At 32.0% G+C, this 144,179-nt stretch overlaps 2 protein-coding genes across 2 annotated transcripts; one reads left to right on the forward strand and one right to left on the reverse strand.

The window, feature by feature from the left end:
* Nucleotides 1-14,858: 14,858 nt before the first annotated feature.
* On the reverse strand, nucleotides 14,859-67,522 carry LOC129225746 (poly [ADP-ribose] polymerase tankyrase-2-like). The gene is made up of 28 exons (XM_054860245.1): nucleotides 67,273-67,522; nucleotides 62,491-62,715; nucleotides 61,499-61,707; nucleotides 57,242-57,336; nucleotides 55,541-55,607; nucleotides 53,940-54,126; nucleotides 51,547-51,668; nucleotides 51,365-51,456; nucleotides 47,539-47,617; nucleotides 47,210-47,381; nucleotides 45,908-45,984; nucleotides 44,767-44,918; nucleotides 43,449-43,515; nucleotides 43,137-43,235; nucleotides 41,163-41,256; nucleotides 40,945-41,070; nucleotides 40,632-40,741; nucleotides 38,003-38,125; nucleotides 28,483-28,548; nucleotides 25,128-25,240; nucleotides 22,841-23,090; nucleotides 19,980-20,097; nucleotides 19,712-19,800; nucleotides 19,199-19,273; nucleotides 18,465-18,648; nucleotides 17,559-17,667; nucleotides 15,888-16,044; nucleotides 14,859-15,023 (listed from the first exon to the last, which is right to left on the reverse strand). Exons 1-28 carry the CDS (start codon nucleotides 67,460-67,462, stop codon nucleotides 14,952-14,954), a joined length of 3,519 nt encoding a protein of 1,172 aa, XP_054716220.1. The 5' UTR covers nucleotides 67,463-67,522; the 3' UTR covers nucleotides 14,859-14,951.
* A 608-nt stretch (nucleotides 67,523-68,130) lies between these two features.
* LOC129225747 (heat shock protein hsp-6-like) lies at nucleotides 68,131-110,440 on the forward strand. The gene is made up of 17 exons (XM_054860246.1): nucleotides 68,131-68,355; nucleotides 69,117-69,163; nucleotides 70,030-70,299; nucleotides 79,145-79,269; nucleotides 91,330-91,403; nucleotides 94,661-94,764; nucleotides 100,158-100,320; nucleotides 100,400-100,492; nucleotides 101,858-102,067; nucleotides 102,251-102,340; nucleotides 103,199-103,336; nucleotides 103,432-103,536; nucleotides 104,641-104,758; nucleotides 106,218-106,312; nucleotides 108,121-108,213; nucleotides 108,332-108,472; nucleotides 110,134-110,440. Exons 1-17 carry the CDS (start codon nucleotides 68,257-68,259, stop codon nucleotides 110,245-110,247), a joined length of 2,079 nt encoding a protein of 692 aa, XP_054716221.1. The 5' UTR covers nucleotides 68,131-68,256; the 3' UTR covers nucleotides 110,248-110,440.
* The last annotated feature ends 33,739 nt before the right edge of the window (nucleotides 110,441-144,179 follow it).

Raw genomic sequence — 144,179 nt, forward strand, 5'->3', positions numbered from 1 at the left:
GAAAGTAAGGAAAAAGATATTTTTCAGATAGGCCGTGGCCCCTTCTTTTTAAAGGCCCCAAAAAATGGCTAAAAGTGTTTAAGCTTTAGTTCATAATGTAAGAAAAAGAAAGATCAAGATTATCTGCCTCCTTCTTTAAAAACTGAATTGGAAATTATTTTGAGCGAATACTTGAATGCTGCAGCACCCTCAAAGTCGGCGCTCCTGATTCCTAGCGAATGCTTGTGTTTTTGAAATTTGACTTCAGAGAGAATCCCAAATAGTGATTGATCCAGCCCCCCCCCCCCCTCTCAGTATTTTTTTTGGGCCTTGTGAATAAGAAATGTGTGGGGGTGCATGTGACCCTTTGCACCCCCTAAGGTTCGCCACTTTCATGAAACGTCATTAAATATCTTAATAATCAGTAATTAGGGCCAAAACAGGACACACAGGCTACCAACTCCATTATCTCCTATGGAAAACTGGTTCGCACAAATCTCGAAACAGCTACGATGCTAGCGAAACAGGGGCGTAGAAAAAAGCGGGTGATTCCCGGGTCCGGACCCCTCCTTTGAAGCTTAAAATTAAGGTGCAATAATTAAAATTAAAGAATACTTTTTTCATCACCCAATCACTTTAACGTACGTACACAGCGTATGTAAAACTAGAATCAAATTATACCTGTTTCAGTTAATGTTCCCAAGTATCAGAGCTGGCTGATTTAAGCTACGCCACTGTAGCGAAATACTGTGCCAACAGTTGCAAACTTACCTTTAACAAAACCAAAATAAAAGTTTTCTCTGGACCACAAGAAAACCGATAATAAACTTCTTTCGAAATTGTAGAGATATCATTCTGCCATTTTGACAGGTTCGGATGTGCGTACCAGCAGACTCCATAGGGCGAGGGGGTTTGCACGTCCTCAAGGGACCCAACAGTCCATGAAATTGAAAAAAAAAAAAAAAATAGGGATGTTTTATTAACGTTGCAATTATTCACTGCTAGCCTCTGGGGAGGAGCATTACAGATTTTGTTGCAGGGGGGGGGGGGGCAAAATGTATAGATCCGAGCCTGCATTTTAAAAATTGATCCCAAGAATACCAGTTACTGATCTTATTTTCGGACATCTGATAAAGCATTTCGGTGAAAAGGCCAAAATGCAGTAACTAGAAATCTTCAGCCGCTCATGGTCCTCCAGAAAGCTACCAACCATTTGGAAAACTACCATCATAATTCCTATTCTCAAACCATGCAACTGATTGCAAGAGCAAATCAGTTGCTCTTGCAATCAGTTGTAGAGAGTCTCTCATTTCTCTTCCAAGTACACTTAGTAAATTTACAACAGACTTAATTTGTTATTAAATGATGCTTAAGCTTCTAAGGGGCTAGGAGGGCACATTGAGTGATGCATAAAAGTTGGCAGAGAACATTAAAGGTAGCTTTAAATAAATAGGGCACAACACTCTTTAAAAAATGCTTGGGGCTGAAATGTTTAATCGTATAGTAAACTAAGTTTCACTATTATGGCTCATTGTTTCAGTAATTCTTCGATTACATTTAATACCCCTTTTCTTTCATTATAATTTTGGAAATTCACAAGATTAACATAATAGCTACCACCCCTCTGAAAATTTTAATTAAATATGAGCTAAAACATTCAGTTAATTTATACATTTTTAACACAAAAGACTTGAAGGAAATAGTGAGGTTGCTAATAAAGCATAAGTTTGCTGCCTTAACTTATAACCATTTTAGATAAATTAATTGTTTTGAGGGGTAGTCCAAAAATGATAAGACTTTGAAACGGAAAGGGGTTCCTGAAATTGCGAGTTTGTGACAAGGGATAAGAGAGAGAGGGAGAGAGAGAAGTGTGACATCAAGCATTTTTTGATAACAATATGTTTATGAAAAATAGCATTACATGTTACAAGCGGAGGAAAGGAGTAAGATGACTTTGTGACCAGGGGAAGAGGGTCAAAAATGTTGAAAACAAGTGTTACATGATTTATATACAGACAGTCATTTCCCTTTTATATTGAAGCTATCATTTCGACCAGAAACCCAAACTAGCATTTTAGCTCAAAAATCTTCGATTGTGAAAGTAAATGATTTTAATGACTGTCGAAATATTTTCATTTAAAAGACATTAACAAAAAGCTCAAACATTTCAAGAAATTTTATTGAATAAATATGCAATTACAATTGCTATCCAGCATAAATGAAGAAATATTTACAAAACTTTACAAATAAGCATATAAAAGAGCTCACGTTAATTTCATTGCAAAATAAAAGTTTTTACATTAAATTCAGGAAAGATATTCACACTTTGCAGACATGTGATTTAAAGGATATCAAATAATATGATTTTTTACATTCTAAAAATATCACTTATACATTTCCACATATGTACATACTAGATTACTCCTTCATAACATAATTATATTTTTTCTGTTTTGTACAAAATCAAGATCAGGAAATATCACTTTGTCAAAGATTTGTCAAATTATAGCTCTCATATAAAACCCTATATGAAAAACATCAATAAAAATTACATGATACAATAAAAATTAAATACGGTAAAACGCTTAGCTTTAGTCTTACAGGGTGGCGACAGGAATTCTGAAAAAAAGTTCCCTGACTTTTCCCTGATTTCCCTGATTAAATTCACCAAATTTCCCTGATTTACGTTACCAATAATAATGGTTTTCTTTCTTTGCTCTACTTTAAATCCATTGTATGTTGTTTAAAAAGATGCTACTTTTTTAATAAAATGGTTAAAAAAAAACATATCAAGTCAATTTTTTGGGAAAAAACCCCTACAAAACAATATATTAAGTTTTTCTATATGGAAAGATTAGAGAAAATTTAAAAAAAAACTTTACTTCTAGAAACCACTTAGCATAAGAATTTTAAGAAACTATTAAAATTACTCTTAAAAACATATGCGTATTTATGATAGAACTAAAAAGTAATCGAAATTATTTTGAACTGTTTTCAAACAGTATAATAATTGTTGCAAGAATAACAAGTAATAGTGAAAGAATAGAAATAATGTAGTTATTCTTATATAACTAATTGACATATTTATGCAAAACAGATGAAACCATTTGACATCCATTCATAGGGAGCTTTTCTCTAATCAAGAACATAGGTTTTAATGAATGAATACAGCATTTTAACTATAAAAAAATAAAGATATTTACTTAAGTACACAAGTTAACTCTATTTCCAATGATTTCAGGATGTAACGGAAAAAAAATCTTAGATTGCTTTTGTAACAAACATCTCTGAAATGCAGGGGAAAAAAAAGAAAAAAAAACAATTAGTTAATTTTAAAATATATAAAAGAAGAATACAACTCGGTTATAAAATTAAAGAATCACTTAAGTCTGAAGAAAAGAAAACCTTCATAATCTGCGGTGACAACAAATAGAGTAACGGCAAAAAAACAAAGTTTTTTTTAATTGAAAGTTCAATTTTATCAATTAAATTAAAAACACGAAGAAGTAATAACTTTCAAGCTTTTATAGTATTAATTCAAAAACCAAAGATTTCTTCTTGAAATCGTGATTACAGTACGCTAATTACTTCGAGAGAATGGAATAAAGGCAAAGGAGCTCAGGCATTAATGAACGCTTCCTCTTTGCCTGTATGGTTGTTTATTTAACGTAGCATTGAAAGCATAAAAGGAAATTTCAAGCTAGGTAAAATAAACAACCTAACAGAGACAGAAGCAATCTTAGGAAGTTCATCCTGTGGTTAATAAGTAAGATTCAATACTTTGACGTTGAGGAAAAAAGATGCATAAATATGCGGCAGTGAATAATCGCTCCTCATTAATTTTACTTTTTTTTTTTTTTGAACAGATAATTGGCGGAAAATGCGTAGGGAATTAGAGTACTTAATTTTGTAAAGCAAAAAAAAAAAATTTCTTCATAAAATTAATTTTCCCTGATTTTTTGTAATTTTTTCAAAATTCCCTGATATTTCCCTGACTTTTCCCTGATTAATGAAGTTCCCTGACTTTTCCCTGATCTCCCTGATTTCCCTGATCTGTCGCCACCCTGTCTTATGATCGATCAAGTATGACACTGATCAGCCTAAATCGAACGGCTATCATGTTCTTAGTAGAGATTTGAAATTACTTTATTAAAAGTTTGATCGTTAAAACCAATAAAAAATTGTTTTCATTTTTACCCAAAACTGAAAGAGTAAAATTTATGAATGTTGAGCTCAGGGCCGGATTTGGAAGTGTTTCGAACCCCTAATCAAGGTTCGAAAAGATCATATTTTCGAAAATATCCGATACTTTGATATATATATGTATATATCCAATATCTTCAAACCCGTGAAATTGAGGATATTTTGTAAAAATTTTACTGTGGTGGGGGTCCCCTTTTTTGTGGAGGCACCCGGGGCAGTAGCCCTCCCCTAAAGCCGGCCCTGGTTGAGCTAAATCATTAAGAAAACATGCACAAATAAAAATATTACATCAGCTAGAGTTCACTTTTGGTGCTACAGCACTAAAACTGGATTCTGTTCTTAAATATAGGACAATGTCAGAGCAAAATGATCGACTCTGACTCCTGGAATTTCAGAGCCTTCGACTTCCTACTCTATGGTCCTGACATAGTTGCAAACTTGGAGGGAAAATGGCTGAACTTGACTCTTGGAATTTTAAAACTTTCGACTCCCGACTCCTTCTTCCCAAAATCAGTCTGACTCTGACTCCCCAGGCCCGCTTGAATATGCAATAAACATAAATATTTAAGGATACAAATCAATAAATAAAAAATTCAATGATTGCGTAAATGTTATATGAAATCGGAAAAATTCTGAAAATAATTTTAACTACAACCTAGTGACTCTTTTATTGTGATCTTGAGTGATAGGTGGCGCCTTTTTAATAATTACTATTTTTGTATCTATGACACATAAATCTGAAACTTGTTCTGAATGGCATCAGCTTTCAACAGAGAAACTTATTTTCAACATATTTTTTCTTCCTTAATACTCCTACATACAGCTGGCCTCCTACCCATAGCTGGTAAAAAAGTGAATAATAAAATTTTACAAGTTTAACTTAATTAATGCCAAAAAAATCCAATTTTTGGAGGTTGTAACCAACTATTGTTTCTTTTTATAGACATTTTAAGTGAAAAATTTCTATAAAAATGTAAAAACTAAGTTGCCAATAATACTGCAGGAAAATTACAAGCAATAAAATTTTTAACAACATTCTGAATCATTTGCAAAAAATTTTGAATACAGGTACATGCATAAAATAACCTAATTAACGAAATATTTTCAGGGATTTTGAAGCATTAACAGAGTAAGTATAACAAATTATTTCCCTTTTAAACTTGAAAGGAAAAACACATTGATTTTACTTGAATTCATATCAACTTCTAGACATTTTATAACATTTTTTGTAAGATAATACTGAAGAAACTCAGTCGAGATTGAAACATTTACAACAAATATGTATTTATTGAGAAACTAGAACTATTTTAAGTAAATAAAATCCATGAATTATAAATTTTCTTTTAGATTTTTTGCCTTTTTATTTGTTGAATTATATGAATTCAAAAAAAAAAAAAAACATTGCAACCTTCTTCAATTTTAACGCACTTCTTATAGTTTCATTCAAAAAATATTACAAGAACACGATAATAAGATTCTATATGCCTGCATCACCATAAATATAATCAAGCTCCATTTATAATCAATCCATAAAATTTATCCAAAATATCACAGAGATATTTCTTTTCACAGGAAAAAAGATAAATGATTATATTTTACTGTTTATTTTGTGTTACAGGATTATAGAAAAAATTTATCTTTTTTCCATATTTTTTTTTAAAGAATACAAGTATGCATAATTGTAGAATGAAAATCATGCATAATCACATAAAATTGTGCATTAGAGAAAAAAAATGAGTGTGGCATTATATTTTTAACAAATAAACAAAATATATGTTAAGCAATGAAAATGCAACAAAATTATTTGAATTATGTTTTTAAAATGTTTTAGAACATTACTCAAAACAAAAACATGGTTTTAGCAACCAAATGACCAACTGGTTACTTGGCAAAACAGAAAACTTTAACAAAAAAAAAAAAAAAAAAAGCAAATGTTTTAACAAAAGAATTTCTAAAATTATAGTGAAAAAAAAATGGAAAAGATATTTAAACCTTCACTTTTATCACATAATTGCATTAATAGTACATGTAATTTTACTTAGTTCATAACACAGCTGTTTCAACTTAATATATTTCATCACAAAAATTGGAAAGAAATTCAGTACAGCACATGCATTTACACAACAGGGATTTATAAAAATAAATCAATTCATTTTTATTCAGGAAGTGCACTATCATACACAATTACATTGTGAGTGCAATTTAGAACAAATGATTAAACCTAAAAATAAAAATTTGAAACTTTATACAACAGTAACAAGAAAATTTAACAAATATAATGTTTAATTTCAAGAGTCTGACATCTATTAGTACTTTGATCAGCAATCAAATTCTAATAAATTACTTTGCAATATAAATACATTTTCATAAAAGATAACAGATTTTAATGTGAAGTAATCCAGCAATTAATTAACATGCATTAATATTATTAGCAAATGTAATTGATTGAAGTGACTGTGGTCAATCAACTTTTGCAAATGATCAACATGTCAAATTTGATAATTTTAGCATGCTTATTATGCATAATAAAACATTATGCATACAAAGACAATAGCTTTATTCTAATAGCAAAGTTGATTTATTGGTAAAATATCAAGTGTCAAAAAATTAATCAAATGATTATTAAAATGTGTGAATTAGGAAGATAAAATTTATTTTTAAACAGAAACATTGAAATGGATGGGGAAAAAACTAAATAGGAACAACATCAACAATAATTTTTCTGTGTTTTGTGCAGCAGTTTTATAATAAAGGTTTATTTAGGGTTATCAACTTCATAAAGAGCAATGTTCTCTTCCATGAAAGAAATTAGTTTTGTAGGTAAAAACTACCACTAGTGCAATTTCAGTTTTGTCCTGGCGAGGGGAGATTTGTTGTTTTTTACTTTTTTTCTAGAAGGGATTTGTTCACTAATATTCATACTCGCTACTCAATATTACCTCAAAATACTTTTCGAGTAAGTATTTTTTTCCCTGCAACAATATCTCAAAACAACTGAGGTTTTTTTTTTAATTCATTTTTTCAAAAAAAACTGGGAAAATTAGTGCTAGCTTAAATATATGCTAAAACAAATTTCAGACATTCAATAAATAGAATAAATTTTAAATGATAAAACAAACTAATAATAAATAACATATAAATAAAAATGCATTGTATGTACAAAAGAATTAAAAATTATTTATATTTCAGAGAAACTTCCACTGGGTTTCAGGTATTTCTATTATTTCAAATGTAAAAGGCACAGAGAATTAAAAAATATAAATTTTTCTAAAGAATTTTACTAAACTTTCAACTTTTATGATCTTTAACCTTCTAGTAGTCCAGCCTAAAGCCCTCGATCCGTCTCTTAAGTGGTGACACGCTCCAGCGTCCGCCATTTTGTGTCGTTCCGCAACTTTCTCCCTATCTCAACAGTAGAAAAATACAGAGTTTCGCTCCTTGAAAAGTATCTTTTTCTCAACGAATGTTTACACATTTTTAATCGTAAACTTATGTAACTGATAATACACATACAAAAATGTTGAATTTTACCTCAGTAAAATATTTTTTTTTATTATTAAACTGAATATTAGTAAAAAGGTGTTTTGAAGAAATTTTCGACCATTTTTAAGAGTAATTTCTTTTTTTTTCCCCATATAGATCTTCTGAGTTACAAATTACTTGAAGTGTTTTAACCCATTCCTTGCCCCGGCCGATACAGGATCGGCCGCGCAGATTGTGTTAATACTGCCCCGGCCGATTCAGGCTCGTCGCAAGAAAATGGTTCCTAACTGCCCTCGACGATCCTGTGTCGTCACGGCGTTTCTAGCAGTTTTTGCTTCGGCCGAATATGTGTCGGCGATCCTTCCAGGAGCAGAACCCTGTTATTGCGCTTCTCTGTTGGGTTCTGGAGCTTTTAGGGGAGCGGTAATCAAGCTCTTTTCTTAGACAAAAGGGATGTAACTTATAGTATTTCACAGAACTTGTTGTACTTTATTTTATTTTACTAAGATATTAACTTTTCAAGTACTCTTTGATGGGACACGTATAATGCTTCAAATAATCAGGCATTATATTTTTATCTTTTCGTGGAAGCTTTGTTTCTTAGCATTCTGGCATTTGAACTCCTGATGAACAAGTGTGAAAATATTTCCTTACATATTTATCAATATTTCTATGCCTGAATAAAGCAAATAAACAGAAATATGTTTTTCTTGTTATCAAAAATCCACCTTCTTACGCAAGTATCCTTCACTAAATTGTTCATAATCCTCAAATTTTATAATTTATTTTACGCAATATTTTTTTTAAAAATTATCTTACGTATCTTAATTTTGTACGAGTACGTTTTTTTTATTATTATTATAATGTGTTTACTACGCTTTTTATTTATTTGTATACTATTATTATTTTTTAGTGCTTATTTATTTTTAAATCATAATATTTTGAAACGTAAATTATATCTTTTTATATTCGCGGCACCCTTTGATGGATTTTTAGTGATACGGTTTTGAATATTTTTTTATTTCACGAAAAAAAAAAAAGACGACCGCATTGACTATACGTAAAAGTTGACTATGTAAAACATAAAACAGATACGACAGTACGAATAAAATGATAATATCTTGAGTTCTTTTTTTGTACGCTTTACTCATAAGAAACAAAACATTCCTTTTCTCCCATTCTTTTTCAGATTTTATTTATTGTCTTAAAATAGCTCCAATGTTTTAATTGTACCTTCTTTTATGAGATTTTAAAAATATAAATTAAATATTTGGTTTCTTTTCAATAATCAAATTGCCATAATTAGTAAATAATCATATGAAACTAACTAAAATTCATCCAAGTATGTTTAAAAAAAAGATTTAAAATCCGACTCGATTTCAAGCAAGATCTCCTTTTTTTTTCCTTCTGAAGACATGTTCCATCATATAAGCATAAAAGCTTGCTTTGAAATTCCTTTCTGAGCTAAACTGTTTTGTTGTAAGAAAATAATGTGGAAGGGTTGACCACAAAACACTAAAACCTTCTGACCATTCTTTGAATGGAACTAACTTGCTCGGATGTTTGCAAAGAGGGTCCTTGGAGAATACAGACCTCCCAGTCGGTCTAGTTATTCCTCTCTCAGCTGGGGGCTTTTAGTTGCATGCACAAAAGTATCCTTTAGGGAAATAGGGGATTAGCCGCAAGTTTTGATCTTTTGTAATCATTTATCTTTAAAATACTTCCCACGCTTGAGCAACTGATATCTAGGCATTCAGAAGGGATTTAAAAGTCACCTGAATTACGATAAAAGTCGACCATAGTCCTGCCATCAAAGGGTTCTGTGTTTATTGGTCGTTTTGAAGTGTCACAATATATCAAAAGGCACCGAAGAATACTTTTTATCCTATTAGAATATCATTCCCACACTTAAAGCGTTTTTGTCCATTCAGCGTTTTGTCCTCTTGCTCACACGTTGGATCGATCAGTCAATTGTTTGAAGAATGTTTTGTTAAGGCCTTTTGAAAGATAGATCATCTTACGTTTAACAGTAAAAGAAAAAAAAAAGATATACTGAGATAAAAGCAAAAAGAAAAATAAATTAATAAAATAATTAGTGTTATGAAAATAATTTCTTTTCGTCCAATCCTCTATTGTTTCTTATTTTCCTGTTATGTACTGCGTAAATGTATGAATATTTCAGCACATATTAGCAACCTTGTATTTTATTGCACTATTTAATTCAGCGCTTAAAAACAAATAAAGCGAAGCGATTTTCGAATGCAAGCTGAACAGCAAAAACAACATTAAAATACCGACAGCAAAATGGGGAGAAAAGTGTTATTACAACGTAGCAAAAAGCAACTCCGTTTCGTTATCTGCGGCATGCGCGTTAAGGGTTTTCGGGCTGGTCATCGAATGGGTTAAATATGCGCTTTATTATTAGAAAGTTGGTGTAATAGAATCAGGGGTGGATACAGAAAAATCTCTCGGAGGGGACCCGGGAAATTGAATATCATTTCCTGCTTCCCCCTGCCACATATGATGTTTCATAACAAAGTTTTCATTACTTTATTTTAAAATATCTTTTTTTAAAATCCCTTAAACTAATGATCCACTTCTAAGTACATACATAATTTGTACCAATATACTTTGAATGTGGACGTAAAACATCTTTAACGTTTCAAGCCAATTAAATGCTAAACCATAATAATGTTACCGAAATGCTATACAAATAGCAGTTTTAATTTTAGGAACAATGTCATAACGTTTATAACACGATGGCAAGGTTATTCAATAAAAAATATACCCATACCTCATTTGAGTTTTTAATATTATTTTATAGTAGTTTTACTATAAAATATTATTTAATTAAGAAAATCATAGCTATTAAACATATAAGTTTTATTAAATTTAGGACAATTTCTGTGTGGATTTCAAAGCAGTTGCTAATTGTTCTTGAAGACATGATACAGTTGAGATAACATATTCATATTAAATGCCACCTCCATTAATATCATGGTTTTCTCAAGAAACTATGATATGATTTCTTTCAATTTGCATTTTTTATAAGCTGAAAATATAAGCAATTATTTCGCAAATAGCTTCTTGGATCAAAATAATTCTTTTTGGCATGCCTGCATATTTTTTGAAGAATGTTAGTTATTGATTCTATCAAAAAAAAAAAAAAATTAATAATAATAATGGATGAATCGCGATATTATGTTACCTTGAATTCAAAACCAGCGAGTTTAATGTATAAATGCATTCTGCCACTATAGGACTCCAGTATGACTTCTTTAGCAAACAAAAATGCTATTATTCAAAATATGCTCTATGTGTGTTTTGTGTTCTGTTTAATTAACTATATAAAAAATGCTATGGAGAAGTCAATTAAAAAATAGTGAATAAAATAGTTAAATAAATTCATCCTTTGGGGGGGGGGGGGCACGGGTCTCCTGCCTCTCCCCTCCTTAAACCCACTACTGAGTAAAACAGTAGTAAGCTAAATTAATTATGTCATAAATTATTTGTGGGCAACAGTTTGAACTTATTCAGCAAAGCAGTATTATTTATATTATTAATGTGTGTAGTTTTCTTATGAAAAATTATTCACTTCTAAAAAATTGCAAAATTTCTTTTTGTTTTAGCCAATAAGGTTCTATTTTCAGAATGACTCTTCCATGGTTGTTTTTTTTTACATTTTACCAACACTTTCTTGTTTCTCATGACGATTTTACATTAAAAAATGCCTTTCATTTAAACCTGATTGTTTGGATACTACTAGTTCTTAAAAATTCAACGAACTGATAATAAAATGTAACCAGTTTTAAATCAATATTAAAAAATAATAATTGAATTATTTGATACCAATAGGAATTCAAATGAAAAAGTGCAAATTACATCTGTGACGAACTGTTATAAATAGTAATAATGAATTTATAAATTAACAAATACTGGGATAAATCATATACATATTTTTTTTTATTAAAAAGGTTTTCACATCAAAATAAAAATTAAACAAAAACAGATTTTTTCCGGGCAAAAAAAAAAAAGAAAAACTTCACGTAATTATATAACTTGGCTTGAGTTACATGTTACTATAATCTCAAAGAAGCTTAATTTTTTAATGAATAATTTCATACTTTTAATATCTTAATTTTTATGCGCAAAATAGATAAATAATTAACTTGGCAACACACTGAAACTCATGGCTATGACACAATTAAAAGCAAAACGACGTACCTATTCTTAAAATAATTTTGCTACAGTTATTGAGACATTTTGAAACTAACTAAACAATAGAAAATTTACATTAAAAATAACTAAAATAATTAGTATATTTAAATTTTGACGGCTTTGTTATCTTAAACTCAGAAAAATCAGTTTTAAAAACAGGGATAATATTTTACTACTGCTAGCAATTTATTAGGTGCCGTTACATAGTTAAGCTTTACAATATTTGAAGGAAATATTTATGATGATTTTAGTGCAGGTCCTTATTATCCCATGAAAATTAACAAACCATCAGACAGTTTCATGAAAAGTAAAAAATATTACAATTTCAACAAGAGTTTCAAAAAGTACTATCTGAAATTGAACAGCAGTATTGATAAAAACATTTAAAATACATAAATAATCGTTCAATGTATTTTGATATAGTAATTTTGAGCTGTTAGAACATCTTAATGCACTACACCAAGGCATCTTCACATTAAAGATAGCGTTTGATGAAAAATGCGAATAGCTAAGAGAAAATATCTTGTATTCCGCACTGTGAAATCACACAGGCAACAACACAAAATGGCGGACTGAACCCACGTGACTACCAGCCTCCAATCGCATTCGAAAGCGGCGCGCAGCTCATGGATCAAAGCGTGTCGCCACTTAAGAGAAGAATCCAGGGCTTTAGTCCAGCCAACATAGGAGCAGGGATGTAGTTGAAAGGGAGGAGGGGAGGGGGGGCATCCCCGAATTTGTATTAAAAATTAAAAATGACAATATTTAATTAAAATAATTTTGATTTCATTTTCTTTTTTCTGCACAAAAATGTTATTGAGCTGCTCAGTTGTATTCATTTCATATTAAAGAAAATTAGAGACCTTTTATACTGCATTCAATCATATAAATTGTACGTATTCATAAAAATAACTAATGTTTTTAATTTTCAAAATCTTTTAATAATACTACACAACAACTGGAAAAAAAATCTTTAAAAATGCTGTATTTCAAATAGTTTCCGTATGAATTATAGTATTTATGTTACAGTGCAAAAAAATCTTAGAATTCAGTCTAGGAGATACACTAAAGTTAAATTAAGTTTTATATCTTTAGACAATAATTTGTTAAAAGTAGGTGTAAGGATTTTTTATCAATTCTTGACTTATTACAACATAATATTTCAGGGGTATTCAATGAGGCATCCAGAAAGCACTCTTGAGCTCTAATACAGCACAGGTACAAAAGGAAAACCAGTGGCAGGTTTCATATGCCACTAGTTTTAAATAGTGGCATATGCAATATGCATAAGAAATAACTTTAATGCAGTCAATAAGAAATTAAACATGTTCTGAATGCAAATTTTTAAAAAAAGTGCAAGATGGAGAAGCCAAACTTATGTGTTAGTAAATAAAAATTTCAAATAAAGTTGGCTCTCTGTTTCACGACTTTCAAGGGACCACAAAAAATCATTCTTAAGTAGAAAGCGTCCTTAAATAGAATGCTTTTAACACTCTAGTGGACCATCTGGGACCGTGAAAAGCCGCTGTTAAATAGAGCGTTGTTAAACAGAGATCCAACTGTATGTTTAACTCATAAAAGAAAAGATAAAAACTTGCAAATTCAAAAAGAAAACAAACAAATTAGAAATATTTTCAGTAAGTTATTGGCCAGTAGCCAGGGTTAGACAGAATTACATAAAATACACCGCCAACTCAGTCATTCCATCTGAGGAATGCAGTTTCATGCTTATTGGCACTCATCAGCCCGGAATAGAAGTGACTGAGCTGGAGGTGGAAAACCTCTTAAGGGAGCCAAGATAACCAAACAAACTGGTAGCTAATATAGAATTAGCACTGACCAGATGAGTGACCGAAACATGGTTCAGTTTGACTCGAAGATTGAAGGCACGGCATGGAACCGAACCATGTTTTGATCACTCGTCTGGTCAGTGCTAATTCTATATTAGTTACCACTTTGTTTGGCTATCTTGGCTCCCTTAAGAGATTTTCCACCTCCAGCTCAGTCACTTCCTATTCCGGGCTGATGAGTGCTAATAAGCATGAAACTGCAACGGTGTATTTTATGAAATGAGAAATATGCATGGAATTTAAACAAATTCTCATTTAGTCTAATTCATAACAAAAGCTAGCATTAAAAATTTTAAACAGTTGTGTATGTTATGAAGAAATAAAGCAATTTTTTCATATCGCAAAGATCAAGCAGTATCAACATAGCACTTCAAAACTCATATCTTCAAACACATTTTGATTTAACATATCTGCACAACATTCACTTCTTACTCAGTAAAAGATTTCACTTCTCAACAAAAAGAAAGGAAGAAAAATGAATTGTCCCATAATTTAACTAGACAAACATTGTAAAATGAATTTAAAAAAGGAGGTTGATTTTGCAGATTTGGAGCACTTGAGCCATGTTTCAATCCTTTCCTTCACATTAACATGCAAAATAAGGTTTAAAGTTCTGAATTACATATAAAATTTTTGGTTAAGATCAGATATACAAGATGCATCACTCAACATTCTTTCTTAACAGTAAGATTTTTTTCAAATGCACAACAGTGTAACCTCAATCTAATAATTGTCAAGGGACCAGAAAAAGTTATCATTAAAATCAATGATATCCTTTAATCAAGGAGCACAGACATTCAAATACAGTCAAATCCGGACCAGTGAAATGATGATTAAATTGAGGAAATTATTAAATTGGGTATCGCTAAATCGAATTATACTGTATTTGCAAAAAAGATTGTTATTTTCTTGCAGTTATGCCCCAGTTCTGACCGGGGGGGGGGGGGGGGGGGTGATTACTTGTTATTTATATCATTTACTATTATCTTATTTTTTAAAACTGAAATGGCTTCATTAAGTTACTAATACCTTTTATGTAGTTGCTCATACTGCAGTTTGGTAGTTTTTCATAAATCCAATTTACCACATAAAATTGTATTAGCCCTGGGCAATCTATAAATAAATGCAATGATATATATAAAATGATTTAATAATTCATAATATTCTTACACTTAACATTAAATAATGAATTTATCAAAGTTCTATATTTCTGAAAGGTCATGACGAAGAGGATGTTGGCTCTGGATCTGGTTTTGCTATTTGGTATGTTATTAAATATTCTGGATATGCCTGCAAAAGAAAAAAAAAACAGGTCAGTACAAAATTAAGTTAATGATAACTAAACACATGGCTGCTAGCAAACATGATATACTTGCAGACACATAAATTTTACTAATTAATACATATTGGTACCCAGTTATGCTCCTTATATTAATGGATGGGTACTTGTTTGGGAATATTTTACAGCCTAAAGTTGCCAATATGCTTTGATTTGTTACTTGTATTCTGCTAACCCTTAGTACACATATTAGTCATTGATGCAGAAAAGTTTGAGAAGAGAATCATTTCAAAGAAGTTATGTGCAAAATTTTGAAGAACCATCCAAAAAGAGGTAAACATAACTTTATAGCATTGCACTCTATGCATTTTTTTTTTCTTTTTACATTACTTCCCAGAAATTTATATTCTTGTTCCACAACAAAAAATACATAAATTATTATTAATGAACTATTTGTACTCTTTTTTTTTTTTTTGGAACATCTCATTATTATAGAAAATATTAAAATAATGATTTTTGGTCTTTAAATTTCTATTTCTTACATTTTCAACTTCAAAAAAACTTTTCTCATATCAGAATATAAAAATCAGGCATAAATGGGACAAAAGAAAAAAAAACCTCATATAAGAACCTTATTATGTATTGAGAGGACATATGGCAATTTAAATGTTTAAATGTATAAATCCAACTCAGCAAACAGACATTTATATTTTGCATTCCATTACAGCTTACAAAATTGAAACTAGTTAAGTACTAAAGTAATAGATCAAAGAAAAGAAAACACTTTAAAAAATGAGTAAATAATTGAAAAATAACAAAAATGAGTAAATAATTGAATAAAATTATAAAACAATATAAAATTGCATATCACACACCTGTTCTCCTCGATACACAACATACTCAGGATAGGACAGTCCACCAACACTTGGACGGCCAATCACAGAATGATGTCCAGGTGGTGCATGAGCCATCTTCATTGCACTGAATTGCAGGAATGATTTTCCTAAAGTCACTCGGCACAGAAGTAATTGCCTGCATGAAACCATTTTATATTGCAACACTGTTATAAAACTTATTCAAGCCAATTCAACAAGTAATTAAACACAGGCCAGGTGTTATAAAATAGTTGAAGTTTAAAATTTTTGAAATTATTTATTTTAAAAATACTGACATTTCTTATAACTTTATTTGCAACTCCAGAGCTCCAATACGCTACCTTGTGGTGATTAACAATACTAAAGAAAAAGGTAAAACATTCCATTCCGCGTGTTTTCTTTGGGGGAAATTACAGGCTTCATACAGTTTTTGGTGCAATGTAATTTCAGAAGAATAAAAAAGAAAGTTTCCCACAAACATGATGAAAAATTACGGTCATTCACTAGCTTCAAAGCAATTTATATATAATGGTATGCGTTTGTTTTACCTTTTTCATCCGCCATTAGACAGTGGCTGCAGCGACCCCTATAGTTTGTTGGAGTTGCGAATACAATTTTTCATTTTCTTTTGCTTAATCCGCATATGTGGAAAAAAAATGGCAAAAACATTATTGGATGTGAAGCACAATTTAATATAAAATATCAACTTCATGCTAAAAATAATCCAATTTTTCAACACCACACCGTTTGACAATGCAAATCATTGCAAACCAAGTTTCATTTCTATATATTTACAAGATTTGAAAAATTGTTTTCAATAATATTCAATGCTATATATTCATCTTAAGAAAGAAAATCTAGTAAAAAAATAATAAAATTTTAATAAGCAATCTTATGTAAAATTTAATCAGAATTCATAAAGTGTGCAGCAGGGTTTCTCAACCTGGTGGACATGCCTCCCTATTGAGGGGGTAGACTAATTTCAAGGGTGGCGTGAGTCTTCTAACCATTGTGGTGAAAGTGACTGAAGTTATACAATGCCCAACCTCACCGAGACTTTAGAAAACAGCAAATAAAATTTGTATTTATTACTTCGGTTTGAATGATTCCTTGTTTTCAAATAAAAATATACTAAAAATAAAGTTATCAAAAGTAATCCTAAATTTTGTGAGCGGAATTACCTATTTTCATTTAGTTATCAGCTTCAGTTTGCAAGTGTACTACTTTTATAGACTACATATGATGGGGGGGGGGAGAGAGATATATCTTATAGCAGGGCTCTAACGGGGAGCATAGAGCCTGAAACATTGAGAACCGTTTCATAGAATTATTGTACAAGCTGACAACCCTGAATTAAGGATCAGGGCGGTCATTCCAATCTTGTCAGCTTGCGAGATCGAGATTTTGGCTCACGTGATCGGTTGTGATGTAGAAATGTCGCAAAGTAGTATTCTAATATACTCGAACTTAGCTTGCGACTAGGTTCAAGTAGATTAGAATACTACTTTGCGATATTTCTACGTCCCAACCGATCACGTGAGCGAAAATCTCGATCTCGCAAGCAGATGAGCTTGGAATGACCGCCCAGGATAAAAATTACTGAACAAATCTAAGAAATATATCAAGTTCATGGTGATGAATTCAAATGTACATAAAAACCAGGAAACATACCTATGGCAAATATAACATGAACGATCTTTATGTATAGGGCAACCAGTTCCACCCCCTATTCCATATACATATTGATTGCTTTTGGAAGAATTTTCAGCAAAATATATTCCTGCACAAAGAAAAATGTTTTAGCATATGAGTGGTTAATTGAAACTACAATTCTGATTTAATAAAAAATGAAACAAAAGCAACTTTGAAACAAATACTTTAAAAAGTGTAAAATAAACAAGAAATTAAAATATGTTTCCTACCAAACATTATAAATTGGCTCAATCACATAAAATGCTACAAGTACACACACACACACACACAAAAAAAACAAAAAGGCCCACAATGTCATTATGACAGGATTTTAAAACCATTGCGTGTTTTAAACTTTTCCTAACAAGAATATATGGAAAAAAAAACATTCAAATGTTTACTCCGAGCAGCTAATAAAACAAGATCATTAAAAATGCACAATACACAAATTAGAAAGAAATTTTTAATTATAAAAAATACTAAACTTCAGATTGATTCGGTAAAGTGCAACAAAAGATTGGAGCATGGTGGAAAAGCAATGCTACATGTGTTAGTAACAGTTATCGGCATCATCACATTATCATTAATCTCAAAGTTTGAAAAAGTCTTCGATCTATAAAAATTCTACACAGGATGATAATTTAAAATCACACTTAGAACAGCTTTCTGCTGAGTAGCAAATAAGTTCTATGAACTACAGAATCATAAAATTGCAAAAAGTAATCTAATAATATGGGAAATTTAAATTCAGCATTAAAAGAGCTCAATTGTATATCATACAGAAAAATACCCAATAACTGGTAATCACATTATTTTAATTACTGTTTACATTGAATCAAATATAAAATACATTAATTATACTGAAAAAGGAAAAGCATAACTTACCAGCACCAAACATTCCGCCAATGTAAGCATGTCGTTCATCAAATCCTTTTTGTACAATAGCGTTTATAAATGGAGATCCGTGGAAGAGCATTCGCTCATTTGATTGACTGTGATTCTCTTCTGCAACTTCTTTACGTCTATGACAGTACTTTTCCCAAAGTTTTTTATTTCTAACTTTCTGAATCTGCAGAATTACAAAGAAGAAAAATAAATAAAAAAAATGCACCACATTATAAACATTAAAAAAAAGCAGTTTTAAGCTAAAACCTATATATATGCATACATTACAAATACAACTACAAACATAATAAACAGCTCAAAAATTCTAAATGTAAATACATTTAAAACTATCAACTCATTAATCAGTAATTTGAAAAGATTCACTTAGCCATTCTGGAATTTCAAAGCATGCTGGTTGATGCAGGGTAATACGAAACTGTTTGCCTAACTATCCATTTAGTGTTGGTTTGTAAATCTGGTACTTGCTACTTTGAGATTTCCAATGCTGACGAGATAAATCTCAAAGCAGCCGTTCTTTGTCTTTGGCTTTTAAAATCCCCCCCTCCCGCTTTATTTTGTACTTTTGTTTATTATTATTGTTGTACTTAACTTTTTTAATTGCTACATTGTGCATTTTTAAGTTTAAGGTCTTTTTCTTTTCATCTGCTTTTGTTTTGTTTGTTTTATTTATTCTATATAAACGTATATAATATTTCTATAAAAAAAATTATCACCTTCAGAATATTGTATCTTGAGAAAATGCCACCAGCATGGCCATTATCTCTATGTTCTCTAATGGTTGCTTGCATCTGCAAAGGAAAAAAAAAGTTTCAGTACACATGAAGATGAAGTTTTAATGCAGGTCATTGGTTTTAACTTGTTTAGACATGTTTTCTGCTTAATAACATGTGATGCAAGAATGAAAAAGAACTTTAATATACATTGGCACAAAACACAAAAAGAATTTTAAAGATATCTTATAGTTATTATTATTTAAACCTGCACTCTGCTCCTATTCTGACTTAAAATTTTCAGCAGATTCTGGATTTTTTTTTTTTGAATTTTTTTCCTTGTACATGTCTGCAAGGAAACACAGAATAGCCTTTGATGGCAATAGTGTTGCTTTTATGTATTGCAGTAAAGCAACTGTTGTGCCTCCACTACCTAAATTAACGGCCACCTTTTTCATGAAACGGAGAGTGGTTGCTCAAGAGAAATTTCACTATATATTATTTGAAAAGACTCACTTCTTCATCAACTGCTTGATATTCTTTATCCTCCAAACCAAGCTCCACTAGCAATGTTCCAGGCTTACTTGGCATGAAAGATGCTGCATCTGTAACCATAAAATTTTGAAATATGACTTACAGCAAAATCCACTAAACTTGAGCGTTTGAGGTTACCATTTTATTTATTTATTTTTTTTTATAAAATCAAATGTTAAAAAGAAAAAAAAATTACCCCCCCCCCCCCCCCGAGAAAAAAATTTAATTATAATAATCAAAATGAACTTACTGTGGCCTGTAAATAATTTTTCAATGCCCTTTAACAGCTTATGTCGATGACCATAGGCATTGACTCCTATTTGTTTCAACTCTTCATGGCCCATTTCTGCCAAAATATCAAGTGTAATCTAAAAATGAGAATTGAATGAATGTACAATGCATTAAGTAGTCGATTTCTTGATTTCTTAAAAGTAGTTAATAAGAAAACAATAGTGAGAGTTTTGAACCTGAAGTTTTAAAAATTTGATTCTCAAGACCATTTGCACAAATGCAGAGTTTTTCTGGTCCTAATCAACAGAGTACATATTTTGGGTATCATTGTGGATAAGCCAAATGTTAGCAAAAATTGTTTTCTTAAACTATAAGTAATGTATTAAATATGTAGGAATTATGTACTTGTAAAATGTTTTTTTTTTACATGTGATCACCGCATATCACAAAAGGTCGTATTTTACTTTTCATAACTTCTTACTGGAGAACAAATTTGTTTTTGTCTCTTTTCAAAAGAATGTTTTAAATATTGTTACGAGTTCCATGCATCTTCAAACTTTCCTCAAATTTAGTCTCATTTTAGTTCTTGCTGTGGAAAGTGTATATTAGCCTTTACGTTGTGTTTTTGCATATTTTGATGTAAATACGTGTGTGACCGTTGAGTGTAAGGTGTTAATTGATGTTTGCCTAATTGCTATGGTTAATTTAGCAGTTGTTAACGATATTTCTTGTACATAGTTGTAAATAAATCTCCAGTATTTTTCTCAAGAACTGTGTCGTCATTTAAAGAAAGTTTGAAGATGCATCGAACGCGTAACAATTGGCGCCCCACGTTGGGCGCCAATTGTTACAAGTTCCGTTATGAGAAACCCATCTTCTGAAGGAAGGGGAACAATTTAGAATGAGGGTAAAGGTGAAGTAATTTGGTATTCACCTACTGATGAAGAAACAAATACTATAATATATAATTTGAAAAGAAAATAAGACTTTTAAAACTGATTTAAGCAAATTTTTTTAAGATAAAAATTTAAAGTGGAAGGGGAAGGCACATTTAACAATCTAAAACCATAAAAAAAGGTGAAAAAATATTTTCAAAAAGAGAAGAAATATATTAAGTTGAAAAATAAAGATAATTAGTATTTCTCTCCTTAAAAAAGTAAATAACCAGAAAGATATTGCATGTCTGTGTGAAAACAGAAAAGTTTAGAATTTACAAGAAGAAACTTGTTATGAAAACATAAAAACTTCTTAACAGCACAAAATGATCCAAAAAATGAAAAAACTCTATTCAATCAAGTATAAATTGAAATCAAAGAGATTAAAGACACTAGGGTGCAAAAACCATCTTCCAGCAATTTAAAACTGTCCCAAAAATAAACTAACAGTATTTTTAAAGTGTTAAAGTAATGGAATCTAGCATTTAAATAGATTTTCGGTTTTCCTCTAAAAATCGGAAATGTTTAGCCCCTTTCTTTCTTTCCTTTTTTTTTTGAAAATACACTGTTTGCAAGGAAAGAAAATTAATTTTTATAATCATGTTTACGATCTAGAAGGAACAATAATCATATTCAGCTCCAAATAGTAGGAGAAAGTAGGAAAAATGGAACTCTTTAGAATTTGGAGGAGGGTTAACAAACGGTTAAAAATTTCCGCCAGGCATAAGAATTGCTTCTAGTTTTTTTTTTTTTGATGAATAAATTAAACACAATTTTTTTTAATGCTCTGACTTTGCCAGAGTTGATGCAAATGTTGAATTTTTATTTCACTAACAAATAAGACATGCCTAAAATTCCTTTTTAGCTTGGAAAAAATTTAGTTAGCTGACCATTCTTTTTTCTGCTTCTTTCTTTTTCCTATATAACATTGATTTTACATCGCATTTTGGATATATCACGCTTTTTTGTACTGTGCCGGGTGCTTTAAATTGTTGGCTATTGAAAACAATGATCGATTCCCATGCAAATTAGTTCTGTGCATGTCAGCTTGGGTGCGGGCTGACACGATTGACGTCATTGCCAATCAGCGATCGGCATGAGCGAAGTCGGCGTATATAAGACACGTACATTAGACGGAATGAGTTGGTTGGAATGAGTGTGTGGGTGGTTTTCAAGTTGATAGATGAAAAGAGGAAAGCAAATTTTCTCTTTTTGTCTTAGGCGGTTCTGCTTTTTAGTTACCTTGTAAATAGTTATGTTTGTTTAAAGTGTTCAAATAAACCATGAGTTTTTAAACTTGGTTCTCTTTCAAAGATTGCTACATGGACATTAAACTTTAGGAAATTTGAGAACAAGCATTTTGCTAACAAATTTATGTTCAAGGCTCAAATATCAGTTAACAGGATAAATTATAATAGATGTATCTCTTTTTCTCCACTCTAAATAACGTTTTAAAATGAGATTTTGGTGTAAGCATTTTGGTGTAAGCAAGTTACAGTTCTTGTTCTTCTGTGGCAGATAGGGTCCCCAGAGTTCTCCATGTGGGGCATTAACACCTAATGCTCCAGGTGGAAACCATCCCAAAAAAACATTAAAAAGCATTTTTTTTAAAAATAAATCTTTATATTTCTAAATATATAAAAATCAATCTTTTTGTTTTGTTGTTGTTGTTTTTTAAAAACTGTGTGTGTCCTTGGGTTGCTTGTCCACCGCTCGTTTAGGGGTCCCGGTCTGTGCCTGTTTATAGCGCATGCCGATGCTATAAGTTATTTCCTTTTATTGTTATAGTAAGAAACAAATAAGTACCAACATTACCTTATTAATCATAAATAATTAAACTTATTTTTCAAAGAAAAATAGCTTAAACCTGAACTAAAAAACATAAAATAAATTTTTAGAATTATAATTAAGAGTTTTTACACTCAATTAATTCAGTCTGCCTCACCTGTTCTTTTTCAAATATTTCAGCTAAATGATCAAGCCCAAGATTTGACAGAAAGCCAGAAATTCCAATATTTTCCATTGTTGGATCTGGAGCTTCAGCTCTGTCAAAGTCCATGCAACCATCGCCATGTTGAGAACCAGTAGCTGAAGTGGACTGAATCTTTTGTGAAGAAAGCAGATTCAGTGAAAGAGGAATGTCATCCTCCAATCCAACAACAGATATATTCGAGATCGCAGGAGGAGTTGGAACACTAAAAAACAAATCTCAGTTTAAGCATAAAAGAATTCAAACAAAGTTTATAATACTTCACATGTCTTGCAAGTGTTTTATTTTTCTAGCAATAAAATTCAAAAAGTTAAATACTTTATCAATTGAATTGTTTATTTCAAAAACCAGTCAAACGACAAAATTCTAATACTAAGAAAACATTTATATCATCACATTAAATTATTCAATCACGATTGCAACACTTTTTTACTAAAAGAAATACAGTAAAGCTGGCTTATTAGAATATCGGATAAAAGAATATCCCGCTTAATGTAATACATTTTTAAAGTACCAAACCATTGATCAAGGACGGATCCAGAAATTTTTCAAGGGAAGGGCGATTGATTTATATTACTTACTTTTTACTACGTATATTGATTTTAAAATATTGATCACAAAGGTTTTGGACTTAATTTCTGAAACAGTTCCAGGATAGGGCCCCAAACCCAAACCTCCCTTCTACCAACATCGATGAAACTCATCTAAATTTGTATTTTGTGAACTTCATTTTCGAAAAATTACTAGTGAATAGCCCCTTAAGGGAGGGGCGATCGCCTTCATCGCGCCTCCCTTGTATCCGTCCCTGCGTTTTAGGACCTCAATTTGGAAAAAAAATTTGGTGCAAGGTCCCTCAAGGGACCCCCCCTCCCCCTCTTATTGTCCCCCCTCAAGGGAGGGATGATCTCACCCCCATTGCCCCTCCCTTGTATCCGTCCTTGTGATTGATGTCTACTATTTTAATCCCGTTTGATGGAACATCCTACTTATTAGAATAATTTATTGTGAGAAATTGGTGGTGGGGGGGCGGGAATCTATTAAGCGGGTTCGACTGTATGTCTAAATCTATATACAGTTTAATTTAAAATACTGTAAACCTTATAGAAAAAATTTCAAAATAAGGGTAAAACTTTTAGAGCAAGTTGCTTGACTGGTTTTTGAAATAAATGGTTCAGTTAATAAATTGCAAAGGGAGGTTAAATTTTTAAGATTAAAAAAAAAAATCATAAAAAAAAGTTTCATGAAGAGGAGTCTATTTTTTGAAAACAATTTACAGAAAAATCTACTTTAATATACACATCTAGGAATTCAAGCTATATATATTGACATTCTTTGCACATGGAAAGACTGCACGCATGCAATCATTCTGTGTTATTTTATTTCTCTAACATTAAAATTCAAGGTTAAGTACTTTACCAATTAACAAATTTGAAAGTTAGATCTAGATAAATTTTTTGTCAAAACTTTTTGAGGCTTTTCTTTTTCAAATATTTATCAGCTATCAGTGTGATGTTTAAATGCCCTCTTTTAATTTATTTTTTCACAGAAACTGCCCTTTACATAAAGCAGTAAGTATGGAGAGGTGCAGATTAGTCTGGAATATGCATGCCTCCAGGAGGGTACATTTGTTTGTGTTTGCATCCATTTATTTTTTAGAATAATAATTTAGTCAAAAGAGTACATTCAGTTAGAAACATTCTCACCTCCCACAAATGAATTTCAGTATACAAATATAAAAAATTGGAAATAATTCCCAATAAATGAATAAAGACAGCTAATTTCTTCATAAATAATATGCCAAAGAGGAAAACAGACCAATACTTTTTGTCTTAAAAAGTAAACAAATAAGTAGTCTGTTTCTGCAGTAAGCTGTTTTCTTTTGATGCTAGCTAGTCAACATTAAAAACTACTAAAAGTTGCAGGGACATTATTTAATTTTGAAAGTGAGGGCAGGTTTTAATTCCACAAAGGGTCCTTCAACATATTTTCAATTGATTTTCAAAATTATAGACTTTTATATGTTTATGGACAAATAAAATACAGAACAGGTAATTCTGCTTTAGGATGCTTAGAATCAAGTTAGTAATTCAAAGAAATTCCAGTAGACATAGTAATTCTAATTGAACACAAGCCTCTTACAAAAATGCACTTGTACAGAACAAATCATTTCAGAATACATTTGCAATTTTGATTCAAAGTAAAAATATCTAATAACTGAAAAAAAAGGGGGGGGGGGGATTACCTAGAAGTAACAACAACAGGTATCACAGAAGTTACAATAGCACTACTTTTTGTAGTAGGTGGCAAAGTTGGAGGAGGCATAGCATCAACAAGCAAACATTTCACATCTTCAGCCTAAAAATTAAGATAAATTATTTCAATAAGTTCAAATGCATCAAACATATGAAGAACGTGTGACAAGCTGTAACTCAAGATATTTGAATATACATGATTTGAAGCAAAAATTTTGATTTGAAGTAAATTTAAACACTTAATAATAACAGATAAAATTCAAATAAAAACATATCTGGATCTCCTTCAAACTATATTGAGAAAATTATAGTACACTTTAATAGCACTTAAATTCCAGTAGCTAATAATTTGGTAAAATTTTTAATAACACATAGCTTAAAATACAGAGCGTCCGAAAAGTCCTTGACACATTTTCAAAATTCATAGGAAAGCAACAAATAGTCATATGAATAAGTGGTTTGTGCCACAACACTTCACAGGTTCAAGAATTTTTTTATTGACATCATGAAAAAACAAAAAGAGAAAAAACTGTAATAAGTAATTTACAATTACGGCTGTATTATCACAGTAAGAAAAAGAATAGTCATGTGAGGTTCAGTCTCTTTATTGAACAGCAAGTCAATGACTTTCATTACCAGAGTTCAATGTGTGCAGTTTATGTTGCTTAAACCACATTTGAACGGCACTCACAAAGCCTGACTAAAGTTTATGAAGACACTAGGGCTGGGCGATGCATCGTCAAAAATCGGTGTGCATCCTACATTGTTAAACCGGTTTTGAATTTTTCTCTAAACTGATGTATCGATACTGCTCCAATGTACAGACACCGGTCCAGGGTTTCTACCATTTTAATCTATAATCTTTTCACACTAATATTAATTATCAGTGTGTCATTCCAATCTGGTTCAACAAAGACGGTACAAACAGTTATACCTTCATTTCTCCCAAAACATGTAAGAATTGGACATGTATTCTTAGTTACAGACGAAAGATATGTTGATGAACTAGTAAATTTATCATATAGTCACTAGCCAGAAAAAAGCAAAATTTAAAGATCAAATTAGCAACAAAAAATGAAGCATGTATTCTGCTGTTACAAGTAATGGGGTTCCTAGCACAGGATGTCACACGGTCGGTAACTTGTAGTGTCACCAACCATCCCCCCCCACACACACCCCCAAAAAAATTATAAATGTTTTATGGAAATTCATACAATTTTCAGAAACAACCAAGTTCTATTTTTGTGGCATAACAAAAGTTTGGAAGACAAGTATAAACTACAAATCCATTTTATGTCAAATTTATCCTAGATGATATATGTAACGTCCCCCTCTTCCTGCTATACTAGGAAGGGGTATAATACTAAAAAAAATTAACACAATACTATATTTGTTAATTTTTTTTAGATTAAATATCACTCAAGATATATTGGTGGAAATTTTCAGAATTGAAGAATTTATATATTTTTTTATAAACAATGAAATAATCTTTAAATGTTACCCGGTACGGCCCTCCTCTCCCACTACTAATTCAACGAAATCGTTTTTAAAGGCAAGAATATGTGATCTTTTGAATGGAATGCATGACCTTGCAACCCATAAACTTTCATCTTTTTACATTGGAAAAACAGGCTCATTGTAATCTGCTTAATGAATTTCTTTCTGGTACTGAAATCTGTTAATTTGTACCTAGCATGATAGATAATTTTTATACATTGTTTATATTTTGTAAAATTTAAACCAGCTAGTTAAAAAAAAAAAAAAAACACTTACATCGTGATGCATCGCTACATCGCGATGTTGTTGGAAGTTGGAGTGGTTTTGAGATTTGCGAAAGAGATTAACCTGTTACAGGGATTTTTTTTTTCTAGATTTAATATTCACTTCTTGCTTTAGTGTGATATGGAATGAGTTCAAAATGAAAATTTTACTCACAGATTTGGTGCCCCCCAAGTGTTGGTGCCTTGGGCCCATGCCCTAATCTGGCCCTGGGTACTCATGCTCATCCTACATCCACAAACAGTGTACACACTGAACTCTGGCAATGAAAGATATTGCTTTCTGTTTAATACAATGATTAAAGACCTGAAATTACTTATAATTACTTTTTTTTTTCTTTTTTACGATGTCATAAAAAATGTCTTATATCTGTGAAGAATTATGGTGCAAACAGCATATTCCTACAACAATTTACTGCTCTTTAATGAATTTTTAAAATGTGTCAAGAACTTTTCGGAAAACCTGTATTCATTACAACATGGCTTTAAGACAATTAGATAAAACTATGAACAAATTTCATTTATAAGCATTCAAATAAATGCTTTCTTTTGTTATTACAGTAGAGTCTCAAAAATCCAAGTCTCAAAAGTTCGAGGTTCCGCTTAATAGGAGGTGCTTCATTCGTATTTTAAATTTAATTTTTTAGTCGCTCAAAAAATATTTTCATTAAATTCTGAAAATAGAAATTTTGCTTCTGTAAAACTAATTAACTTCCAACAGGAAATAAGGAAAAGACATTGAGAAGTTTGTTTCAACAACTTCCAGAGAGACACGAAATATTCGACTAAAAAAGATTTATTACGACTACAAGATATGTATTCAAAGATGCCTTGGCGATAATAACTTCATACACAAAATTGGCATTGATTTTTGACAAAGAACAGGTTAACATCCCTTTTGGAGTATCTGATTGCAATAAAAAAATAAGCGCACAACTCGACCCCACGAGTTTCAAAAAGGACATTTTTCACAACTAACCGTTTTTGTGTTATGCAAGATATATCTAGTACATACACACTCTGATAGATACAGAAAACTAATCGAAATGGTATTGGGGACAGACAAAATGCATGTTTTGGTTGCTTAACACTGTGCACATAAATACGCACTGATATCGTGAACTAAAATCAGAATTTGTTTAGACGCAATTAAAGTGTAAATTTATGTTGAAATTTGAGTAATAGATTTTTGCGTGAAGAAAATACTTATTTTTCTTTGCACAAGGAAGTAAAACGTGTCACTCTTATGTAATTTAAACGTGTCCCTCTCTCCAAATAGTGTCAATTTTCAATGTGGAAGAATTTTCTGGATAATCTGAGTTCTCAGTAATCCAAGGTGACATGAGCCCCAATTAACTTGGATTTTCGAGACTGTACTGTACATCTTTAACTTTAGATACTTTTTACTGTCTTATGTTCAGCAGTTTTCAGCATACAGCTACTCGTGATGAAGAATTCACTTTTACAGTGAACACTCTCTAAATTAGTAAGCTACTATGTATATTAAACAACAGATATTGTTGTGATCATAAACAACAAATATATTATGCTTTAAAGAGATACTTACAGTTGCCAAATCAAATGGAGTTTGTCCTTCATGATTTTTTATTGTTGGATCTGCACCATGAGCTAGCTGCAAGTCAAAAAATTATAAATCATTTCAAAACGAAAAAATAAATCATTTCACCCTGAGGAAACATAAAACTTCAGTGAACATCATGTCAATAAGAAGTTTTAACAAGGCTAATAAGAGATCCTATTTCACCTTCAAGTGCAACCTAACTCAAATCCACACATCCACAAGATGCGGAGAAATAGTACTCTCTTAGTACATTTTGATATTCTGAAAATGAGTATACACAACCCATTCAGAAGAATTTTAACAAAAAACAAGGATAGCAATGCAAATTTGTGATTAGAAATAGTCACTCAGTTATAATGAGTCCTGATTTAACAAGCAAACCGGACATACATGGCAAGAACATTATTTCTATTGGATATTAACTTTCTTTTAATGAGCAAAGCTCAGTTATAGCGATCAAATATTTTTGTTTTCATAAAATTTCTCTTACATATAGCCTTTTTAGCTTAGCTAATCCTTTCTTGAAGTGTGAAACGAGTCATAAGTCCAGTGGAAAAAATGATGGTCTTTTATTTTATGGGGTGCATTACTCTCAAGGACATCGTACTGAAGGAAGAAAAGATTGTTTATACTGATTTTTTTTTTACAATGAAACACTAAAAACCTTTCATGTACTCAATGACTTTTGAGAGCACAGAGAGACTTTAGAGTCATTCCATTTCAAATCAGGCAGGCCATTATGAAAAGTGTCATATGACCATCACCGATTTTTTTTTTTTTTTTTTTGAAAAAAATTACAGTAGTTACAACTAAGGGACATATGAAATGTCCCAAAAGGATTTTGCAAGAAGAAAATTTTTCTTCAGTTACAGCCTACTAAAAATCTGCAAAAAATCGGCCATTTTGGAAAACACCAGCAAAACACTTGATTTGAAACGGACACTATTTCAAAAGTATGTAACCTATTTGAATATGTCTTTTTTCTAAAAATAAATAAGGACCCATATAACATCTAGAAATCGTTTTTGAAAATTTAGTTAGGTTTTTTAATAAAGAAAAAATATTATTTTTATGGCAAAAAACTGCATTTTTACCGATTTTGTAATTTTTTTTCTCCAGGATTTTTTTTTTTTTTAACTAAATGAAGATGGCAGTCTAAAGCCCTGAAATGATAGTTTCATAACATAAACAAGTGGATATATGCTGCATCCCATGTTTTTTTTTTTCAGAAAATGTTTTATAATCCTTTGAAAGTGACGTTATCGACCATGTCATGCATGCATGTAATATTAAAATGTCTAATATTTTTATTCACAGAAATTCTGATTATATTAATGCCTAATGGCTACAATAATGGTGTACTTGATCAGCAACAACTAAAATCTTACTGACTTTTAATAATATACGTGTAAAAAACCGCTTTTGATGACCCAGTCAATTCGTCTGTTTTGTATGACTTTGTGCATAATTATAGAAGAGCCTTTGGTATCTACGTAAATATATTTTTCTACTGATCAGGGTTTAACTGTTATGGGAGCTGCACTCCCATACTTTCTTGTAGTGCTGGGCAATGTTGCAGATTTTAACATTGCGATACATCGCCAGTAAACATCGCAATATTCCGATACATCGCGATATTTCGATGTATTTTCTTTTCATTAAATCAAGGGTGTCCACGAAGGGGGAGGGGGTGGGGTATATCGCAAGGCCTGCAAAAGCATGAGCCACATAAAAACACAGAAGATTCATTTTTATTTCATATTTTGGAATAAAAATATTAGCATTTCAGAATTTTTCGGTAGCAGGGATGCTCTTTTCTTCGTAATTATATTTCCTGCCGTGCTAAAAGTTCGCTCTGAGGGAACACTTGACCCTTGAATTGCTAAATACTTCTTTGCCAGCATTTTGATCCTCGGGAAGTTGTGCTCATTTAACTTCCACCAAGTCAATGGATCATCATTTAACCTAACTTTAGGCATTGACAAGTAATTTTGCAGCTCAACTGCAGCTTTTTTTGTTGGAAGAAAATCACTAGTGCTTTGACTTTCCATCACCTCGTCATCTTCCAAAAGTTTTTCAAGACCCTTTTTTGTTTGATCAATTGCAGTCTCATTATGAGGAACGTTAGGAGATTGTGTGTACTGGCTACTCATCCATTCAAGAGCAATTTCTTTCATTTCTTCTTCATTATCTACAAATTTGAGGCGAAATCGTGGGTCACAAAAAGTGCTAAGTCTCAATAGATTCAGTGTATCATCATTATCATACCTTTCTAAACAAGATAAAATTTTAGTTTTAATTTCTTTTATTAGATTGTTATCACTATCTTCTGCTGTCATACACCGCCTTATTTTCTTCAATAATGGCAAGACTGATGACATAGTTGTGTAATTTTCTCCTGAAAGAGTGTCGGAAATTTCTTCTAGAAACTCTGTTGCACACAGCAGCTCTCCTATGGCTTTTGCCTCACAGCTATCTAACATTAAATGCTTCTTCTCAGGATGAGCTTGGAAAAGCTTACATAGAGGCAGCTGATTTTCCAAAAACCTTTGACAGAGTTTAATAATACTCCACCATCTAGTCACACAGGCACTAGGCAAAGAGACGACTTCCACTTGGAGAAACTCTTGCGCTTCTTTTAAGTCTCTCGCCATCTTCCAACTGTGTGCAATTGAGTTTTGCAATTTTTTTAAATCTTGCCACAGCTCTACTTATAATTGAAATTTTAAACGCTTTATTAATCCCTATGTTTAGTGTATGACCAAACCATGGCATGTGAGGCACTTTTAATAACAAAACAGCTTTCACTATATTCGGACCATTATCTGTAGTGCAATATCTTATTTGCTCCAAGTTGAGGTTCCAGTCGAATAATATTTCGGAAAGAACTTCAGCAATATTTTCTGCAGTCTGGTCCTCTTGAAAAAGTGTGCAGAAGAGGCAAAAGGATTTTAAAGTCCAATCCAAATCAATAAAGTGTACTGTAACTGCAATATAAGCTTCATTTGCTATAGATGTCCAACAATCGGTCATTATGGAAATGCTATCAGGCTGTATGAATGATATTTCCCTTTTTATTCTTTCAATTTTTTCATTATATAGCTTTGGAATGGCTGTTTTAGAAAAATATTTCCTTCCCGGCATTTTATAACGCGGATTGAAAGTTTTCATCATATTGATGAACGGGCCAGATTCAACTATGTGAAAAGGCTGCAAGGTGCCAACAATAAATTCTGCTACAGATTGTGTGCACTTTTTTTCCGAATTGCCATCCAGTGGTTGAAAGTCAAGCATCGTTTTCTGCCTCTTCGTTGGAGGAATTTCACTGCTGCTACTACAGTTTTTTCGAGCATCATCAGGTTCATCCAAGGGATTATTACATGCTGCAGTTTGCATGTGTCTGTTAGTAGAGCAGGTTTGGGAATAAAGTAGTGGATGGTGTATTTTTAGGTGCCCTGTTAAGTTAGATGTGCTTCCTCCTTTTGCAGAAATAACACCTTTGCATTCTGTACAAATGGCAACATTTCTTTCCACCAGTTGGCCACTTTCATTCGCAGGTAGTCGAAAATGTCTCCAAACAGGACTTTTAGTATTCTTTTTTCTAATAGTTGGTCATACATCAACTTCTGGTTACGGCGGGGAGGAGCCATTTCTTTACCTGAAAAATTAGGATGATATTATAAGTATGTGTATAAGTGTTTGCAACACGTCACTTTCAGAAAATATGGACCAAGAAATAACTACTTGATAAACCTCAAGCATGCAAACTATATTGCAAACACAGGGGTGCCCACCCCTTCAGAGCAATGGCGCCCCCCCTCCCAAATATCTAAAAAAAAAAAACCACAAGTACAAGAGAAAAATACCTCTCAAATCAACCTCCCTAGTGGTGTAGTTTCACCATAACCTTCCCTAGAGGAGCACCCCTGGTATATCTGGTATATAAGGATAACAAGAGAGAAGGGACCTCTTTTTCAATGCAAAATGCATGGACTTCTTGAAAAAGTCTGACTCTTAAAAATGCACCAATTAAAATACCTATTTAAAAATGCAATAATGTGTATAATATTGGGCAGGAACTACATAGATCAACTAAATCCAATGGATTGATTAGTCGGCTGAATTAATCTTCCTCCCATTGAGTTTAGATTATTTATAATCTCAATTAATTCAATTAGAGATGGTGATTAACATTAGTTCAAACTAACATGGTTAATCGCAGAAAAAAAAATCCTTACGGGACAAAAACTACCCTATGGGGATTCCCTAGCATCCAAGGGCACATGTACCGCATTTAAAATAGATCTAAAGATAACGGGGTTTTTATAGGAACCCCCACGGTGGTTTCCCTCCCCCCCCCCTCATAGCGTAACAAATTCTAGAAAGTCAAAGAATATGTGAACCAATTTTGAAAAAGATCCGACTAAAATTGGATTTTTATAAGAAAAACCCCTATGGGGGTTGCCCCCGCATCGGGGCCCAGAAAACTACCCTATGAGAAATACTGAGTATCAAAGGACCAATGTGCCAAATTTGGGAATGATTCGACAAAAACTAGATTTTTGAAGAGAAAAACCCTCTATGGGGGATGGGGGTTAACTACTGGTGTGTGGGGGGGGGGGGTTATCGGCGAGTTTCGGTTTTTCGCTTAATATTATGAAATTCTCTAGGGTTTGAAGAAGGTTCATGCAGCTCCTTTTTTTTAACGATTGGAACTTACGTTTTGGTAATATAAAGAACAAACAGTAAATTGTACTTACTTATTCATGAAAATCAAAAATAAATTTGAGGGGGGGTTCACCCCTAGCTAGCCTGCTAGGGGGTTCACCTCTAGCGGGGGCCCCGAAAACTACCCTAAGTGAAGTCATGAATACCAGAGAACCTCTGTGCCAAATATGGAAAAGATCCAACAAAACCTTTTAAGAAGAACTTCCCATGGGGGGGGGGGGGAGTTTCACCCCATAGCAGGACCGCAAAAACTTTTCTATGTGAATTCCTGAGCAACCGAGAACCTCTGTGCCAAATTTGGAAAATAGCTAACAAAAACTTTATTTTTATATGAAGAATCCCTCATGGGGGTTGGGTACCCCCCCCCCCAATAAACGGAAGGGAAAAAAACTACTCTATGTGAATTCCTGAGTATCAAAGAACCTCTGTGCCAAGTTTAGAAAAGATGCAACAAAACTAGATTTTTATAAGGAGAACCCCCCATGGGGGTTGCCCAACCCCCTAATGGGAGGGGAAAACTATTCTATGAATTCCAGCGTGCCAAGTTTGGAAAAGTACCAACAAAACTAGATTTTTACAGGAAAAAACCCTCTATGGGGTAGGGGGTTGCCCCCCCCTACCGGGCCTCCGAAAACTACTCTATATAAGTTCCTGAGTATCGGAGAACCTCCTCATCAAATTTGGAAAATATCCCCCCCCCCAAAAAAAAAAACTTGATTTTTATAAAGAGAACCTCTTATGGGTGGGTGTGGGGCCACGAACACTACCTTGAGTGAATTTCTGAGTTTCTTAGAACCTCTCCGCCAAATTTGTAAAAGATCCGACAATAACTTAATTTTCAAAAAAGCTTCCCCCCATCCTATGGTGGGGGGAGGGGAAGTTTTTTTTGCACTACTCTATGTGAATTCCTGAGCATCAAAGAACCACTGTGCCAAATTTGGAAAAGATTCGACAAAAACTGAATTTTTAAAAAGTAAAACACCCAATGGGGGATGGGGGTTAACTACTGGTGTGTGTGGGGGGGGGGTATCGGCGGGTTTCGGTTTTTCGCTTAATATTATGAAATTCTCTAGGATTTGAAGAAGGTTCATGCAGCTCCTTTTTTTTAACGATTGGAACTTACGTTTTGGTAATATAAAGAACAAACAGTAAATTGTACTTACTTATTCATGAAAATCAAAAATAAATTTGAATCCGAAGCATGAAGAATAATGATTAGAGAAGCTACAACTGAAAACAAAAGCAAACATAAATTTGGATACATAAAAAGACATTACATTAAATTTTAAATGGATTGATAGTGAAATTTGTACTTACTTATTTAAGAAAATTTATTCAAAATAAACTTTGATGTAAGCAATTAGCATACACAAGGAGCATACAGCTGAAGGGTAGCAATCGCCAAAAAATGAACTATAGCTTGAAAAGTTATGTTGACAATGCATAAAGAGTCAGCATTTACCAAACGCACAAAACGATGATACCAAATGCTAAAAAGCTATTTTTAGGGGGTGTTTAGGCGGTGAAATCAATGAAACATTCAACCCACCACGAAACTTGATGGTCCATCAAAGGACAGAGGGGACCCCAATGCCCCTCTACTTTTGAAAGAGAAAATGGAAGATGAACCAGTCTAAGACATTCCCCATTTCAAACAATGACCCCTGTCCACTGCGCATTTTTTGTGCGGGGGGGGGGGGAATCAGAGAAGGGGTCTGACTGAAAGAAAGAAGTAGCAAGGTCAAGGTGAAGGGGAAACGTTTTGATTAGAGGATTCAGAGTCTTGGTTGTTTCTTTTCTTTTTTCTTTTGAGTGGAGAAGGAAAAACTAAAAAAAGGGAAGGACTAAAAAGTTCTAGAATTTCAGGGGATATTTGTCCCGATGGTCCCCACCCTGTCTACGGCCCTGCCATTGACATAATATCAGGATGCTTCTCCATTGGCTGCGAGAAGCAATGCTTCGACTTCAGTCGCCGAGTCATCATAAGCCGCGATGTATTCTCAAAGGCAGTTCTTCCGACGCATCGTGACGCATCGTGGTGTATCAGCGAGTAGTCTCGCCGAGTCATCCGCGATGTATCTGCGAAGGCAGTTCGTCCGACGCATCGCGGTGTATAAGCGAGCGCAATCTCGCTGAATCATTATGAAGCCGTTCTTCCTTCCGACGCATCACGGTGTTTCAACGAACGCGGTCTTTCGCAAGCATCGTGGTTCGCTCAGATGTTCTGATGCCGTTGGAAACATTGCGGCGCATCACGATGTATCGTGATACATCGCGTTTCACCGGGAATCGCGGTGTATCAGAAGAACAGTAAATATAAACATCGGCGTGGCGATGATTGCTTGACACTGGTGTTTTGCGATGTATTGATGTATCGCCCAGCCCTACTTTCTTGTTTATTTCACTCAAATCTTTGTATTTTTGACCGAATTCAGGCCACTTAGGCATTAAAAAAAGTTCTGAAGACTATTGGGCTCCTGCACTTCTTTGTTAGAAATTGGATCCCTGGCTATAATAGCTACCTTTGGTGAGATCTGTTTGTTTACCTCTTACAACCATCTTCAATTTTTTACTTCTCTCACTAAACAGGTGGATTTTTTAAAATTCTCAAACTATAGGCAAGTTTTGCGTTTTGAATTCAGTATACATATACTTATGTATAAAAGTAATCATACGAGGTAGGATCCAGAAATTCTGGGACAACAGTCACCAATGACAACCAAAGCACGAAATGAAAATAGCAAATTGTTTTAAATGCATTGTACTGCTTTTCCCTTTGAGCTCGGATGGTTTCCCCTATCATTGAGTTGCACGTTGTAGTTGAAAGAGAAAAAATTTGATTCGTTGCGGCATATGTAAAAACGGTGAATGCATAGCTTTGAAGACAAAATAAACTAATATTGAAATCAGAAAAAGGAAAGTTTTTAAGCTGTTACTGATAAAGTACACCATTATTGTAGCTATTAGGCATCAATATAATCAGAATTTCAGTGAAAGAAATTATTAGACATTTTCATTTTACATGCATGCCATGGTCGTTAAGGTAACTTTCAAAAAAATCATAAAACATTTTCTGCGAAAAAACATGGGATGCAGTGTCTATCCACTTGTTAAGCATTAAAAGGGGTTTAAATGAGCCAATTTTTAGATTTTTAAAAAATAGGTTTTTGAGTAATCTCACTTCACAATCTGTTAATTTTTGAAATTTTTCAAAATTTCAAATTTTAATTCCAAGACTGTATGCATCTAAGGATTATAATAAAAAATATGCTATGAAACTATCATATAAGGGCTTTATACTGCCATTTCTATTTAGTAAAAAAAACTTTTTTCTATGGAGAAAAAAAAAATCATAAACTCGGTACAAATGCAATTTTTCGCAACAAAAATATTTTCTTTATTAAAAAACCTAATCAAATTTTCTAATCGAGTGTTTTGCTGGGTTTTTTTCCAAAATCGCCGATTTTGTGCAGAATTTTAGTAAGCTGTAACTAACTGAAGAAAAAAAAAATTTCTTGCAAAATCCTTTTGAGATATTTCATATGTCTCTTAGTTGTAACTACTGTATTTTTTTCAAAAAAAAAATCAGTGATGGTCATGTGACAGGCCCTGCCTGATCTGAAATGGAATGGCTCTAAACTGTTTTCAAAACCAGGGATGCAAATGATGCTGTTTTTTGGTTCAAGAGTATTTTTCAAAAAAATTAATAAACAAAACAAGAAAGAGACAGTAAGAAACTTAGAAAATTACCTAATATTTTCGGTATCGAACAAAAATTTAAAAAAAAAAAACAACAACTAATAAAATATGTTGTTGAATGTTGCCAATTTTTACACCTATTTTTTATGAGCACTTGGCTAAAACAGGCAAATATCACGGCCCCTCTGGGCTCATTATAAATGAGTTTGACTGAACTTCCAAAATAAAAGAAAAGCTTAAGTAAAAACCTTTAAAATGGGGATGGGATAGGCTTTTTTTTTTTTTTTTGAATTATCATATCGACAGTGACCTCCCTCTTGTTTCAACACTTAAATGTACCAAATTTCATCATTTTTGACTAAAAAAGGTTTCAAACAAATAAAAAGAAACTAATTTCTAGATAAAGAAACTGAACATTTAGTTTCATTTCATTGAACAGTGATTCAATAAAAAATCTTCCAGTAAAAAATTTAGAAACAGGAAGAAATAGAATTTTATTGGGAAGAAAAACAAAACTCGACAACATTAATATAAAATATGGCATATAATAAATGTAATTTCCATAACATAATTAAATTTATACTAAACAAAGTTCAAAGGAACAAATTTAATTAAAGAAAAAAGCATAAGTTTTATGAGAAATATTAGAAAGAAATCTTTCTAAAAAATCAACTTTAACAAAAAATTTATTTTGGAAGAATAACATTTCACTAAACTGATTTTTAAAATATCTCTGATATAATTTTGTAAAAAAAAGTAGGTAAACACAATTGATATTTTTTGGTAGAAAATAACTTATGGCATTTTTCTCATTTTTTAACTAGTAACATTAATTTGTATTAAAATACACAAAAATCCAGAAGCAGAAATTAAATGTTTATATGAAGAAAACATCATAGCTCAGTTAAAAACAATCTTACAGTCCTAATATTAATACAAATTAGAAAATAAATATGAAGTTTAAACCTAATTACTTAATGTAAAGACAGTTGCACAGTTCAGAATGTAATGATTGAACAAATTTTAAATAAAAACAGTGGAATACTCCAGGAGAAAATAAGAAAACATAAATGCTTACCAACAGTGCACAAAGTTGTGTTCTCCCTTTCTGAGCAGCTTCATGAAGAGGAGTGAATCCCCATCGGTCAGTAGCATTAACCACTGTGTTATACTTAATCAACAGGGCTGCAATGTCTAAATGCTAAAGAGAGAAAACATTCATTGAATTAAATGCAGCAAAGGAAGAACTGAAAAATGTTTGCATATATCTAATCAGGTGTTCAGTATCAAGAAAAGCTCAGTCTATGATCTTTCAAAAGTTTTTCTTCCCATAACTTGATACTTCTTGGTGGATACTATCATGCTAAACAGCCTTTTGGAATGCATCCTTTGTAATCAGGTTAAAAACTACCGTCAAAAAAAAAAAAAAAACTTTTCTAAAACAGCTAAAACCGTGAATTTTTTTTTCTCTCTCCAATAACATTTTAAAAAAAGAGTTAAGCTGGTTTTGATAATAATTAAACTCTTCATACAAAGTGTTAGTTTTTACTCTAAAAATTCATCTTAAAATAGGATCTCATTAAAAGAGCCTAACAAATGTTTTCCACGTCAGCACCATACTTTGGGAACAAGGTAGACTTTTGGGCCAATAAACTGCACTCCAACTATGTGATTTGGGAAGGATTTCATCCTTAAATTTTCTTCTCTAGGAAAGTAGACAATACTGCAATCAAAGCAGTGAAAAATATTGTTATTTTGAGAATTTACTCCATTTATTTAAATTACAGTCAATTAGCGATAACTCGAAGTCCGATAACTCGAATATTACGGTAACTCAAAGTTCTTATCAAGTCCCGACACCTTTGTCTTTAATTCTATGCTAATTATTCTCACTATCTCGAGGTTAACTTCCATAACTCGAAGTTTTTTCAAAGATGACTCGCAATTTATTTCAAAAGAGCGAAAAAAAAAAGATGCACGTGACTATGAGAGAAAAATCAATTCACCTTCACTTGCAATTCCTGCACAATAGACCTCTAAGCACAAAGAGCACCTGTGGAGCTGATGTGCGATAAAAGAGTTACACATGCGGAAATGAGATAGGTTGTTTTTTTTCGTTGTACTGTACTGTTTACACTTTGACATGTTGCTGGACTATGAATTTGCTTTTAAGCTGTCAAGTCAACCATGAGTGCCCATATGCAAAATTTAAGGGGTGGCTCAGATATTTTAACCATGGAAACCAATTTCTGTACAGATTAGAGTTATAAAAATTTGACATTTTGTTAATGGCTGGAAAAGAAATGTTTTTACATTTTTGCAAAGAAAAAAGTACTAAAAGCAAGGCTCATTTCAGGGGGGGGGGGTTGAGCCCCCATTTGTCTTCCTATATGAGCACCCATGAAGTCAACTAGTTAGACCGTTATTCAAAGGCTGATCTAAGTTAAGATTCGTTCCCCTTCATTCTTTAGTTCGATCATTTGCTGATAAGTTCCTGAAAGACAGAGTGAGTTTTATTTACTTATTTTATTATTAAAGATGTCTAAGCAAGTACTCTGCCAATAATATTAAAAGAAAAAGAGAAACTCCTAAAGCAGTAGTATCCATGAATCCGAATTTGAAACGAATGAAAATGTGCACCTTTTCTGAAGTAGAATCAGCTCTATTCAAGTGGTTCCAGCCAGTATCGAAATCAAAATCATGCTTTCGATTTTTTCTCTCTCAATATTTTTGATTAAGCTGTGCATATTGTGCTTAAAAACTTTTAAGTTCTGTAATTTTATCTGTTATATGTACATATTAATTAAGATATTCGATGGTTTTTAATATTAAAATGTCGAAAACTGAAACTAGAGGCAAGTCAAAGTTTTTCATTGGTCCCTTTAGATTTGAGTTATCGCGAACGGACTGTATTTCATTTAATCTTCTAGTTTCTGAACATTTTTTGAAATTATTCAGCTAGCAATTCATATTTACTTTCCAAGATCATATTTTTTTCAATACATTATGTGCATAGCTAGAGAAAACATACTAAAACAATGCATAATAATATTACAATGTGCAATACAAAACACAATTAAAAAAAAAAAAAAACAGCCAAAGAAAAAAATTCAAATATACTATGGCATAAAAAATGATCTATACATTAAAACCATTAAATATTTAGCAATTTTTAAGCATGAAAAAATATTTACATCATGTAGTAAATAATAAAAAAATCATTATACAGAAGTTTTAAACTTTTTAAACACTATTAGAAAATAAGCTGTTTAAAAAGCATCAGTGAGCTTTGATTTACATTTCTTTAAAACCAAAATTTCATACTTTTAAGCTGAATCACAGTTGAAGCTAAAATTGAGTGCTTTAATGCAAATGAGTAATTTTGTTACTTTTGATTCTGAGCCAAATTTAATAAAATTGGGTTTGAAAAAACAAAAAAGAAAAAAAATGGATTCAAAACAAATAACAGGAGTTACTTCAAAACTTATAATTACAAAATACAGAATACTTGATTTCAGAGTCCTTGATTTCAAATCAAATTTATCTGATGATATATTAATAAAGGACACACAAGCATTAATGACAAAAAAAGAAAAAGAAAGAAAGAGAGAAAGAAAAAGTTAGAGTTATTTTCTGTTTTAAAAAATAAGCCATTTCCTTAATGAACAGCTTAGATAAATCATAAAATAAATGAAAATATAAAATACCCCATATGAGGAAGCATTATGCAGAGGTATTAAGCCACCTTTATCTTGAGCATTAACATCAGCTCCATGTTCTAATAAAAATTCAGCAACTTCTAAGTTGTTGTAACCAGCTATAATAAAAGCATGATGTTAATACAGTGGTATAATATCTAAAAAAAGTACTTTACTCGTAAACATGCAAACAGTTTAAATGCAGTTCTTTAAAAATTTACAACAAAATGTCAAAATAAATATATGCATGCATAAAGTGTAATTCACTTCAATTAAGGCCAAAACTCTCAAACAAAAAAAAAAAATAAATAAATAAGTTTACCTGCAAGATGCAAGGGTGTAGAATTTCTACCTTGAGAATCTCTGCAATTAATGTTTTCAGAAGAAACTAATTTTAAGACTCTGCTGAGATTTCCTTTCTTTGCAGCATCAAGCAATGCAGCATCACCTATCAAAAATCAATTGATAATTAGTAGAAAAATGAGCAAAAAAATTAATGAAATAAAAAGCTAGTTAAAACTTTAGTTAATTCTAACAAACCTCTTAACAAATCTGCAACATCCTGATCTCCTTCTTTAACTAAGTCTAAAGGTGTGTGGTTATCTCTGTTCTTTTTTGTGGGATCAGCTCCATGCTATAAAAAATAAATTGAATAATATTAAAACATCATAGTTTGCAACTGAATCCTCCTCAAATAACATGCAACTTAAGAAGAGAAAAAAAAAAGTAAAAAATAAAATTAAAAAAAAATACATGAAATACACTGTCAACTCAGTCATTTCCAGCCGAGGACTTGCCTGGAAATGACTGAGTTGGCGGTGTATTTCATGTATTTCTGCTTTAGCCCTGGCTAATGGGTGGTAATTTACTAAATAATAATAATAGTTTGAATTTTGAGTCCTTGAGTTCAAATTATATTTCTTGCAATCACAAATTACGACAAGATCCTACTCGTTGGGTTTCTTGTTTCTACTAATGGCCTTTATCACAATCAGTTTTAATTTAAGATGTCAAAATTCAAATGAATGCCAGGGGCTGGATGCTGAATGTTGTGAACTGGATACTGTTTTGACGTAAAAAGAATTGTGTAAAACCGAGAAGGTAGTAAATAAAAAATTTGATTCTGAGGCACATGAACTCCTGCAAGTATGTAATTTTAATGTGATATGGAAATAAAAGTGCCAGTTAGAAGGCATTCTTCTATCATCACAAAATGCGGTTTTCCTTTACCTTTTTGAATTGCTCAGCGTGAATACCTTTTGTTGTGTGTGTTGAGTACTTTTGGCACTGATGAACAGGCTTCATTGTATCCTTGAAATAGGTAAAACAGCATTTACTTGAGAGTTTTCTTTATTTACATTGTTTTTTTTTTTCATATTAGTCAAATACTTATTCAATATAAACAGTACTCGGTCTTCATAGCAGTTGTAAAATAGTTTGCTCAATCCATTTGCACAGGTGGGAAATTTTTACGCACATAATTTTTGCACTTTAAACCTGGAATATTAAATATTGGCTTTTTTAATTGTGATATATTCGAGTTTTAGAATTTGTTATTTATCGTAATATAAAGTATCAACTTTCCAAAAAAATTTGTTTTGTACTTGAAAACTAATGACTAGTATGCTTTGCGGGCATGACTGTATGTATATCACACCTGCTACCGTGTAAAGGGTCCTCACACATTATCATAAAACTTTCACTAAATTTTTACACACACATAAAAAAATAAATAAATAAATAAATAAAAACAAATAAATAAAACTATAATTCATTGCAGAACATTTTTTTTTTTGCTTTTTTTTTGTTGTTGTTGAAAAGCATATTTATAACACCACAAACTAATTGGCTATATCCGTATTCTGTTTTTGAGTAAAATTGCTTCCTTAAATATATTGTCTTTCATGTGACTCAAGTCAGTAGAGTTCAGAGAACTGAAAACATACAACCATTCAAATCATGGGGAATTATTGAAAAATACATTTTAGGTAACAAAAACAAATCAAAATGAAAGCATTCTATTGCTCCATCCTCTTTAAATGGTTGAAGGCAAAAACTAATCAGCAAAAATTCCAAAGGATAGCAAAACATATGTCCCAAATTTTGCCTGACTCCATGTGTTGTTTTGATTCACAAGAATCACGAAAACAGTTGACATAAATGCATATGTACAGACATAGACTTAGTTAACAACGGTCAAAATGAGTTAAGCACATCTCAAAAAGTGTAAAGTGGTCAAAACTCATTTTTTTTTAAATATTATACTTTTTCCTACACATTAAACATAACAGAAAAAAAAACATTTACAAGCACCTGTAAATAAAACACAAGTGTGCAGCCAAGTAGTCAATACACATAACGTCACGGGAAGGTAAATTCTAAATTTGGCATTAAATATCAAAAAATTTCAAGTTTAAAAGATGAAAAACTAATTTAAAGTGATAAAAAAAGCTTAAAATAAACCTCTTGATAACAAAAAAAAAAAAAAAAATCACTAAGAGAGTATAAACATACCTTAAGCAAGAGTTTAACAATTTCATATTTTCCTTTTGCAGCAGCTTCATGCAATGGAGTAAATTTCCACAAATCAGCAACATTTACATTTGCACCAAACTAAAGAATAAGATAAATATCATGAGTGAGGGAATAATGAACTTAAAAAGAATAAATTAAAAGAAGAATAATGCAAAAAAAAAACTAATTCTTACATAATTTTTCCAATCATTTAATTAAAAAAAAGCCCAATTCAATATTTCTGCTTTAAAATACAAATAGAAACTATTTTACTGCTCAGTATAAAAAAATTTAAAAAAATAAAATGAATACCTTAACAAGCAACTCTGCAACCTCATAATGTCCATATGAGCATGCATTGTGTAGAGGAACAAGGCCACTAAAAAGTTCAAAATAGAAGTATTAGAAAAAAAATTATATGGATAACTTCATTTACCATGTTTGCTTATTGGTTTATTTATCTTTTTTTCATTTTAATTAGACAGATTTTTATAAAAGGATTCATTTTCCTCTGCTGAACATAGCATAATTTACCATAGTCAAATTTTAGCTGTTAATAAATTAATATTTATTTATTTATTTTTTCTTTTCCACAGAACATGCATGAGTTACTTTTACATAGATTTCTTATTTATAGTCGCCATGTAAACAACAAGGTGCAAAACCAGCAAAGAATTTCAGCTAACACTTTTTACGATATTGTTTTAAACACTACAGATACGGCTGGCAAGGACCTTCCCTTACATTATACAAAGCATTTGAATGACGTACAGTTGCTTTACTAAGCTGGATGAGTTTCAAGTCAAATTAGTTTGATTCCATACATTCTTACACTGGTTCTACTTGGAATAGGATAGATAGTAATTTTAGACACGAGCATGAGCATAGCGACTCCCAAAGTGGGTTCTGCAGCGAGTTACTTTCCGCAAAAAATTATATATTTCCGCCGCAATAGTAGGAAAAGAAGGGCACAATAAAAGGAATTAAAATGTGGACCCAGATTTTGTAGTAGTAATTATTGCATTTTGTAGTGCCCAAAAATGTTGGATTTGAAGTAAGTTCTTGGTGAACTTTGCAGTAAACAGCATTTCTTAAATTGGCCATAATCTACTTCAACTTGATGTAAAGCAAAAAGAAAAGTGGTTCAAGGGAAAAAATCTTAGAGATGAAGAAATATGCTACTTAGTACTTAGTACAATACAAATCATATTTCTTAACTTCATAACAACCACACAAAAACCATAAATAAACTGCAATGAAATTACTAGATAAAAAACATTTTCATGGATGAGGTAAAAAATTTCTTTTTGTCTCAGTCAAAAGTTTTTACTGTAGATATTATGGTCAAGATTTTTAACATAATGAAACAGAAAACCAACTTTGAACGACAAAATGTCCATTTTAACCATGATTTTGTATTAACTGTGATTGTTTTAAGCAAGTTTAACTGTACACAACATTAAAATCAATTTTTTTTTCAAATATTTGAAAAATTTAAACTATTGCTTGCATTATCATTAAAAAACAGTTCATCATATTCTTACTGTTCTTCTAAAGTTCATCTCTAAATTCTCATTCTACAGTTATTATAACAGTTCTTCTAATGTCTTCCAAAAACAAAAATCCTTACCCTTTATCTTTTGCATGCACATCAGCTCCATGTTGAAGTAGATACTCAACAACAGAAACTCTGTTATATCCTGCAGCAAAATGTAACGGGGTAGACTGTCTACCATCAACATCTCTACAGTTGACTACAGGCAAATGAGCTGACAAAATCCTCTAAAAGAGATTAATTTATCCAACATTTCATTTTCTCTTTGAGAAACAATATGTGTAAGAAATAAAATTGTGATAAAGCAAAATCACGGACAAATACCATGATTGAGTCCATGTTCATACATCATAACAAAAGTAAATGGATTTAAAAACATTTATTCATAACATGTTTTCTTTAAAATTTAACAAAGAATATATTAACTATAAGAATATATATCCTCTATTCAAATTTAGAAAAATAATGTTACATCGTTATTTTATCCTAATATAAACATTTTAATAATTTTATGATTGATTAGGCATTTTTAGGGGGTATCATTGGTAATTTTTTGTTTTGGGGGGTCTTGTTCTAGGGAGCTTGGTAGTATTGGGGGGCATTACTCATGGGGAGGGGCTCTTGGTACTTTTGCCTAGCATAATTTAATAATAAATACCTATAAAATATTTACTTATATTTTAGTTTGCGTGCAAACTACCCCGCCTTTAAGAATTCACTTTTTTATTAAAATTTTATTAAAATGTCGGTTATTACAAAGGTTAAATTATAATTTACCACATATTCTGCATCGAAAGTTTGTTTGAATTAAATTTTGTTAGATCAAGATATGTATATAAATGACACCAATTTTCTTAGAAAGCATTTTTTCCGCCCACCCCACTGTTCAAAGTTGATCAAAAAATTGTTAAATTTAAAAAAAAGGAAAACCTAGAGTTAAAATGTTCACTCAAAGACCTCTTCTGAGCAAAGAGCACATTTCATTCAACTAGGATATAATTCTCTCACAAGCTAATGGAAGGCGGTCTGGGAAACTATACTGTTTACTCGCCTCATAAACCTACTTCAAGTTTTATTTTTAAATAATAGTTGAATTAGTAGTTGGCAATATTTTTATGGGAGAATAAGCCCACACTCACATTACTTTAAATATCCATTTTTACTTAAAGTTTTTAAAGAACAGGTAGGATTAAAATGAGGAGGAAAATTAGAATACCTTAACAACTTCAGTATCTCCAGCTTTAGCAGCTTCTAAAAGTTGATATTCAATGTCGATCCCAACAGTTGTAGGTTCTATTTAACAAAAAAAAAAAAGTAATTACATGAATTAAGAAAATAAGCTTTATATTTAAAAATAATAATAATTTCTAACAAAAAATCTATTTTTTACCAAATAAAGGTTATTTTCAAATGCCACAGATTTTTTCCCCTTGTATGAAAAATGAAAGGAAAAAAATCCATCCATTCTATTACAGCTTAAGTAGTAAACTAACATAATTTTAAAATGTCAAAAATATTACAGTTTATCAAATGCAAGCTTACTTCACCCTAGCTCACCCGGGGTCCAGAGACACCCTAATCACTTAAAATCTTCCATTTTAGAGTATGCAATTAAAACGATTTGATCCTGAGTTACAGTAGCTTAATTTTCAAATGTTTTCTCTCAAAAGCATCTGCAACCTACCAGTAATTTAATGTGTTTCATTTGTTGAAAAACAGCATTCATTTATTTTTTATTTATTCATTTATTTTGGAAAGAAATTTGCAATTCGAGGCCAAATCCAAGGAAGGCAAAATCCAAAAAACCAAAATCTCTTGAGTTAACTGTAGACAATTTACTTTCAAAGTTCATTCCTATTTTGTCTGTGATAAATGCATGTGAAACTTAATATGGGTATGTATTAAGTCCCTTTTCAGTGTTTTTTTTCCCTTTATTTTGTTCCTTTTTTTTTAAATGTATTAAGTATTTCTTGAAAATGTGTAGTAGTAATCAACTTAGCCTATTGAATTGTTTTTTATATGTAAAATATCTATTTCACAAATTGACAATAAACTCGCTAAAATTTTCAGGCATAAATTGCATTAAGTAAACATTAACAGATGGGGTTATACAGGCACCCCACGCTATCTTTTGTGTGCTGTTTAGCACACAAGTTCTCCCGGGTCAAACAAACATTTAAAATAAAACCCTTATTTTTTTTTTATTTTTTTTTAAATTGTATTCAGTCAAGTAAATACGGAAACTTAAATTCTCTAAACCAAATGGTATCATTTTAATCCTCAATTTTCTACATATAAAGAATGCAATAAGAAAAATTTTAACATTTCAATTCCAAACAAACAAATTTTTTTTCAAAAAAAAAAAAGTAATTGGAGTGAAAAAAATAATGAATTTTTTCAATAAAAAGATTTAAAACGCATGATCATACTTCTAAAATTTTCATAAGAAAAAAAAACATAAGTTTTCTTTTCTATTACAAACAAGAAACACAAGTTTCTTCTTTTAAATTACACTTACCACTTAAGAGTTTTTGAACACTTTCATTTGCAACTTGTGCAGCAGTGTAGCCTTGCAAGCTAATGATGGATGCATCAACATCATACGAAAGTAATAATCTGCATGCTTGAATATTTCCCTCCCTAGCACACCTATGAAGAGCAGTTTGCCCAAGTCCATCCAATGCATTGACCTAAGCACAAAAACAGAGATTAATAACTTTTTTTTAAAATAAGTAAATTAAATGCAACTAACTTATATACAATGCAGTAAATAGTAAGCATATGAAAATCTAGTAATGTCAGATACATTAGTCTGTTATCTGATCAACATTAACAACTGCTTAATACCTTAGCTCCATGTTTTAAAAGAACATCCAATGCATCAAAATGAGATTTATCAGCAGCTACATGAAGTGGTGTCAAAAATCTGAAACATATATAGCAATAAATAAATAGAGCATTTTCAGGAAAAGAGTTTCTATGGCACTTTGATAAACATTCAAATATGGAAGTCAATAACTGATTTTTTAAAACATCATTCCAATGTGAATTTTTATTTCTCATGAATATTAGTCTGTGTTCTTTTAATTGAATTTAAAGTTGACAAAATGTATGGCTATTCAATAAAACAGTCAAACTATATCAACCATCATTGCAAAATTTAAAATACACTATGTGTCTCAATAATGCTCTTACAATAAGTATGGCCATTTCTTTAACTTAAAATTTCAAGGGACCACACATTTTGTTTGCTGTACGGAAATTTCATTGCAACAGAGTTCAAACAATATTAGCAGAAAATACATTGGGACTCAAGATGTATTTCGTCGAAATGGAAATTTTGTTGTATAAGTATTCGTTATAAAGGGATTTAACTGTATATATGTTACGGTAAATGTGATAAATTGGTGATTGTATATAATTACCGGTGATTATACACAATCACCAATAAACTTGGTGAATGTGACCAATAACTCAATATTTATCACATTTACAGGTTTATTTATAAAATCCCGTACTCGTGATGGGGAATGTAATAAATATGAACATTTCTGTAGAGTAATGATTGTTTAATTCCAAAAAAATATTTTCAACACTAAAAGTTACTTTTGCAATTAAAACAAGTTTTGATATCCATCAAAGCTTACAAAAATATTTCAATCAAAAAAAGTAATAAAACTGGTTTTGCTTTGCTTCAATTAAATATCTTCAAACAAATGATTTAGATGATATAGCATAAATGTAATCAGAAAGTAATGTAATCGGCAGCATCGCTACCGGAAGGGAAGGAGGGAGCGGTTTACTCCAAATTACACCTTTTGGGGGGGGAGGGGATAAAACTCAAAATAGTAAGAGTTTGTTTAAAAAAAATTACAAATATTACTATTCTGATAAATGTACCCAAATAAATCTTAAAATTGCTTATTTCATCGAATTTTAAAGAAAATTGATTACAGTATAGCAGCGGCAATTTTATAAAATGCGTTCATAATTTTACCTACATTTAAATGTAAATTCTCGAGTTACCACACAAATTTAAATTTATTTCTGACAATGGTATGAACTTCAGGTTTGCATAAACAGTTTTTTGAGCAATCACGATTGCTTATTGTTCTCACTTGACTGTTTTGATGTCCTTTGATTTTATTTTCCCACCGCCACCCTCTGCACCATCACCGTCGACCGGCTCCTCACGATGCTGCTCCTATAGCGAAAGCTGTCTCCAGGTTGCATCCATGTCCTACACACACGTGCATACATACACAACTACACACACACACACACACATACACACACACAAATACATAAGGACATCTACACATGCCTCATACAAACAACTATACACACATTCATGCCTGCACACAGACACAAACACATATGCCTACACACATACACATACCCCCCCCCCTACATACACAAAACTACTCACACACTTATGCCTGCACACAGACACAAACACACATGCCTACACACACATACCCCTAGACACAACACACATACCAACCACACACAAACACACACGCCTACATACACACACTCGTGATTGCGAAAAACATAATTTGAATTCAAAATGTCAAAATTCAAATTATTATTATTTTTTTTTTTTTTTTTGAGCGTTTAGGTGGGGGGTGGAAGTTTACTATAAATTGTCGCCCCAAATGACATAATCACCATTAAACCAAGTAAAAGTGTTCAAATTTACTGTTTTGTTTACTCTACAACCACCGACTCCTAATGGGGAACGTAATAAATTAGGATAATTTTTCCGAATAAGGTCTTAATTCCAAAGAAGGGAAATTATTTTCAACTTTTCTGAAAATGTGTAGTTAATTAGAAAAACCTCGTGATGGCTGTTAAAACATACAGTTATATTTCAAACTAAATAAATGAGTAAAAGTAACACTCTTTTATTTTATATTCATTAGATATTTTTTAAAACACATTTTTTTGAAAGTACACTTTTTGCATAGAATACATATTGTAAATTTTATTGAAAAATATAAATTGTTTTGGTAATATATATATTACTTATGTAAGGCACTCTTAGGGGCTATTTTAAGTGCTTGTTTAATATTCTGTTTCTGCCACCATAGCCAATTGCTAAATGTGCTTCATGAATTAAGGTAAACATTTCTTCAAATTACACTTACATAAAATATAACATTGTAGCTGTCTTATTTACGGGACAGGGTTGATTTTAAACATTGACAAAACTGTTATTACATCATATCTTTTTAGTTTATGATACCCTTCGGAACTTTTTTCACTATTGTTTTTCCACTAATTTTGTTTTTACTATAATCCACCTTTATTAACGAAGTGTTATAGTTTTCTTTCGTCAACAAAAACCTGTGCAATTTTTTTTTTTTTTTTTTTTTGAGTTCATTTAAATTACTAAAACTTGAAATTCAAATCGCTGAACAAATCAGTCATTATTAGAAACTCTATAAAAGCGAGAAAGCAAACATCTCAGAAAAAAGATCTTGCCAGCATACCAGAAATACAGCAGAACCTCATTAATCTTTCATACCTGCCAACATCTACTGGGAAAAAATCCAGTAGATGCTTAAGAAATCCAGTGGATGATTACGACAGATTTTTCATTGTTATTTAGGGAAGAAAAGGGATTTCTTATGATCCTTCTTAGTGCAACTAAATGTTCCTTACATCATATACGCAATCAAGAGAAATGATCAAAATCCAGGAATCTCCTGGAAAAACCAGTAGGGTTGGCAGGTATGATCTTTATAAATAGGGATCCAAGTTGTATGAATTAATGAAAGTACGGTTTAAACAAAATAACCGAAAAATTGAGACACGGTACATAAACAAACTACTGTAGGCAGTAAAAATTGTGTTTTGAAATAAAAAGAATAAAACATAAAACTGAAGAGGAAATTTAAAAAATGTGTAGCAAAAAATAAACAAAATATGGCCTACATTCATTTACCCTAAATTGCATTTTATCCATGTAGTGTACATTTAAATGACTATCCGGATTAACCAAAATGCAGTTTAGTAGGGTTTGGATGAGTGAAGGGTAAAGCACTTGTCGCAGAGAGATACTATACGTCATAAAAAAAAGCCAAGTTGCTGAGCAAACTGAAATTTTTTTGGCTAAGTATAGACTTTTATTACATTCCCCATTACAAGCCAGAGATTGCATACATTAAGGGGTAAATGTGATAAATATGGCTAAATATTTAATAATTTATCACATTTACAAACTTTAGTGGGGACTGTGACCAATCACCGAATATATCACATTTATCGTAACATATACACAATTATCAACTAACCTAAATCCAACAGTATTTTTATTAATACAAACTTCTGACTTAATTGATTTTGCTTTTGTATTTACAAAGCGGATTTTAACGTAAAACTATTTTTCTAGGTGGGGTGGAATGATCATTTTCTGTAAATTGCGTTGCGGATTTGAGTTAAATTCTTTTATTGTACAACAAGTAAAAATTTATTTCATAAAACTTAATGCATTAAAAAAATGTTTTAAAGGGTTTTCAAACATTAAAACGTTTGTTATGTTAAAAACATATACTTTACTGAACTTTAAATCGAAGTTTTCAAACTGAAAAAAAAAAAAAAAATATACAGAAAGTTCATAAGTAACTCATTAAAAAAAAGTGAAATAAGTTTGTTTTATAACACATACTCTTTGTTTTTTTCATTCAAGTTTGCTCCTTTCCTGATGAAAATGTCCACAATATGTTTTCTTTTGGGATATGGAGAATTAACAGCACAATGCTAAAAAATTAAATAAAGAGATATAAAAGTTAATAAATAAATTTAGAAAAGTAAGAAGAGTAAAATTTAGTTTGATGTTCAAGCACTCACAAGAGGTGTTTCTCCAGTAAATGGATGTTTGAAATTAATGATGTCTAAAGTGAGATACTTCTTCACTCTAGCTGGATCAGCAAGACGAGCAGCATCTAATAAGCAATGACCTTTGTATTCATCTAAAAATAAAAAAATTGTTAGAAAAAAGAAAACCCACAGAAGTATCAAGAGAAATATTATCAAAATTATTGAACTAAAATAAATTTCATTTCTGACACGCATTAATAGTATTTTCAATATGTTCTGTACTTGATAAATCTATTTCATTGTAGGGCATCCTGAGACTGTAAAAAGAGGGGTAATGTGTAGCTTGGTATTTGCTTGTAGTACTGCATTAACTCTCAGCTCATTACCCAAACCACTTTGTAATATACAAATACAAATACAAATACAAATACAAATGAGACGACCAGCAACAGGCACTGGGCCCAGCTAGGCTGGTCCTAGTCAATTAATTAGTCCCCAATGAAGATCAATGGCCCTCTTAAAGCTATCCACTCCCTTGCTCATTACCACCTCTTCCGGTAAGCTATTCCAAGTGCCCACGACCCTGCTAAAGTAGTAGTTTTTCCTGATTTCCAAGTTAGCCTGAGATTTAAATAGCTTAAAACAATGACCCCTTGTCCTGCTTTCCCCGCAAAAATTTAATCCATTTACATCTTTCATTTTGATAAATTTAAATAACTGAATCATGTCCCCTCTGACTCTCCTTTGCTCCAGGCTATACATGTTAAGCCTATTAAGTCTGGTATCATAATCTAAATCTGAGAGTCCCCTTACTAATTTAGTTACCCTTCTTTGAACCCTTTCCAATACAAAAATATCTTTCTTCAGATAAGGCGACCAAAACTGAACAGCATACTCCAAATGAGGTCTTACTAAACTCCTATATAAAGGCAGAAGAACTTTCTTAGATTTGTTTGAAATAGATCTATTGATGAACCCAAGCATTTTGTTGGCTTTGTTACTAGCAATACTGCACTGTTGACTAAACTTGAAGTCCTGATTTATAAAGACACCCAGATCCATAACATTTTCTGCCTGATTTATGACTGAACCCTGTAAACGATATCTCATACGCTTATTTCCATGACTAAAAGAAGTACATTATTTGAAATTCCCTTTTGTATTTAATGTGCATAAGATTAAAAATAAATGAAAAATGGAGAAAAGAATTTGAAAGCTTTTATTAATTTGAGACATTGAATTTGAATATATTTAAAATTGATAAATTTTTACCATTTCATTTTATTTATTAGAATTTTACCAAGCACAGTAGAGGGACTTACACTTATTTTTAAAATAATCGATGATGGATAGTTGGTGCCCTAAAATGCCATGTTAAAATACGTTTTAATTACGAATTTCTTTTTAAAACTTTTTGACCTGACCTTTGAAATCCAATGAATCTATATTTATAGCAAATCAACTTGGCGCAATTGTAATGCTGCAATTAGGAACTATGCAGCCTTTACAATGCTGCCAGTTTAGGTTTGCCCCAACTAATAGTTTTAAAAATGACAAAACATTAAGGTATTCTAAAGTTGGGCTGTGAGTTTATCTTTAGCCAGAGCAAGGCAGAAACACTCCTTGGTGTGCCAAATTAATTTTAGCTATCTGTGGAGTGAAGAAAATCTCAACTGTAATCAAAGGTTTACTATCTCCAGCTCTCTCATTGCTATTTTAGACGGATGATTGCTAATAAAAAAGAAACTGCAGTCTCTTGATGCAATAACAAGCTATTTGATATACAAAAATAGTTCTGCCTTGCTCTGGCTAAAGATAAACTCACAGCCCAACTTTAGAATACCTTAATGTTTTGTCATTTTTAAAACTATTAGTTGGGGCAAACCTAAACTGGCAGCATTGTAAAGGCTGCATAGTTCCTAATTGCAGCATTACAATTGCGCCAAGTTGATTTGCTATAAATATAGATTCATTGGATTTCAAAGGTCAGGTCAAAAAGTTTTAAAAAGAAATTCGTAATTAAAACGTATTTTAACATGGCATTTTAGGGCACCAACTATCCATCATCGATTATTTTAAAAATAAGTGTAAGTCCCTCTACTGTGCTTGGTAAAATTCTAATAAATAAAATGAAATGGTAAAAATTTATCAATTTTAAATATATTCAAATTCAATGTCTCAAATTAATAAAAGCTTTCAAATTCTTTTCTCCATTTTTCATTTATTTTTAATCTTATGCACATTAAATACAAAAGGGAATTTCAAATAATGTACTTCTTTTACAGTAGTATAGGACAATTATATAAATTTTACTGTATGAATAAATAATAAAAAAAGCATTCTTAAAAAGTAACAGAATTAAACAAAACATTATAATGAAGCAAAAAAAAGAGAGAGAGAGATTTAAATTTAATATAACTTACAGGAGAGTCGCTCAGAAAGGTCTCGTGCTGATGCAACATCAAGTGCACTTTTGGAATGACAGTTGAGCAATGTAGGATCAGCGCCATGACTAAGAAGTAGGGAACAAACTTCCACACGAGCTTTAGATGCAGCTTCATGTAGGGGTGTGAACTGCCACAGGTCCATAGCATTCACATTGGCACCATGCTAAACATGAAAAATACTAATATGTTATTTTGCCCAGTGGAAATTTATTTCAACCGATATATTTTTGCTACAGAAATTACTACATGTTGAAAACTTTTCTCACAATTTTTAATTATTTCCCAAAGATGAAATCAGGTTTATATGCAATGTAAAAAAAAAACTGCTTTTTTTCTTTACACGCAACAAATCAGACATTTTAAATTTAAGTCTTTTTATTTAATTAGATTTCATTAAATTCAACACAGATACTGATAAAGTTGGTATGAATGGAATTGTATGAAGTTTGAAATAAATTTATACACTACACAAGAAAAGAAAAGTTGAAATATTTGGGCAATAATATTATTCTTAAAAGTAAATTAGTAAGAAGTACTAATTACTAAATATTATGAAAAGAAATATTGATCTGAAGTGAAAATAACTTTAAATGTATCAAATAAATTTTACAGCAATAAATTTACAACATTTTTAGACACAAACTAGTAATCTAATTCTCACGTTAATATTTCTAAATTAATTACATTTGTGGTCATCAGTTAGCTCTAGTAAGTATTTTTGAAATATAAAGAAAGGTGCTCTTTGAAAACATCTGGTTGAATTTAATTCAACACTTCAGGCATAACAAAGTACTGACAACAAGCCAGAACTGTTCACTCAAAGGCGCCCTAAACTTAAATTTTGGTAGGGGGGCACTCAGACACTCAGTTTACTAAATCAAACATTGGATTTTACCAAATAGAAAAATGCAAGTTTTCATACATACCTGCAACTAATAAAGTAACATAAGGTATTACTTTTCAAAAAAAAAAAAAAAAAAAATTGAAAAACTGGTACATCCTTTTCAAATTTTCAAAATCTTCCAATTAGTCAGTCAAAATTTGCCAAATAAGTAAACATTTTAGGAGGTGACAGTTGCCTCCCATCTTATTCACTCGCTACATCTGAGAACAATTTGAATGTTTGGATACACATGCCAAACAGACTTAAATGAGGGTACAAAACCCACTACCTTGTTATGTCTATGCTTGCTCCTTTCTAACGAGAACCCTGGCTACGTTCATGGTGAGAGCTACAACAAACTAGTTAGAATGAATCGGGTAGCACTGACTGATAAATGAGCCCACTGTAATGTTTACACTTCAACAGTCAAGTGTAAAATGATTAAATGAGTTCTTATAAGTTCTGAATTTTGAAATTTAACCACTATTCTGGCCTTCATCTCCCAATTTTTACCCTTGGTAGCTCCAGATTCTCAAAACCCAGCATTCTGAATAATTTTAATATCATCAATCTTGATCCTCCAACACACAACTCTGCTATAATCTTAAAATAAAATATGTACACAAAAAAGCTTTGGAAAAGTCAGGCAATTCAAACAACCATAAGATTTTCCACTAAGAAAAGGCAAACTTACTTTTATTAATATTTCAGTGACTTCAAAATGACCGTATGAACAAGCATTATGCAGAGGAACTAATCCCCTAAAGAGAAATATAATTTCTATAAAGGCACATATTAAAAATTAAAAAAAAACAAAACACACATATCTTAGATTTTGGCATAAGAAATTATTGAAAACATAATTTTGAAACAAATTACATGTAAGCATAAATTCTTCTGCACAGTTAAGTTTATAATTTAAATTTGATAAAAAAAATTTCCATACTTACTATGCATAGTTAGACACAAAATTAGTACATTAAATAATTTGTAACTATTTTTATTAATTTATTAGCTTAGTAACAAATTATTATAGACCCTCTTTTTTTGCGGGGATTATGTTTCACTGAAATGCTGCATGAATTAAAGACTTGATAGTAGTGTTAAAATAGGGCTTCGGTTGCATAGATTAAAAAAATATTGCATTCTCGAGGTACATTAAACGTATAATAAGTGAAGGGCCACGGGGAAGAATGATTATAGTTCACCATGCTCGAATTTCCCTCATTACGTTTTTGAGCTTGAAATCTTGAATTGTTGTCCAAGTTAGCCTCATTCTTCCCTGTTAAAACTTTTTCACTATGATGATTCTTGCCTAAATAATATTTCTCTTGAATACTGTCTATAATAATCTGTGGACCCACAGGTTAACCAGATTTTTTTTAGAAAAATGGACTTTGATCGTTCTTCCCCATAGCCCTTCAAGTTTAAAGAGTACTTATTCTGATACTTATTCACAACATGCATGAAGAAGACATTAAGTGTTTATAAAAGAAAGTGGGTTATGGTTGTCTTTTAGCAGTTATTAATTATTTTTCTCTGTAGTTCCATCTGGGGCATTAAAGCACCCATAATCACTCCCCTCACTTCCATAATGGGATATTCCTTCACTAAATCAGGAAGATTGTCAAAGAGCGGCTCAAAATTTCCAATGTGAAAGCTACTGGTTGTGCGCCATCAATGTTCTTGCTGGTTTCGTTTGCCTTTGTCACTTGAAAAGCTCTTCTTCCAGTGAGCTCTTATTTTGTGTGATTGAGTTTAATACCCATTCGCAAAAAAAATGTCTCCAGGGAGCTTGATTATTATCACACCAAAATGCAGTTTATTTGGCGCTATCTGCAATCTCAGGAGTTTTAATTTTGAAAGAAGAGAAAACTTTATCCATTTGCAATACCGCATCAGTGTAAAATCAAAACTTATCCATGTAAAATAAGATTAAGGTTTCAGATCTTAAACAGGGTATAATCAAATCCATTTAAAATAAACTAGCATAAAATGAGGGTCTACTGCATGTGCTATTTAACTTCCTCTTGCGTCTGAAAAGCCCAGTCTCTGATTTTTTACTAAAGTTCAATTTCTTGTTTTTTTTTCAGTAACCCCCCCCCCCCCCAGTCTACAAAATATGCAAAAGCTTGTAGCAGATAGCAGCAGCGGGGGAAATGAAAGAAATAAGAAATGCATGTCTTTTACGACTTTGTAACAAATATTCTTAGACTATAATAACATTACCAGTACTCTAAGAATAATCTTCACTTGCGAAATTAATTGTAAACTCAATTTTGCAACAGAAATAAAAATAATGATTATGCATGAAAAGCAAAGAAATAATGTACATAGAATAAAATAAATTCTCACTAAAAATTTTTAAAACTTAACATCAAATGCAAAAACTCACCCTTTATCTTTGGCATGAACATCAGCTCCATGTTGAAGAAGCAATTGGACAATACGAATTCGGTTGTAACCAGCGGCTAAGTGCAATGGAGTAGACTGTGGGTATGATATAAATGCATGAATTTTGTCCATGTAAAAGCTTCAAAAAATGTATATTAATTTACTAATTTTAAAGAAGTTTTATTGGTGCTACATTGCTACATTGCCTGATTTTTGCTTGCTGCTATTATTTATACTTAGCTCAATGTTCTAAGTTTTTTGCTATGCATATGCAATTCCTTTTCCTTTGGTGAAAAACTATCTTAAAAATATTTTGCTTTAGCTGCTTTTGTTGCTAAGCATTAATTTGAAAATTTAAACACATTGGCTAAATATAAAACATAATATAATTCTTAAAATACGAAAATAAATTTTTCATATGTCAATACTAAATGGTTAAAAAACTGAGAAACATAAAATGCTATTTCAAATAAATTACAATACATTCATGCCTTTGATACAATGAAGTAAATAAAAAAAAAAAACACATTTTACAAGAAAAATTCCATTGAAATGTAAAATATTCCTCCAAATCAACTATTAATCACTTTTTTCGCTAAGACAGCCGGTTACCTGAATGGAATTTCATTTATAACTACTGTATCTAAGTGTTCAAATTGAGTATAACAACGATAAAATGAAGAATTTTAAAAACCCTTGACTGAGTGCAACTGTAGAATCAAGAGGAAAAATTGAAAATCCTTTTAAAAGTCTTATATTATTAAAAATCAATGTCAAGTATTTCATTTGCTATTAAATAGAAACTGGCAACAGATAAGAATTTTAAATCATTGCTTTTACTTTTGGCCAACAATGAATTCAGTTATCAATCGTGTGAATAAAGGCTTAGCCGTTATTAAAATGTGTTTCAAAAAAGGTTATAATTTGAATTCTATGAAACATGGAAGTTCCAAAAACATTCTATCAGATGCGGGGGAAAAATCTATTTGGTATTAAATTTTTTTTAATTTTAACTATATTTTCACTGCAAAAATCATGAAAAACCTTTTAGAGGTGTTTAATTGATATCTTTGTTGATTAATGTCATCCAAAGATACAATCTAGCTAAGAACACTCTCGATCAACTCTCCTTTCAAACATTTTTTTTTTCAAAATCGGTCCATCGGTTTAGGGGCTAGAGTGCCACAGGCAGATACACAGACACATTAAACTTATAACCCCCTTCCTTTGTGTGTTCAGGGTTAAAAATGAAGTAATGTGTTCTTAACCCATTAATGCCGGTTTCGAAAAAAACAATAAACTGTGATAATTTTATTAGTATTTATTTATTTTATGTCTATATATTATAATTTTTTTCCCGGTTGGTATATTTTTGTACCAACCGGCATGAATGGGTTAAGTATAGCATTCAGTTCATTCAGTTCACTTAAGTTGTCTGATTTTACAAAACATCTTGTTTACATTTTTTAATTCTATAAAACATAATAGCTATGTTGTTGGAATAACTAAATATTAGAAGCTAAGAATGTTTTTGCAATAAATTGCACCATCATAAACAAAAAGGAAAAAGAAAATTAAATGCAGAAATGTTTAAGCAAAAAGGAAGATCAACTAGATCCAAGATGGGTAACACACATGAAATTTCGCCTATTTTTGCCATAAATAGTTTTATTAATGAACTATATGAATTAATCTGCAGCCTTTCTTTTTTTCAAAGTGACAACCGATCATTCTGATAAAAATAGTACAACTACTCCTCATGTCCAACGCAGTTGAAATTGGCTCAATCAAAATAATTTCCATCAATTAATCCTATTTTTCATTGATTCTGCATCTATTTGTGTATATAATAAAGTATCAACAGTTTGCTTATGAATAATTTATAAAGGGTCTTAAAATATTTTGGCCATTTTGTGAAACAGAGCGGACCTTTTAAAAAAAGTTTGTAATGATACTTACAATTACATAACATGCATAAAATCAAATTACAGTATAATTACAGTATAACACCAATTTAATGATTGTCAAGGGACTAAATGAAGTTATTGTTGAATCAAGGATATCGTTAAATCAAGGACAATAGGCATTCAATGCAGTCAACTCCGGATCAGTGAAATCTAGCATTTAATTGAGGAAGTTGTTAAATCGGGTATCGTTAAATCGAAGTTATACTGTATGTGTTTAAAATGTTTTCTCTCTGAAATAACAAAAAAAAGTTTTGTCCTTAATACATATGTAAAAGAGTGGACATTTGAGTTCAAATTAACTGTCAAAAAAAAGTGTACTGGAATTCAAAGTAGCTAACTAAGCACCAGGGCGTACGAAGAGCTGACGGAGCCTGGGGAGAAGGTTTCCTAGCGCACCCCCGCCCCCCATACACATAGAAAAATCAAATTAGTTATAACATCAGTGCATAATAATTTTTTACACACTAATGAACAGAACAATCAGAGGGCTATGCATAATACAAATTAAAATGCAAGCAATGAATCTGTTTAATATTTGTAAAACATTAATGAACCAAAAACTTTTCAAAATATGGAAATGTTAGAAATCTGAATATTTATCTAGTGAAATATAATCCCACTAGATAAAAAACAAACAATTAAAACTGAATTGGTTATTCATATTAATCAAGCTAAGAACACAAATAAATAACTTGCTGATTATAAATAGGAATTGTATTTATCAAAGTAAATTACATCAAATTTAAACTTTGATCTGGACTGATCCAATGATTCTTTTCAAGAGTTTTTTGGTTTTACTTGTACCAAAAGTACCAACTTAATGCCAGCTTTCATATATGTTATAAACAAAGATGTTATTCTTTTGCATAAAATATTTGTAAGTTTTAGGGGAAAACCCACAAATATTCAACAACATCGAAAATCACTCAGAATTGCGTTTTTGGAGCTATAACTTCGAAAAATCACTGGCTCTAATATTACAAAATAGGGCCTTACAAATTGCGTTTTTAGATTTGAGTTTAGGAAACTATTCCAGCAAGGGTCCCCATGTCGCCTTTCTTTAATATCACAGGCAACGAGTTTTTTAAAACGACACTTACAAAAAAATTTAAGTGGAATAGTCCCTGAATGTAAACCATTGCTTAAATTTTGTAAACCATAATTTTGAACAATTTTCCTGGGAAATGCTCCAGATTCTCCTATTCAAAAAAACTTCAAAGTTTGTCTAAAGTTGCGTTTTGAAACTTCAATTTGGAAAACTTGCAGGGGGAGAGGGAATTGATTTCAATCTACTGTTCAAAAAAATAATCAATCGGAAACAGTCTCTGAGATCTGCCTCCCCTTACCCTAACGTCAATAAACATCACCTATAATCGCATTTTTAAAACTAAAAGTTTCAAATTTTTGACCGGACACCTTTTAATTTTTTCCCTACCCAATCGGAAAAAAAAAAAATCTTGTTTTTTTGTCTTTTCAATGTGCCCCCTTAAAACTTTTTCAGGTTACGTCACTGCACGCCGGGGCAGAATTTAAGCAAATTTGGTGAGAAATAGACAAAGGAGAAGCGTCTTTTGTTTGATTCTAAACAGTTATATTCTCACAAATTGTATCTGCTTCAATGATATGAAGGAAACTAACGTTTTGGAAACAGAGAGAAGAATTTTTCGTGCCCTAGTAAAAAAAAATAGGGAATCATTGCAATGATTCTCTATTTTGAGTATCTATGACTGTGTACCTATGGTACCCAAAATGAGGGGCGCCGTAAGACGCCCCTAATTTTATACAATCGGGGCATTTTATACGATGATGAACGGCATCGTAAGGTGCCCCTCATTTCTTGCAAATGTCATCGTGTTCTATGCACCATACATTATTAGGCTTCTTCAAAATATTACCAAATTGAATGTAGTTGTTTATCTTATTTTCAAAATGGCTGTAACAGAGTGGACGGTGCAAAAAACTCTCTTAGCTGTGGTGCAATTTAATTTTCATGCAAAAGATATTTACATTACTACATTTTAATAATTAATGGTTTGTAGTTGGAACACCCAGCTTTTTGTTTCAAAAAGAAAAAAAAAAAAAAGAACACTTCATAAATAATCTATGAACAAACAATTAATAATAGATTGCACACAATCAAACAGAGATTCAATAAAGTAAAACAATTAATTGGTAGTAGGAATTATAAAAAACTATGAAAAAAAAACCTTGTAAAATTTTTGCAAGAATGATCCTTCCCACCATTTGGAAAATTTTAACATTACAAAATGAAAGATGAAGAAAATCTATACCTTCCTTCCATCACTTGCATGGCAGTTGACATTGAGAGGTGTTAACAAAGCCATCATCTTTTCCTCATTACCGCTGCGAGCAGCCTCTAAAAGTTCATCTTTTCTATATTCTCCAGTGAGAACAGCTCGAGCAGAAGGATCAGCCAAGTCTAAAGCTGTTTTACCATCAGTGTTACGTATTGAAGGATCTGCTCCATGCTGTAGCAGAACTAAATTAGAGCAATAAGGGATAAGGAAAATCTTTAAAGTATCAAATAAGGGACGTGAACTTTTCATTTTTTTTAATATAAACCAACATTAAATGCTTTCCCATTAAAATCTCAGTAAAAAATAACCAATATGACAACATTTAAATTATTTTTTAATATACTTCATAATCTACTAATTTGTAGGCATGAGCAAAACAGAGTCAGAAAGGGTATGATTCAGCTGTTTGAATTTATTAAAGATGTTTACTGCAAAATTATTATAATGAAAGGCAGAATCAGAGGTTAATTTTTACAGCTATTCAAATCCCAAGTCAATCTTGAAATTAGGAAAAACAACAGCAATGGGATTGTAAATAATTGGAACAGTTTGCGTGGAAGCAGGTGTTGCTGCAATGTGGTGACTAGTTTTGAGTGTAGTATTTACATTGGAAATTAAACTAATTAGAGCCAACATTGTTGGTCTCAAAGACTATTGCCTCTTTTTATATGCGTAAGTTGTGACAACAAATATTTCTTTTATTCTACTATTCGTATTTTACATTTAATGAAAGGAAAAATATCAAAGCACTTAAATTTAAAGCAAGTAATAATTAAAATTGTGTACATTGATTGTTCTTAATACTAGATCCACAAGATCTGCAAAAAATAAACACAGAATACACGCTTTGAGTTACCATAATTGAAATAGGCTTTGTACTCAAGTTGTCTAAACATTTAGAATTGTCTATGGGCACCTATATGGGGGGGGGGCTTTTTTTTTTAATGAAAATCAAAAAAACTTACCAATACAAACATCCGTTTTTCCTTTGATGGCTGCTTCATGGAGAGGCGTATAGTTCCAATTATCACGAGCGTTTGGATCTGCTCCATGTTTTAAAAGTAACTGAACAACCTCAGCATGTCCGAAAGAACATGCATTGTGCAGAGGTATCAAGCCACCGTCATCTCTGGCATGAACATTGGCTCCATTCTGAAGGAGATGTTCGACAACATCTCTACGCCCAAAGCCTGAAAGAACACCATGAAATACAGCATGATCATCAATCTAAAAACAAGTGCACTGACAAAATTGAATTCATGCCTATCAAAGATCAGGCTCGGATCTATAAATTTCAGCCCCCCCCCCTTGCAACAAAATCTAGGGCCCTTCCCCAGAGGTCAGCAGTGTACATTTGCAATAGGGCAATTCCACAAAAAAGTGGACATGAGGATCAAAATTTAAAAACCATTTTATTGCTACAAGTAATAGGGGAAGGTGGGACACCTTGGGACATGGCCCACCTTGGGACACCATAAATTTCAGTTTTAATCTTGTAAATAGAAATTAGTTTCCTTAAGACATCATAGATGATAGCAGGACCTACTCTTTAGTGTATTTTGGAATTTCTCACATTAATAGATAAGCGCTTATCTAATTTTCTCTGTTTTCAAAGGTTCAGAGTTATATTAATGGGTGGTTTCATTATTGAAAATTTCAAGTAGGAAATGAAATAACTTAAAGCATTGCATGTGGGAATTAAAAAAATGCCTTTTCATAATAATTTAAAGATTAAAAAAAGTCTTGTACTGCTAAGTATAACTTTTAAAAAGTTGGTATATAATAACAAACTAAGTGGGGCAGGTTGGGACACATAGTTGTGGGGCAGGTTGGGACACTGTCTTACCAGTATACAGTACAGAAAAAGCCTATTTCATTGTACTTAATAAATTTGATGAAGGATTTAAATAAACTAAAATTAAGAAAAGGGCTTCTGCTCCTAAAACAGCAGCAGAAAATATTCTTAGTAATCAGATTTCAATTAGAGTGGCTGCTAAAACATATGGATTGAGTAAAAGAACTCTTAAGACAGTATATAATTAAATTTAAAATGAATATGGAACCTAATGAAATTTGTTAGGCTGTTAGTTTGCAAATAAAGATTTTTTAATCAATTAGGGTTAGGATTTTTTATTCATTTAAATCTTTTTGCTAGTGTCCTCACCTACTGGAGCAGGTTGGGATGTTATAATGACTTTTTAATTTTTTATTACGGAAATTTAATTTGATGAAATAATGGAGTAAAATAAAATTTAATTAAAGCTAAAATGTCTAAATTACAGCTCATTTGTTGAAAATTGATTTGAAAATTAAATTTCTAAAAAGCATGATCTAAAGAGTGTCCCAAGGTGCCCCCACCTTCCACTACATCAAATTAAAGCTAACAACATGAGGTTTATTTTTATGTTACTTTTTTATTATTTTTCTGAGCCTAAAGTTAACGTAATATAACAAACTTTTATTTAGGAAAAACATAGCATTTTCATTCGCCCAGGATTACTATTTGAAATAGAAGAATTTTGTATCTATGTGTGTATACTACTATTTGTGACATTTGTCTATCCTTTGGAATACTTAAATTTCATAATACATAAAATATTAAACAGGATTTTTAGTATACATAAAGTTATAAGGTCTCGCTACCACACCCATCACAAAAAAGATGCTTAAGTTGCCCTAGCAAATGCAATCTTCCATGGAAAAACGTGAAACTTTCTAAAGTTTTAATGTTTGCAGGTCTGAATAGGAGTACAATGTTTAAATTTGGTCCAATATTTATTCTCTGGGAAAATTTAGTGCGATGGGTGTGACAAACCTTTGAGATGGGTTTGACAAAATCATTAGGACATTAGGCATTTAAAATAGCTTTTAAAAACTTTCTAAATAGAATGGAAGATTAAACCATTTTATTTCTTAAAAAAATAACATTGTAGTTAAAAAAATATCTGAAAATCTTATAACATGACAGATTTGAATTATTCGTAATTCAATATTTTTTTGGTTATTAAGTGAGCTATTATTTAATTCTTGAAACATTTCAAAGAAGTAAAATAGCTTTAAAGGGTTAATAATCAGTTGCACATTTCCATAACTGCTCTGCTTTGTGAAAATGCCTCAGTCAAATTTTTATTCATGAGATAAAAAATAATATCGGAGATACAGGAATTATAGGTACAACTTTGCCCAGAATTATGGCACAGGTTCTCAGGATGCAATATAAAGTTGCATTAACCAATTATCACATTTACAAGTTGTGCATGGTTAAAAAATAATACAATTTACTCCCTTATGGAAGTAAGTTGACTGCATCATGAAAAATATCCTGCATCGAACGTTTTAAAATGCTAGCATAACTGATCTGAAAATAAAATTATCTTAGTTATGAAAAAATGTTCTGATTGCTGTAGAGCTCAATCAAAAATAATGTAACAATCAAACTAGTGCTTTTTTCTAAAACAGGTGAGTTTCAACTGACATAAGATTAGAATATTTTCACTATGTTTTATAGAACGCGACAGTAGTCGTATTTGTGGAAGGCTAATTGCAGTCAACATTGTCATATTGTGCGAAGTCAAATCAAACTGCTTTTCATTTATTTAATTCTGCAGTGAAGATGACAAGAATTGATCTGTATATTGAAGCAAAGTCTGACTGAATATTGTTTGCAATTTAGAATTAATGAAGAAATGAAGTACAGAGAAGTGACAACTTTTGGGAAAGCAGCTTTGATAATGTTTAAGCTGAACAGACTGAAAAATTTACATTGTAAAAGATAGCTATCACTGCAACTCAAATGCTATATCTTACTCCCAGTCAGATTATATTAACACCTGACATAACTTTCATTTTTTCTTTTCACTAACCACTCAAGGCAATGTAGTACAAAGCACTACATTATTTGTACTATGTTAGTGTTTCACTTATTAACTTTAAAAAGAAAAAATAAGCAAAGATATGCAAACTAATGGATGACCCTGTTGATTTCTTCCCGCAAAAGGTGATAGTTAAAAAAAGAAATTATTTGCAATTACCAGAAAAAAGCTACACTTGACTTAATTTCGTTAGTGGCCATTAAAGAAGTGCTAAACTAAATGTACACCCAGTATTAGTTTTTTTTCTTATGAAATGTAATTAATATTCACTATTGTCAAGTATGTCATCTGTACTGATCACTATTCTTTTCGAAATTGCTCATCTAAGTAGTGGATTTACACCCATCACAAATTTTGTCACACCAGTCACAACGCAAAAAAAAATTCCTGTTTAATAAAAAAAATTAAATTTATCATAAATATCATGTATCAAGTTTCATTTGAATGTATTTTATTAGAAAAAAATGAGTTTGTCATGAAACATTAAATTATTCCCAGGAATTGCTAGAAATATGAGTGCAGGGGAAAACTCATGTCTCTAAAACGTCACAAAATTTAGAATTTATAAAAAAAAAAAAAAAGAAAAGTCCTGCAGTTTTGATTCAACTCAATTATTCAAGCAAATGCATAGTTAAACATGATTAGTTAAACACTTTGCTAGTATTTGTTAACTGATTTAGTGCTCAAAATGTTGTTTAACCAGTAAAATAGTATATTCAGTAAATTACCGCCCATTAGCCAGGGCTAAAGCAAAAATACATGGTGTATTTCAGTAAAATAGTGTCTGAATGTCACAATGGAATTCCCCAATATTAATAAGTCTTAGTGCTAGTTTTTTTTTTTTTTTTTTTTTTTCAATTTTTTTTTCAATTGCTTGGGAGGTTCGGCTTCTTAAGGACGTGAACCTCCTCGCACTGCAGGTATGTAGATACGGGCCTGCCAAAGGTCCAACTAACATTCTAAATAGGCCAAGTAGGCATCTGCCTAGGGTGGAAAATATATATATAATAGGGTGGATTTTTTATATCTTTTTAGAATTCTTTTATTTTACTTTTCTAAAACCAAAATTTAAGCAAATTTTTGTTTTTTCAATGACGTGTGTTTTTTTTTTTTAACTTTAAATATTGATTTTTATCCATTACATGAAAATAAAACTTTTTCCGTACATAAATTAGATGAAGTTCAGAGGGAAAAGGGGTGGATGGTTTTTGGTTTGCCTATGGGAGGCACGACTTTATATCTAATTTATTAGGTGAGACAAGATTTTTTGACATTAAAGGGTGAAAATCTTAGCAAGACTAGAATACATCTCATTATCTCAACAAAAATGGTGCTTTAGAAATTTTCTATAAAAAACTTCATTATTAAGATTGAGCAATGTCATTCATAAAAGTAGATAATTTCATGAACCAGCCAAGAGAGTTAAATTTATAGGATTTATCACAAGAAGCAGTGGCAAACTTTGCCACAATTTCACTTTCCGATCAATTCCAGAGTCAGAAGAAAAAATTTGAAGATCTTGTAATCAAATGCTACTGTTAAAATGATTTCATGTTTTCTTTCTTTGTTTTTTTTTTTTTTTTTTTTTTTTTTCAGTATAATCTCTTGGAATGAACGATTCAAAATTTTTTGCTGTACATGTTCTTGTTATAATAATTTTCGAAAAAAGACAAATCTCATTAGTTTGAGAAAAAAATTATTGACATAAAATACTACATCTTCGAACTATTTAATGACAATATTTAAGAAAAGAATGAAGAGAATAGAAAGGCCATGGTTTCAAGTCGTTTACGACGAAATCTAAATTACAGCTACATGAAAATCTGTAACAAATATTATTAACATTTATGAAAATTTTGGAAAATACTATCGAACCTGCAGCGAAATGCAGGGGTGTAGATTTTCTTCCAGCAGCATCTCTAGCATTAACATTTTGTGGGGTAACTAATTTACGAACTCGAGACACATCACCATATCGACAAGCATCAAATAATTCTCGACCAATATCACATATATGAGAATTTTCACTGGCGCTGGGAACAACCGAACGCCTAGTAGCCATCATCCATAATTGTTGTTAAACAGTTTCAACAAAATCTCAAACACATCCATCAGCCATCAACGAGTAAACTAGCCCAGACTACAAATTAAAAGCCAAACCAGTTTTTTCAGACGTGCTCTTCTTCTTAAACTGAATCATATCTGAGAGATTTGAGTCTCTGAGCTCAACAGCTCCTGTCACATTTTGGCAACCTCAAATAGGAAACTTGGCGAAACTCATATTTCAGCTCTTCCTTGAGTCGTGCCAAAAAAAGCGAGTAACTTGCCAATAAGTAGCTCATTAAAATTGCTAAAGTAAATAACCAATCAAAGCTAGAAATGTTGAAAGTTCGGCGGAGCTATAACAGCGCTTTTTATTTCAAATGTATTTCATGAATAATAACTTAGTATTTCTTTTTCATTTAGATTCATTAATTGATTTATATTTATTATTAAAGTTAATCTAAGATATTCACAGCTGAATTAATCAGTGCTGAATATGAAGTGCAAATGTTCCATGCAGTTATACGTTTACACGAAAGTAAAATAATTCAGTGTTATTAAAAACCAAAAAAGTTACTTTCTTTCATGAATTTTCATACGAATCAAATTTTTGGTAACTTTTTTTAAAGAAAAATTTCAGAATCATTATGGTTACAGTTAAAATTCTATGTACAAGTGCATATCGGAGAAAAACGTGCAGCAGTCGCACTTGCGGTCCATTTCGTCAGATTTTTTCATCATTTGTCCTTCGGTGCCGGGCGGCTTGTAAAATACAAATTATTGCTGCAATTCCTCAAATTTGTCAAATTGATCAAAATGTTGAAAGCCTTAAGAAATTCTAGCATTTACTGCAATAAATCTTTCATTAAAAGTGTCAATGGATCCAGAAGTATTGCTACACAAGTTCGCCAAAAGGTGCGTCTTTTTCTTCCCTTTTATCTGTTAAATCAATTATTTTAACCTATATGCACCTGCAAATATACGGTTACTCATGAAGACTAGTGAATTATTCGATATAGTGTTGTTAAACGTATTCTTGAGTGTTACGTAATTGCTCTTGATGGATCTTTAGATCTAGGTGCATTTAAATTCCTTTAATTGTAATCCAATGTCTTATTTGTTTAAACCAATAGTTTTAATTGTTTGAGTTAATTACATGATGCAGCACATTTTCTTTCACGTTGTCCCTATTTTAAATTTATAAGCAATAAATTTTTAATAGTGTTAAACAGATTTGAAAAATGCTTTAAAATTAAATGCTTAAATCTTTTAAAAGGCTCTAAGGGCAAAGCATCAAAAATGTCTTTTCTTAAAATTTTCTTTGGTCTGTTGGTTATTCACCGGTAATTTATCAACTGTTTAGTCAGTGAGTGTGCCTCATTCTTAACACTGGAAGCAAGTAGCAGTCATTAAAGACCCGAGATTAATGTACGAAATCTAGACTCCCATTATGTTGAAAATTTGAAATTATTTCAATTCTAGTATTAAAAATAAGAGACCTCATTAAAAATAATGAGGTCTAAAATATTTCTTCAGACTAATTATTGATATTATGAAAAGCATACTTTAAGAGCATCATTAGAATCTTCAAAAAACTAAACATTTCATCAATATCAGTATAGTTGTACACGGGGTTGGTTTAAGATTTTGTCAGTAATCATATTTTTTCATTTTAGGCAGTACTTTCTTTGCTTTCCAAAAATGGTCTTCAAAAACGTTATAAGTAAGTATATATTTATTTAATTTTTCTTGTAAGTTCATTTAAAAATTGAAGGAATCAAACTCCTTCTAAAATGTTCTAAGAATTATTTTTACTAACCAATTTGTAAAATAAATTTACCAAGTTTAGGTACTTATTGTGGTTGAGTCTGGAACTGATGAACTAAGGCCCACAGCATAAAGTGTTGGCCTTGTTTGGCCCTTATATTATCAGCGAGAACGCACCTTTTACTGCTCGGCTTGGCTTTCTGTTATATTCTACCTATTCCAAATGATGTGCTTCAAGGTCATCCGCCATCTCTCAGTGGTCAAGTTTTACCTATTTACCTGAAGACAACAGTGGAGGAAGACCCATGGTCTGGTCTGGAAAAGGAATTTCAGAATAAGTTTGAGGACCATTAATTTGATTCATTGCACTTTTCGACACATACAAAATATGCATCCCAATATATGGTCACAAACATACAGTTTGGATCCAGCATGCATTCCTGTGATTGGAGCTGAAACAATTTTGTTATCATCAAGGCTTGAATTATATGCACAGTAAAATCAAAGTGCACTAAAACTTCAAAAAATATGCACTAAAGATTTCCTTGGCATTAGTCGTTAGATGAATCTACTTGAAAAGCCACTGAAAACAAGAGAAATGAGGTTTGCTAATATCATTCATTTTCAACACAAGGTTTTTTTTCCTGAAGCATAGTTGGCTTACAATTTTGTAAACGGTCTGTATAAAAACGATGAATTTTTGTAGTTTTCCGACTACCAACAATAGTGAGGCGGGTTGATTGCCTGCTTTGGTTTCTGTTTTTCTGTGAATCTTAGGTTTCTGATTTCAATTCCTTTTATCACTTTTTTCTTTTTTGTCAGGTCTGATACTGTTAAAGGAAGTGTAATTGGTATAGATTTAGGAACCACCAACTCTTGTGTTGCTATTATGGAAGGAAAAACACCAAAAGTAATAGAAAATGCTGAAGGTTCTAGAACAACGCCATCTGTTGTTGCTTTTACTGCCGATGGCGAAAGGTTAGTTGGAATGCCGGCCAAAAGACAGGCTGTTACAAATGCTGCCAACACACTTTCTGCAACAAAGCGCTTGATTGGTCGCAAATTTGAAGATAAAGAAGTTCAAAAAGATTTGTAAGTTTTTCCTATGTTTTTTAAACTAGATTGCAATTCTATTTGTTCGATGTAATACAGCTGTTATAAAATATGTATGAAGTAATATGGAAATTTTTGAAGTTTTGGCTGTTGTAAAATGCTTTGTATTTAAAGGGAGGTAGGGTATGTTGGACCACGGGGAACAATGAAACCAGTCTCAATTATTTTAATACTATTAATATTTTATTTTATGACCAACAAATAGCACCTATGGTCCTACATATCCTATAATGAACAAATTTTATTAACAAAAGTGTTATTTCAGTAGTCCTGTAAAATTTTCAGAAAACTAACTTTATTTTTTTAATGGTTTTCATCAAGATTGCGGGGGGAGGGGGGGGTCCTTAAGGTTAACTCCTTTCTTAAAGTAAGTTCCTTTAGTTCAATGTAATTGCCAATTTTTTCATTTTTTGTCAAAAAGAAAAAATTATGACATCACTTTTCAGGGGTCTGGCCAGAGGATATTTGGGTCCGTTAACGGACCCTTCACAAAAATCCGATCAACCAAAACGGACCTTTCACAAAATCCCAATCAAACAAAACGGACCCTTCACAAAATTCTGATAAACAAGATCGGATCTTTCACAAATTGTTTATTGAAAGAGCAAATCTGAGAGCAAAATATCGCATATTTCTGTGTATAAACCGACAATTTTTGGAACCTTTTTTTAAGTCAAATTAGAGGGATCAACTTTTACGAAATCGGCTAATTTTGAGAAAAAAAATCGGCACTCTTGTGATGCTGGTACAAGTGATAAATAATTGCTACTGCCAAATAAATATAATGGTTGTTTAAAATGTCAGTAATCCAACGTTATTAAGCACAAAACTTGCAAATGATTGCAGACACGTGTTTCGGTGTTACAAGGAACACCTTTTTCAATGCAAAGAAGTGTGAGCTTTTGGATGAAAAGTCATCCGAGAAAAGCTGCTTTTCTCGGATGACTTTTCATCCAAAAGCTCACACTTCTTTGCATTGAAAAAGGTGTTCCTTGTAACACCGAAACACGTGTCTGCAATCATTTGCAAGTTTTGTGCTTAATAACGTTGGATTACTGACATTTTAATTTTTCAGCACAAAGGTATTTATTCTTTATTTATAATGGTTGTTTGTTTTATCACAGCTAATTAGCAGCGGTGTTGTTGTAAACTTTTCTGAAAAGGCATTGGTAAGCACTTTTCTCCCCGCTCATGATTTAATGAACAATAATAATATATATCTGCGAAATGTACATAGAACTGCAAAGGGATAGTAAGGGTGGGGGAAAATATGATCGTTTCAGATAGGGTTACCAACTTTAAAATTATCACCACTTAGCGTCTGGCGTTGAACCTTTATAATGACTTGACTCGAAAATATTCTCATCATTTTACCAGCTTGTCAATATTTGCATTTTTACGGGTGCGGTGCAGTGCGATGTTTAATTGTTATTTTGGGAGAAAATTATATGGGTTTTGATTTTTCAATGCTAACAAGGACGATTAACTTTAAATAAACTCTTTTAATTACCGTTTTTTTTTTCTTTAGATGTCTACATTTTGAAAAATGCAATCTTTTAACATCCGATATGAGAATCATATTTTGTTCTTTTTTCAAGCTAACTTCGCTCATTAGGATGCAAATAAATGAAAAGTCTCTTTATTTCTGTTAGAACTCTCATTTCAAGTTTTTAAAGCAAAATTCCATTTTCTGTTATGAGTCAAAAATTAAAATGCTGAATAGATGGTTTATTTTATTTATTTTTTTTGCGTCAACTGTGTCCACAGATATTAATGAAATGTTTATCATAGGTCTCTAAAATGCAATTTTAAAATAATTTTATCAAAAATATTTTTTTTACAAGTCGTTTTTATACTTTTGATGCCTTCACTTTGAGAATTGTGATCTCTTTGCATCCGCTATGGGAATCCGATTTTTTGATGATTGTTACGCTTTGTTAAGAGGTAAAAATTGAAATATCCTTTTTTTGTTAAAATCACGGAATTTATAAGTTTTAAACGAAATTCTGTGCTTTTTAAGAGTGTCTTGGGTCAAAAAGTTAAATGCTGAACCCCCTATTCTGAATTTTATGTTATTTATTTATTTTTTTGTTACAATTATTTTAAATGCTGTACAGAAATATTTCTAGTATAATTTAACATAATGTAGAAGGGTAGATAAATATTGATACTTGAGAGGGCGATGCCCCCTCCCCTCCCGGGCCAAATATCGGAAAAACACTCCAGAATGATTTTCTCGAACAATTCTTTTTTTTTTTTTCTTTTTTGCTAAGTTATTTGGTTTTTCACAAAATTAATTCATTTTTCACAAAATTATTTGATTTTTCACAAAAAACCGACCCTGTGAAAAATCCTGGACAGACCCCTGCTTTTTCAGACCAAGAAGGTGGGGTATGTTGGGGACATTGTACCCTACCAACCTACCCCATATAATTTTAAAATGTTTTTTTTTTGTTCTTAAATCTCAATTATAACAATATTCTATGATTTTTTCTTTTGTTTTTTAAAAAATAATTGTGTACTAATGGTGAATGCTTCTTGCTATTGGGTCGTTCCACGTCAAATCAACCACAAAAATGGGATTTTAACACCCACCGTCTCGGAATTTGATCAAACTTGGTATACTTCATCCCTTTATGGTTACAAGCAACCCCCTAATGTTTTTTCTTTCAGTATCAATGCGTTTTGATTTTACAGCCTTTTGAAATTTGGCGATTTTACATTTTTTGTCATTTTCCAGACACTCAAACTGAGATGTTGTTGTTTACGAAAAAAATTATTTCTTGGTAACTAATGTTATAATCTTTTTGAAAATTTTTACACAAAATAGGAAGACTTTGAACATGTTGATAAAAAATATTTCAATAATCTTAGTTTGCACAAATTTTTTTTTAAAAATTAGAAAATTGAAAATTTTGAATTTTTTTTCAAAAAAAGATGTTGGCAAAAAACTGAATTTCAACAAAAGGGTCAGTTTTAAAAATCATGATTTTTTTAAAAAATGATCACGAATATGTACTCTAACTTATCAAATGAAAAACATTAGGGGACTTTAAGGGATTCTGCCCCCCCCCCCCGATTCTGGAAAAAAAGCATAAAACATCATACAATCTCTTCCATATTCTTAAAAACAGAATTGTCAACAATTATGACAAAAATTCAAATATAATGTGTTGAATATGGAATTCAAATATAAAAAAAAATATACTTAAGCTTCTATTTTATTTGAAATAGTTTAAAATTTGTCAAATCAACCACAAAAATGGGATTTCAACACCTACCATCTAGATTTTGATGAAACTTGGTATACTTCCTTATTTTGTGGTTAAAAGCAACCCCCTAGTTTCTTTTGTTTCAATCTCAAGGTATTTTAATTTTATAGACTTTTGAAATTTTTCGATTTTGCATTTTTTTGTCATTTTCAAAGACACTAACTGAGCTGTTGTTAATGGGGGAAAAAATGTTTCTCAGCAACTAATGATATTACCTTCTTGAAAATTTTCATAAAAAATGTTAAGACTTTAAATATTTTTATAAAAAATATTATAATAATCTTAGTTTATACCAAGAATTTTTTAAAAATCAGAAAGTTAAACATTTGGTTTTTTTTGGTCAAAAAAACCATTGTTGAAATTCTAAATTTTTAACATCAGGGTCAGTTTTAAAAATCATGATTTAAAGAAAAAATGATCATAAGTATGTGCTTTAACTTTTCCTATGAAAAAAGTTATGGGTCTTTTAGGGATTCTGCCCCCTCCGCCCTAGAAACAACAAAAGCATCATAGAGAAAAGTTTTTCCATGTCTTTGAAACAAGAGTTCCCAGCAATTATTTAAAAAATTTAAATATGAAGTGTGTTAAATATTGAACTCAAACATATAAATTTAATATTCAAGCTATTTTTTTATTTGAAATAGTTAAAAATTATTACAATTATATTAAATATAGACACTCTGAAAATAAGATATCATGAAATTCAAAAGTTGCAAACAACAATATCTGCATATGGATTACTGCATTTTAGCCCAGACAAGTTAAAACAAAAGTAAAGTCTTAACACCAATTCATAATCATGCAGTTTCTAGTACTTTCAGGATCCACCCCCCCCCCCCCACGTTTGAGAAAAATTGCTATCGTGGAACTGCTTTTCCATTATAGTTTTACTGCTATACAATGACAAATTCATCCTTTTAATTTCTTGAAATTACATTTAACACCCCTTAAAAATTAATGGCCTGATTGTCTAGTAATAATAATATGACTAAATAAAGTAAATTACCTTTCCCCCTCCCCTCAAAGCAAATGAAGAAATAAATTAGTATTTATGCATCTCTCGTATTCAATGGATTTTTATATTTTTTAATGACAATTGGAAAACAAATTATTATTTGCATGGAATTTTTTTTGTCCAGATTCCCCTCCCCCCCCAGTTTAATGACATAACTCACAACTTTTCCTCAACTTACTGGGGTTCCAAAATTTTGTATCACTTATGCTTATTAATGCTTAACATTCACATTATAAAAATTAATTCCAGCAAATGAATTTTCTATTATTTTTGTTTTCTTTCTTTTTAAAAACAATAATAGATTTGAATATCTTGTGAGGAATAAATACATAATTGTTGAAAAGAGGTAAAAGATTCTTGTTAGTGAGGTCTGCTAAAAAAAACAAGTCCTGCTCACACTTGTTTAGAAAACAAGTAATGGTGCCTTCTTTCTCTACACCCCTCCCATGGAGTACATTTTATCCTACCCTATCAAAATTGCACTAACAGCACAGAGTGGTTGCTGACTCCCCTGGATAAAAGATAGAATTCTCAGAAAGAACTTTTCTAAAATTTTGAGAAAAGGTCAATATGAAAGAATGAATTGAACTAGAATAACTAGAGTAACAGAATAATTGACTTATAGGAGTTCTAGCAAAATGTGTGTCAAGCTAGAAAGCTTTTCAACCATTGAAGTTAGCATTGGGCAGACCCTAAGAAAAATAAATGTTGAGTTACCTGGATTATCAGTGTGTCCAGTTACTGAAGTTTCACTGTATTTAAACTGGAATATATATAAGGTTTATAAATCATTTGTAGAAAATAAAAAATGGCTTAAAAGAACATACTGCCCTTGATAAAACTAATGCAGCAGTTGAAAGAGGGATCAAGAAAAAGAAAGTGTATTTTAAATAAAAAGTAGTTACCAATCTCACAGTCATAATATAAACAACTAACTATAAACGTAAACCATACAGCTTGCTGATCAGCCGTCATCTAATACCAGCTGTTCCTTTTTGGGGGCTAGTAAAGCAACCAAAGTTAGGGAGGTGACAGGCAAATATATTAAAAAGAAAACAAAACATCTAAAAAAATTACTAATGAAGTGTAAAGTAAAAATACCTGTCATTTGTACAAATGCCAGGTTATTAGGATCCATTTATGATCATAGAAACACTCAAGATAACAAAACACACTTTTAGGGTCAAATGAGATCATGGGCGCCCATATGCAAAGTCGCAAGGGGGGGCTCAAATATTTTCCCGTGGTTTAGCTGGATATTTTCCCTGTAGAAAACAATTTTAGGACAGATTAGAGTCATTAAAATTAGACATTTTTAATAACTTATTCATTAAAAGGGGTGGAGAAGAAATATTTTTACATTTGTGCAAAGAAAAAAGTACTAAAAGCAAGGAAGTTCTAATTTGAAAAGGGGGGCTCGAGCCCCCCCCTTGCCCCCCTATATGGGCGTCCTTGAATGAGATTGTTGCAAAGCCTTAATTATAAACATTTTGGGCAATGGTAACCATTTTAAACTCATACCCAATAAATTGCTATGTTAAACCAAATCCAAGTTTCAGTTTGATATTGCATTCGATTAACGAATCAAGTTAAAAGCTCTGAGCTGGTATTTATAAGATTTTTAATACTTTGTATAAACTGCCTAATTATAAATTAGAATTTAATAAAAAGTTTTAATTTCTATGTTGCCCTAAGTTTAACAATAATTTTTAGCATGCATAAATTGTTGTAGGAAAATTTCGAATTTTGCGATATCTTATTTTTACTGTTTATTATTAATTAATTTAATTAATTATTTACAATTCAAAAAATCTTGAGTATTTAAATGTTTACATTTAAGTTCACACACCAATGTATTTCAATATTGAAATTTTCTTTAATGCAATTATTAACTTAGCTTGTAATATTGTGATCAACTTTTTTTCATTAATCAAAATAAGGGGCAGGGGGGCAGAATCCCTCAAAGTCCCCTAAAGATTTTCATTTTATATGTTAGCACACATGTTAATGATCATTAAAAAAAATATATAAATTATTTTAATTTAGACCCTCATGCCAAAATTTTAACTATCATTTTTTTATTGAAAAAATTAAAAAAATTTCAGTTTGTTAATTTTTTTTAATTGCTGAATATAAATTTAGTTTTTTGACATATTTTTTTCTGAAATACTTGAAATCTTAATATTTAATATAAAAAATTTCCAATTTTTTTTATCTTTAGTTATTGAGAAATAATTTTTTTTGCAAACAGCTGCTGTTCATTCTCAGAGAACTGTAAGTGACAACTAACGCAAAATCGCAAAACTTTGAAGGGCCAAAAAATAAAAACTATTTTTAATAGAGAAGAAATACTTTAGGAGGTTACTTAGGACTATGAAAAGTAGAAGTATACAAAGTTTAATTGGAATCTGAGATGGTGGGTGTTGGGGTGTGGTTGAACTGACATGGAATGACCCTATTTTTAAATAAAGATGATTTATCAAAAAATCAATTTAATGTATTATATTGATCTTTAACCTTAATATTATTCACTCTACACACAACAGAGAATAAGGTAGTTACAAAGTTTAATAGTATTTATCACTCAAAATTATAACAAATGTTGTTTGAGTTATGCAGTCCAACTTGCCCCACCAGGCAGACTAACGTACCCCACCCTTGGGACACGTTGGTCCACTTTATGGGGTTCTGTTAACCCCTTAACAGGGGAGGTGCGGTCTCACAGACCGCTCAAAAGTTCATCCGATCACCCCTATTTCAGGTTCAATCTGATTGAATGGTTTTTCCCCAATAGCTTTTTGTTTTGTGTCCTTGAACACCCTCCTTGCTGATCAGTATCTTTAGGCAAGTGCATCTGGTTTAAATTTCATTGCATTCTTAGAAGCGATCTGTGAGACCGCACCTGCCCTTCAGTGTTACAATTTTCATCAGTAGTAAACATGGCTCTTAACGCGAGAAACTGTGGATATAGGTTCATTTAATCTTATCCGCGTATTCTAGATGAGGTTGGGCATTGTTTGAAATGTTCACAAACATTACGCAATGGTGTTCTAGGGACAATGAAGACTAAATTATTTCTCGAAATACTAGTAGTTAAAGGGCTGTCAAAATTTTACCGTAACTTGATATAATCAATTTTCTGGTACTAAAATGTTCTGTTTATATTAAACAACTAAAATGAAATCATTAATAAATAATAGATTCATTTTTATTACAAATAGTGAGTTATTTACTGCAGCATATGACTTTCTCGAAAAATCTTAAGACTAGCAGAATTTCCTCGGAAAAGGTATACTTCGATTCAAAGTTAAAAAATATTTTTCCCCCATGCTAATAAAAGTTCAAAGAAAATCTGAGGGAAATTACAGGACTATCGTAATTACACGACTTTTAAGAATTTTTTAAATAAAGCTGTTTCTAAGACCTCACGTCCCCTGCTACGTCCTACTTTTTCACTCCCCTCTTACGGGTTAAAAAATTAAAGTAAAAAAGTTTATCAATTCAACACTTCCAAAAAAAATCTGTGGAGTTGAGAAGTGTTTAGTAAAACTTATTGTAGAAAATCGAATTGATCATTAAATTTTTTGATGAGATAAAAAATGATAAGTAAAGTAGCGGACCAACATGCCCCACCTCCCCTTACATTTACACATATAATTAAAATATGTTATGGTACGAAATTTTTTAATTATATTTTTTTATGAACTAGTTTTTTTTTTTTTTTTCAAAAACCTGGAATCCTGATTGCAATTACTTAGTGCATCAAATCCAGAATAGTAACATCCCTCTCTTACTTATTTCATGATAAGCATAGTGTTTTTACTCAGACCCGGATCTGTAAATTGTGGGTCCACCTGCAAAAAATCATAAGGGTCCCTAACCGCCGACTGGATTGCTCTAAAAAATAAAAAATATGTAAATATTTTTAACGGGCAATTGTTGTATGTTTTCAACTGTTTAATCTTTTCTTAACTTATGTTTAAATGTTAAGTTATTATTGTTTTAAGGTTTTTTGACTTGCATGTGTGCACGCTTTTACGTAGCTGTGGAGTTTTTTCTTCTGATTTTTTGAAACCTGCTTCATTTATAAGTTATATCAGCAAGAAAATAAGTCTCCCATAACTTTACATTGCACCCCCCCCCCTTATGTTCTTAAGTAATATGTGTTAAATAATACTACAGTATTTTAAAACTTTTAATACTTGAATATGATTTTTCAAAAGAATAATAAAATTGTTTTGAACCCTCCCTCCCTCTCCGCACCTTGGGTGTGTAGATCCGGGCCGTTTTTTTAATCATTTCAATGGTGCCCAATGATAAGCTAATTTTAACCTTTAATCCTATTAAAGACTGAGAAAAAGCACAATATGAAGAAGCATGATCGAATGAGAGTTTAGTGTATTGTTTTCTATATTTAACAATGTTTGTTACAATCAACACAATTATATTTTTATTTCAAAAGCTTTTCTTTTAAAAATTAGAATCAAGTTTTTAACATGTTTATCAAACAATTTTTCATCATGCATTTTTATTATAGAAAAAGTGCTCCTTTCAAAATTGTAAAGGCATCAAATGGAGATGCATGGCTTGAAGCTCAGGGGAAAATGTACTCGCCTAGTCAAATTGGTGCCTTTATTTTAATAAAAATGAAAGAAACTGCAGGTATTTCTTTATTCAAATTTTACTTATTTACTAGTTAAATATTTTCTAAATTGGGCTATTAACTATTAATCACTAAAGATAAATATGCATTTCTTTGATTATTTTCAATGATGAATATTTTTCGTCTCTGAAATTTCTAATGTTGAGACAAATATCTGAGAACCTGTCTTGTCTCCCCTCCTTCCCTCTTTTGTAATTTTTAAAAAATGAAGAAAAATGCATTAAAATAACAAGGTGCTTTTATTATACGTTATCAAGTATTGTCAATGATGATTATTTTTAGTCTCTGAAATTTAACTGAAGAGAAACATTTCTGAGAGTTATTAAATTTTTTTTTGTAAACTTTATATTGTTTTTAAACTGAAATTGAAATTTCAAACAAACTGATCTCAGTTTATCAGTGCATTTTTAAAATTCTTCGGTCAAAGTAATTCATTCTGTTTTGAAAAATGTTTAACTCTGGTTATCATTATGAAACTTAATTAACATATTGTGTTTTGATAGGATGCAAGTGGCAAAATTAAAAATTTGGAGGTAACCAGTGCAAATGGTAGGTGAACCGCTCCTCTGTCTTGGGGCAAGAGATTGTACTAGTAGCCTTAGTAGGTGCTGCTGTACAGCACGATTTAGAAAAAAATTTCAATGAAAGCTTTCCTAGGATCTGATCTTTAAAAGTGTTTTACTCGAACTTAAAATAGTCCACACTTGCATCCCTTTGCTTCTCACTGCCTCAATGTTATTGCTTTTTTATTTTGTTAACTTTTAAATTTCTGTGATGATTATTTTTCGTCTCTGAAATTTCATATTGAGATAAATATAAGAGATATCCCTTTCTTTCACCTTTAAGTTAAAAAATAATAATAATAATGAATAAAGATATGAATGGAAAAAAAATGTGTTGAAAAACAAATTAGAATAAGAAGGTTTTTCACCATGCAGTTTCCAAAATCAATGATGAATATTTTTCGTCTCTGAAATTTAAAGTGTAGAGAAACTTTTCTGAGAGTTGCAGGAATTTATCTTAAACTTTTAACTTAAACAATTGTTGTAAAAGATGTATTGTGTCCTTGAATGTTAATGGAATTTGAATAAACAACTTGATTTTAAAATCCCAGAACATTTTTCAATTTTCTTATATGTTAAGATAGTTTACTTTGTTTCATAAAATGTATAAAACATGCTGGTTTTCATTACAAAACTTTTTTTTATATCGTTGTGGTATTATATATAGTTAGCTTTTAGTATTTTCACATTTTGTCTCTTTCATTTCTATGTGATGATTATTTTTCGTCTCTGAACTTTCTTATGTTGAGACAGATATCTGAAAGCTGCCTCCCCCCTTTTAAGTGTAGCAAAAAGAAAAGTAAATAAGTGAAAAATTATACAATTAGTTATGTATTGAAATAAAGATATTTTTATTGTACAATATCCATTATCAATGATGAATATTTTTCGTCTCTGAAATTAAGCTGTAGAAAAATATTTCTGAGAATTTTAGGAATTTATTAACCATAAAAACTTTAAACTAAAATAATCATTGCATAATATTGATGTTGTTCATGGATTTTAATTGAACTTATATCAAATGAATTGATTTTCTAAGAACAATTTTCAGTTTTCTTAGAGTTGTTAAAATTAGGGGAGAGTGGAGTCTAATGGGACAATTTTCAATTTTAATTATTACAAAATGAAATGAACAAGTTTTTGTACAGATTTTTTTATGGATAAAAAGAGAAATACTGACTTTATAAAAAAATATTTAGAAGATACGAAATTGTTTTTTAATAGAGATATAATGACTTTTATACATTATTGTTTTGTCCCATTAGTCCCCTAGGTGTGGATCTATTGGGACACAGCGTGGGTCTAATGGGACACATCAAAATCAATACAAAAAAGAGAGTTTTGGTACATTGTATAAGACAGCAGATTATATTTTAAAATGCAATGTACATAAACAATTATTTCATGTTAAATATTGAAAAATCAAAATCTATAAAACCATAGAGCCAATCGCGACTTGCTTTATTATCAACGTCCCAATTTGCTGGAACTTTTATTTGTATAGCTACAGCAAACTCAAACGCCAATTTTCTAGTATCCACTGTAGTCAAACCATGATGCATGTTTGCAGCCATTATCAAATACTCAACCAGTTCCTCTTCTTGCTTTTGGGAAAACACTTTCTTTGGCACTGTTCTCGGAGTTAAAACAAATGCTCCCTCCTTTTGTTTTGCTTTACAGACATGCCTGGAAAGTTGTGATTTTGAAATATTAAACTTTTCATCTGCTATTCGAATTGGCATATTTTCATTGAGAACTGCTTTAATAGCAGCATTTATAGCTTCTTCTGATGCCCTCTCTCGATCAGTTTTTCTTTCTTTATTACGTGGCATCTGAAATTGCAAAAAGAGCCATAAACACATTGTAAATTTTTAATCATTTTGATGTATATGGTGGTTTTATTAAGTTACTGATAAATTCTTCAGTGAAAATCAGTTCTAAATGCTCTATATACTATATTTAAGAACTTTTAATAAATTACTTTGGAATATATTGTTCTGTTAAAATTACTATTGGTTCTAATCCATTTAATCTTTTAAACAAGTCATGCATATAACTAATAATAAGTTATATATGAACCATTAAACCAATTGTCCCATTAGACTCCACATGCTGATATTTCGTATTTTTCTAATCTACATAGCATATGTTTATCTATAGTCAATTAAGCTAGGTTTAATATAAAATAGAATATTTATGTTATATTAATTAGTAGTTTCAATAACAATTTCAGGCCATGATAATTTGTAAATGTCATTCAAATAAAAAAAAATCACTTTTTATAGTTGAAAACAAACTTTCTTCATGTACTCTTTCATACAATTACAAATGGCTGACTTGTAGTTGAAGATAGCAGCTTTGGTGTTGCCATTCAGGTGTAAGAGAATGTTTTCTAAAAAATTATATTTTCATGAAAATTTGGCCCTTGTCCCATTAGACCCCACTCTCCCCTATTCACTGTTTCCAAAAATGTGGAAAACTCTGGGTTTCATAATGAAACTCTATTATATGAGCTACCTATCATTGTGTTTAAGTTGCGTTAAATATTTTCATATGATTAATATTTCATACTAGCTGCGTCACCCGTCTTTGCACGGTCTGCTTCGATGATAACAATTGACAAGTAACGCATGTTTAACAATCAGACTTGATCAAAAAAGATTGTGAAATATCCCAACAGATTGGGGGAAAAAACCAAAAAGGAAAAAAAGCCCCAGATTACAGGAGAAGTCTCGAAACAAAACCCAATTTTTTTTTTTTTTTTTTTTTTTTGTTCATATTCCAGACAAAAAATGGCAACAGATCTTGCTTCTCAATGATTTTCGATAATGTGCTTGAAAACTAAACCCTGCGGGTTCTGTGTTCGGATGACTACCTAACCGGAACATCTGCCCTGCACCCCAGTGCCTTTGGTCTTGTAAACCAAGATTAGCACAGTAGACCTTCGCTCGATAGATTGTTGCAGCAACAGTTTTGTTCATGCGGCCATTATATGCGTAGGAAAAGGATATTTAATAAAGTTTTAGATGTATTTAATTCTGAAAATTTAAACTATTATATACACTATAGTAGCATAAAACAAAAGACCTGGCAATGTATTTGTTCCATTGACGCCCATGTGCTAAGTAAATCAGCAGTGTTATGTGTATCTTTGAAATGAATGTTAGAAGCTATCTCAGTGCCTGGAGTAAGCAGAACATTGGCTATAATATGTATCCAAATGCCTTGAAATACTCCTAAACAAAATATGAAAAACAACCTGGGATTTCCAATTTGTATTGGTAATCTATTATTTTCAGATACATTATAAGTATTGGTTTGTAATTTCATTTGAGTTTGATTATTTTTTTATTTAACTTTGACTGACTTTAACATCATTAAGCTTACTGTAAAATATGAAATTAAACAAAAAAAAATTCTTTATTGCTTTCAAAGACTACCTCAAAACATTCAAAATAACATTAATTATTTTACCTGTGGTGTGGCATTTGAATGAATGGCAATGGAATATTAGTTTTCAAATTTTGTGCTGTATTGCATTGTAAACATTATTTTTACTTGGCCTGGTACAGTATTTGGTCCATTAACAACCCAAACACAGGAATGATTGACCATAGTATGTGTCCTTTACAAATGAATAATTTCTTAAAAGCAATATCACACTGGATCATGCAGAACATTGGGTATCATATGTATCCAAATGCCTTGAAATGCTCCTAAATAAAGCTTGTAAAAATATTTGATTTCCATTTTGTGTGGTTAATTTATTATTAGCAAGTACATTGCAAATATCAGTTTATTCTGCTTGTTACAATTTGATTCAATTTGCAGTATGAATAAATTACATTGACATCAATACCTGTTGTAGAAATTTGATATGCAAATTAATTTTTCTTTTTCAATCAAATGCTCAGATAAGATTCCAAATAATAGTTTTGTTCTTGTGGCTACTATGTGCATAGGAAAAGAACGTTATTTGATAAAGTTTCCGTCGTATTTAATTCTAAAACTGTAGACTAGTATTTCTATAACCGCATAAAACAAAGCACCTGGTAATGTGCTCATACCATTGTTGCCCAAATGCGAAGTAAATCAGCAATGTTTTTTGTATTTTGAGAATAAATAATTTTTAAAAGCTATCTCAGTTACTGGAGTATGCAGAACATTGGCTATAATATGTATCCAAATGCCTTGAACTACTCCTAAATTAAAGTATGAAAATAATTAAGGATTTCCAGTTTGTATTGGTAATCTATTATTATCAGGTACATTAGAAATATTGTTTGTAATTCTATTTGAATTTCATTATTTTATGATTAAAACAAATGACAGTGGCATAATTAAGCTTACTGTAGAAATATAGAATTAAACTATAATATTTTTTCACTATTACTCGAATGCTTCAACCACTTCCTTGAAATGTTCAGAACAAGTTATTTTTTGTTCTTTTGGCTTTTACATGAATGGCAATAAAATATTAACAAACCACATAAAACAAAGCACCTGGTAATGTGTTCATACCATTGTTGTCCAAATGCGAAGTAAATCAGCAATGTTTTTTGTATTTTGAGAATAAATAATTTTTAAAAGCTATCTCAGTTACTGGAGTATGCAGAACATTGGCTATAATATGTATCCAAATGCCTTGAACTACTCCTAAATTAAAGTATGAAAAATAATTAAGGATTTCCAGTTTGTATTGGTAATCTATTATTATCAGGTACATTAGAAATATTGTTTGTAATTCTATTTGAATTTCATTATTTTATGATTAAAACAAATGACAGTGGCATAATTAAGCTTACTGTAGAAATATAGAATTAAACTATAATATTTTTTCACTATTACTCGAATGCTTCAACCACTTCCTTGAAATGTTCAGAACAAGTTATTTTTGTTCTTTTGGCTTTTACATGAATGGCAATAAAATATTAATGAAAAATTTCTTGTAATTTGATGGTGAGATCTAAACTACTATTGGTAAAGGATTTTTTGAAAAATGTCCTGCTACTGTGTTTGTATTATTATAACCCACATACAAAGCTGAAGAATAAGATGAGGAAGGCACAGAATTCACGAAAACATGACTTTGTTCGTAGTTCAAAAAAATTCAATAGTGGACTGTAAGCATTGAATTCTTAAGAATTTGCACAAAAACTGAAGAATAATTTCACTCTGAATGATGAAAATAACACTACCCACACAATTAATTGGAATGCTAATCAAAGTTGAAATGTTTTTAAACTTTTGCTATTGCTATCTAGAAAAATTATACAGATTCAATTGAGAATAAAAACGGGGGAAAGTTTTTAGCCTTACAGTAAGAAAAATTTCACTTATTTTACAGTAATTTAGATAAAAAATAAGGCGTGAAATGGAACAGTGCAATTTTATTTTCCCTTTATTGTTCTCTATTCTATCTATTTGTATTGGTAATCTGTTATTTGCAAGTGTAGTTCTAAACTCCACTGATGTAAAATTTGATTAGAGTCAAAACAATCAGAGCATGCAGAACATTGGCTATTATGTGTGCCCAAATGCCTTGAAATGCTCCTAAATAAAACTTATAAATGAAATTATGATTTCTACTTTATGTTGGTAATCTATTATTAGCAAGTACATTGTAAGTATCAATTGTTAATTCTGCTCATTGGAATTTGATTAATTTATGATATGATCATTATCTCAATATCAAAGAATGGAATACAGGGATTTGAAATACAAATTATTTTTTTCTTTTTGTTCCAGTGTTCAGATCCGTACTTTAAAACAAAGATTTGCCGAATGTAACTAAAATTTTGAAACTTCTACTATTACTATAATCAGGGTTGCCACGTGCACAGGGAAACCTGAAGAAACAGAAAACACAGGGAATTCAAAAATCAACAAAAAAACAGGGAAAATCCAGGGAATTTCGAAAATTTCCTCAAAAACCTGGAAAATACAGGGAATTTTTTTTCCTTCTTAAATTAAAGTTACACAAATCAATTCCCAAATATATAAACTACCAAAAATTAAATAGTAATAATTATAATGAGAATATTAATAAAGTTCAGAAATAAAGTAAAATAAAAAATGGTAATTTTGCTTGAAAGTTTTTTTTAAAGTAAATGTTAAAATATTTATCATAAAAATAGAATCTTGAATTTCATGATAATTTAGAGTGTATGAAATTAGTCGTCAATAATCATTGTTCTGGGTCACCTATACACTTTTAGGTCCATGGCTAAGAGAAGTTTTTTTTTTTTTTTTGAATAAAAAGTTGAATATATTCAACCACCATGCTATTATTTCAGTTATTATGAATTCGTATTTATTTTCCCTTATTTATTTAAAAATTTGTGTTTCATTTTTTTATCCTGTGGTGGAATTATCAAGATATTAATGTTCTTTTCCAAATAATCAGTGCTCGCTTGTTTGTAATGTTTTATTTTCATACAGGGAATTTTTTTTCCAAAATTGTGTGGCAACCCTGTATAACTAAAGTCTTGAACCTTATCTAGCCCTTCTAGTCTTTAAGATGTGCAACAACTCTGTATTAGCGTAAAATGAAAGTCCCAGTAATGTACCATTGCCTCCCAAGTACAAAATAAATCAGCAATATCATGTGTATTTTGGGAAAGAATATTTGTAAGAAGATAACTTGGTTGCTAGAGTAAGCAGAACATTGCCTATCAAATGTATCCAAGTGCCTTGAAATGTTCCTAAATAAAATATGGAAAATAATTTAGGGTTTCCAGTTTGTATTGGTAATCTATTTTTAGGTACATTATGAGTATTGATTTGTAGTTCCATTCCAGTTCAATTATTTTATGATTTAAATAAAAAAAAACATTGACATTGTTAACCTACTGTAGAAAATAGAAATATAAAATTGAAAAATATTTTTTTTTATTAATCAAATGTTTCAACAGCTACTTCAAATCATTCAAAATAAGTTTTGTACTTCTACCTTTTACATGAATGGCAATTTAATATTAGTTGGTAAAATTTAAAAATTTTGCTATGCTTACAGAAATCTAGACGACTAATTTACGGAAATCTAGATTACTGTTATTGACGTACTACAAAAGAAAATTACCCTGATACTGTATTTGTACCATTATATCCCAAATACAAAAATAACCAATTATATATGTCCTTTACAAATGAATGTGTTAAATGCTAGATCAGTCACTGGATCATGCAGAACATTGGCTATCAAATGTATCCAAGTGCCTTGAAATGTTCCTAAATAAAATATGGAAAATAATTTAGGATTTCCAGTTTGGTATTGGTAATCTGTTATTATTAGGTACATTATGAGTGTTGATTTGTAGGTCCATTCAAGTTCAATTATTTGATGATTTAAATAAAACGACACCGACATTGTTAACCTACTGCAAAAAATAGAAATATGAAATTGAAAAATATTTTTTCTTTATTAATCAAATGTTTCAACGACTACTTCAAATCATTCAAAATAATAGTTTTGTACTTCTACCTTTTACATGAATAGCAATTTAATATTAGTTGGTAAAATTAAAAAATTTCTGCTATGCTTACGGAAATCTAGGCGACTTGTTTAAATCTAGATTACTGTTATTAACTAACTATAAAAGAAAATTGCCCTGGTACTGTATTTGTACCATTATATCCTAAATACAAAAATAACCTACTGTATGTGTCCTTAACAAATGAATGTGTTAAAAGCTAGATCATTCACTGGATGCAGAACATTGGCTATGATATGTATCCAAATGCCTTGAAATGCTCCTAAATAAAATATGAAAAATAACGATTTCCAGTTTGTATTGGTAATCTGTTATTATTAGGTAGGGTCTGGTGGGGTAAAGTGGTCATACATCAAATAAATGGCTATAGCTTGGAAATAAATGTTCGAATGAATGTGAAAATTTTATTCTACGATAGGGCAGTTAAAAACTACATTTTGAATACAAAATTTCACAACTGGCAAAATTTTATTTGGTAAAATAAAATATTTTGTGTGAATATGAAAAATTTCAAAATCTAAACACCTCTTTTAACTTTCTTGGAAAATTTTGTTTGTTAGAATTATGAACAGATTGACTGCACAGGAAGCTTCCTACATGTCTCAAGAACTCTTACTCATTAGCAGTTAGCTGAATCTATTTTGGTTAATTTTTTAGAACAATTTAAGTAAGATGGGGTAAAGTGGTCATAATATTAGGCTTAACGAATATTGTCCTTTTAACGTCACTTAAACTTTAAATATGAGGCAGACATAAATGAAATATTAATTTCACTTAATATGTATTGTTTTTACAGTAAATAGGGTTAAATATACGAGTATATGCGTATGCATACTCATATACTCGTGTAGGCACGTATATATACGTATTAACATAAATGCACCAATAAACGCGTAGTATATGGGTAACTGCAAGCATTTTTTGTCTATAAAGATATACATTCGACTATCGATACACGTATATACCCGCTTATTACTCGTACATATACGAACACTTATATACTCAGGTAGACACGTATATACGCGTACGTACTCGAAACTCGAGAAGACACTTACACACAAGCACATGATATACATGTATATAGGGTGAATTTAAACTCTTGGGCAAATTCTTAAAAGATGTAAGAGGGGAGTAGAAGAAGCAAGAATTATAAGAAACATATTCACAAACACAACGCTGACGCGCTACATGCACGCAAAATCAGAACCTAAAGGATGCAAAACAGGTCACAAATTTGTTACACAAAGGCAATTTTACACAACATTTTAGGTCTTAAGAAAGTGTTAAAGTGATTGATGAAATTTGTGGCCGGCTGCTGTAATACATGCGTCGCAATCACAAAGCACTCTCTGTTGCAATAATGAGACTTTTGAAAAACTTTCAACAGTCGCTGTGTCTTTGTTGCGATGCGTGTATTAGAGCTACTACAGGCCGTAACTTTAACATCTGCTCTAAATAATTCTTAAAAACTAGAATGTTGGTTAAAATCATCTTTTTTCCCCAATGGGGCTGTATAAGAGTCCTATCTGAAGAGGCGTCTGGGCCATAACCAGACCTAGTGCGCTCCCCTACAATGCATCAGTCTTTCATGTGTCACCATTAAGGCGCTGATGTATGACACAGTTTTTTGACGCCCAGTTTCCCCCAGGGGGAGGCACCTGGGCTCTCTTTGATGCGAAATTGCAGTAGGAATTTGATTTTGCCTAAGAAATTCTAATCAAAACGAATACCATAGAGATCTTTTACATGCCGCATAATCATACGACATGGGCGCTGATGAGTTTCTGCATCTCGAAAATTCACCGACCGGCATCCCCAGGTCAGAACCCGATTCCACAGACGTACAAGGCCAGCGTCTAACCATCACGCCACCAGCTGGTCAAGTAAAATCATCTTTGTGTAACAAATTTGTGACCTGTTTTGCATCCATCAGTTTCTGGCTTAGTGTGCATGTAGCGCGTCAGTGACCATAAGTTCATTATGATTCTTTGCTTCGTATCTTCCCTTCTCACACCCCTTTTATCTTTGCCCCAGAGCTTGGATTCATTCTGTAAGCATACATGTGTATTAGGGGATATACTCGTGTATACATACATGTACTGATATACACGTAAATGTACGTATATACGTCTATACTGGTACATAATCGTGTTTACACGTAAACATACGTGTATACTCGTTGCTTCCATATGTATGTGCGTGAGTAGACATGTACAAACACGCACTGGATGTATCCTCGAAATAACTTGTGTATACCCATATATGTATGTATATATGTCTACTATACACGCATATACTCAGATATACATGTATATACTCGAGATACAAGTGCATACACGCATATGATGTTCGTTTATACGCGTATATACTCTTGTAGACACGTATACTGTAAGTAATCACGTATACATTCTTATGTATACCCGCATATACTCGTGCATATACTTGTAACTATAAAAATAACCGAAATATACAAATATTACGGTAATTTGTAATGGTTTTTCATCTATTTTTAACTATGACCACTTTACCCCATGCTATGACCACTTTCCCCCACCCCATGGGGTAAAGTGGTCATAAATACATAGGGAAATGAAACTGTTATAAAACTACTTAAATCAATATTTTTTCCCCTGAAATTCTATGTATTGTGTTCTTTAATAATGCAATGTAAAATTAAGACGAAAGAAGTTTAAGTGTTTAAAGAATTTATTTTATTTAATATCCACTTAAGTTGAAAACCTACGATTTTATGACCACTTTACCCCACCAGACCCTACATTATAAATATTTGTTTGACATTGACATCATTAAGCTTACTGTAGTGATATGAAGTTAAACAAAATATTTTTCATTATTAATCAAATTTTTCAAAGACTACCTCAAAACAACTTTTTTTTATACTTATGGCGTTAACATGAATGTCACTGGAGCATGCAGAACATTGGCTAAAGTTTATATCCAAATGCCTTGAAATGCTCCTAAATTAAAGTGTGAAAAATAATTCAGGATTTCCAGTTTGTATTGGGAATCTATTATTATCAGGTACATTATGAATATTCGTTTGTAATTCCATTGGAATTGAATTATTTTTTCATCTTAACAAGTGACATTGACATCATTAAGCTTACTGTAGAGATATGAAGTTAGACAAAATATTTTTTGATTATTAGTTAAATGTTTCAACGTCTACCTCAAAACAAGTTATTTTTGTACTTTTTGCGTTTGCATGAATAGATCACTGGAGCATGCAAAACATGTGATGTGTTCCCAAATTCCTTGAAATGCTCTTAAATGGAACTTGTAAAAAAAAATCTGACCTCCATTTTGTGTAGGTAATCTTTATTAGCTAGTACATTGTAAGTCGATTTTACTACTGTTCAACAAAAATTGTGTTAGCAGAATTGGAATCTTCACAGCAATAATGTAATAAAATGTGGCAGATTCACAAGATGATTTTTTTTTTTTTTTGTCATTTTCACCACAACTCTCGTTTTAAAATGGGTAGTTACGATTCTGCTTGAAGCAAAATTTACTCATGAAAGAAAATTTTGATTTGTAATGCAGTTGGTTGAATGCCCATACAAGTATAGGAGGTTTGAACAAGTATAATAGGGTGTCAGTATAGCTAATCATTGTGTAAAGCTTGACCACTGAGAGATGGCTGTTGAACCAGAAATGAAAAGGAACCACTTCATTTTAGAATAGGTAGAATCAGCAAGAATGCGCAAACAAAGTTCACCTGCCATTTTTCTGTGGTCAAATTACCATTTTATTTGTTTTCAGGGAGGGAGGGGGTTGGACCCTCTCCAGATACTGCCTTGAGCGAAAATCTGATTCTGATTAATTACAAGAAATGCAATTGCAAAATATTCTCTTTATTTTATGTAAAATTAATTAGCAATATTAGAAAATGTTTACATAAATATTAATCTATCATTTTATTTATCGGTACTCTTGCGTTATTTTAAATCTACCATATTTTATACTAATTGTTTTCTTCTAGAAAGCTATCTTGGTCAACCTGTAAAGAATGCAGTAGTTACTGTTCCTGCCTACTTTAATGATTCTCAAAGACAGGTAATTTTCTTCATTTTTTATAATGGCAGAAAAATTGAAATGTCAAGATTTAAGTATTTAAAATTATATCAGTCTGAAAGGTTCTCTTTGGAGAAATTTATAAAGACTTTTTGGGATGTCGAACTAAATTGTCCAACTATGAGAACCAAATTTAAGAAACAAATATATGTAAACTAAATACAGTAGACCCTCATTTTACATGGGTGTTATGTTCCACGGAAATGTCGCGTAAATCGAATTCACATAAATTCAGACCTAATAGTAGTGTTAAAATAGGGGTTAGGTTCCGTAGACTAAAAAAATACTTCATTCTAGTGATGACTAATTGTATAATAAGTTTAATGTGTACTTATATTGATTTTTAAGCACAACATGCGTAAAGAAAACATAAACTAATTTCGTGTTCGCTGGCTATGATAGTCTTTTGGCAGTCATTACGAATTTTTCTCAGTAATTCTTTGCAGAGCATTAACGCATCCATGATCACTTGCGTCATTTCAATGATAGAATCTTCCATCACTAACAAATCGGAAATATTTTTTCTCTTGTCTAGGAATGGCTCAAAATTTTCAATGTGAACGTTTTTGATTGTGTGTTACCAAAGTTGGTATCCTCGTCAGTTTTGGCCTTCTTTGTCACTCCTAAAAGCTCTTCTTCCAGTGAGTTCTGAACTGTGTGAGTTTAATAACTTTTATTTCTGGAAAGAGCTCTGGAACCAATCTCATAAAATGTCTCCAGGGGCCCAAGTTTAGTTATTAACACACCAAAATGCAGTTTATTACGTATAATCTGAAATCTTTAGGAGTTTGGGTTTTGAAAGAGAGGAAAATGTTATTTGTTTGCATTGCCGCAGCCGCATAAAATAAAATAAAGGTGTCAAATCTTAAACCGCGTAAAACGAGGGTCTACTGTATATGCAGTGATAATATACAAATGGACTGTCGGATTGTTGAAAAATGTTTCAAGCATGTAAAAAAAATTAGCTTTCCAACATCCTGATATAATTGATTGAACTGTTATAATTCATTCATTTAATTATTTTAATTGGTACAGATGTGATATATGCCCCCCCCCCCTGGCGAGGATAGAATTTTTAGCTCATTTCGAAAATTGCCAACGTTGGCGATAAAACATTTTCCGGTAGCCCTAGTAACCCTGCAGAATACACCTGGGAAGTACAGATGTGAACTAATTCTTTTTGCACGTGTGTCCGTGGAGGTAGGTGCACATATGTTCCGCTCTTAGGGGGATTTTAATTTGAAGTATTTTTAAGTTGAATACTCTAAAATAAAGTTTCAATTTAAACTTTATTTTAGAGTATTCTTCTTATTGTTACTTTTTTCTGTTAATTTAGTTGTGCTTTATAATTTAAAAGGAGTTCTGTTTGCAGTGTTATTGAAAAATATCAATTGAAATTTATGAATGAGTCGTCTTTTAATTTTTCGTCAGGTCGTCCAACCTTTGGACGTACCGGAGTGCTAAACAGATTTTTTATTTACAAATTAATTGAAAATAAGGATGTTTTTTTAGAATTTTGGAGGGAAATTGGGTTAATTCAAAATGAAATGTTATGTTCTAGATGTAATTCCGTAATGAAAATTAAAGCAACAAAAGATGTTCAGATGGGTTTGTGTTTGTTTGCAAAAAGGTTATTGGGGGGGAAAGTTTGTAGTAAAGAAACAATTAGTTGGGATTCATGGTTCAGTTTAAGTAAATTAAAATTAGAAGAGATATTTTTGTTGACATATGAAATAATAATAGGAACAAAGAGTACAGATATTGAAAAGCAATATTTTTTTTCATCTCATACTTTAGCAGATTGGAGAAATTATATAAACGAAAAAATTTTAAATTATGTAGAATTAAAATCTGAAAAAATAGGAGGGGATGGGAAAATTATTGAAGTAGATGAATCAAAATTTGGAAAGCGGAATTATAATCGGAGTCACGCAGTTGAGAGACAATAGGTTTTTGGGGGGGGGTGAACGGGGTTCGGGCAGATTTTTTTTGGTTGCTGTTATGGAAAGGGGGAGGGAAACTTTATTTCAAGCCATGAAACAGTGGATATTGCCAGGAACTACAGTTTACTCAGATTGTTGGAGGGCTTATGATACATTAGGGGAAGAGGGATACAATCATTTAACAGTTAATCACAAATTGCTTTTTGTTGATCCTGCCACACAAACACGATTGAATCCACATGGAGGCACGTAAAAAGTAATCTACCAGCATATAATAGAGGGGGGGGGGATTTTCATTGTTATTTAGTGTATTTGTTTAAAAAGAATTGTGAGTATAAAAATGAGGACATGTTTATAAAATTTTTGGAAATAGTACGTGACGTTAATTGGGCAGAATATCAAATTAAGCAAAAATAAGGATTTTTTTTTTTTTGTCAAAACTAACACAGTTTAATAATTTTACCGTAATAATAATAATAATCAAGAGGATAATTTCCGTAAGAGCGGGACATATGTGCACGCCTGATGCGGGGATGAATGGAAAAGAATTCAAAAAGAGGTAAGTACACTTACTTTTAAGTATTGTGTTCTTAGATAGTTAGTTTTTGATATCTTTGTTACATATATCGCGATGTTTATTGTTGTTTTATGTTCTTTTAATGATTGTCTTCTTAAAGTATTTGTTGCTCAGTCCTGTTGGTGCCAAAAAAGCATCGCCAGGAACGATGTAGGACATATCTTGTCATACATCGTTCTCTTGGCGACACTTTTTTGGTGCCAACAGGAAAAAGTCGCCAAGGGTGGGGTATATCACATCAGTTTCATTTTAATTATTGCTCTTTTGTGTAGGTATGCTTTCAGCTTAATGTTTTCTAACTTAATTAAGTGTTCAATATTCTTGCAATGTTCAAAAACAAAAATTTAATGTATGTCTATGACTATCATAACTAAATTTTTTTTTAAAAATACTTAAAAGTTTGATCCATAATTCGGAATTGCCAAATCCTGGATAAACGAGGTTCTACTGTACTTTTATCAGTTTTCAGGATAAAATTGCCTTTTCATTTGCTGTTATGTATTTAAATGAAATATTGTTTTGATTGTGGTGCTTATAATAAGCAGTTACTTAAAGGTTATTTTCTCAGGAATTTGCACTATTATCTTCACATTCGAATGTCATTTAAAAAGTCTTTTGTTAAAGTTAAATATTTATCCAGCTCTATTATATTATTGTAAATGATTACTTTGTTTTACTTTCAGTTTTATCTTTGAACTTTCTTGTCATGTTTCATTTAGGCTACTAAAGATGCTGGACAAATATCTGGCCTCAATGTGTTACGAGTAATAAATGAACCTACTGCAGCAGCATTGGCATATGGCATTGATAAAACAGATAAAATGTAAGTAGTACCATGATAAGCAAAGTAAAGTATTAGTTTTGAAGAAATTTAATAAGTTTATGAAGAAACCATTAAGTTAATGATTATCGTACCTACTCGCATATAAGTCTACATTTAGGAGAAAAATCAGAGAGGGGGGAATTGAATACCCGCAGATGTCAAACACCTAGTTTCTGAAAAAATAGTTGCTGTTTTACCTCTATCCTTAAGTATAAATGTCATATGAAGGAGAATGAAATGTTTTGAACATTTTTATGTTAAAAAACTTGCTATTTTCCTTTTCACAAAAAGTGTTTCACTTTGTTTTGGCTATTTTTTGTAGAGGATTCAATTTCAGTGTTACCAGGGCTGCCACTGCAGACTAAAAAGTGACTATTGCAACTATTTTAAAGAGTTGGCGACTATAACGACTATTTTAGCCAAAACCGAGATAAAAATGACTATTTCGTAAAAAAAAAAAAAAAAAAAACTACTATTTCAACCTAAAAACAACTAAAATGTAAAAATAATATGAGGGGTGTAAAAAAAAAAGCTTCACTTAAAGTATCATAGTCCAAACTTTTCTAATTTTGAACTCGCCCTGGTCTGCTAAATTACTTGAAAAGTCGCTAAATGGGCTTTTTTGTGATTTTAAAAGCCTGATATACCATATAAAATACTACAGTGTGTTGTTAGCACTTACTTGTGCAGTATCTGACTTGTAAGTACATTTTAACCCTATCAATAATGACAAGTTTTGGCGGATGACTTGTTAAACTTTTTAAACCACATGCCTACTAGTAACCATTACAATTATATGGGTGCTAATCTTAGCCTTGTTTTATTTAATGAACATACACTATCCAGTCTTTTCTTCCAGTTGCTAATGAGTACTTTAAAAAAACGCTTTTACGTTTTGAGACATTTCAAAAAAGTAATTACTGGCTGTAATATTTTTAAATATCTCTAATATATGCGTAACTTTCATAATCATATCACTAAAATAAGATTGGCATGAGACCATGTCGGGAACACCATTTGTGTGTAACTGGATAAAGCTCTGCTTTTCCAGGAGATCTCGCTGCATATCATGCAACTAAGGTATGTCTAATTCATCAAAGTATATGTAGTGTAATTTAATATAAATACTATTTAAAAAATAATAGGAGATTATTTCAGATACTATTTTTCTTGTTCGATGACTTTTTCATTTAAGAGGCTGCAGGGCTCCCAAATGGTCCGCTTTTCCCGCCAAAGTCCGTTTTTTAGGGTTAAGTCCGCTTTAGACCGCTTTTTAACATTTTGGTCCGATTAGTCCGCTTTTATATTGTTTTACTTAAACATCAGATTTTAAAAGTTTTCCATTTTGTTAAAATATACTGTACACCCAAACACGCGGCCGCGGCGCCTTAACCTGACTTTCCCGTATTATTTCGCATCAGATTGACGTCATTACTCCTCCAACCGCTGCAGCATGGAAATCCATAAAAAAGAGGTTTGGGGGAGGAGTTATGACGTCGAATCGCGGAGCAGAGAAGCAGGGTGCTACCGATATTTCTCGGAATTTCAGCCTTACGTTTGCAATAACGAATGAACTTTCCGAACTCGGATCTCGATAACTCGAATATTCCATTATCTCAAAGTTTTCATTTGATCCCAAGCTCTTGAGACTGCTGTGGAAACTTCCCATAACTCGGAACGTTTTAGTCGGTCCCTTGGGACTTAGAGTTGTCGCGCGTTGACTGTAATAGTAAAGCTGCTATGAACCACTACTTTTGCAAATAAATTCGGAAGTAATCTCGTGGCGCATGCGCCATTTTTTTTACAGGTGCATATGTTCGTAAATTTTACGCCCTTGAAAAACCTTGAAAAGTTCCTGAAAAAAAAAAACCTAAAGTGCCTTGAAAAAGTTCTTTATTGCTTGAATTCTTTCAAAAATAACAAGCAATCTAAAGCATACTTTAGATTGCTTGTAATTCTTTTAAAAATATTTCATCAGTGCAATTTTCTGAACATAGGTTCGATATGTAGTATCGCGAAAAATTGCTTTCGGGTTTGAGGTTTCAATCCTTTTGCATCTTGTAAATATTTTGATGTTTTTTACAATCGGAAGTTATTTTGACATGTGCTACCTTAGATTAGCTTATTTTTCGTTTAATTTCAATAATTAACGAAGGAATTAGTTCGGAAACCACGACAACATTGAACTTACTCGGACTTCGCGGAAAACTGCTTCTCGCGTTTGAAATTTCAATCCTTTTGCATCTTGTAAATATTTTAATGTTTTTTACAATCGGAAGTTATTCTGACATGTGCTACCTTAGATTAGCTTATTTTTCGTTTAATTCCAATAATTAACGAAGAAATTAGTTTGGAAACCATCACAACATTGAACTTATTCGCACTTCGCAGAAAATTGCTTCTCGCGTTTGAAATTTCAATCCTTTTGCATCTTGTAAATATTTTGATGTTTTTGACAGCAGAAGGTTTTTTTGACATATATTACTTTATATTAGCTTATTTTTCGTTTAATTTCAATAATTAACGAAGTAATTATTTTGGAAATCATGGCAACATTGAACTTACTCAAACTTCACGGAAAATGAGTTTCAATGTTTGAAATTTCAATCTTTTTGCATCATGAAAATATTAAAATATTTTGCCCAATCGAGTGTTATTTTTCCAAATTCTACCTTAGCATAGCATGTTTTATGTTTAATTCAGTAGAAATAAATGAATGTATTTTATGGAAAATATGCCAAAATTGAACTTGATTCGTAAAAATTTGCTTATCTGAGCTTTCAATCGTTTTGCATCTAGTAAATATTTTTATATTTTTGGCAATTTGAAGTTGTTTTGACATGCTGCATTCGTTTAACTCGCTTTGATTTTTATTTAAATAACTAAAAAATTAATATATTTTTTAAATTCAAATTTTTAGTTTTGCAACCTTAACTTGCAAACTTAATTTTAATTATTATTAGCTTATTTTCGGATATTACTGTTTTTCATTGGGGGGGGGGGAGATATTAAATGTAAAGAATTGAGTGCATAACATTTTAACCTAGTGCTTGTATTTAAGACAAAGTTGAATTATAAAATTTTATAGAGGTGAATTTTTGTACATTTTTTTTTCATTATCATGATGCCAACTAAAGAGGGAAACTAGTCCGTCCCCCCCCCCCCCCCATAAAAGTTCAAAGCACTCATTGTCTTGCAATCATGGAGGGTTTTTTTTTTTTTCTTTTTTTTTTTTTTTTTTTTTTTTAACGTAAGTTTTATGATTCTTGAAAATATACTTTGAACATGAAAATTGCAAAACTAAGCCTCATGTGATCTGCTTCTCTTTGTGATTAAGCATTTCAGACATTTTTGGGAAAACTTTCAAAACAGTAAATCTTTTATCAAAGTGTCTCTTGTAGAAAAAGCAGTTTGATTTCCTATAATTTTTATATTACGTTCTTTTATTTATATGTTAGCATTAAATGAAATCTGCATGTAATATTTATAGTGCAAATTTAGGGTAGTACCTTGAAAAATGTTTTTTTACTCTTGAAAAGTGCTTAAATTTTTTTCTCCCTAAAGGGTATGAACCCTGTGATAAGAGATTAAATTTAAAATTCAAATATAGAATAATTTTACTATAAACTCAGTTGTAGCTTTGTTGAAAATCAAAACAATATTTTTTAGGTTTCAGTGTGAGTAATGAGGAAGTGCAAATTTCTCAGCAAATAGTTAGATGAAACTGATGAAGATGGGAACAAAATTAGAGACTGGGGAAAACAACAAGAGAATACTTTTTTTGTTTGGTGTATGATAATGCTATTTTAAGAAGCATTAAGACAGAAAAACATAAATATAAGTTTAAACTAAATAAAGATGAAGTGCAGCTTCACCTATCCTTCAGTGAGACTACCAGCATCCCTGGTTCAAGTCAAAATGTATCATTATGTCTATTTAGTTCTAAAGAGGCTGAACTAAGTGGCAACTAATTTGCCTTTTGGTGCTTCCATGGGTTTAACTATGAGTGGTCCTCCCAAGTTCCTCTTTTTGATCCTAACTGGTCCTCTTTAGCCCCCTTTTTGATTGAAAATGGTCCTCTTTTACCCTTTTCGAAAGCTAAAATGTGTTGGGAGCCCTGAAACTGCTAAAACGACTATTTTTAAGACCATAACTCAGTGGCAGCCCTGTGTTACAATTTTTGTTAACTTTTGCTTTTATTTTGAATTAATATTAATAAAATTTTGCACTGTAGCCATATTATTGCATTACAGGTGTATCTCGTATAACATGCTACTTCTACAGCACGGTTTTCGATATTACACGGTGCAGAACTTGAATTTAATGCTTCATGGTTTTGATACATAACATATGTTATATTGATAAAAGATGGAATTTTATTTTGGTTTAATACATTTTGTTAAACTTTGCTAATAACTCTAATATTTTAATATGTTTTTATGAAACTTGATCTCAATACAACACAGTACACATCCCTTGATTTACATTATTTCTAAGTCTCGTGTAACACAGTTTCGATATAACACAGAACACAGTTATATATAACATGATACACATTAACCTGATTTTTCTCATGCACATATATAATTAGTGTTAAAAATAAGTTAAAATGTTATTTTTAAACTCCTATATAACATGGTTTAGATACTACATGGAACGAATTAACCGTGTTATACGAGGGACACCTGTATTTTTTTTTTAAATGAGCATTAATTTGCAATTATCAGGGAAAATTCTTGAACTCTGCAATTCCTGCACTTTTTGCGTAGTTTGTCATTTTTTATAATTATTAAGTCTTAGCTGCACAGTCAGACCATTATTTACTTCTTTACCATCTGTTTTTACCGGGGTTGGAAACAGGTTACATAGAGAGTGCTAAAACAGGTTTTTGGTATTAACTGCCAACAAAGCTGTATTATAGAGTTTGACATTTTCAAGTTTAAAGTATTTTGATGTTCCTGTTTGGGTCAGGTATTCAAAATCTAAAAGAAATGTATGGTTTTGTAAGAAATAATTTTGACAATAACTGCCATGAAAATAAATACTGCAGATAAAACAGTTTGTACAGTTCTTCAATAATAATAATTTTCTTTTTCAAATGAAATTGAAAATTTTTTTATTATATAAAACGAAATAATAATAATTGTTCTTTCGGCATAAGAAGAGAGTAAATAATAAAAAGCATTTTTGGGGATAGTTTTGAAAATTTTTTGGAGGGGGGGGTGAACCCTTTAAATCCACCTCTTCAATATAGTCCTGGCTTGTTACATACATATTCAAGCATTTGTAAAGTTTCTTTTAAGATGTATTCATAAATAATAAAAATATGTAATGTATGTGTCAAATTTTCGACCAGCATTGAAAGTTTTGTATAATAATATCTTATTTTTTAGCATTGCTGTTTATGATTTAGGAGGTGGAACTTTTGACATTTCTATACTTGAAATTCAAAAAGGAGTTTTTGAAGTTAAATCTACCAATGGCGATACATTCCTAGGTGGTGAAGATTTTGATAATGCTTTAGTAAATTACCTCGCTAAAGAGTTTAAGAAAGACGTAAGTTTCCTTTCTTCATTCTTTAGTCAACTTTTTCTGATAGATTGCTAATGGTTTCAAATTTATTAATTTTTTACAGCAAGGCGTTGATCTTTCCAAAGATACCATGTCCATGCAAAGATTGAAAGAAGCTGCTGAAAAAGCCAAAATTGAATTATCTTCATCTGTACAAGTAAGTAGTTTTTTTTTTTTCATTGCAGGTTCTGAAATTTTGTTTTTAAAAAAAGAACTCTTTGTCAGAATCGGTGGCCATGTTTGTAAATTGATAAATTTTTTGATATAAGCTTGCTATTAAATTGTTTTGATAAACTTAAAATTAGCATGCTTTCAGAAGTATCTAATAGTGAATTCGTAGGTTATTTTGTTATGCATACCTGAACATGTAGCACAGTTTAGTGTATATTATAAAATTATTTAAATACATGACTCCTCCAAGCGTTGTCTGAGTCATCTGGGGACTGCCTTTGACCAAAGGGAGGCAGTTACGACAAGACAAAAAGAGTCGAGTCTCGAAATGACACCTATACTTCGCCATAAATGTACAGTAGCCCATCGTTCTATCACTCTTCTCTTCTCTCTCCCAAAATATTAAAGCCAAAAATAAGAAAAAAAAACTTTGCTTTAAATTTGAAACCATTTCTGAAAACATATGGTATTGCTTCAGAAAAGGTCTCTCTTTATTTTGTCAATGAACCAAAGGAAGCTATTCTCCTGAATTAGCTGGAAAAGCAGCAGCAATTCCTGTCATCCAAATTTTCATACCCGTGCAGTACATTTCAGTTTAAGATAGTCTGTAAACTACTTGACATCTGCTTTTGTATTGATACATTGCCTTTACAATGAGTGAGAGACATTAAACAGGTGTCATCTAGCCCATGTTGGAAAGCACATATGCCCTTCTTTTAGTTCAGAAAAGATTTGTGCTCTATTGCACAAACCGGGATTTACATCAAGAAAAGGGAAAATGATCTGAACGGACAAAAAAGTTTGTAAACAATGTGTTTACTTTTACTTTTCACATCCTTTCTACAGCAAATCTGATTTGAAAGTCTCTTGGAAATAAGAGGTATTGGAATGCTCACTCTTATCTCGCGGTAACTCAGAAAGATGTCTTCATTCGCCATTTGATGTTTTTAACTTTCTGATGGTGAAAATTTACTTAAATTTCAATCTTGTTTAAATTTCAATAGGTTTGATAGTACATTCGTAAATTACATCGAAACCATTAAAAAATCACGTCAAAAAGAACGAATGCTAGTTTACTTGTGTATTGGACATAACTATTTTTAATGACCTCCGTTATATTGCCCTTTCGGATATATTGCTCTTTTTCTTTGTCCCCCGAAAAGCGCGATATAACAAGGGGTTACTGTATTTTCTGGTTGTGCTTTTCCCTTTCTAATATTTGTAATATATACATAACATATAGTATTTATAAGTTCATTTGCTTGCTGGAGATATTTTACTTAAACAGATTATGGTAAGAACAAATTCCTACTCTCTAATTTATGTATATAAAAATGTGTTTCACTTTCAGACTGACATCAATCTGCCATATTTAACTGTGGATCAAAGTGGACCAAAGCATATGAACATGAAGTTAACCAGGGCCAAGTTTGAATCTTTGGTTGCAGATCTGATTAAAAGAACTGTTGAGCCTTGTAAAAAAGCCATCACTGATGCAGATGTAAAAAAGACTGATATTCAGGAAGTAATATTAGTTGGTGGAATGACAAGAATGCCAAAAGTAATTTTACCTCTCCTTTTTTTTTCATCCCTTAATTCTGCTTTCTTTTCAAAAAAAATCTTTAAATTTAAGTTGTTGATAATGTTCTCTTTCTCTGCACTTTGTTTTCCTAACTGTTTAATAATTACCCATTTCAATATATTTCCTTTGTTTTTGCTTACGTATATATATATTTTTGTTTAGGTTCAAGAAATGGTACAAGAAATATTTGGAAAAGTACCTAGCAAATCTGTCAATCCTGATGAAGCAGTTGCAGTTGGTGCTGCAATCCAGGTTTGTATTTTCTTCATAATTGAGCTGTTTTAATCTTTGTATTTTCCAGTTATACATAGTAGGATAAAACTTTTTTTTTTTTTTTTTTGAAGTATGAAAATATTTTATTTCTTTTTTTTTCTTTCTTTCTTATTTTAAATCTTATAAGGCATTACTAGACAATGAAACTATAGTGCAAAAGAAAAAACAGACAAGTGTACTTTAGTGTGCTATCATAGAATGCTTTAACCACTGTTCATAAAACTTTTTAAATATTTCTTTTTAATTTACTTCTTAGAAACTATGGACACTTTGGATTCCAATTAAAAGTTTTAATTCATATGGCTCTCTTATTCAAATCATATCAAGGCCTTTATTACACGTCTGGAGACTACTGTGTCATTTGAGCTTGAGCAACTTTTATGTTAAAAAGCTGAAGCTGTGCGTGTCACTATATTTAATAAATACTGTTTCTATTTTCACCTTGAACTAAATATCTCTAAATACTAATATTTAAAATTTTTAGTGTATTCTTATAACACTTAAAAACATGGCCCCCATAGGATGCTTGTGGCTCCCCTAAATTTCCTTGCTGTGGTCCCATTAAGAAACCCTACTCTAGTGCATTAGGCAGTCGAAATCCATTTTCTTATTTTTTGGCAGTTTGTTATATCATATGGAAAGAGTCCTCTACAGTTTTCTGTATCATGTTCATCTTATAATATTTGCATTTTGTGAAACGTAAGAGTGTTTGAGGTTATGCAGGTTATTGAGCAAAATGCAGTTTCAATGCATTACTAATAGTTTGAAATATTGTGCCTTTAACATTAGTTTTTTCTCCTAAAATTATTTTCTAATTCCTAATCTTATTTATTTCAGGGTGGTGTTTTAGCTGGAGATGTAACAGACGTGTTATTGTTAGATGTAACTCCTTTATCTCTTGGCATTGAAACACTTGGTGGAGTCTTTACTAAACTTATTACTAAAAATACAACTATTCCAACTAAAAAAAGTCAAGTAAGCTTGTTTTGTTTCTAATTATATTGATTTTTATTTATTTATTATTTTTTAAAATTTGGATTTGAAATAAATATATTTGAAATATCTTTTAGGTCTTCTCCACTGCAGCTGATGGTCAAACTCAGGTTGAAATAAAAGTTTTCCAGGGTGAGAGAGAAATGGCTCTTGACAACAAAATTCTTGGGCAGTTCTCTTTGGTAAGATTTAAATCATATGCTTATCAATTCCAATGGTTATGTTAATTTTTAATGGCACATTTAGCCTGTATTTTGTCCTTGTTTATATTTCTATTTTGAACTCTAGAAGAAATGTATCTACATTTTGAGAACTCCATCAAAAATACCGCAAAGAATATCTCTCCTCCCTCCCCCTATTTTTCCTCCGCAGCCATCTGACAGTTCTTCCAATTTTTACTTTTCAGTACAAACAAAGTGTTAATTGTATCTCATACTTCAACTTCAAGCTTTACTTCTGTGTAAAAGCTGAAAGTCCTCTCTTGCTTGACCAAAACCTCTTGTGACAGTTTTAAAGACTTTTTTATATTATATTCTATTTTTGAATTAAGTGAAATAGAGTTAGCCCTTATATATTGTGCAATTCAGTATTAAAAAATTTTATGCTTAATAAACGGGGGGGGGGGGACCTTTTATGTAAAAATCCTTTTTATTTCTTTAAATTTATTGTGTCAAAAGCTGAAACAAGATTCATATAGTTTTTAAACGTTGTTGAAGTAAAAGTTCTTAAAAGAATGTATGTTTAATTTTTTTGAGAAACAAGTTAGTCTGTATTTTTGGCTGAAAGTGTTTTGCGTTAAGATGAATAATTGCTTTTTTTTTTTTTTTTTTTTTGCGAATTTAAATACTAGAAAATATTTGCAAGATTGGTGTAGTGTGTAAAAGCTTCATAAAAAAAAGCCCGATAATACTGAATCAAATAATCCCATTAAAAATAAAAGTTAAAGGGGGGTAAGTAGCAATTATCTTATCAAAGCTTCTACTTAAAGTCCTGTACCTCCTTCCCTTTTCACACCCAGTTTTTTAGTTATGAAATTGAACTGAAAATGTGTTTAAATTGACACTGACATAGCCTTTTTATTTTTTTAATCAGTACAAAATCTGTAAAATAATGTAAAAAAGCTATTTAACAAGTAGTACTTTACTTATGAATTGCATAAAATGTTACATTGTGCTTTTTTGTGCATAAGGAGTAATATTTTAATGCACATTAACATTTTTGAATAAGTTTTGAATTAACTGTAAAAAGTTTTATTGGCCTTTAAAAAAATCTTATTTCCTGTATAGGTTGGAATACCACCTGCTCCCAGAGGTGTACCACAAATTGAAGTAACCTTTGATATTGATGCTAATGGTATAGTTCATGTGTCTGCTAGAGACAGAGCAACTGGAAAGGAACAAAATAGTGAGTGTTTTGGATCCCTGAAAATTGATTACTTGTTTATTTTCCGTAAGTTACCGCCCTATAGCCAGGGCTAAGGCAGAAATACATTTCATGTATTTTTGCCTTAGCCCTGGCTATAGGGCGGTAACTTACTGAAAATACTTTTGCCTTGCCTTCAATCTTCGAGTTGAACCAAACCATTGCTTCGGTCACTCGGCTGGTCAGTGCTAATTCTATATTAGCTACCAGTTTGTTTGGCACTCTTGGCTTGATTAAGAGGTTTTCCACCTCCAGCTCAGTCACTTCCTAAGCCGGGCTGATGAGTGCTAATAATTACGAAACTGCAGTCCTCAGCTGGAATGACTGAGCTAGCAGTGTATTTCATGATTACTAGTTTATGTTCTACAATTGAATTTATCTTAAAAGAGGGGGGGAAGTACTACCTTATCTAATTTTAAAATATATATTTTTAATGTTTTTTTTTGCTTGGTTATCCATGCTCTTGAGCACCTAGCGAGTGTTAAATTAGTTAATAATACACAGTATAACCCCGAATTAATGATTGTCAAAGGACTGGTAAAATTTAATGTCAAATCAAGAACGTCATTAAATCAAGGAGCATAGATATTCACTGCAGTCAAATCCGGACCAGTGAAATGTATCGATAAATCAAAGTTATAGCTATCAAAGTAAAAAGATGTTTTTTTTTCCCCAATACAATTTCAGTTGTGTATTATCTTTATAAACTAACTTCTTTTCTTAAAATGAATGAAATGGCTGCTACATCAAACATGCAGTTTTTATATATTTATTTCAGAGGTAGAGAAAAAGGATAAATGCCATAATAAAGAGATGAAGTGCAAGTAGAAGTTGGCTAACCACTTAAATCTAAGTCTCGTGTTTTTGTGAACCACCCTTGAAGAATTTTTAAGCAAAGGACCGATATGATATTGTATAGATTCCCGAGGAGAGAAGTCACCTTCAGAACAAGACTAATAAAGCCCTACAAACTGCTTTTATGATTGTAACCAGATTCAACTGCAGTCACAAAAAAAAAAAAAAAGCAGAGAAAATGGTCATGCTGAGAGAGGGGGCACATGGAGGGGACCCTTAATGAATGGCAAGTTAGCATTAAATTAATGGTGGGAAATTCTGTTCCTCCAAATTTTGGTAGTTTAATAGAGGTGGTCAGTCTGAGAAGTATCACTCTATATAAATTTAAAACCATTCAATTTGGATTTAATACTTAAAAAACCTAACTATAAAAATCAAAGCTAACACAAAATTTAAATTTGAAATTTATTAATTATTATGTCTGAACAAAAAAAAATAAATAAATAAAAGATAAACTCTAAGAATCAATATGCAAGCAATATATTATGTTGTGCATTTTTAAAATTTGTAATTTGAATTCGAATGTAATGTGAACTTGATTCTAAAATGAAATTAGTTGCACAGTACTGAAGTTATTTGTTTTCAGTTGTAATCCAGTCTTCTGGTGGCCTTAGTAAAGATGAAATTGAAAATATGATTAAAAATGCTGAAAAGTATGCTGAAGAAGATAAAATTAAAAAGGTAACTCATATGCATGAGATTTTTTAAAATGAAATCAAGAAAATCTGATACTCTAAAGTGTTATTTTTTTTTTTTTTTAATTTCCTGTGTTAATATTTCTCACCAAATTCCTTTACTTCATTCGTTGCCATTTTGGTTTTATTAATATTGAAAATCTTTTGTTTTACTTTATTGTATTTGCCATCCACTCAAAAGACACTTTCAATCAAAAACCTAAGCGTCTATACATTACAGTTAAATTCCATTACAATACACTTGAATTAACAGCAACTTATGTTTGTTGTGATGGAGCTCAAGCAATGTAATGTCAATTTAATCAGGAGCAAAAATTTGTTTCATTATTCTCAGATATTTCGTAGAATTGGAATTCATTGTAACAGGATTTCACTGTACTAGTGGGCTAGAGTAATCTTTTGAATGGAACATGGAATAATAACTCCATCTGATAGGGGGGAAAGAAATTTCCAGAAGGATGACACGAATTTTCAGCAATCGGCTCACTGCTTAGGGTTTGCCATAACACGAAGATGTGTCGTTTCGCTCTGAAAGTCTAGTGCTGATGCACATTTGCCTCATTAGACTCGAACGGGTTAAAAGCAGAACAGGCTTATATAATTAATAAATTACTATAAAATAGATTTCGCAATAGAAGAGTGAAAAAGTGTTATCAGTCCGTTTCTTTTTTCCCCCCATCATGCTGATGGCATTGCACCATTCTCATTTTCTCCTTTCGGTGCACGAAAAAATATTTTATTTGCTCTGTGTTAGATGTTAAACATTTGCAATGAGGCACTATATAATACTTCAGTTTGTGCTTGGTGCCATCTTGAGAATGCTAGCGATGCTCTACTACTCGCACAATCGTCCAGTGGAAAAAACAAAGAAGAGTGTATATTGATGTCTTCAGTAGAGATGAGGACTATACTTGTTGCAAACCTAGCCTGGCAGCACTGCGAAGGCTACACAGATCCTAATCCCAGCATTATGACTGCCCTCCTATAGTAGCATTTAGGAGCATTTTATCGAGCTATTTTAAGTATTAACATTCCTGCCAACTCTGCTGGTTTTTCCAGTAGGTACCTTGATTTTGAGCATTTCTCCTGGTCTCCTGATTTTTATTAAAAATACTGGATTTTATAAATCTTGAAAAATGTTCTATGTTTAGAGAATTTTGTGGAAAAAAACCCCTGTAATATTGTGTTACTTTTATTGTTCTGTTTCATGTTTTCATTATTTTATCTGTATATGAAATGAAGTAATGAACTTCCATATGAATGTACTTAAAGGGATAGTAAAAAATCTACTGGTTTTTTCTTTGAAAGGTTAGCAGGTATGTATTAATTTAAAAATAACCTGCAACCAGATTGAACTGAAATTAGTGTCTATTGTCCGTAAATAGCCTGAATTTTCGTTAATTTTTTTTTTCCCAAATGCTTGAGGTTCCAGTATCTGGCTACTACTTTAGCTGGGGTTTGGGGGTGGGCAAATCTGGCTCTTTCAATAAGTTATTTAGCTTGAAACAAGAACTGAATAAATCATTAGTCATATTTTGTGCATTATTGTTTATAATACCAACAGTTGATATTTTTACTCATGAAAAATTATTCTGTATTCGAGATTCTGAAGAAGTAATTTCAATATGTCAATAAGAGCAAAATATAAATTGCTTTGAACTAGAATGTCCTTATTTGAACCTAAGAAGATTATTTCATTCAATATAACTTGTTGAGGTATTTTTACTTGAATACTATGAAGTACTATGTATTTAGATCATTTATTACAAAAATAATTATATTTTTTAATTTTAGGAAAGAGTGGAAGTTGTTAATCAAGCAGAAGGCATTATTCATGATACAGAATCTAAAATGGAAGAGTTTAAAAGTCAGTTACCTGAAGAAGAGGTAAATATGTTTAAAAATTCAGTTTTGAAATACTTGTTTTGTTTCATAAGTTTTTGATTATGACTTTGTTGTGCCTTTCTGAAAATCATTTTATTTATATATTTTTCTCTTTTTACAGGTTACCAGTATTAAAACTAAAATTGCTGAAGTAAGACAGTTAATATCAAATAAAGACAATGAAAATCCTGAAACAATGCGCAAAGCAATGCAAGAATTACAGCAGGCGTCCTTGAAATTGTTTGAAGCTGCCTATAAAAAAGTAAGATTTTTAATTTGAGCAAAAATTATTTAACATGCTTTATGATTTTGCAGCCTGTTTCTTGGCTTAATTGATGAATACAGAGAAATTTATAGCAAAAAAAAAAGGATTTTTTGTACTAAATCTAGAGGCAGCAATGGGCTTGAGTTGAACAAGGATTACAGCATTCCTTTTGGTTATCAAAAATTTGATGCTGTGCTATTCACAATAGCAAAACCTCAGAAATACGTTCTAACTGGATCTGAGCCCTGTTTCATAGCTGCCAACTCTTGTATGACTTAGCCGTACATTGTGTGCACGGTCTTATGGCAGATTTGTTGGTTTTTAGGTTTTTAATTTTATGATAAATTGTGAACGGTTGAAGTTTTCTTTTACTTCCAGCCCTTTTGAAAGCAACCCCTAAAAGAGTGATGTAAACGACGTTGAAAGGCTCAAGAATTCTCTTCGCTACTCATCTCCTAAAGACTTTCGTTTGAAGCCAGCATTTGGCACAATATCTCGATTGCCAAAGCAGTTCAGTGCGGAACGATACATTTTGAGGCCAAGCTGTAAGAAAGTACGAAGGGTGTGGCCTAAGCATAAATCTCTGACACATTGCGCATGAGTCATTCTGTCTAGCTATTATCACGCACGCAGCGATATTATGAGAATTACACGTGGTGTTCAAAAGTTTGCTATTCATTTAAGTTAAAATGTCTAAAGCTAAGAAATATGACCTGATATTTCTGGAATGTTATTCGAAAGATTATCCTGGAATCTTCAAATCACAAAAGACTGCACTTTGCTCAGTTTGCAGCACTTTGCTGTATAATGGTCAAAAAAGAGTAGAAGTATAACCACCCCGAACATTGAAAGATTTTTTTAAGTTCAAATTTACTGGGCAGCCTAATTAAACTCTTATTAACACAACATTGATCTGAAAGCCTTGATTTTATGTTAACAGTAAAGCAATTTGATCTTAATAAAGAAAGAATGCATAAGAAGTACAAAAGGCTTAGCCTTTCATTAGTTAACATTCAGTTCAAGGCAATAAAGTATAGAGCTGTATTATGTATTCTATTCGAACGTTTTCTAAAAGTAACATCCATATAACATTAAACTATATAGTAGCTTTTGAATTGTAGTTATTGACTTCTATCTTTTTTTTTTTTGAATCTCTGGGGTTTGAATTTCTGAGGTTCCACTGTACTTTCAGATTTATCTATGTTCTTCACATATCTTTATCAGTAGTGGAAAGTGTTTTATGTATGTTGATAAACAAACAGAAAGTGCATTTTGTGTAAAGGCTTGAGACTTTTGGAATTTAGCTTCGAAAAAGGGGGGGGGGGTTGGCTCTGGCATGAAATATATGGTACTTTACATAAGAAAAAAAATAATATAGTTTTAATATTTTTTTTTATTTAATGTGCTTTTTGTGTAATTAGTTCAAAAGCTGGGCAAGTCTTTTTTCTTTTTAAATCTATTTTTGTTTTAAATTTCTGATTTTTTTTTTAAAAAAAAAGATCAGATTTAAGTCTTGATTTTAATCATCGATTGAACATGCTTAATGTGTATATGAAAGTGATTTTGAAAATAAATTTCAATAGTTTTGCATTAATTTCCAGTTATGATTTGTATAAATTTTTCCCACTGAACGTGTGAATTTTCAATTTTATTTACAGATGGCTAGTGAAAAGCAATCTAGTGAATCTTCAAGTGACAGCAGCAACACAAGCAGCGACAGCAATGCAAGCAGCTCCTCGGAGGAAGCACAAAAGAAAGAGGAGAAAAATTAATTTTTGAGACAAAGATTTTTCTTAAGACTATAGCTGGCTATATGTAAATCATATTTGCTTGTGTTTTGCATTGTACAACAACGACCAACAGATTTCCTAATATGGATGTTGATTTACAGCAAGTATCACATGCATTGTATCATAGCTCATCATTATGTAGATAAAAAATATCTAAACAATTTGTTATTCATAAGATTTTATTTGAAATTTCTTTGTGTATTTTGTTATTTTCTATGTTTCTGTTTAAATTACAAACTGTTTCAATCTCTTGAAATCTTACTTTTCCCTGTCTGTAAAAAGATTAATTAGAGGTATGGTTTCAAGTTGTCACACTGCCAATTTCTGAGATACTTTCCTCGGTGTTTAATGATTTTTCTTAAAATCTGCTAAATTTTTGAAAGTTCCACCACTGGCCAATTATTGTTTTTTAAACTTTTTATTAGATTTTTTTTTTTGCCAGAAGTTTTTAAAATTAACAGACTTTTAGAAGAATAGATCAATAGCAAAATGACCATAATATTGTAGATGAGCTCAGTTTTGTGAAGGAGGATGTTGTATTTCTTATGACATTCGCCACTGATTGAAACTACCTTTTCTTTGAAAAGCAAAAAGACAGAAGTCTACTAGTCTATACAAGTACTTAAATGTTTTAAATGAAATTAAATTTTATGCTCTCAAAGCAAATACTATCGACAGATTATACGCTGAAGGAGAGCAATGCATTCAATTTCAGAGATCATCAAACTGCTATAGAAAAGTGTTCAAAATGATAATTCAATATATGTTGGTTCCAACTAATAGGGTGGAAGCTAAATGATCAGTTTCGAAATACAAAAATGCATTAAACAATAATTGAGAAAATGTCAACTCAAATAACTATGTACAATACTTTGTACCAATGCTCTGCATGTTTAAGTTAAAACTTGAATGCTACATAAAATTAAAGGAAATAAAATTTTCTAGTTTATTTTGTGCTTTGTCACATGCACTTTTAAGTTTCGTCGCAGATATGGCATATTTTACTGCATCCATGTTCATTAGAAAATTTAACAAAACTTTCCTCAAATTTCAATCTCTCCCTCCCCCCCCCCCCCTCCCCTTAATAAACTTACAACCCTAAAAGTAACCAAATGTGCAGACCATTTATATATATGCTTTTAGAAGTGAATTTACCTGAACAAATCCAATTCAATTTTCAATTCTTTAAGTTTTTACTTTGATTTTGGCAATTAATTTCTCAACATTTAAAGCAGCTTACCCTAGAAAACAAGATAGTACTTAGATGAGTGTTTGAGAATAAATGAAACCAAAAAAAAATCATAGTTTTGTAAATTGTACAATCTGTCGTAACTAAACGTAAACACTTGTAAATGTTAAGTCCCAGTTCAATTTAATACAAAACCGAATTGTTCAAACATTACAAAGTATCACGAATACATTTTTTTTCTCTCTTTGAAATTTTTAAAAGTTCCTGTTTGCCTACCTTTCTTGGTTTTTATTATTGATAATTTCTGGAATAGAGAAGGTGAAATAAAGGGGAGTGGGAGCTTTTGTTTTGTTCAGGAACTTCATTCAATGTGTAACGCTATCATTCTGCAAAGGCAATCAACATGTCAGGAAACTATAAAATAATTATAAATAAAATTACTTGCTTGGACTAAAAAGTAGATTAGGATATAAGTACCTTAATATACGCTAGGTACAATGAGTATTTACAGTATTCTATAAAGGTATTTCTTTCACAAATTTCCCCTAAAAATTCAGTTAATATTTTTAGTATAAAACTGTCACACACCATATTGGTTGCATAAGAACCTTGCAAATGTTATATTTGCATTAGTAGAGTTGAACTTGTAAAAATGCAACTGATTTGCCAGTGTTTTGATTGCATATAGTTTTCATTTATACTTTACTTCAGTCAGTTAAAAGACTTAATAAATAATACCAAACTGTATTTTGGCCCCTTAATATTTTTATTTATCGTCAACCCCTAGAATTTTCTTTAATAGTTTTCATCATATTGCTTTGCAGAGTTCACTTATTGGCCGAGTTATTCCATTAACAGTAAGTTGTGGTCGCATGGTGAGATAAGCAATAAATAATGGCGTTACCAGACTATTTTATATTTTAATGCTAACTAAGAATCATTTAATGCCTCAGAGTCCTCTTTGTGGGTGAGCATTTGATGAGGAACCGACAGCGTGCCACAGACTAAAGTGGTTTGCAGAATGTTTTTGTGTCTGTGTTTGTAGTCTGCACCAAAAGAAAGGAGATGGCGCCTATGTGACAGTTTAAAAAGTTGGTGCTGCGAGTTCTTCCCTGTTGACAGCCTCATACCAGTCCGCTCTTGTCTTAACCGCAAGTCGGCTGACATGGTGGAGTTCCTCTTGCAAATGTGGTGCCAGTTTAACCATGAATCTGGGACTGGATTTTTCAAAGCACTGAAGCACCTTATGCAGTTTCAACCAGTGAGAAATTATAAACGGGACAAGCCCCCTTTTCGTCGAGTGAGATTCGCAGAAAACTGGTATACTTCAGACTGTTCTAGGACAGGTGAACTGTTGGTTCTGTTGTAAAGCATCTCCAGTTTCACAAGGAAACCTAGAGCCTAGGTTTTATGTGAACGCCACTGGCTGCTTTTGCCATGCTGTACATCAGCGGTCGGCAACCTAAATTGGCTGTCGATCGACTTTCCAACTTCAACAAGCACTTAGATTGACTGAGGAGGGGAGGGGTTGCACGATTGTGTTTCAGACATAGTTGAGACTATACGTCTGACTTCATATTGTAGGTTAACATTTATTGAAACAGACTTTTAAGATGCTGATTAGCAATTAAATTTAAACTATTAAAACAATATTAAGTGAGCACCCACTTAATTCACCTATTAACCCACATCAAAACAATTTCGGACACTTATATATTGCATTTTTAAAAATTTATAAACTATATCTAGGATTTTCAAAACAGAATTTTATTTTGAAATGACAATACATGTTTTACATTCTCCTAATTCAAACTTATATGAATTTCTCATTTTTGTTTTTAAATAATGTTTCAACTAACTTTTTAAAATTGATACTAGGTACACAATTTTAAGTATTTTTAAGACACCCTTTTCTTTAATGATCTTGAAATTACATTACCTTGAAGTAGGGTGTTTTACAATTAAAAGAAAAGTACGATGCAAAATCCTATTCAAAACAATGTTTTCTAACGTCCTTAAAAAAAATAAACATTCATATGAAAGTTTTTCCGTAAATTCAATATGAATTTTGCACACTATTTTTTCAAGAACAAAAGGGGAAAGACATCCAGACATCCTTTTGTTGGATGTCTTTTCATCCATAAGCTCATTATTTTTTGCATTGAAAAAGGCATTCCCTGTAACGCCGAAACACGTGTCTGCTGTAATTGGCAAATTTGTGCTTTTTCCAACATTGTTTGTCTTACTTTACTGTTCAGCACAAAGGTATTTATTTATCTAACAAGACAATGCAACATCACATGTGAATGCAATTTAAACTATTCATCATAGGCGGATCCAGGGAGGGGGCTATGGCCCCCTCCGAGAAAATTTCAAGAATAGGTAAAATCCCCCTTTGAGCAAAAATGCAAAAAATTCCCTTATAATGCATACAAAATATAACAATGAGAGGGGGGCCATGGTCATTCTGAAAAACTTTCAAAAATAGTTAAAAACCTTTTTTAGAGCTAAATATTAAAAAAAAAATCCTTGTTATTCCTCGAAGTCTAACATGAATATAAAAACAATGCTGAAAATCATAAACCCACACTGAGGAAGTTTCAAGAAGTTTTTTAAAACCCTCTTTCCTATCTTAAATTGAAAAAAAGAAAAGAATCAATATTTTTTCATTCTAAGTGGACCTCCGAAACTCTTCAAACCCAAACCTTACCAAAGATAGTCTAAAATGCGTTTTAAAGTCTATAAATTAGAAAACTTTCTCTGGGGTGGACCTTTTAATCTCTCCTCCTCTTAACATCACCAAAAATTGTCTGAAACAGCCTTTTTAAAGCTACAGTTTCCGGTGGAGTGCTCCAACCCTCTTCTCCCCTGCCATTACCAAAGATAATTAGAATGCATTTTTTAAGACTGTAATTGTAAATTAAATTCTTGGTGTGGGCCCTCGAATCTCTCCTCCACGTATCATCACGAAAAGATCGTATTAAACTGAGTTTTTTGCTCTACAATTGCAAAACAAAATCTGCCGAAGAACCCCCAAACCTCCCTATTAAAATTATTGGGGACAATATTTGCGTTTTTAAAGTTTCAATTTCGTAAAATGGGCGGGGGGATAGTCGCACTCGACCCCTTAATATTACGAAAGACCGTTAAAATGAATTTCTAAGATTACAAATCCGAAAAATTTACTTAGATGGGTTCTTAAATCTCTCCTCCCTCTAACATCATCAAAGATTGTCTAAAACTGCATTCTTAGAGCTACAATTTCGAAAAATAGACAGGGGAGCGCCACCAAATCCCTTTTCCCCTACATTACCAAAGATCATCTGAAGTGCATTTTTAAGACTACAAATTGCAAAATTTTTCCGGGAGAAACCCCCGGGCCCACTTTACTTCGGAGTTAATATTTTACTTACGGTTGCTTCATATCGGCTTCCTCTTAAAACAGAAGTCCTATACAATCGCCTCAGAAACTACTAGTACTGATTACAGGAATACCACTTTGAGGCGACGATATATGCACACGTTTGTTAAGAAAAGGGGAAAATTATTGGGAAGGTTATTATGTTAAACTTATGTCGCCTAGTGAAAATACCTTAAAAAATGCTCTGGTTAAAGGTGGGTTATATTGATATTTATAATATTCAAAAATCTCCAAAGCATCATATTTTTACTTTCTTCTATATCTAATATATAGAAGAAAGTATTGGATTCGTGCAAATTTTCGAATTTCGAATTTTGACGGATTCGAACGTTTTGAGGTGTGCTGAGTCCATTTCGACCATTTTTGGAAAATGTCTGTCTGTCTGTGTGTGTGTGTGTATGTGTGTGTATGTATGTATGTGTGTGTATGTATGTGTGTCACGTCTGTGTGTGACCAGTTTTTTGTGGCCGCTCTACAACAAAAACTACCGCATGAAATCGAACGAAATTTAGTACACATATGTGCCCCTATGTGAACTTGTGCCCATTAGTTTTTGGCGCGAATTCCTCCAAGGGGGGTGGAGCAATGGGACGTTTTTCGAGTTACGCGTGCTTGCTATTCCTCAGGAAGTTACTGGCGGAATCAAACAAAATTTGGTCCATATGTTGGTATTAACAGGAACAGGTGCTGATTCAATTTTGGTGTCAATAACTCAAACGGGGGTTGAGCTATAGAACGTTTTTTGACGTCAATTGTGACTGCTGCATCTCAAGAAATAATGAACGGAATGAAAGAAAAATTTATCGGCAAGTAGCCCTTAGTGGGTATAAGAACTGATTTTATTTTTGTGTCAACAGCTAAAAAGGGGGCAGCGCAATCACCCGTTCTTTTTTTCCATTTTGAGTGCCCTATCTCAAGAAGTAATGCTACGTTCTGGTTGAAATTTGGAATATATGTGAATCCATATGTAAACAGGCTTTGGTTCTATTTTGACGCCGATCGCTCCAAGAGGTGTTGATTTTTTTTTTTTTTTTTTTTTGCGAATAAAAATATTTTTATTAATGCAACAATAAGAAAGATAAATCGTAATAGATTGTCGTCTGCGTATTTCTCGTGATTTTAATTGTATGGAAATGATAGGAAATATTATCTCAATGATTTAAAATTTTTAACTGTTGCCATCTTATGTTTGTTAACAAATAAAATATTTGTAATTCATTCAAGCAAGGCTTTTAAAATAACTTTCAATTTTCGCTCTTTGCTTTGCTTTTGCAATAATTCAGACATTGGGATAGTCGTCAAGTTTTTGCATGTGTCATTTTGTTTTCGTTGGGAATATTGCTTCCTCGTCAACATGGGGAGGGATCAGAAAAAAAAATATATATAGAAGAAAGTTTCGTGATGGCCACAACATACTAGTTCCAAATGGCCCCCTCCGAGAATTCTGCCTGGATCTGCCCCTGCTATTAATTTTGAAGGGTGTGAGTGAGAGGAAATGAAGCGACGGTATAAAAATACGCAATGGTGGGGGGGGGGTCAAAGGAGGCCCGGAATTAAAATTGGTACCGGACCCCATTGCTGGTAGCGGCGGCCCTGCTTACTAGGCTAAGTATTGAAGATAGTCTATTAACGCAATAGAATATTTATCACTAGCGCAGCCAGAAATACCTTCTGGAGGGGATTTTTGATCAAAAATACCTTCTGAGGGGGATTTTTTTTATCAAAACTACCTTCTGATTGTTTTTTTGAGCAATCACGATTGCTTATTGTTCTCACTTGACTGTCTTGATGTCCTATCATTTTATTTTCCCACCGCCACCCTCCGCACCATCACCGTCGACCGGGTCCTCACGATGCTGCTTCTATAGCGAAAGCCGTCTCCAGGTTGCATCCGTGTCCTACACACACACACGCGCATACATACACAACTACACACACGCACATATACACACAAAGACATACACCTACACATGCACACACACACAAACACATGCACACATTCATACAAACTACCCACACATTCATGCCTGCACACAGACACAAACACATATGCCTACACACACATACACATACCCCCCCCCCCCACATACACACACATTCATACACACAACTACTCACACACTTATGCCTGCCCACAGACACAAACACATGCCCACATACACATACCCCTACACACAACACGCATACCCTTCGCACACAAACACGCTTTTCCTTAAGTACTTTTTGCTGATGGATGAGAAAGCTTTTCGGGGGAAAACGAAACAATATAAAGGATTTACAATGCTGTGCTAGATTGAAGTAGTAACTCCCCCCTCCCCCCCCTTTTTTTTTGCATCGCCATGCCAGCATAACAAAAAAAAAAAAAAAAAAAAAGGCTATCTCATTTGAAGAACGTTCTAGGCATAAGAGTCTGCAGTTGAAGCTTCTTCTTACTAGTGAAGCTGTTTACACCTTCTTTCTTTACATGCGTAAAGAACTCATCTTGTGAATCATCATTCTGATCTTTGCTAGATGCATTCATTGCCTTCAGTCAAGACCAGGGCCGACGAGAGGCCACGCCTAGTCGGAAACAACTGGCCCAGTTCGACGGCGGAACCAAAGCAGTATGAATCTCGGATATTATGGGAAGCCTTGTGACCAAACTAACAAGGGCTTTGGCTCTCGGCGGCACTGGTCAAGACTATTGAACAAGATTTATGAAGACTTGGGTAGTCAACACAAATTACTACTTTTCCATTCTAAATATAGCTGTTCCGGTGAAACACTGACGCAACTGCAGAAAATGTTAATTTTACAGTAGAACCGAACATACATGAAACAACCTCATACAATGAAACATAGTTGTGTTACTGGCCCCGGTGGCAAATAGTTGAAAAACAAATCTGTCGGTGTTTCTCCGTTTGGGATGACCACATATGGACCCAGTGACGACAATAACTCATTTTCAATCAATTTTGCTGTTACGTCAACTCCACTGCAACAGCGATATGCTGGCTATCTTCTTTATCTTTACTAATAATAAAGCTGACAGTCTCTCTGTCCGGAGGATGTCTGGATCGTTCGGCCGATTCTCATGAAATTTGGCACAAAGTTAGTTTGTAGCATGGGGGTGTGCACCTCGAAGCGATTTTTCGAAAATTCGATGTGGTTCTTTTTCCATTCCAATTTTAAGAACAAAAATATCATAAGATGGATGAGTAAATTCCGAAATTATCATAACTTGGAACCGTAACATGGGTACAAGCCAATTGGCGAGAAAATTCACCATACATTATTTGTAAATATACAGGCGAACCAAAAGACCTTTTAATTTTTCTATTACGGTCAAAGCCGTGCGGGTACCACTAGTTCAAAATAAAAAAACGTCAATGCATTTAGCAGTTTTCAATGTTTTGCATGCAGTGCTGGATTAAGCCAACGCGGGGCAAATGTTACCAAGGAGCCCTCGTTTTCACACACACATATGATGAAAGATCAAAAAAAGAAGGAAGTTTAAACGGGATTTTTTTTTTTTTTTTTAATTTCTTTTCGCATGGAGCGGGGCCCGTAGCATTTGCTACTTTTGCTCTATGGCTAATCCGGCCCTGTTTGCATGAGGAACGACGACTGATAAAATTAGCTTATCTTGCCGAAATTTTGGGGTGAACTTCAAAAAGTTGCTGTTTTTATTCAAGGAGTAACAATTACTATATTTGTTCCGGTTCTGTGCAGCAAAATAACAGCCTTAAAAAGAATTAAAAGCCAACAAAGCGTTTTTGGATGAACGAGTTTTTTTGGGACAGTTTATTGTCACATTTGTTTACACCAGGTGGGGGAGGGGGGAGAACTAACGTCCTTGTGAAGACCATGAAATATGTCTTTGACATTATTAACTGTATATAATATGCAAACGACAAAGAAGGCCCAAAAGAGAACTTTCTATTCGTACTTTTTTTCTCGGGAGGCGAGATGTTCTTCCTCTTCCGAAGTTAATGCTTAATCTTAACTTCATGTAGTTCACAGTGACGCAATCAACTAGTTACAACTTAAGTATTTAGAGCACTGCTAAAAGGATTCTATCAAGATTGTTGACTGCTCAGAAGATTCCTTTAGCTCCCTAAACGTTCGTCGAAGACATCAAAACCTACCATTTCTTCGTTGTACTTCCTGATAAGATGAAATTGTGGTATATCTAGCTGCACTTTTGTGCTTTTGAGTATCATTTTGCAGATCTAAGTGAGTCGTGTGTACGTAAGGTGACCAGACATCCTGTTTTAAGCGGGGTTAGACAGTTAGTTTCCTTTTCAGGTAGTCTGTCCCGTTGTTCCCACACGCAGCTACATAACGCTAAATAGTCCCCTTTTCTGAAGTGATAATAAAACACCAGGAATTATTTCAACCGAAAGTCGGTGGATAAAATTGTTTAAGCATTTCATTTACAATTCAGGATTTTACATTATTGAACATGGTTCATTTTTCCGAGTTTCGCTTATTTTGTGAGCTAGCATTTGCAACGTTGATGAGAGTAAATGTATGATATCCTACCATGAATCATGAATATCATTCTTACTTAAAAACATTTAAAAAAAAATGCTCATTCAAATTTGAACATTGATAAATGATACAACAACAAATCTTTTAAGAGTTAATTTCTGCTCTTTTCACTGATAAACCCAAACTAAAAAACATGCTTTTTTTAATACCTGTGTTAGTTGCTTGAAAGCCGTGGTAGCAATACCACACTAGAGAATTTTAGAGTCTCTAATGTGGTTATGGTGGTAGTGTCCGCTTTTGAGAGAAACGAGCCAATGTGTGCATCACATGATTTCCTTTTACTACAATTTCAATGTCATTTTCCCATTATTGGCAATTTTAATGTGATTCAATAGATTACTCTCTAAACATCACCACCAATGACCAAATTGAAACCAGATTTCTAAAACAATCACCAAATTTGTCACCAACTTGGCGACCAAAAAACTGGCGATATATCGCCAAGTGTTCGCCAAAGTATAACACCACTTGAGTATACATCGAAATCAACAATGATTTCCCCTTAAAAAGGGGTAAAAGAGCCCTTTAGAAACACCCGAGAATGCAACGAAAAGGGGAGGTGCACAACTAGATCCAACTAGGAGTCTACGTACAAAATTTCAACTTTCTAGGATATACCGTTCTTGAGTTATGCGACATACATACGCACATCCACACATACGTACATAACGAGAAAAGTCGTTGTAATTAACTCGGGGAATGTCAAAATGGATATTTGGAGTGTTTATACGTTCTTAGGCACTTATCCGCGTGTGCTCGAGTCGAAAAAAAAAATCAACATTAATTCGGGGGTGAGCAAAATGGAAATTAAGGTCGAATTTTGAGTGAAAATTTTTTTTGCGAATACAATACTTCTTTTTATTACCTTTTACAAAAAAGGAAGTATTGTGTTCGCAAAAAATTTTCACTCAAAAATCGCCCTTATTTTCCATTTTACTCACCCCCAAATGAATGTTGAGTTTTTTTTTCGATCCGACCACACGTACATATGTACCTAAGAACGTATAGACTCCCGAAATATCCATTTTGACGTCTCTCGAGTTAATTACAACGAGTTTTATCGTGACGTCTGTATGTACGTATGTATGTGCGTATGTGTGTATGTATGTCGCATAACTCAAGAACGGTATGTCCTAGAAAATTGAAATTTGGTACGTAGACTCCTAGTGGGGTCTAGTTGGGCACCTCTCTTTTTGGTTGCATTCGGATCCTCCAAAGGGGGTCTTTTGCCTCTTTTTGGGGGGAAATCATTGTTAATTTCGATGTAAACTCAAGTGGTGTTATAATTTGGCGGACACTTGGCGATATATCGCCAATGTTTTTTTCGCCAAGTTTTGTCGCCAACTTGGCGACAAATTTGGCGGATTTTTTTTTTTTTAAATCTGGTTTTAATTTGGCCACTGTAGGTGATATTTATTCCTATTCAGAGTCACAACTGACTACAACTGTATTTATGTCGAGGACTGCATACTAAGTGCCTTGCCTCCATTATTTTATATACCGATAGATAGCAGCACCATCCCCGGATCAAACAGTTAATGAGAATTTAGAACTAGTCCAGGAGCTAATAGCTACCTAGTACTAGTACCCACAGAGGTATCGTTTCACTTGGAGAACATTGAGACAACGAGCATATTTAACGTCGCCCTGTCCCGGGTGATATTTAGAGAGTAAACTATTGAATCACATTAAAATTCCCAGTAATGGGGAAATGAAATTAAGTTGGAGTAAAAGGAAGTCATGTGATGCACACATCAGCTCGTTTTGTAAAAGGAAAAATAAAAATAAATTGGTCCCCTAAAATAATGTAATACTGTCTGACCCAGGGTTGTTTGGTTTAAACCACGTTGGTTTAAACATGGTTTAAACCAATTGTTTTCTTTTTTTTTTAAACCATGCGGTTTTTTTTTAAATGGTTTTTTTTTTTTTAAAAAAGCCAAAAAAAAAAAAAATCCACTTTACAGGTTTACATTGATTTCCCCACACATATTGAATAAGAAACAAATTAGGATTGGAAAAAGCTTCAAAGCTAGTCTTTTTGTTCAAGGCTTTCAACTAAATGAATTTTTCCTAAAGACTGTTGGAGAAAACAACGGTTCTTTTGGTTTAAAGCAAAATAGTTTTAATCTGTTACAAACAAAAACTAAAATTACATTTATAAATAAATATACAGGGTGTCCGAAAAGTCCTTGACATATTTAACCTAAAATAGCATTGATATGTGTCGAGGACTTTTCGGACACCCTGTATATGTAATGTATTCAACTCATTTCAGAAATATGTGTATAAATCTTTTTACAATTACATAAAATCAACTTTACACCACAATAACATATGCATAAATACATAGCAACTTTTACGTTATAAATTAATATTATTTTTATGTTATTTAGTACTTTGAACAAAAAGCAAGTTTTGAAGCTTTTCCAGAGCCTAATCAATTTTTGAGTTATGAATGATATCTAAATGACGAAAATACATGCACTGCACTTTTCTGAAGCTGGTTTTAGTAATAGTGAAGACTTTTAAAGACGGTTGCATTGCGTTTTTCAAATTCTTTTTCCTGGCTTTTCCACCATTCAGTCACTGTTGCAGAAGATATAACGTTTTTGGCAAAAAAATTTCTTGAAATAGAATTTGCTACACATTTATTTGTTCTAAAGAGTTTGCATTTAATATTTTTTAAACTTCAATGCTGGATGCAACATGTATGCCAGTAAAAAAGCTGTAATTTAAGCCATGTTACACCAATTTTTGTATTTTTGATTTGGTTCTTTGTTTTAGCGATAGTCGATATCTTTTCCAAGTCTTTCCAAAATAAGAACAGAGTCGAATATAGAGCAGCACTTTTTTTTAAAATTTTGTCAGTAAAACAGCAATTGATTTTTTGACTGTTCAATCATGTACTGTTGTACATTTTGCTTTACTTCAATATTTGTGACATTGTGTATATAAAAATCAGCGTTATGTAAGATCAGAAAGAAAAAATATGAAAATTGTTCTTTTGAAAAGATTATGCTTAAAAATATTTTTACCTTTATTCGATAATTATTCATATTATGTTGGTTTTATAAAGATTTTTTCTTGGATCTTCATTACATTTTATCTTAACCCGCATCACAACCACTTCTTGAAGTATTTCGTATCATAAAGGGTCTATATATACATGCATACTAATATGTTAATCAAGTCAAACATTTCAATCAGTATTTCCCCGCAGAAAGCTATTTTAATTATTTAATTTAGTTACAAGATTTTGTTCTTATCTCTTTAATTAATCAAGAAATTAGGTATAATGTGACTATTGAATAACTGTTAATTACATGAAACCTTAATTACCTTCCGAAAATTAATTGTTTTTTTCGCAAATAGTATTTAAACGAAAGAAACACGGTTTAAACCAAAAAACCTGGTTTAAACAAAAAAAAACGTTTTTTTTTGGGTTTTTTTGAAAAAAACCGTTTTTTTTTACCAACCCTGGTCTGACCATCGATTACATGGAAAGGCTAGAATCCGGTTTATAGGCGGAAATGGACGTATGTATTAGTTTACAGGGATGTTAGTTGGTTTGTTTCAGATGCGCCCTTTTGCCTCTCAATAATTTGGCCTTAGTTTTGTAAAAATGAAAATTTTCTTACAGCAATATTTTTTTAATCTAAAGTACATTCGATCCATATTCTCACGGCAAAAAATAATTGAGAGCTACTTTGATAACCCCCCCCCCCCCCAAATCGGAAATTTGGCGACTTTTTCTTCTCAAATAATAAAGAAAATACTAAATTTGGCAACAGGAAAAACCTAAAAGATGAAAAAAACCTAAATTGGCAACACCAAAATAAGAAACAGCAACCCTTAAAAGTCCGTAGGGAGTGCCAGATTTGGCGCGTATTTTTTTTTTTTGGGGGGGGGGGGGGTATATCAAAGTTATACCAATAATTGATTTATTTATTCACAACAAAGTTTTGAGCTTACCATTTTGCTTTACCGTTCCTAACGAAAGGAAAATATTTTATTTTCTTTTTGTTGTTCCCATGGCAACTATTTTTGTTTCCCCTTATTTTATTTTTGAGAATGCAATAAATGGCACTAGTGACATTATGAAACGCTTGCATCAAAAAATCTCATCGTTATTTTCCCTTCTCCCCTGCTAGATTCATTCAGATTGAATTCGTCTTTACTTGGCAGATTGTCGAATTACATACAATTCGGTGTCAAGCAGTAATGTAGCTGCTGATTCATTAGTATCATTTTCTTAATTTCCATTTAATGATGAACTTTATGAAAAGGTTGTGTGGCAATACTAACAAAAGTTGTTTTATGTTGAGAGGTTTTAAAATTTTCTGTAAATATTATGGTTGAATAATTTTCAGTAGAGATGAAAAATCAAGCGGTTGTTTCTTTCTAATGTTTATGCAAGATATCTATTTTTCCGTCGTTATTATGTTTATTCAAAGATGTTACGTGATTAAAATATTAATTGTTTCTCTGATCTTGCCGGGTCATAAATTTCAAGACGTTCAAGAATCACACCAGGGAGGAAGGTCTTCAATTCCAATTACTATAAAAGTTAGTGATATCTAACCATATTACATTGGGAATTTGTTTTGAAAATTTGTGGCTTGTATTGGGGGAATCATTGAAACGTGGAGTGTGTCTAAATTGACGATAACTTTTCCATCCAACTGTTCACGCTTTGGCTTTAGTGCAGGGGTCTCCAACCCCTTCTGCTCAAGGGCCACATTGTAAATTTTTAGAGGCAAGGCGGGCCAACATTCCAACAATATTTCAATTCAGATGATTCAGTTAACAATCCTCCCCCCCCCCATCACCAACTTTTTTTTTTAAAGTAAACGATCAGTGGCATGGATGTAGCCAGAGGATACAACAAGATGATGGTTTTTAGCCGCTCCTTCGCTCAGTGGCAGTTTTCGAGGTCAGGACATAACTTGATGCTGCCGCCCTTACCCATCCTGCTTCAATTTCCTTTACTAAAGTTTATTTTATAAAAAAAAAAAAGAATGAGTGAACTTATAAAACGCATTTAACACTGAGATATTCTTTAGGTACGAAAAGTTTTAAGTCCTCAAACGCTTTATGCTGTTTTTGAATAAGAGAGTGGACGGAAATGAGGGGATCGAGCCATATTCCCCTGAAACTTTCCGAACTGAAGACTTAAAAACGCAATTTTAATCAATTTTTGGTGGTGTAAGAGATGGTCGGGGGACAAGTTTTGTACATCAGGTTTTACAGTTTATCCCCAGTGAGTTTTGCCAATACTTCAAATTTACTCTCCCCTTTAACATAGCAAAAAAGATGATTAAAACTCAAAAACGAGGGGGGGGGGGGGGGATTTCGTGTCGACGAAATTGGGTAGACACCAGGTTTAACATCTGCTCATGAAAATACCCGTAAATCATTTAATACTTAGTTGTTACAAAAACCAATAGACTATTATATGAATGAAAAAAACTTTTTCTTGTTTATATATATTTCCCAAGAAATGTGTTTTGCAAAATTCTCTTTGAAACAAAAGTCTGGTTACAGCTCTGATGAGAAATACGCATCAAAAGCTATATTTAAAAAAATAGAAATCATATGGTCAAATGTAAATAAGGTTAAAATTAGAAAAATAACAAATTGAAATTTAAAATAAGTGAAATATTCGTCAGGGAAATAGTTATTAAAATACATAAAAAGTAGTCGAAAACTTTGTACTGCATAGTGAATAAAATATGACAACGTGTATAAGTACAAATTGAGAATGAAACAAGGTTAAAAAACCAGCAAACGGCTGTTTCGGCACTCTAAAATACCTACTTAACGCTCCTCTATTGCTCAACATTGTTGGTCCTGCGGTCATAATTTTATTTTTTCTTCCGCCAAAGTTATCCACGAGTGTTCGTCCATTCATGATTTAGATTTTTGGGAGTCATATTACATATGGAAAAATGCTAATTTAATCGTCAATGATTTGTCTAGCACTCCCCCTTTTCCTAATGTTTGGAAGTCTGTTATTTGATTTATTTTTTGTCCGTGACGTTTCTCCTGAGTGCAACTGTCCTTTTGAGTTCTGACGTAACCTTGACGTCATCGTTTCTGGTACTGCTCTCATATCTTTTACAACTCGTCTCTCATTCCATTGTTCGCCTCGACTGTGTTTTAGTCGGGTGAACCTGTCTTCGTTTTTAATGCACTGATGATGGCACTTGTATTTTAGAGTGCCGAAACAGCTGTTTGCTGGTTTTTTAACCTTGTTTTATTCTCAATTTGTACTTATACACGTTGTCATATTTTATTCAAGTTATTAAAATGTTAAGGTTTATGGCCCTGCACTCAAAATAACGGAAAATAAACGCCAAAAAACCGTAAAGGGCCATTTATTAAAAACTTAAGGATTATTTTGACAATTTTGACCCTCCCCCCCCCCCACCTCCATGTAAGTATGAATAAGATTTTTCAAACCCCTCCTCACGATTCTTACGTAAGATTCTATTTCGTTTTTCAAAGTTATAAAATGTTATTAGAAAAGGATCAGTTACACTAAAAGTCCTTGCTATACGTAAATCAAAGATTTTTTTTTCAACAGATAAGTAATGCTAGCTGCATCGCCCGGCTTTGCACGGTCTACCTCGAAAATAAAAGTTATGTCAAGTGACACGTGTTCAACAATAAGGCTTGAGCAAAAAAGAAAAAAAAGTCAAATTTTGCAGCAGATAGCAAAAAAATAATCAAAAAGTAAACATTTTAAATCTCCCAATTACAGAAAAAACCTTCAAAACAAAAGGCAGAATTTTATATGTTCATATTCGGGAAAAAAAATGGCAACAGATCTTTCTTCTCAATAAAAGCGTTGTTACGGAAAGTTGAGATGAAGCACTGAATAATAACTTGATTAGAGGAAAAGCTTCGAAAAATAGGGATTTTATGTCGAAATCTAAGTGTCATAATTAATATAGTTTTTAATTGATATCTCCGCTAATTATTATCGGAAGATTATGTTAAATAGCCAAACATAAAGACGGGAAGATTACGAATCCATCGAGACCTGGGTCGATGGTCAGTTCACTGTCGTTCGGGAGAAGTAACTTGGATATAAATACATACTTAGGTACATACGCTCAGTTTTTAATTTACAAGACTAGCAATACCCGCACAGCAATGCCCGTGCGATAAATTTAAAGGAAGTCCGTTGAATAAAAAAAAAATGATGACCCCTCTCCGTCTGTATAAAATGCGTACACACCTTTTCAAAAAAAAAAAAAAAAAAAACTATTAAAGTTTCTTTGGAATTAAAAACTTTTCGTTAAATCATTAAATTAGATTTACAGTTGCTTTAAAACTCTATTTAGAGATGCGAAGCAGTTTTTACTGCAATTTAAAATATTTCGCCAAATAAACAAAAAAAAGACATCTTTTAAATGTAAAAATAGTTTCGCAACACTATTGTTTTTTGCCAAACTCACCCAGCAACCACGCTATCATAATCCATCCATTTAACGAAAAAAAAAAAAAAAAACATCCAGTGGAACATTCAAAAATCATCGTCAGAAAAAAAAGGAGAAAATGGCGTACATTTCACTCGGATAAAAACAAATCAAGTCTCTTTTCTTTCAAAACAAACCGCCAAAACAACGAACTACCTTTACGGCTGCTTTAAAACAATAATCCTAGACTGAACTGCTCAGCGCCTAACTCGCTAGCGACCACGCTACCGGAACCCAGCCCTTTTGCGAGTGAAGCGGATGTTTTCTCTTTGGCAATAATAAATGTTTCGCCAAACGAACAAAAAAGTATAAAATCACATTAACAGTAGATTTCAAATCTTTGTGTATTAAGAGCTGCGTTGCCCGGCTTTGCTTGGTCTACCTTGTGAATAAAAATTGTGTCAAGTGACATATTCGCAACTCCAGCGCTCGAATACGCTACCTTGCGGAGATTTACAAAACTGCCAGAAAAACTAAAACTTTGCCACGTTGCGTTCCATATGTGTCTGTTGACGTAAACACAGGCAGTTTGTTCTGAGTATTTATTAACGCAATCGATGTGTCTTAGTTAATTGTTTCGTCTCTTAGTAGTATTCTCGAGCTTCTCAGAATAATGTTAGTTTTCCTTATTTCCTACTAAAATGTGAGTTGATTGAGAAATGGTTAAAGCGAAAACTCTGGATTAACAAACTTGGAAAACGTTATACAAGGTAAAAAATTTTATTGTTTTGTATGAATTTGTAAGAATATGGGTTTTTTTTAATCTTAAATTAATTTAACTAACCATATTTTACAGCAGCATTCAGTTGGAATGGACAGTATGCAAAATATTTTCTTGAATATATTATCGTAGAACAAAATGAAAAATGTTTAACCGAGAAAGAATTTACTTTATTCCTTTTATTCTCAGCTGAAAGGTTTCGCCAAATTTGTTTAGGGTTATAGTTTTAGTATTGTGCGAGCAAAGTAACCTTGGCGAAATTTCGCGTTTTTAGTTAAACCATTTTTAATTTTTATCATGAGTGGAATAAAATGGTAGTAAGATTACAGCATTCGATAAGTTAAAATAAATAATGGTCATTCAACCGAAAAGAAAACTACTACCGTGAGAATTTCGTTGATGATTTGCATAACATGACATAATTAAATCGTAACTCAGAAATTAGAAACATCGAAACAGAAAAATTTTAAATTAACCGATTCGGGAATTTGAGAGAAATAACTCAGCTACAAATGCAAAACAATAAGCGCTAGCCAAGCAAGGCAAAGAAGTATCATCTTCTTTTGATAATAATTCGTAATGTCATATCAAATTTTCTAGCGTTAATTGTTATTCTTGTCAGGCCACAATTATTATTTAGTTTTATCAAGAATTGATAAATATCGAATTCAACATCGTGGAAATGGCTGCTTAGAACTACGAACTGCGTAATTTGCATTAATTTCTAACGTTTAGTAATGCTTCTTGAATTCTCATTTATTTCTACGTGGGCCAGAATATCAACAAGACTTTGAAAATTAATTTTAAAAGAATTAAAGCGAAAAAATCATGCATACGAACAAAATTTACTAGGCTTATTAGCATTTTCTTCGTTACAGCGTGCGTTTGTTTTAGTTTTTTCGTCCGCCATTAGACAGTGACTGCAGTGCCCCCTATAGTTCGTTGGAGTTCCGAATATTCAACAATCAGGCTTAAATAAAAGAAGAAAAAAAAAAACGTCATGCAAAATTACCCTTCCAAATAATGCGAAAGATGGATTTTAAAAGCGTAACCATGGAAACATGAAATAAAATTTGAGAAATTAAATGCAAAATAAGGTAATAAACCGCAACCGTGGATAACGCGAAAATAAAATAGTTGACAACTTGAATCAAAATGACACATTTCGAAATTGATTTAAAAACGCTTGTAACTTTTTTTTTCCTTTGAAGATAGAAGCTAATTTTTTTGACCATTGGTCGAGAGAGATCTAAAAAATGTCGCTTTTTCCAATGGTGTCAAAAAGAAAACTAAGGGACGATTTCTTCACTTTTTATTGGTAGATTTAATGAAGAAAGTAGGGGCTAAATTTCAGCTTAGCCTAAAAAAGTCGAGCTAAAAATGTAAATTACTCCCGCCGTAATTAAGTTAGAGCACTGAAACAAATTGTTTAGAACGCGCAAAAATTCTTCCCTTTTCAACGATATGTAGTATTAATATGTGCTAGTAATTTTTCATTCCCATATTTGGGAATTCATGTGAAATTTGGGCCTAAATTGGAATAAAAAGAGAACTATTTATCGGACATACATGAAATACACCACCAGCTCAGTCGTTCCAGCCGAGGACTGCAGTTTCGTGCTGCCGGTAACTTACTGAAAATACCATGCCTTGCCTGCAATCTTCAAGTTGAACCGAATCATGTTTGGTCACTCGTTTGGTCTGTGCTAATTCTATATTAGCTACCAATTTGTTTGGCACTCTTGGTTTCCTTAAGAGGTTCTCTACCTCCAGCTCAGTCACTTCCTATGCCGGGCTGATGAGTGCTAATAAGCACAAAACTGCAGTCTTCGGCTGGAATGACTGAGCTGGCGGTGTATTTAATGTATGTCTGCCTTAGCCCTGGCTACAGGGCGGTAACTTACTGAATATTTATCAGACTTTTTTCGAATTATAGCCTATGTCACTGAGTAAGAAAGCACATATAGTGAAGGAATTTTTCAAATAGGTGCAGTGGTTCCGGAGATTACCTCGAACATATAAACACACAAAAATCCGCCTTCTCTCTTTATAATAATAGTATAGCTTTCACTGCTGTCAACTAGATATTACCATTATGTCTGGTCTTTGGAATACCATTTTTCAGTAGTTAAAAGTAAGTTTTAAAATAATCTTAAACATAAATCTGTTAAACAATTTATAAATCAATAACACTTTTAAAATAATGATCGGCTAGTTCTTAATTAGTTATTTTTAAACTTTCTACGTAAAGAAATATTTACTAAAAAGTTGGAATCTAGACTGATTTTTTTTTTTGACATTTTTATGTATATGATGCGATGCTAATTAAAAATGAAACATGCCGTACATAGTGCGATTCTTTTACTATCGTTTTTGACCTTCCAGCGCAAATGAAATATGATCCCTGCCAAACCACTTGACCGCACGATTTCTAATATAAAATATCGACTTGGAAATTATTACGTAAGAATGGGTTTGACCCCCCCCCCCCAAGTAAGGGTATGTACCGGTTTTTCCAACCCCTCTCTCCCTCGGGACCCTTACGTAAGTAATGAATGGCCTCTAAGAATCAATAGTCAAAATTTGAAACAATTGGTACAATTAAAATTTTCGAGGGTTGTTATTTGTCACTGCTTGAAATTTCTATAGGTTCTGTTGAAGGTTTAACAGATGTTTGTTCATAACTTTTTGTATTTTGCAGGATGACGGTATTCAAGAACTGAAAAAAGAGGACAGTGCAATGATATTTTGTGAGATGCTTTTTTCAGTAATATTTACATTTGTATAGCTATAGTTCACACATTTGCCAATAGACCCAAATGAATCCAACCTAGGGACCCTAAATTTTTTTTGAATAATTGTTTGAAGAACAAAAGGGAAAAAAAAAAAGACTTTATTTTATGAATTTACTAGCTGCGTTGCCCGGCTTTGCCCGGTCCACCTTGAAAATAAAAATTGTGTTAAGCGATGTATGTTTAACAATCAGGCGTAAAAAATTAATTTAAAAAAAACATCATGATTTCCCTTCCAAACAATGACGATATATATTAAAATACTTATAAGAAATTAAATCCAGAAAGATGGATTTAAAATGCGTAACCATGGAAACACAATAAAATAAGTTTAAGGAATTAAAATGCGAAAGAAAATGGTTCACAATTTGAATGGAATCGAGATTTCTTAAACTTGATTTAAAAAGGCTTGTAACTTTTTTTCCTTTCAAGATAAAAGCTTATTTTTACGACCAAAGGTCGAGTTAGATCTGGAGTAAAAAATGTCACTTTTTCCAATGGCGTCAAAAAGAAAGCTGTGGGACAATTCCTTCATTTTTTATTGATTCATTTAATGAAGAAAGTAGTGCCTAAATTTCAGCTAAGCCTAAAAAAAATTCGAGCTAAAAACGCACTGAGCTCCTACTAGTCCGGATATAAGTATTTCCCTCTGGTTTGTCTTTACAGTGGAACCTCGATAACTCGACACCCTAAGGGAACATCGAAACATGTCGACATAATCAGATGTCAACTTACTGAGACTCCATTATTTTAATACCTAAAGACTTTCGCTATCACTTACTAATGCTCAAAATTCACATTGTGATAAATAATTCTAGTTAATAAATATTCTTTCCGCTTTCTTTTTTTAAAAAGTACATTATCAAAAAAAGTACAAATCATTAATATTATTTGAATGCATCGCAAGGACTTAATCCATAATTTAAAAAAAAAAAGAGAAATGCAGAAGCTTCTTGTCAGTCAGGTCTATTAAAGATAAAAAGTCCTGCTCAAATCTGTTTCAAAAACATGTTATGGTGCCTTTTTTCTCTAAAGGACTCCCCTGGTGGATACATTTCACCTACCTTTTCCTAACTTTTCAGAATTGCACTCACACATCAGAGTGTGGTGGCTGACTTCCCTGGTTATAAGATGGAACTCTCTAAAAGAGCTTTCTAGAAAAGAATTAACTGACCAAGAAACCGTAGCGTAAAATTTTGAGAAACGGTCAACATTAAAGAACCAGAAAGACGCCCGTCCAAGTATGACGGGTGAAAATTGCTTCTACATTTGAACGAAGCCATTGCCTGTTTGGTGATATTTTGATAGTTGAAATTGTAACCCTAATTCCAGTGGATTAACCCTTAACTCCAGGAGGTAGCGTTCATTGTTGACCATTTTTTCGTTTCTTCATCCCACTGAAATGACAGTCTTACTAGTAAAACTGTTACGTTGCCGGATCGAGGTCAGCCTTGTCATAAAGCCTTTCCCTGCATGTTAAGCATTACCAAAACATATTATCAAATTATCATACCGTGGCGCGAGTTTCATTGTTGAAGCACGCGGGTTACTCGATCATCGGCTATTATTTACAGTGGTGGTAAGAAAAATTGCATCACCCGCGCCGCAAAGGAGAGGAATATCGTCCCGACTGCAATCAACACACAGTCAAGCATCCCGTATCCCAGATGATTCGGGGATGTATTTCTGATCAAGGAGTTGGTGGGCTTCACTTTGAGCAAGAAGCAGTAAGCGATAAGGTATATATTCGCATTTTGGAGGAGAAATTGCTTCCTACTATCCGGGATCACTTTACTTTAGTTCCAAACGTCATTTTCCAGTTCTGCTCCGTGCCATAGTGCAAAGCTGGTAATTAACAATTTAAAAACCTTTATCTTGCCATTACACTTAAATTGACATGGGGTTAAGTATTTTTTTTTTCCTCTAAACTCACACGCAGGTTCAGAAATGGAAAAATGAGTATGTTTGACTTGGTCCGGAAACAGCCCCGATCTACGGAAAAAAATTTCGGATTCCTGCTATTAAATGTTTATTTATAAGTTTTGCAGAATTTCACATACATTCATCGTTAATAGGTCGACTAAAACTTCTCACATACTCCCATTGTTGTGAAAATACGAGGGTGATGCTTTTTTTTTTTTTTTTACCAGCACTATATATGAGGATGTTGGGTAGCGAAAATTCGACTAAACTAGCAATTGGACGTCGACTTTTAGGGGGTTGCTGCAAATGTGTGTCAAGTTAGAGAAGTTTTCGCAAATTGAAATTAGCATTGGACCAACCATAAGAAAAATAAATGTTGAGTTATCAGAGTAGTCGATTTACCGAAGTGTCACTGTATTTCGTCAATAAATTTACTTTTGAAGCACTAGAAAGCTCTTCATTAATTCCGTGTCATTTATGATTATTCTAACATTATTTATTCTATCTTGAGAAGCCTGAAATTTTGAAGCTAACGATTGCAAAAAAAAAAAAAAAAAAAATCTCAATGCATTTGTTTTATTGCAGATATCACTGTTACAAACACCGGACATGAGCCTGTGCTTTTATCAGTAAATAATACGAGATGTTGCTTGACAATAACCAAAGATGACGAAGATTGCGAAGTAATATGATTTTTAGCTACATTTTAAGTTTTCTTATTAAGCACTTTTATTATACTTGGCCTGTTTGTCACGGAGTAATCTGAGGCTTGGTTTTGCTTATATCTCAGCAACTAGACCACTTAGAGACTTCAGGATTTCTCTAAATGATTTGCTTAATCATAAGGTGCAACGTAACGCTGAAAAATTAAAATTCTGTATTAAAATGATTATTTCGGTTAGGATGAGAGAAAAACAGCAAATTGCATGTAATTTCTCCATTAAATGTTTAAATATAAAACCCATTGTTACAAATTTTGTTCCCTTGCGACAGTAATGTTAATAGTAATCATAACGAAAATTTTAAATCAAGGCTTTTCTGGACATAAAAATTTTGTTTGAAAACAATAAACTCTAAAATAACAGAACTTAAAAAAAAAAAAAAATACTAAGCAATTTTCATAATGCACTCAAAATGACAAAATAACTTGTCTGGGTCAGAAAGGACAATTTAAGTATTCCTGTAGTTTTCAATCATTCCAAGAAAAAGACTTCTCAAATGAAGAAAAGTGCGCTCAAGTCATTTCAAACTAAACTTTCCTATTAAGAAAAATACGCATGTTTCAACACTAAACTTTATGATTGTAAGCTAGATAATGATAAAACATTCTCTACATCACTTGAGCCACACTTTTGAGAAGTCTTTTTCTTGGAATGATTGAAAACTACAGAAATACTTAATTGTCCTTTCGGACCCAGAAAAGTTATTTTGTCATTTTGAGTGCATTATGAAAAGTGTTTAGTATTTTTTGAAAAAATCTTATTTTGTAAGGTGTTGTAGTAGCTTTTGCTACAAAAAATGTTAACTAAATATAAAACTTGGTAATCTAATGACGAAGAAGAATGAGACGATAGAAGAGCTTTAGCATGATACAATACTGTTTCAATTTACATACTATATTTATATTTTATTTAATTATTTATTTATTTAGTCAATGAAGTTACTAGGAGGCAATATGGGCGAATTATTTCCTCAAGATACCAGAAATTTAACTTTGATATATGCTAATCTGGTAAGGTCCTCTTCTTTATGTTGCCCCTGCTCCAGTTCGATAAATAAAATGATTTTTGAAAATAAATAAATAATTTGTGCCATGTGAGTAAGATGGCAAAAGGAAGGAAACAAATAACAACAAGTTTAAAAGGAACCTTCATTTTGAGTAAAAATCAAAATAATTGCTAGTAGACCCAATTTTAAACTTCAACAGTTTTGAAACTTTAGTAAAGTATCCTTCGTTATAACGCGCTATTTTGGAAGACAACAATAAAACGACTTATCTGAAAACGCGATCATTTTTTCTTTTGAACTAGAAAATCGCCCGTCAATGCATGACGGGTGAAAATTGCTTCTACATTCGAACTAAACCATTGCCTGTTTGGTGATATTTCGATAGTTGAAATTTTAGCCCTAACTCCAGTGGATTAACCCTAAATTCCAGTAGATAGCGTTCATTGTTGATCTTCGTTTCTTCATTCTCCTAAAATGACAGTTTTGCTAGTAAAACAGTTCAGTTACCGAATCCAGTTCAGCCTTGTCAAAATAAAGCATTTCCCTGCAGTTCAAACATTGCCAGAAAATATTATCAAATTATCATGATGTGGCGCGAGTTTCATTGTTGGTGACGTCAGCGTTACTCGATCAGTGAATTGGCTATTATATATATGAGGATTTGTTAAATTTCATGTTTCCTTAAAGAAGAAATGTCAAAAATTAAATATCTAAAAAAATAAACAAATCCAGTTTCTTAAAATGCTACAAACTTTCCAGATTTTCATGTACACTTAATTTTTTCTTATATTTACAGCATTTGCATAATAGAGTGGGAAGCTGTGATATGGAAATTTCGGATGCAAAAGATAGAAAATTATCTCGAATCGTTAAGTTTAACACTACACTTGTTAAGAATCTCGTGCCTAGAGTTTTGCAACGTAAGTTAGATTTTTAATTAAACGCAAATTTCAGTGCAGTTTATCAGTAGTGTCACTACGGGAGGGAGGTTAAGCCGGGGGGGGGGTTACCCCCTTCCCCGGGCCCTGGGCTTCGCCCGTCTGGGGGGTGACACGCAAAATAAATTTGCGAGTGTATAACGTTTATGTATGTATGTAGTATGTGAAAAGAACCTTTTTTCTTTCGGTTCCGTACAGCCTACACTAGTACAATACTGTAATCAACTAAAATTCTTTTTAATGCCCAGTGTAGTTTTTTATTTGGTCTTAATTCAATTCTCTACAAATGCAACAGGTGAAACTACAACAGATACATTAAAAATATATCAAAGCTGCAACAGTTACATAGATCTTCTGACTCATCCAAATTTTATATTTTTAGTGGCCTTTTCATTTGTTTGGTGAATATTTTTTTCATTTTAATGTAACTACAGTCGAGCCTTCTTAATGGAATAGCCAATTTACCATTACAACTTATTTTAATAAGCGGGTATTCCATTATCCGGGACCAAAATACCAAATTACGATACTTTGGTACCGTAAAAATTTATTCTATTAAGCAGGATATTCTTTTAACCGATATTCCAATAAACGGGCTCAACCCTGTTAGCCTTATTCAATGGATTGCTTTATTTAATAAATTGAACACTAAATTTAATTTCTGCAGTATGATTTTGGTGACGTTTGACGAGCGAATAAGCGCTTTTTTAAGATTAACTAGCTGCGTCACCCGGCTTTGCACCGTCTACCTCAAAAATAAAAGTTACGTCAAGTGACACGTGTTCAACAATCAGGCTTGAACGAAAAAAAATCAGTAAAATTTTGTGGCAGATTGCGGAAAAAATAACCAAAAAGTAAATATTTTAAGTCCCCCGATTACAGAAAAAGCCTTTAAAACAAAACCCAGAATTTGACTTTTTCATATTCGAGACAAAAAATAGCAACAGATCTTTTTTCTTAATGATTTTCTTCACGCTATAAATTTTAATAAAAGCATTGTTGCGGAAAGGTGAGATGAAGCACTAAATAATAATTTGAATGGAGGAAAGCCTTTGAAAAATAGGGATTGTCAAAATCTAAGTGTCCTAATGACTATATATATAGTTTTTAATTAATATCTCCGCTAATCATTATTGGAGGATTATGTTAAATAGCCAAACATGAAGACGGAAAGATTACGAATCCATCGATACCTGGTTCGATGGTCAGTTCACTGTCGTTTGGGAGAAGAAACTTGGACATACATATATAGTTACATACATAGGTACATACGCTCAGTTTTTAATTATATAAGATTAACCAGTTAGGCGAAAAATGTTGAAAATGAGTCGTTGACATACTTATAACGGAAAATCGGATTTCAGTAACCGGGCTTTTGCGAGTTTTCGAGATTTTAAAAGAGTAAAAATTCTTTTCCACAGTAATTTATCCTCCCACCTGGATGCAATTATATTTGTAAAATTCCCAATTCGGAAAGATTTATGTTATAAGGTACATACAGATTTTGGGTTTTAAAATTATTTTTTAAATATCTTAGTAAAAAGTGAATTATTTTTGACAACTAAATTTTTTTTTTTTTTTTTGTCACAGAATATTACACGCCAGAATATATGACAGCTTGCAAAAGTATAGATGAGGATCCTTTGAACGAGTGCCGCCCCTACGTGTGCTTAATGCGTTATGACGGCACGCGGAATTTCTACAACTCTACTAGTGGTAGATGCGAGCGTCTTCCTACTTGTTCTTCAGAAAATAATGAGGTAATTGAATGGGGTCGTTTCCGAAATTTTAGAAGCATTATTTTCTGAAAGAGCATGCTTATAAACATGAGATTTGAGCATTTTTTTAAATAATTTGACAATGTTTAATATATTTTTAAGCACTTTTATTATACTTGACCTGTTTGTCACGGAGTAATCTGAGGCCTACTTTTGCTTATATTTCAACAACTAGATCACTTAGAGACTTCTGGATTTCACTAAATGATTTGATTAACCTTAAGGTACAACTTAACTCTGGAAAATTAAAATTCTCAAACAAAATTGCTATTTCGATTAGGATGGAAAACAGCGAATTTCATGTAATTTCCCTATTAAATGTTTAAATATAAAACCCATTGTTGCAAATTTTGTTGCCTTGCAACAGTAATGTTAAAAGCAATTATAATTAAAATTTTAATCAAGGCTTCTTTGAAACTAGCATGAAATTACAAGCATAAATCCTAGGGAGGAACAAGGGTTAAATTTTAGTGTCAACTGTTTCAAATTTAAGACACGTATATAGGTTTTTTCCCTTTTAGCACCAAGCATTTATATGAAAAAATAAGGTAAAGTGTCGTGAGGGTAAAATTATTCTATTTCTGAAATACTTTACACTAAAAAGAATAAAATAACAGAATTTTTTAAAAAATACCAAACACTTTTCATAATGCACTCAAAAGGACAAAATAACTTTTCTGAGTCAGAAAGGACAATTTAAAAATTCCTGTAGTTTTCGAAAATTCCAAGAAAATGACACCTCAAACGAAGAAAAGTGCGGTTCTAATCATTTCAAACCAAGCTTTCCAATAAGAGAAATATGCATGTTTCAACACTCAAAGTTATGATTGAAAGCTAGAAGCTAGATAGTGATAGGAAATTCTTTTCATGACTTGAGCCGCACTTTTTCTTGTTTGTGGTGTCATTTTCTTGGAATTTTCGAAAGCTACAGGAATTCTCAAATTGCCCTTTCTGACCCAGAAGAGTTATTTTGTCCTTTTGAGTGCATTATGAAAATTTTTTTAAAAAAATTCTGTTATTAAAAATTATTTTAATCGGTGCCCAGATTCGATTTTCTTTTTTACGCTTCTGCACATGACATCATAAGTGATGAAATGCCATTCATCGATGCCATTAGCGCAGAGCGCAATATTTAATTCGCTTCTGAATTATCATAACCTGGAAACGCGGTAGACTCAAGCGTAAACAGTCAGCGTGCCAAAGTTCATTAGTTGTGGCGTCACTAAGACCACGCCTTATTTCAAAAATGGAATATTTATAAAAAAAATTAATTAAAAATTAAACGTTTTAAAAATAAAAAAAGATTCCTCGCTCCATGTTATTTATTTATTGCTTATTCTATCAACTACAGTGGCAAAAAGTAGTAAGTAAAATGGCACAACGTGTATAAAGTATAAATAAAAGCATTTAAAAGAGAGTTACAAACTCAGCAAACAGCTGTTTCGGGGCTATCAAATGCAAGCCCCTTCATCAGTGCATATAAAGAAGAATGAATGGTTCACCAATGCAAACCAAACGCGACAAATGACATATTGACAAAAGAAGTATTTACTTTGACGATCCTCAAGTTAATTATCACGAGTTCTCTCGTGACGTCTGTATACTCGTATGTGCTTTGCATAACTGGCATCCGAACAAGGTTGAAATTTCATATATAATGTCTGTATGGGGGTCATGTCGGTGGTCACCTTCCCTTTTGGTTGCAATGAGATACTCCAAAGAGATTTTTTTACACGTGTTTTGAGGCAGTTCTTTGAAACTACAAAGCGGACTGAAATGATGTCTCAAATTTTCCAGAACCAAGTCATTTTCATCGACATTTTCCCTGTTTTCCTGATGCGTGGCAACTCTACTCAAAAGATGAAATCATATGAAAATGATCACCGTATGAAAATGAATTTTTTTAGTTTATGAAGAGGTTGCTTTCAGCGCTCGAGGTCTTAAACTTCGATTATTTATCGAGATGGACGTAAGGTCTGATAAATATGGTTACTGGATTATTACGGCTTTACGTCAAATTTATTGAAAGGCTGAAAAGCTGAAATAAAAAAAAGTGCAACAATACAGTGCACTACCCCAACCATCAGTGAACAAACACAGAATTCTTTTAGTCGTCCCTTTTTCGGCAATTCGGTTATCTTGTGAGTTGAACTTAGAAACTTAAATCACTTAAGATTACGCCCATGCAGCACAAAACTCCTACATATTCATTTCTTCCATACAAATCAAGGAAAATGCAGTATTTAAAAATTTTCAAGTGGGATATAGGTTCCAACAAGACATCTATCTTACTGCTTTTAATAATCGGGGAGCAGTCACAGCACAAATTGCTTTTCAATTCTTAAATATACAAGTGATATTTCATGATGAGCACCCAGAACATTTGACATTCTTGAAGACATTGATGTATTTGAAGAGGAGATTTTAAATGATCTCGCGAAAAAAAAATGAATAAAAAATAAAAAGAGATTGTAAAACTAATGATAAATATGCTGTGCTTCTTCCCGCTTACTTCGTTTTTAAGTCATAGCGATATCAATGCCAACTCTGCCGTGGTCAAGTAAAGGGCAGCAACTGCAAAATTTTTATTTTTCATTTTTTTTTTACATTTTTGTCGTCTGTTGTACGTAAGCTTTATTGTACAAGATTGCTTATTTGGTCTCCGTTGAAAAAAAGGCTCGAAATAAACACCTAATTCCAAAATTTCCCTATTGTTAGTATAGAATCCAACACACATTTCTTCAAATATCTCGAAAACTAATTTCTGCAGATACTGCGTATACCTTCCCACTGCAGAACTATTAATTATTTTCTAGTGAGGGTCACAAATGAATAATTACTAAAACATAGAAACTCTCTGATAATGGGGTTGTCTCTTCAGTCAAAAGTACTACTTTTAATCACTGAAATTGATTGAATAAGCAAATAAATAAATAAATAAATATAAAAAAAATAAAATAAATAAAATAAATAAATAACATGGACCCAGAAAACTTTCATTTTCCCCAACAGTTCTTTTTGATTAAATTTTTTAAAAGGTCCAATTTTTCAAACAGGCGTGTGGTCTTGATGACGTCACAAATGATGCACTTCGGCGCATTTTTCATCCGCGATTCCACGTTATGGTAATCAAGAAGCGAATTAAATATTGAGCTCTACGCTTGCTATCAACCATATCGTTGCCAGTACACGTGAGGAAAGATGCGAATTAAACATTTTGCTCTGTGAATGCAACACTGAGTGGCATTTCATCATTTGTGATGTCATCGGCAGAAGAGTAAACTATGAAAGCGCACCGATTTAAGTATTTTTTTAAAAATATTAAAGACATGATTTAAAAAATGGTCAGATCCTTTGTTTTTACGCATGCTCTTTCAGAAAAAAATACTTTTAAAATTTTGGAAACGACTCCATTATCTTGATCTTTATCTTTACTAATAATAAAGCTGAAAGTCTCTCTGTCCGGATCTCTGTGACGCACATAACGCCTAGACCGTTCGGCCGATTTTCATGAAATTCGACACAAAGTTAGTTTATAGCATGGGGGTGTGCACCTCGAAGCGATTTTTCGAAAATTCGATGTGGTTCTTTTTCTATTCCAATTTTAAGAACAAAAATTATCATAAGATGAACGAGTAAATTACGAAAATATCATAACGTGGAATTGTAACATGGGCACAAGCTAATTAGCGAGAAAATTCACCATACATTATTTGTAAATATACAGGCGAACCAAAAGACCTTTTAATTTTTCTATTACGGGCAAAGCCGTGCGGGTACCACTAGTATTTAATATTTTTGTATAAAAATAAATACGAAAGAAAGCAACAATTTTCGGTACTGAAAACCGCTCCAAGAAACGTTTTCTGGCTGCGCCACTGCCGTGGACTGTGCATTTTTCGGCACAACTATTGAATAGCAATAACCGAAAGCAATGGCTTTTACTATGCAAGAAACTGTTTTTCTCTACTGTGCACTACGGTACAAAATCAAAACAACTCCCCTAAGTAGACATAAATGGTCAAACCCAATGTATTTATAAGAGTATTCTGTTCATTATCTCATCTGCAGCGCTTTCTAACGGAACATAAAAGCCAACGTTATAGCCAGTACACTCTTTCCTCAAATCCTGTCCCCCCCCCCTCCACACCGTTAAGGGCTTTCCCTGGATGGTCATCCTTGCAAATAAAGCAGTTACCTTTTTTTTTCTTTCTCTCCATTCTTTTTTGCCCCCTTCCTCTGTCTCTTACGTACGGCAGTAGCCCGATGTTGTTGGCCGTAATCTTCCGCAATTACGCCCACGTGCGTACAAGGCCCAGCCATTAGCCTTTCTCCCGTAGCTGTGTCTTCATCTTTCGTTTTTCCTTTTCTTGCTTTTTCTCTTCCTAAAGAGCCCGGAGTAAGACATCCAGCTCGGGGGTGGCTGACAAATGGATGGAGCGCTCTTCGGAGGGCATTCTACGTTTTTGAATCATTGAATGAAATAAAGCAACATTCTGCCCGTTTCAGACGTTTGTTTATTTGCACTATTTACACTGATTGAATAACTTATTAACGTTAGACAAGTGCTAATCCGTCTTGCAAATTCATTGTAAATACCTCCATTAGGGTGCGTCTTATTTTTAAAGGTGTTATTTTTTCATGAGGCACCCTCTCATTTTGTTCCTTTGGATGAAAAAAACATTTTCATATATGAAAAATAAAAATTTAATAATATTTAGAGGGTGCTACCACTGCTGCAAAATTTATCAACTCTCTCTTTTTATTTTTTTTTTATTTATTTATTTAGTCTGGATAATAAGTAGCAATCAGTGAAAAGTTTGTATTGTCACATGGAAGTAACAAAGAGAAAAATTACAATATTGCTGAAAGTAAAAGACCGAAAGTGTAAACCTGTGATATGAATGGCATTATCGAACTTTCAAATGCTTTTTTGACATTATTACATAAAATGACAACCATGAAATACGCTTATTATTTTCTGGTATATATAAGAAATAGGTATCTGTGTTATGTTGAACCCAATCAACCTAATTTCATGTTAATTAAAAATATGTCAAGAGTTGATTTTTACACCATTTTTTTTACAATGAATGTAATTTTAATCACTGGTAGCACCCCCTAAGTTATGTTCAAATTCTATGAAACTTTAATGTGTGTATTTTTTCATCAAAAGGAAGCAATTAAAGGGGTGCCCCATAAGAAATTCAAAATTTTTTTAAAAAGTTCATTATAAGACACACCCTAACCTCCATGTACTACATAGTCCAAAGCGTATCTAGAGTACTACAGGCAAGGGTTAAGTTTTTGCTCCATGGGTGAGAATTGGTGCAATACACTTAAAAAATATCTTTTATTTCCGAACGAACAAGCATATCAAACTTTTTTTTGAGCAATCGCTATCCTCACTTGACCGTAGCTGACGTAGGTCTGATTTTTCAGATTACCATGACGACGAGAATAATTCCAACTCGTTGTTTATATTATTTATTCAGATAGATTAATGTTCATCGTCATGGTTACAAATCGTCTGCATTCTTTCAAGGTTTAACTAAATTCAAGCAAATTTTACATTGAAAGACGGGGAGGGGCGAGGAGGGTTGCAAAATCATGTGTTTTCAGGAAAAGCACCTTTTTAGATGAACTTCATCCAAATGCAAAACTTCCAGATTACTAATTCCCAGCATTGAAGATTGATTATAAATAAAAATACCATGATGGTATACGCAGCAAATATGATCTTTATGATAATTGTACAGGTACAAATTGCCCGTAATAATTATGACATCTTTATTACCGCATCGTAATAACCATTTCTTTTTTAATCGATGTGCCTCGTTTTACCTAATCTAGAAAACTACTAGTATGACGGGTGCGAATTTCTTCTCCATTTCCATTTCCATTCCATTTGTAGAAACAATAATCGCAGTGAGTACTTCCTATTGCAATGGGGTGGTTTCCTTCAGTCAAAAGTACTACTTTTGATCATTGAAATGGATAGAATGAGCAAAAAAAATTACATGGACCCAGAAAATACTTTCATTTTCCCAACAGTTTTTTTTAAATTAATTTTTTAAAATGTCCGATTTTTCAAACAAGGCGTGGTCTTTAAGACTTCACAAATTATGTAATTTGGCGCATCTTTCTACTACGTTTTCACGTTCTGATAATCAAGCAGTGAATTGAAATTGCGCTCTACGTTTGATATCAACCATATCGTTGCCAATACACGTGAGTAAAGATGCGAATTAAATATTTTGTTCTGTGAATGGCAACATTGAATGGCATTTCATCATTTATGATGTCACACGACAGAAGTGTAAACAATGAAAGCACAACGATTTAAATTTTTTTTTAATATTAAACTTAAATGAATTATTTAAAAAAATGATCAGATCCTATGTTTTGAAACATGCTCTTTCAGGGAAATTTTTTTTGAAATTTTGGAAACGACCCCATTTGTGATTGCATAAAACCTAATTTGAATTCAAAACGACAAAATGCAAATGAATGCCTTTTTTTTTTTTCATTTTTCTCAAACGTCGTGATCTATGCTACTTTCTTCTTTTTATTGATTTCATTCATAATACTTCTATGTATATTGCACTATGTATATTGTAGTTTCTTCACATAAGCAAACGTTGTCTCCAAGCAACTGCTAGGTAAAAATATACTCCACTGGTTTCCAAATACAATAAAATCTCTTTACAAAAAACTTCAAAGGCAGGGCCCAATTTTCCAATAGGCAGAGTAGGCATGCCTATGGCGGCAAAATTTTCAGGGGCAGCAAATTTTGCTTTAAACACACATTTTTTAAAGGATTTTTTTTTATTCTCGAAAGTATAATAGCATTCTTTCATTTTCTACAGCTATGCTAAATTAAAAATCAATGAACAAAAAAAAGTCTTCAAAAACTTTTAAACGTGATATATTTTCTTCAAATGGGAAGTTTTCAAAAGCGGAAAATTTGGACTCTTTGCAATGTAATCCAGTTACAATTTACTAATGAAATACCTTCGAACAGTGACGAGTGGTAAGAATACAAGTGAGCAAGTGAGTGAACGTAATAACAGAGGAAAGTATTCCAATCTTTGATTCGCAGATGAAAAAAAAAATAACACAATAAAGATGCTGTTATAAATAAAGATAATAACAACTAATAAAATGGTTAAAGCACAAGACATTAAAGTTCTGTGCTCATCAAAGATCCAGCTATGTAGATATTAAAAAACTAAGCTAGAGTTTCGATTTCAAAACACAATTAAAAAAAAGCACTAATTTCTAACTTAAAAAAAAAGTAACAGAATGAATTCGGAATGTAATCGTTTTTTTTTCCCTGAAGTCAAAATGTCTTTTTGAGCAAACAATAACAAATAATGAAACAACAAAGAAGTTAGTTATTTTTTT

This window comes from Uloborus diversus, chromosome 7 (assembly GCF_026930045.1).
Source record: "Uloborus diversus isolate 005 chromosome 7, Udiv.v.3.1, whole genome shotgun sequence".
Taxonomy (NCBI): Eukaryota; Metazoa; Arthropoda; class Arachnida; order Araneae; family Uloboridae; genus Uloborus; species Uloborus diversus.

What these genes read in the sequence shown, in the direction of transcription:
- LOC129225746 (XM_054860245.1), bottom strand. Translation starts at nt 67,462, where the DNA reads ATGATGGCTACTAGGCGTTCGGTTGTTCCCAGCGCCAGTGAAAATTCT. An exon ending in ATGCAAGTGATGGAAGGAAG is followed by an intron (nt 57,337 to 61,498) that starts GTATAGATTTTC and finishes TCATACCCACAG; the next exon opens with TCTACTCCATTGCACTTAGC. An exon ending in ATAATGCTTCCTCATATGGG is followed by an intron (nt 38,126 to 40,631) that starts GTATTTTATATT and finishes TTCTCTCTTTAG; the next exon opens with CATTTAGACATTGCAGCCCT.
- LOC129225747 (XM_054860246.1), top strand. Translation starts at nt 68,257, where the DNA reads ATGTTGAAAGCCTTAAGAAATTCTAGCATTTACTGCAATAAATCTTTC. An exon ending in AATTATCTTCATCTGTACAA is followed by an intron (nt 100,493 to 101,857) that starts GTAAGTAGTTTT and finishes TTTCACTTTCAG; the next exon opens with ACTGACATCAATCTGCCATA. An exon ending in TTGAAGCTGCCTATAAAAAA is followed by an intron (nt 108,473 to 110,133) that starts GTAAGATTTTTA and finishes TTTTATTTACAG; the next exon opens with ATGGCTAGTGAAAAGCAATC.